General features: G+C 43.2%; 4 protein-coding genes, 1 long non-coding RNA gene and 1 pseudogene across 10 annotated transcripts; 3 read left to right on the forward strand and 3 right to left on the reverse strand.

Annotated features, from left to right (window-relative positions):
- Positions 1–2,573: 2,573 nt before the first annotated feature.
- Positions 2,574–22,616, forward strand: DYNLT2B (dynein light chain Tctex-type 2B). 2 transcript variants are annotated; one of them, XM_047875086.1, is made up of 5 exons: positions 2,574–2,849; positions 5,733–5,866; positions 10,454–10,523; positions 20,621–20,684; positions 22,463–22,616. In XM_047875086.1, the coding sequence occupies exons 1-5, from the start codon at positions 2,731–2,733 to the stop codon at positions 22,508–22,510; spliced, it is 435 nt and encodes a 144-aa protein (XP_047731042.1). In that variant the 5' UTR covers positions 2,574–2,730; the 3' UTR covers positions 22,511–22,616. The 2 variants fall into 2 exon arrangements, with proteins under 2 accessions (XP_047731042.1, XP_047731043.1); XM_047875087.1 differs by having other exon boundaries at positions 2,717–2,853.
- Positions 13,891–21,739, reverse strand: LOC125174950 (60S ribosomal protein L21-like; annotated as a pseudogene).
- Positions 22,617–24,842: 2,226 nt separating the features above from the next.
- Positions 24,843–71,973, forward strand: PCYT1A (phosphate cytidylyltransferase 1A, choline). 3 transcript variants are annotated; one of them, XM_047875082.1, is made up of 9 exons: positions 24,843–24,997; positions 42,207–42,333; positions 55,017–55,116; positions 60,637–60,753; positions 62,016–62,167; positions 64,208–64,286; positions 64,988–65,130; positions 66,781–66,969; positions 67,840–71,973. In XM_047875082.1, the coding sequence occupies exons 2-9, from the start codon at positions 42,217–42,219 to the stop codon at positions 68,044–68,046; spliced, it is 1,104 nt and encodes a 367-aa protein (XP_047731038.1). In that variant the 5' UTR covers positions 24,843–24,997; positions 42,207–42,216; the 3' UTR covers positions 68,047–71,973. The 3 variants fall into 3 exon arrangements, with proteins under 3 accessions (XP_047731038.1, XP_047731040.1, XP_047731039.1); XM_047875083.1 differs by lacking the exon at positions 24,843–24,997 and adding an exon at positions 25,748–25,767; XM_047875084.1 differs by lacking the exon at positions 42,207–42,333 and having other exon boundaries at positions 24,876–24,997.
- Positions 71,974–72,828: 855 nt separating this feature from the next.
- On the reverse strand, positions 72,829–93,344 carry SLC51A (solute carrier family 51 subunit alpha). 2 transcript variants are annotated; one of them, XM_047875449.1, is made up of 9 exons: positions 93,092–93,344; positions 92,395–92,489; positions 79,090–79,244; positions 78,085–78,158; positions 77,501–77,659; positions 76,834–76,945; positions 76,393–76,539; positions 73,978–74,083; positions 72,829–73,441 (listed from the first exon to the last, which is right to left on the reverse strand). In XM_047875449.1, exons 1-9 carry the CDS (start codon positions 93,127–93,129, stop codon positions 73,233–73,235), a joined length of 1,095 nt encoding a protein of 364 aa, XP_047731405.1. In that variant the 5' UTR covers positions 93,130–93,344; the 3' UTR covers positions 72,829–73,232. The 2 variants fall into 2 exon arrangements, with proteins under 2 accessions (XP_047731405.1, XP_047731406.1); XM_047875450.1 differs by lacking the exons at positions 92,395–92,489; positions 93,092–93,344 and adding an exon at positions 90,930–91,050.
- An 8,153-nt stretch (positions 93,345–101,497) lies between these two features.
- Positions 101,498–102,960, reverse strand: LOC125174605 (uncharacterized). The gene is made up of 3 exons (XR_007155472.1): positions 102,872–102,960; positions 102,353–102,471; positions 101,498–101,595 (listed from the first exon to the last, which is right to left on the reverse strand). It is a non-coding gene; the product is annotated as an uncharacterized LOC125174605 (long non-coding RNA).
- Positions 102,961–103,138: 178 nt separating this feature from the next.
- Positions 103,139–114,377, forward strand: ZDHHC19 (zinc finger DHHC-type palmitoyltransferase 19). Of its 2 annotated transcripts, none has more exons than XM_047874169.1 (8): positions 103,139–103,370; positions 103,738–103,859; positions 104,366–104,505; positions 105,300–105,472; positions 105,875–105,980; positions 112,918–113,003; positions 113,351–113,550; positions 114,151–114,377. In XM_047874169.1, the coding sequence occupies exons 1-8, from the start codon at positions 103,225–103,227 to the stop codon at positions 114,354–114,356; spliced, it is 1,179 nt and encodes a 392-aa protein (XP_047730125.1). In that variant the 5' UTR covers positions 103,139–103,224; the 3' UTR covers positions 114,357–114,377. The 2 variants fall into 2 exon arrangements, with proteins under 2 accessions (XP_047730125.1, XP_047730126.1); XM_047874170.1 differs by having other exon boundaries at positions 103,744–103,859.
- The last annotated feature ends 22,311 nt before the right edge of the window (positions 114,378–136,688 follow it).

The following is a 136,688-nucleotide window of genomic DNA, read 5'->3' on the forward strand; positions in this document are numbered from 1 at the left end:
ATCCCCTCCACAGTCCCCTGGGCCCCAACTCTGTCCCGTCAGGGAGGAGCCACTGAAGCACCAGATGCCTCCAGGATACAGGAATTCTTCTGTTACCAGGGAGGAGAGGGAAGGGGAAAGGAGAGGAAAACAGGGGAGGGGAGGGGAAAGGGAGAAGAGGGAGTTCTGCATTCATTCTACCATGGGCTCCATAGCCCTCCACCTGGTTGTTGGCTGCCCTCTGTGGGATTCCACAGGACACCTGCATTCCCTTCCTTGTCCCTCCATCCCAGGACTACCTCACCCTCAGAATGGGCTTTCACCCTGGGTTTTTCTCCTCAAATGAAAGCTACATCTGGCTCTTGGCTTGGCTTCCAACCAGGTTTTAGGCAGGAGGGCCTATGTTAATCTGTTCATCAGGACAGTGCTAACATTTTGTTAAGAAGAAAAGTTGTCGGTCCCTTGCTTTGTGAATGCCTTCTTGAATATCATCCTGGAAAGAAGAAGATGTTGCCTTGTTTACGATCCTGCTCAGAGAAAAGTGGGCCCATCTTGGGAATAAGTTGGCTGGCCTTCAGCTTTCTGTTGTAGCAACTGGCACTTTAGGTAGTAACAAGTAACAAGTTTAGCCCATTGCTCTCCTGTTCACCCTTTAGGGCAAGGCCTGGGTTTTATTCACCTTTGTATCTCCAGCCCCTAGCACAGATGGAATAATAAAATGTTTATTGAATTAAATTACACACCTAATCTTCTGTGTTTTTAGTTGGACTGGAGTAGGTAGGGTGAGAGAAATATAGCTGAAGAAATCATAAAAAGGGAGGAAAAGTTGGTGTACTAGGAGTATGATTTCTTTCTTTTTTAAAAAAAAAATAATGTTGGGGCACCTGGGTGGCTCAGTCAGTTAAGCGTCCGACTCCAGCTCAGGACATGATCTCACGGTCTGTGAGTTCGAGCCCCGCGTCAGGCTCTGTGCTGACAGCTCAGAGCCTGGAGCCTGCTTTGGATTCTGTGTCTCCCTCTCTCTCTCTGCCCCTCCCCGGCTCATGCTCTGTCTCTGTCTCAAAAATAAATAAAACATTACAAAATTTCTTTAAACATTAATGTTTATTTATTATTTTGGGAGAGAGAGATTGAGACAGAGCCCAAGCTGGGGAGGAGCAGAGAGAGGGAGACACAGAATCTGAAGCAGGCTTCAGGCTCTGAGTGTCAGCACAGAGCCCGATGTAGGGCTCAAACCCACTAACCGTGAGATCATGACCCAAGCCAAAGTCAGATGCTTAACTTACTAAGCCACTCAGGTGTTCCTAGGGGTATGATTTCTTAAGGCTGGTGAAATAGTAAGGAGAAAAACACTCTCTGCCCCTTAGGAGACATTGAATTTCTGTGCAAGGCTAGTCTGTGGATGCATGACCCCAGCCAAAGATGGGGCTAGTGCTGCTGAATCAAGGGGCAGTTAAAGAGGGCGTGGTTGAGGGCATGCACTGAGCTGCCTTGTGGCCCTTGCACAGACCCCAGTCTGCTGGTCAGTGCCAGGAGGAAGGTTCGGCAACCCTGCCAAATCATGAAAGGTCTTACTTGCAGCAAATGCTGGGGAGATGGTCCTAAGGAACCACTGAAAGATTTCAAGCAGAGCAGTGACAAAGGAAAGCCATTCTGGGGGCACTGTGAAGGGTGGACTGGGAAGGTGAAGTTCAGGGGAGTTTACCGGACTCGGGGAGACCAATCTAGGCTATACTATCAAGAAAACACATTGTAAACCAAAACTTGGAATAGTAAAATTAGTCTCTACTGGAGCTTGCAAAGGTATACTTTTATAGAAATACTCCCTTTGCATCTTATAGAAGGAAGTTCTGGAATTTGTTAATCCAACCAATAGGGAGCCTGGATGGATACTGGGGGAAATTCTTTGCTTAGTTTTTGAAGCTGCTAGAGGCCAAGATACTACAGTCTTCTACAACAGGACCAGAAACTGGTGCTCGTAAGTGGGGAATACACCTTAATGTCTACTCCTTTCTGAATTTTGCACGGAGAATATGGTGTGGGTGAGGCTAGGGAAACTGTGAGTTGGCAGTTATGGAGTAGAGCAGGGCACTGCAAACTTTTTCTGTAAAGGGCCATATGGTTTCTGTTGCAACTGCTCAATTCGATCAATACAGTGCAAAAGCGGCCACACATGTGCAAGCGAGCATAGCTACGTTACAACAGAACTTTACAGATACTGAAATGTTAAATTCACGTGTAGTTTTCACGCGTCACGAAACATTTTTTTGATTTTTTTTTCGATCATTTAAAAATATAAAACCCGTTCACAAGTCTTGCATAATGAAATGAAGGCTGGCCTTGCCCACAGGCCACAGTGAGAATGCCCTTTTTTTAAGAGCCCTGCTGCCCAATAGCCTTATATCCTTGGATCTCTATGAACCTCAGGTTCCGCGTCAATTCCCTAAAATTGTAGCGCGGTTAATAAACGCTGACAAACTTCCAAGCGCTTTGCGATCCCCACAGGCTCCAACAGCCCTGCGCCAAAGTTAGGGTCGCCTTAGCTCAGCCGGTTTCCGCCCAGCAGCTGGTGCGCAGGCGCTGGGGAGGGCCGCCAGACCCGCAGAGAAGGGAGGGCCTCTCTGCTGGGAGCACGCAGCCGCTTTACGTCAGGGCCTAGGGCGGCGCTGTCGCCCTGGCGACGGTTTCGCAGCCCCGCGCCGCCACCAGCCAGGCCTTCATCTCGACACACTGGGCCAAGAAGCCCTAGCTATGACCTCGACGACCGCGGCGTCCTTGTCTATAGGCACGGCCGATGGGTTGCTTGAGACCGAGAAGAACGCAGGGGAGTCCGAGAATACCTATATTTTGCGGCCCGTTTTCCAGCAAAGGCGGGTAACGGACGGGTTGTGGTGGGGGCGACCTGCGAGACTGCTAGGTCAGGCAGGCAGAGCCCGCCTGGAAGCCTCAGCGTCGGTAAAGGGCGCGGGGAGCGGCGAAGTGGGCGGGGCTGGGGGGGCAGGCTGGGGCAGAGAGGCGGGGCTGGAGAGGGAGGGGCGGGGCTGGAGGAGAGGAGGGCTGGAGAGGGCGAGGCGGAGCTGGGACTTAGAAGGTGTTGGGTTGGAGTACCGAGATGAGACGGCAGTGGAGGGAGGGGCTGGGTCTGGAGCCGCAAGGGCCAGCCGGAGAGGGGACGGGGAGGAAAGGCCCGGGGAGGGGACGGGGAGGGAGGGCGGGAAGCTATTTTTCTTGAGCTTTCAGCTGCTACTGGCAGCTGAAGACCCGGTCTCCTGTTGCAGTGTTAGGGCGTCGGAAGCTCCTGAGGCTAGCGCAGTGGGAATGGTTGGCTCTAGTAGACCTGGGACGTGAGCAGAGGAAAGGAGATGGATGGAATAGAGAGAAGAGCAGTAAAGAAGAGCCTTGAGTAGAATGCCATTCAGCCACACGCTTCCTGTGTGCAAACGTGTGCCAGAATACGCTTACTCCTTTGCAGGATACAGGACTTGTATGTATATAAAGCCTTACCCAGATAGTATCCGGATGTTCTAGGCCCACCACCGCGATACTTTCCCAGAGTTGAAGTACACAGTCTAGTGCAGGGGAGAGTCTGCTAGGGCTGTAGACTCTATCACTCGCTTCATTTTCACAAGATGAGAAAATATATATACTTAAAAAAAAAAAAGCCCCTCTTGCTTGCTACGAGGTTGCTGATCAAATGCTTGGCAAATACTGAAAGCCAGGAACTTTGGTTATAATGTGATAAAAAATTTCATGCAGCATTTTTATGGTCGGTCGAATGGACATATAAAACTGTATGTTAAGTTATCTTGGTAAAAGTATCTAAATGCATCGATTGCCATTTGCCTGCATTTCTGTTGTAAAACGGAACAAAAGGAGAACAAGATTAACAAATATATATTGTGTGGGAATAATCCTATGAGATTATTTGTGACTTGTTTCAACAAAACTTTTAACATTTCACTGAGAATGAAAAAGGCTTAAGGAAAAGAACCAGATATGGTATGTTTATTAATAACAGGGAGACCCCTTTTTGAACGGGTCAAGTCCTGGAAAGTTTGTCAGTGATTCTAAAGTTCATCTGTGAGAATAACCAGCAAGAGAGCAAAGAAAATAATGTTTAATAAGGGGCCACCAATACTACCAAATATTATACCACATTATAAGCTCAAAACCTAAAACATTCTGGTCACTTGGACGTAATAGATAAATCAACTGATAGAATATATAGCCCAGAAAATGAACCTACTGCTGTAATCTATGATAAATACAATAAAAATGTTAATGGTATTGTTACGGTGGTGAAATTAGGGGAGATTTTTTTTTTCTGTCTTCATTTATTCAGTAATCCATTACTCCAAAAAGTATTTATTTTCTATGTGTTGGGTGCCGTTCTGAGAAATGGGGATATAACAGTGAACAAAGCAGATAGGAATTTCTGCTCTCATGGAGTTTACGTTCTAGCTGGGTAGAAGGACAACAAACAAACACAGAAGTGAACTGTACAGTGTATGAGATAGTAATCAGTACTGGGAAGTGAGCTATGAAGTGATGTGATAGGAGGGCAATTTGAAGTTTTAGAGAAGGTGACTCTTGAAAAAAAGACTTGAAAGAAGTGAGGAGGTAGCTAGGCATATAGAATGAGACTTGCACTTCAGGCAGAGGTTCACAGCAAGTGCAGAAGCACTGAGGCTGGCATGCCTGGTGTGATCAAAGAACATAGGGAAGGCCAGTGTGGCCAGAGTGGAGAGAACTAGTGGGAAAGGTAGTAAAAAACAAGGTCAGAGTTTGGTAGGGTAGACATATGGGACTGTACAAGTCATAGGTAGGATGCTGCTTTTACTCTGAGTGAGGTGGGAAATATTTGGGGTATCTTTGAATAGAGAAGTGCCATGATCTGACATATATTTTAACAGGACCAATCTAGTTGCTATGTTGAAAACAGGATCTGGGAGCAAACACAGAGACAGAGAGACTTGTTAGGAGCCATTGTAATCTAGGCAGGAGGTAAAGGTAGCTTGGACCAAGCTGGTGGCAGTGGATGGTGAGAGTGATTGAATTTCAGATTATTCTGAATGTAGAACTGCTTCAGATTTGCTTATGATTTAAGCAAGATTTGCTTATGAACCAGGATGTGTTTTGTGAGAGAGAAAGACGGCAAGACTGACATCAAGGTTTTTGGCCTGAACAAATGGAAGAATGGAGTTACCATTGACTGATACAATTCTGGGGAGGGGAGATGGTCAGAAGCTTGATGTCGGGGGCATCTGGGTGGCTCAGTCAGTTGAGTGTCCTCCTTACGCTCAGGTCATGATTTCACAGTTTATGAGTTCAAGCCCCACATTGGGCTCTGTGCTGACAGCTCAGAGCCTGGAACCTGCTTCCGATTCTGTCTCCCCTTCTCTCTCTCTCTCTGCTCCTTCCCCGCTCATGCTCTCTCTCTCTCAGAAATAAACATTAAAGAAATAAAAAGAAACGCTTAATGTTGGATATATTAAATTTGAGTTGTCTGCTAGACATCCAGATGGAATATGTGTTGGAATGTGTGGTCTGAAGTTCAGGGGAAAGGTCCAGGCTGGAAGTATAAATCAGGAATATGACTTGTTTTCTTAATTTGCTTATATCACTTTTTAAATAAAAAATATGAAAATGGAAGATTACATTGTTTTAGTAGCAAAGAGCTGGGGGCAGTTGGACTGTGAAGGTAAATTGGAGTTTTGGAGTTACCAATTAGTTGTTCAAACTGTTTCATTTAGGTTCAGACCCTCTGTGGTTAAAGACTGTATCCATGCCGTGCTTAAGGAGGAACTGGCAAATGCTGAATACTCTCCGGAAGAAATGCCTCAACTCACAAAACGTTTATCAGAAACCGTTAAAGATAAATTAAAAGGTAATTGTGATGATCATTGGAAACGATATGTTCCCTTCAAACATTCAATTTTACCTATTTGTTTCCTTCCCCATCTTTAAACAAGGGTCATACGCTGTGCATTCTTTTAAACACAAATTTCTCTTCAGTGTCTAGTCTTCTCAGTTATTTGGTAATTTTTATGCATGTGGGTTTTTGCAGATAATGGGAGAGCGTAAAGATGTAAAATAAAACATTGTAGGCAAGCACTGTCTGAGAAATTCCAGTATGGGAAAGACCAGAAGTTACAAGGGCTCCTTTCTTCCATCATTCTTGATTGTCTTTTTCACCAACATATCAGTTCCTTAGGCAGGCCTCTTAGGCATTCATACCCTCACTGTCTGACCTCAGCCCATCTCTCCAGCTGAATCATTAACTAGTTGCCCTACTCAGCTCTCCATTCCTGCTAAGCTCTACGTATACAGAGCACACCTTGTGCTTTTTCTCCCTGTTCCTTTGGCCTCTGTCTTTTTTTGTTAATAATGTTATACCATCTGAAAAGTCCATTCTGTCTACCTTTTTAAAAATATAACATTTTTTGGAGGGAAGAAAATGTCTATGTAACAGTTATATTTCATTGTACTAACCTAGACAGTCTAGAAAAATACGCATATGAATTTTTTTTTAATTATATAAAATTCCATTACCCAAAGGTAGCTACTATTTAGTATTTTGGTGTATTTTCTTCTGTTTCTTAATTTTTTTCAGTTTTTAGAAATTAAAAAATATATAAAAGTACAAAGAAGAAAATAGAAATTCTGTGGATTTCTATCACTACTGTTTGTATATTAGCATTTTTATTGCACTTTTAAAAAAAAGTTTTATTTATTTGTTTTTGAGAGAGAGAGGGAGAGTGAGCATGTGTGCATGGGTGGGAGAGGGGCAGAGAGAGAGAGGGAAACAGAGAATCCCAAGCAGGCTCTGCGCTAACAGCACAGAGCTCGATTCAGGGCTTAAACACACGACCATAAGATCATGACCTGAGCCAAAATCAAGAGTCAGATGCTTAACTGACTGAACCACCCAGACACCCCTTCACTTTTTAAAAAAGTTACTTATTTATTCATTTAAGTAATCTCTGTTCCCAACATGGAGCATGAACTCATGACCTCAAAATCAAGAGTTGCATGCTGTACCAACTGAGCTAGCCAGGTGCCCCTTTATTTTCACTTTTTAATAAAAATTGACTGTTAAAATTATTATAAAAAAAGATACATGTCCATTATAAATAAATTTAAATGTATAGAAAAATACATAAAATTAGAAAATCATCCCAAATGCCACCACCACATTAAATATCAATATTTAATGATAATCATTAATATCAGGTGAACATATCACACTCTTTTCTATGTATATATACAGATAAATAAATACTTTAACAACAGTAGGATACCTTAGACTTATTTCACATAGTGGTATAGTATTCATTTTCGCTCTCTCTCTCTCTTTTTGCATTTGTTCTATATTTAAATGAAATGATTGCTCACTATTTAGTCCTTTTATCATGCCATTTCCATTGCTGAGTTCTTTATTTTGGTTCAATTCTTACCTGATGAGATTTTGTTGTAAATTTTTTCAGGAAGGGCTCAGAAATGCTACATTCTCTGGGTTTTTTCATGTCCGAGGCTGTCTGCCTTTTGCCTTTAAACCAAAATAGTTTTGGGTGAATATAATATTTTGAGGTAATAACTTATTTTCTGAGAATCTTGTAGACTTGTTTTTCATTATCTTCTGGCATTGGATATTACCGAAGAGAAATCTAAGGCCACCTGATGTCCTCTGCTTAAAGAATCCCATCCTTAACCTTGATGCTCAGTAGCTTTTTTAGAATATGGCTTGGTAGTGAAAATTTTATAGCTTTCAATCTGCAGATTTTATTTTTCCCATGTCAGGAAAATTTTCTTCTATCTCTGAAAACATTTCCTGTTGCATTTATTAGATTCTCTTCTTTAGGAAAACAAATACTGATATGTTGAATCTTCTTTATCGTCCATATCTATTAGCTTTTCTGTGCCATACTTTCTTGCCTTTCTTTTGATATTTACTTGTGATTATCTTAAGCCAGTTATTCAATTTTCATTTGTGTCTGTTCTGTCCTTTGCCACTTTTAATTTATTAGGCCTGCACTGATACTGTGTGAGGATTCAGTTTGTTTCTTCAGGCTGTGATCTTCCTTTCCATTTTTCTGCTGTTTATAATCTGATTAAGTTCTTATTTTGTTGAATTTATGAGCTAATTTTGTTCTATACTGTGAATCATTTGTGAAGAACACGAGCAGGGGAGGGGCAGAGAGAGACACAGAATTGGGAGCAGGCTCCAGGCTCTGTGCTGTCAACAGAGAGCCTGATGCAGGGCTTGAACCCACGGACTGCGAGGTCATGACCTGAGCTGAAGTTGGACATCTAACCGACTGAGTGAGCCACCCAGGTGCCCCCTTTTTTGTCTTTTAAACAGGGTGTTTCTTTCTTGTTATTCTTTTGTTTGTTTTTGCTGCTGCATCATTGCATATTGCCAGTTGGCTTCTTTCCATTTTACTCTGATGTGGTGTGGTTTTCAGATCTTTTCATTTGCTCTTTTCATAATTGCTTCGACATAATATAGGTGATTTTTTTTTTTACTCTCCCACTATATCTGAGATTATTTTATTTTTCCCTCAGAACTATGATTTAAGGGCTGTATATATAATAGTCTAGCTGCATGGGTATCAGAAAAGGAGGAAGAGAAATGAGTAGAGAAAAGAGGAAGTTCCATGGATCTGTCTGCAGTGTTTTGGGCTCTGTCTCCTAGATTTTGTTAAGTATCCTGAATTAGGGTTCATGTTTCATATGGGAGGAGACCTGTGGTCTTCAGATTGTTTGCCTAATTTACTATATAATCCTGGAGACTTTCATCAGAGTTGGCTCTGTTTCAACTTTGCCCATTTCCTTTCCTTTTTTTCCCCCAACTGTTTCCACTAGTCTTTGGTTAGAAAAGAGTAGGGAGATAAATATGCCCATTCAGTTTTCTTCTTTCCATTGGTGTTAGGGAGAATTTTCAGGATTTTGCTGCTTTAGCAGTATAGTTTTTGGGGAAGCAGCAGAGTTGTGCTAGGCCACACCATTATACTTCAGAATCTTATACTGTTATTTTCTTTTCTCCCTTACTGAACAGCTTACAGTTTTCTAAATATCCCATACTCTAGGGGCGCCTGCGTGGCTCAGTCGGTTAAGCGTCCAACTTTGGCTCAGGTCATGATCTCTCAGTTTGTGAGTTCGAGCACTGAGTCGGGCTCTGTGCTGACAGCTCAGAGCCTGGAGTCTGCTTTGGATTCTGTGTCTCCCTCTCTCTCTGCCTCTCCACCACTCACACTTTGTCTCTCTCTCTCTCAAAAAGAAATAAACATTAAAATAAAATAAATATCCCATAGCTTATGCCTTTGCACATGATATTCCCTCTCCATAAAATGGAGAGACATTGTCTGCCTAGTAAATTCCCACTCGTCTTTCAACACTCAGCTTGTGTATCTCATACTCCAAGAAGCCTTTTCTGGTCATCCCTTCCCCACTGTCCAAACAAAGGAAGGAGCTGCCAGCTCCTGCCAGTGTTCCTAAAAGACATGCCATTCCTGGAATTATTAATACATTGCATTTCTATTTTATTCTTCATGTTTGCCTTGCCAGCTACTGTGAGTTCTTTAAGGCAAGAAGAGTGTCTTATTTATTTCAGTGTTTTGAGGACCTACCAGCACCTGTCTTAGAGTAGGAGAGAAACAAAGGAAGCTGCGATCTATTGAGAAACTAGTATGTATCAATACTGTTGTAGATGCTTTACATATGGTGAAAATTACTAAAGCAAAACCTCACTAGAATGTTGGAGTTGGGAGGCCAGAAGGGGGAGCTCTAACACCATACCGTTCCTTATCAGCCTATACTTTACTACCCTAGCAGGAGAAAGAAAGATTTTCTGCTTGCCTAGCAACAGACCAGCCAGTGAGAGACCATCAAAATTCAGGCAATGAAAAGCCACTACACTTTCAACTCCCAATTTACTCCAATGAACTTTTTGTTTATAACAGCTCTCCCAATGTCCTCCTTTCCTCTACAAAAGAACTGACTTTTTTGTTCTCTGGACTTGCAAATGGTTTTGCTGTAGCTTTCATGTCCTGAATTGTAATTCTGTGCCCTTCACGAATAAACTCATTTTTTTTGCTGGTAAAATAACTGACAGTTTTGTTTTTAAGGTCAGTGTACTATATCTTATCTCATCTCACCTCACAGTGTACCCCCAGGGTAGGTAATAATATTTTTCATTTAACAGATGAGGAAGACTTAAGCCAAGAAGGTAAATAACTTGTCTAAGGTTACACACTTGGTAAGCTGACTTACTCACCAAGTAAAATTTGCCCTCTAGTCTCTCTGACTCCCAACTTATCAACCCACTCAGTCAGTGCTTATAGACTGAATGCCTATATCCATTTCTAGGCAAATACACCATCATATTTATCACTTTTATCACTTTTACTTATGCCTTTATCACTTTTACTTTATCACTTTTACTTATAGATAACCTTCTTATTTTTCTTTCTAGAAATGGGATTTGACCGATATAAAATGGTGGTGCAAGTAGTGATTGGAGAACAAAGAGGTGAAGGAGTATTGTGAGTAGTTGGTTTTTCCTTCTTGTTTTTATTCTTAAATGTTTATTAGGTATTCATCCTCCAACAATTCAGAAAGATTGTGTCTTTGTGAGAGTGAGAGGGAAAGGCAACATTACAAAATGCAGCTGTGAACCAAAAAGATCCGGGTATTGAACAGTGAGGTTGACAAGTCTGGGTGAGCTCTGTGAGGTAACACGTTGTGTCGTATCTATAGGGTTTATGTTTATATGCTCCTAAAGAGAGTATGGGAACATGTATATATGTTTCTTCTAAATTGCTTTTTGCCTGTTTTTTTCCTATCATTCTCCTAAATTAATTTCTTTAACATTGTCTGAGACCTCTTTATTAGCATATCTGGTAACCCTTTCTTACCTCTTATTCTTGGCCTGGGCTTCTATTTCTTTCTTTCTTTTTTTTTTAATGTTTATTTATTTTTGAAAGAGAGAGAGAGGGAGAGAGTGAGCATGAGCAGGGGAGGGGCAGAGAGAGAGGGAGACACAGAATCCAAAGCAGGCTCCAGGCTCTGAGCTGTCAGCACAGAGCCCGATGCGGAGCTCGAACTCACAGACCGTGAGATCATGACCTGAGCCGAAGTTGGATGCTCAACCTACTGAGCCACCCAGGCGCCCCTGAGCTTTTATTTCTTAAAATTCACTCTTTTTCTTTTCTTTTTCTTTTTTTTTTTTTTGGCCCTGATGTCACTTAGCTAACTTGTTTCTCTTCTCTTTTTCTAACTGATTATTGTCTTTCCTTCCCTGGTTCCTTTCTCCCCTACATTGCCAGCTGTGAGCTTTCTTCAAGGCTCACTTCTTGTTCTTGGGCTCTTCTCAATGCTTTTTCAATGAACTCATTCATTGTCATGACCTCAAACTGTCGTTCATGTATTAGTGAGTTCAAAATCTGTATTTCCTCTCTTTTCCTGTGCCCAAGTGTTAATCTCACATTTCCCTTTGCAAACAGTGCTTAGTATAGTATTTTATAAAAAAATTAAAATATTTGTTAAAGGAATTAAAAAAAAAAAAACCTTGTATATATTATGAGTGAGAATTTTTACTATGGAATGTTGGATTTGGAAGGGACTATGGATATTTTCTACTGTCCACTCTCCTTAATTTATAGATGACACTTATGAGGATCACTATATTTTGCCCAAAATTATTTATCTGGCTGGTGTCAGATTAACTAACAGAGCCTAGCTTTTTGACTCGTGGTGCAGTACTCTTCACTGTGGTGCCCTCTACCATTTGGTCAAAAGGCTTCAGGAGAATTTCTCACCTCCAAGACATAAAGAAATACTTTACTAGTTTATCTCGCCAGTTTCAACTTGTTGTACAGTTGTAAATTTCTTCTCCCTTCTTCTCCTTTCGTCAACCTGACATTTTAATTTCTCTTTCACAGTATTACCAAGGTTCTGTTGACTCTGGCTTAAAACCTCGGAGTCCTCTTTTGTCTTGTTTAGCCGTTAGTCTCTCCTACTGTATGCACTGTAATCTGGATGCCAGGGTTACTTGGCAACCCCTTATCAGCATTTCCAGACTCTGATCTCTCTCCTCTGCATTTCATTTTGCATGCTAGAGCAGTCTTTCAGAAGTACACCTCATTTTCTTTCCATGAACTCTTTAGAGTTTATTTTAAACCCTGTCAGGTATAAACTCCTTGAACTGGTTGTGATTGACTTTGTTAAACGTGATAAGGCCAAATTCTAAAGCGTAGCATTCAAGGCCTCCCCCTCCCCTCCTTTTTTAAAACCTTTATCAGGGGCGCCTGGGTGGCGCAGTCGGTTAAGCGTCCGACTTCAGCCAGGTCACGATCTCGCACTCCGTGAGTTCGAGCCCCGCGTCAGGCTCTGGGCTGATGGCTCAGAGCCTGGAGCCTGTTTCCGATTCTGTGTCTCCCTCTCTCTCTGCCCCTCCCCCGTTCATGCTCTGTCTTTCTCTGTCCCAAAAATAAATAAACGTTAAAACCTTTATCATCTAAAATTTCAAACATACGCAGAAGTACAGGGACTAAGGAACTCCCATTTTTCTGTCATTTAGCCCATACAGATACTGTTTTATAAGCCCATACAGATACTGTTTTATTTATCCCTCTGCCTACTCTCCCTGTCCCATCAGATTATTTTGAAGCAAATTCCAGTCATCATACCTTTCATTTGTAAATACAACAATATACGATATCTCTAAAATTTAAAGACCCTTTTTATTTTATTTATTTTTAAAAAATGTTTGTTTATTTTGAGAGAGAGAGAGAGAGAGAGCAGGAGGGGCAGAGAGAGGGGGAGAGAGAGAACCTCAAGCAGTCTCTGCACTGTCAGCACAGAGACCAATGCGGGGCTCAAACCCACGAAGCATGAGATCATGACTTGAGCCAAAATCAAGAGTAGGATGCTTAACCCACTGAGCCACCCAGATGCCCTAAAGACCCTTTTTAACATAATAAAATATCACATCTAAAATATTGCCAGTCCTGAATATTATAAAATATTCAGTTAGTGTTCAAATATCCCCAGTTGTCTCATATATAGTTGGCTCTTGTGCACCATGTGGGGGTTAGTGGTGCCAACCCCTGCACAGTCAAAAATAACTTTTTGTATATGCATATAACTTTGACTCCCCCAGTACTTAACTACTAATAGCCTACTATTGATTGGAAGCCTTAATGATAACGTAAACAGTCGATTAACACATGTTTTATATAGGTATTATATACTATATTCTTATAATAAAGTAAGCTAGAGAAAATAAAATGTTACTAACAAAATTATAAGAGAGAGAAAATACATTTACTGTACTATACTGTACTGTATTTATTGAAAAAACATCTGCACATAAGTGGACCTGTGCATTTCAGCCCAGGTTGTTCAAGGCTCACTGTATACATATATGAATATGTATTTAAGTGTATGTATTTATGTATGTGTATTTTTTTTTTACAATTTGTTCAGATCAGGATTCAGATAAAGTTCACACATTGCATTTAGTTGATACATCTCTCTTTTTTTTTTTAATGTTTATTTTTGAGAGAGAGAGAGAGAGAGAGTGAGCATGAGCAGGGGAGGGCGCGGGCAGGGGGGAGACACAGAATCCAAAGCAGGCTCCGGGCTCTGAGCTGTCAGCACAAAGCCTGACTCAGGTTTTGAACTCATGGACTGCAAGATCATGACCTAAGCCAAAGTCAGAAGCTTAACCAACTGAGCCACTCAGGCGCCCCCAAACCCACCAAATTTGAATAAAGACATCATCCAGTGAATTTGGACACAAAGTTTGCTTTGAATATTTCTTTGGGGGAGAGGACACCACACTTCTACTCAATTAAGAGTAACATTTTTAGTCTTGAGGTCTTTTTTTTTTTTTTTTAAATACATTTATCATGCCATGAATTCATAGGGAATGGGCTCCAGGAGCTCAGGCTCCGATCCATTGGTTCTCACAAAATGTGCATCTCTGGGTGGGGCAGGCTGGCGCTTCAGTTGAACCCAAGTGCTTTCTTCCTTGGCTTCTTTCTTTTCCTGATCATTTTCCTTCACACGGTTCAGGAAGCTGTCTTGACTCTTTGAGCGCTTAATGTGCTCAATATGTACATGAATTCTCTTAGCAAGAATCTTGCCCTTGTTTGTTTACAACAATGCCAATAGCATGGTGGGTAACATTGTAGACTCTTCCAGTTTTGCCACGGTAACATTTGTGCCGCATTCCTTTTTGAAAAGTTCCCATTCCCTTGATGTCCACAATATCACCTTTCTTGTAGATTGGCATGTATGTTGCCAAAGGAACAACTCCATGTTTTCTAAAAGGCCTAGAGAACATATAGCGAGTACCCCTCCTCTTTCCCTTTGTGTTGGTCATTTTGGCGAATTACTAGGTTACTCCCTCTTTTATCTCATTTTCTCTCTTTTTTTTTTTTTTACCTTGCCATTTAATTGTTAAAGAAATTGGTTTGTTTTTTCCTGGAGAGTTACTTCCTTTCTGGCATTTACTAATTGTACCTTATTTATTACTCAGTGTTCTAGCTTGGGCCATTGGCAGCTCTTTCAGTTGACTCCTGTGTCCCTTTGATATACCCTACTATTATTATGGGGTTTCTTGAGCACTTCTTTACTTACTGGCACTGTAAGCTGCTTCATCTTATTCATTCCCTGCACCAACCCTAGAGTTAGCCATTTCTCCAAGGAGCTCTGGTTCATTTTATGGAGAATAGCATTAGAAACCAACATCTGGGTGCTAAGTGTGGCCATTAACTTTTTAAGTATTGCTTCTGCTTTGTTTGCTTTCTGTTGTCCCTTTTGGACTCCAATTACCTGTATATAGAGGGAGATGCTCTTTTTACTGTATTTCACATGTCTTTTATGCTCTTCTCTGAGTTTTTGTGTTTTCAATCTGTACTTAACTTTTGGATATTTTTTTCTTTTTTCTTTTTTGGGAGGGAGAGAGAGAGAGAGAGAGAGGGAGAGAGAGAAAACGCGTGTGTGTGCGTGCATGCATGAGTAAGTGGGGGAGGGGCAGAGAGAGAGAATCCCAAGCAGGCTCTCCACTGTCAGATGAGGGACTAGATCTCACGACTGTAGGATCATGACCTGAACCGAAATCAAGAGTCAGATGTTTAACTGACTGAGGCACCCAGGTGCCCTGCTTTTGGATATTTTTCTGTTGACCTGCCTTTCAGTTAATGTGTTCTCTTTTCAGTTGTATCTAATCTGATATTCAACTCACTGACTGAATTCCTTTTTTTTTTCTTAGTGTTTAATTATTTTGAGAGAGAGTGCAAGCAGGGGAGGGGCAGAGAGAGAGAGGGAGACACAGAATCTGAAGTAGGCTCCAGGCTCTGAGCTGTCAGCACAGAGCCTGATGTGGGGCTTGAACCCACAAACCGTGATGTCATGACTTGAGCTGACCTTGAACAGTTAACTGACTGAGCCACCCAAGTGCCCCTGACTGAATTCTTTTTTTTTTTTTTTAATGTTTATTTTTGAGACAGAGACAGGGTGTGATTGGGGGAGGGGCAGAGAGAGAGGGAGACACAGAATCCGAAGCAAGCTCCAGGCTCTGAGCTATCAGCACAGAGCCCAAAGCGGGGCTCGAACTCACGAACAGCAAGATCATGAGCTGAGCCGAGGTTGGACGCTTAACCGACTGAGCTATCCAGGTGCCTTGCCCCTGACTGAATTCTTAATGTCAGTTATTATATTTTTTAGGTCTAGAATATCCATTTTAATTTTTTTATAGATTCCAATTCTCTAGTGAAATTATTATTATTTTTTTAATACTACACGAGCATTATTTGCACATTCTGTGAAAGAGATTTCTGAATCTGTCGCAAGGGCAGAGGGGCCTTGCTCTCACTCCTATTACTAAAATGTAAATTAATATAATTGCTGATCAAACTTACACACTGTTGGAAAATAATTTTTAGCCCCTATTTTAGTTATTGTGGTCATCAGCAGGGAAGAAACCTTTTCCTAAGACACTCAGCTGCGAAGGGCAGGCAGTGTTGGAACCCCCCTCCGTGATACTGCACCACTCTGGAAAATATGCCTTCAGGCTCCTTCCCGTCACTCAAGGCAGCAGCAAATCCTTCCTGTCACCACACTGTCAGTGCAGAGCCTGACACAGGGCTTGACATGGGGCTTGACCCCATGAACTGTGAGATCCTGACCTGGGTCAAAATCAAGAGTCAGATACTTAACCAACTGAGTGCCTCAACTGTCCAACTCTTGCTTTTGGCTCAGGTCATGATCTCCCGGTCATGAGATCAAGCTCTGCATTGGGCTCCGTGCTGGGTGTGGAGCCTGCTTAAGAGTCAGACTCTCTGCCTCCCCCCACCTTCAAAACTAAATAAGTAAACATTAAAAAAAATGTCTTTTGTTCATAGGTAACTAGATCTGCAAGTGCTTTCCTGGTGAACTACATCTGGCACTGAATTAAATTGACAACGAATGCTGGTACTTTAAGCTGCATTCCTGGGAGGCAGCTGCAATTTGATTCATCTCGAGTGTCCTCATGTTCCTCTTTGCAGTTCAGTGCATTTCACAAATGCCCTGGTCACAGCTCTGACTGCCAGCCAGTAGCACCATGCATTCCAGCACCTCTCTGGTAGTGGTCAGTGAGGCCAATGAAATTATTTTTTTTTACCCAGTTCTTCATCCTTCTTCTCTCCTCCCTTTTTACATTTTGGTCATAGCAGTTATTTTAAAGTCACTGTCTGCTTACTCCAGTATCTGGATCATGTGTGATTCTGTTTCCGTTGATTTTTTTTTTTCTTGGTAATCCTTCATGTGGCTGTGTTAGCATGCCTAGTTTAAATCCTGGACATTGTGTCAAAAAATTATAGAACCTCCAGATAATATTATTTTCTTCCAGAGAGGGTTTACTCTTTTCCTTTTTCATTCAGATAGACTATGGACTGCTTACCTTAATCCAGCCAGGTACTAACCAGAGTTGAGGTTGGGTTGCATTTTTGATGAGGCTCTCTCTGCCTTTAGTTCACCCTTCTTTCTTGAAGAAGCCGTCCAGATGGGACCCCACCCCCATCAGGTACTGACTTCTTTACTTGTCTCCTCAGCATAAAACTATTCTTTACTTCAAAAGTTTTTGCCTTAGTGTACTAGCTTCCTATTGCTCCTGTAAAATATTATCACAGGTGCCTGGTTGACTGAGTTGGAAGAGTGTGCGACTCTTGATCTCGGAGTTGTGAGTTCGAGCCCCATGTTGGGTGTAGAGATTACTAAAATAAATAAATAAATAAACCAACAAACTGAAAAAAAATTACCACAAACCCAGTGGCTTAAAAATATTATTTTATAGTTCTGGGGATCATAAATCCAAAACGGGTTTCATTCAGTGAAAATTCAGGTATTGGAAAGACTGCATTCCTTCTGGAAGCTCTAGGGGAGAATCCCTTCTTTTGCCTGTTCCCTCTTCTAGAGATTGCCTGCATTCTTTAGCTTGTAAACCCTTCCTCCATCTTCAAAGCCAGCAGCATAGCATCTTCAAATATTTCTCTGACTCTGACCCTCCCACCTCCTCCTTTCTAAGGACTTGTGTGATTACGTTGAACCCACCTGTAAATCCAGGATAATCTCCCCATCTCAGGATCCTTAATAATATATCTATAAGAGTTTTTTCCTCGTATAGTGTAGCTATTCACAGGTTTGGGGCATTAGGACATAGATACATTTGGTGAGAGGGCGTTATTTTGCCTACCACACATGGCTTTCAGTTTCAAAATTCAGCACCTGTCTTGAGGGGAAAACCTACCATGTGACAGGCTCAGTTCTACTCTCTCCTTTTTCACAGTAATCTTGGTTCCTCAAGTTCCAGTTTTATCTTCTTAGCTGCCAACAGTCCTGCTGGTTTCTTTTTCCTTCAGTAATTGGTTCTCTAGCTGGGAAAAGCCTGGTTTCTTAGCTTTTAGTCCTGTGCCTGGACTTGGCAAATGCCCCAGGGAGAATTCTGATGCAGGATATCCGCTTACCTCCTAGCAGTTCACCTCTCTCTGGAATTTTGGCTTCCCTGGTCTTAACTTGCTTCAGCTGCATTCTGATTCACTTAATCCAGCCTCACTAACTGATCTTGGGGGGAACATAGGCCTCTACAAACTGTTCCATCATACTTCTTTTCAGTCCTATTGACACAAATACTTACACTTAAATATAGCTATGTATGTATGTATGTATGTATGTATGTATGTATGTATGTATGTATGTATAGCTCCGGGTTTGGGTGTGACCCTGAAGTCCCAGGTTTGTCTTATACATTTCTAGCCCAGGCCCTAGCATTGGCCATTTCTCTGAGAAGTCCCTAGTTCCTTTTATTGGCAAATGATATATAGACCAAATTTTGAAAGCAAGGATTGTGTGTTTTTGCATCTTTTTATCATTTGTACCTAGCACTTTGCTTCATATGTAATAGACCCTCAATAAATGTTTGTTAAGTAAATGTTTATATTCCTGCCTTCTTTGGGGCTACTTAGCTTAAGTACCACATCCTTCATTAACTCTTTTTTGACTTTTTCTCCTATCTAAATTCTCTAAATGTCTGTGGCACTTCTACAAATTTAGTACAAATGTGAAAATTAGGCTTGGACTAAACAGACTTTACAATACTTTTGAATCCTAATAACCGATAAATTAGCATCGACCATACATTATCTTATTCTTTTTATGTGTGTTAATTTTTTTCACCTAATTAAATTGGGAGTTATTTGAGGATTGACACAGATTTTTCTCTTTTTGGGCAGATGGTAGCTGCTAAATAGATACTTGTTGGTGATGAATTAAGTAGGTTAATTTTATTTCACATTGTTACTGTTGCAGTTTGGAAAGAGATGGAACTTTTTTTCACTTAAGAATGTGTGAGGGGCACTTGGGTGGCTCATTCAGTTAGGTGTCTGACTCTTGATTTCGGCTCAGGCCACGATCTCAAGGTTGGTGGAACTGAGCCCTGCATTGGGCTCCACACTGACAGCATGGAGCCTGCTTGGGATTCTCTGTCTTCTCTCTCTGCCCCACCCGCTGCTTGTGCAGGTGCTCATTCTCTCTCAAAATAAATAAATAAACATTAAAAAAAAAATAATGTGTGGAATACTAGGATGGGAGACTCTTCTATGCAAAACTTTAAAAAAGCACTTTCAAAAATGAACCAATATTAATATGGTACATGTGTTATCTTTCTCTATAACTTGAAGCTGAACTGCCTAGGTTGAAAGCCAGACTTTGTCATTTACTATTTGTTTGACCTTGGGCAAGTTTACTTAATTTCTCTAATATTCAGTTTCCATATTTACTAAATTAGTGTAATACCAGTACCTACTTCACAGGATTAAATGAGTTAATACATGTAAAGCACTTGGACTAGTGGCAGGCACAAAGTAAGTGCTCAATAAATGGTAATGATGACTCATATATATACAGTTAATAAAAATGTAAAACATTTATAATTAGTTTTTTCACTTTACATTGTGAATGTATTTTAATTTTTGTAAAGTTTGTAAACATCTTTGTAAAAGATCTTTGTAAAATGTCTCTTTAATGGCAGCTGGTAGCATAGAATTTCATTACCATGAAATACCATAATTTCATCGACCACTTACTACTGTGCATTTAAGTTGTTTGCATTATTTATTTATTTTTCAAAATTTTATTTATTTTTTAACTAATCTCTACATGTAACATGGGGCTCGAACCCCCAACCCCAACAGCAATAGTCATATGCTCTACTGACTGAGTCAGCCAGGCAGCCCATAGTTGTTTCCATTTTTAAAAAAATGTTTATTTTGAGAGAGAGAGAGAGTGCATGAACGCAGGAGAGGAGCAGAGGGAGAGAGAATCCCAATCAGACTCCATGCTCAGTGCAGAGCCTGACGTGGGGCTTGATTTCATGAACTGTGAGATCATGACCTGAGCCGAAATCAAGAGTTGGACGCTTAACTACTGAGCTACCCAGGCACCCCTGTTTCCATTTTTTTAATTGGCTTTTATTTTGCCTAACATTCTTTCTTACTCAAGATTTGGGTAGAGGAGAATGGCCAATTTGAGAATTCAGAGGTAGCATAGCAATTCTGTAGAGACAATACTGGGTGTAGAAGTAGTTAGAAGATTGAGTTCTAGTTCAGAGTTTGTCGTCTTCTGGAACTCTACAAAATGATCAGGTTGGATTAAATAATCTATTGGGTCCTTTCTAGACCTACTTTTAAATATTATTTTGCAGGATTGAGCTCATTTCAGTCATAATTCTTAGGTATTAATTTCGTCTTAAAGTTCCACAAAAATATCTTGGCTGAAGTAATCTATAACAGAGCTTCCCACCCAGAACACCAAGGACTTAAAAGTATTGACCCCTTAAGCTTTCAGGCAGCCAGAGTCTGAGGCTGTGAGAGCCCATGGGCTGTCGCCTCCAGTGACATCTATGATTCCTGTCCCTCTTGGTTTATCCAGTATGTTCTGCTGTATACAAATAGGATTTTCTGTGTGCCAACCTGTGACAGGGTTTGGAAACACTGATCTACAAGAATGTATCAAGGAAAACTTTTGCTCATGGCAAATATATGCAAGTCAGATCCTTCTTATATTGTTTATAATTCTTCATTCTCTGACTTTTCAGCATGGCTGCTCGCTGTTTCTGGGATGCTGACACTGACAACTATATTCATGATGTTTTCATGAATGTAAGTCCATTTGGAAGCCTTTCTGTCCTTTCCAAGGACATGTGGATATTCCAAATCCAATTAATATTATTAAGATATGAGGACACTTCAGTTTTAGATGTTTGTCTTAAACTCCTGGATGAGATGATTTTACTGTTCCTTTACTATGTTACTAAAGCAGGAGAAACCTAATGTGCTGCTAATAGACCAGGAGATTTGTAGCTGTGCTGATGACATAACTCTTCACAAGTGTGATTTTGAGAATATCAGATTGTTTATTCAGTGCTAACAGACATATAGCACTTGGCTAACTACAAAGAAGAGGTGCTAGGGATAAAATGATGAATAAGACAGGCATGGTTTCTGCTTGTAGAGAGCTTATAAACCAGTGGGAGGTCAGATAATACATTAACAAATAATTAATTTAAAACTTTAGTTTTCAGTTATTACTTAATAAAGATGACCAGGATCTGCTTTTAGAGTGCAAGATTGGTGGGATAGATGTCTACGAATCATTTTTAAAAATAAACAAAAATAATTTTTCGGAGCCTGGTTTAGGGTGCTGACTTAGTCTGCTATATCTTTAGTCCAGTTTGTTAGGTCAAGTGTATATTTAGGTCTCATTTTCAGAGCTTATTTTGTTTATTTGGGGGGAGATCCCAGGAAGCACTGATAGAGGGTGAGGACATGAGACAGGAGAGAGAAAAGTACATGTTATTGCGCCTATAATTGCTGTGGATAACTGGACTGGGTCTCAGGAGAACTCTGGGCGGCGCTGTAGAACAGTGGCCAAAGTGGGATCCGCAGACCAGTGCTAGTCCTTGTCCTGTTTCCAGGTCCTTCATGAAACAAGTACATAAATAGAGTGTAAGAGTTTAGAAAGTCTTACAGAAATTTGACAAAGCAATTTATATTGATTAAATCTAATAATAAAATGTTTAGGCTGTATTTTGTATGTTTCTTTTTTCATTTCATTTTCGTGCTTATTAATTTTTATTGTATTTTACAAAAGCATCAGTCCATAAGGGCCCAAAAAATTAAAGCAAAAACAAATTTCTCACCACAGATAGCACTGTTGTAGAACACAGTTCATAGTTATTCTACCCAAGGAGGCAGAGCACTGAGCTAACCAAAGAATTTTGCTTTGGTTAGTCATCAGATACTTGAGTTTAGATTGTTTTTCTGCCAGTAGTACCAGGCTGGAGGAGAGATTTGTTGGTCAGGAGTTGCTGAGGCAGGTGGATCTCCTGTAATCATTACCTAAAAGCTGTTTTAACAAGTTTAACTGGGATTTGGAAAACATTTTGTGATTCCAAGTTAAAGATGGATAAATGAATTTTATCAGTTAAGAATAGACACCCAGAAACCATTTGCCCTTATCCAGAATTTATGACAAGGTGCTGTTATTTTTATCTGTGATGTTATAATATAGTTATGCATTTACTCCAAGAAACTCAAGGTATTTCATACACTGTTATTTCTGTGATAAATCAGGGAAAATGGGAATACTTATAAATACGAATTACATAAAGTTTATTAGTTTGCATTTTACTTCTACCTTCAAAAAATCTAATTCTTTACCCATCCTACCCTTTGAGCAAGCAATTTTGTAGTTACCCTGAGGCAAGCAAGTTTATGGCTCTAATCTGGAAACCCTTTATTGAAGAGGAAAAAACCTTCATGATTGAAAATTGGCAAAGATCTGAGATGATGTTAATTTCAGTTGCCTATGCTACCTTAGCCCTTAATTAGTACTAATGTTCTGGATTTGTGTGTTTTCTGTTTTGCTTGCTTTTTAGGACAGTTTATTCTGTGTTGTAGCGGCATTCGGCTGTTTCTACTATTGAATCTTTGAAAAGTTGGATAAAGATAATGACCATGAAGAAATATGAACTTTTTTATACTGTTAAATATCTCAACAAAATAAAGATAATTTGTCAGTTTGGCAACTGAGTCTGAGTTTTAGGCCTTATATTTTCATGTTTTGATTTTTGTTGTAATATGTTCTCACTGTATTTGCAAAGTGGGGAGAATCCATATTTCAGTTGTTCAAACATTGTACCAAATTGTAAATATTTGGGTATATTTTCTACCAGTGTTTTTTATATTTGCAGGATTAAAAAAATCATATATTCAATTTTGATTGAATTTTTCACTTCTAGTGTCATGTGCAGGGTTCATGTCATTTTATTTGCATTGTTGTGATTTTGATAAGCATAATTTAATAGCTGCACTTAGTCTGTTAGGTTATACATTGGTTATTTTTGCCATTTCCTTTGTAAGGGACTGATTATAAGTTTTTACTATTATAAATAACATTGAAATGAATTTATTTGTGCATCAAGTTTTTTTCATACATTTTGAATTATTGTCTTTATCTCTCATCCAGTATTTTTGCTTAGCTATTGCGACTCTACACCTTACACAGCTTATTAGGTTAAACACACATTGATTTTTTTCCAGGGTTTGCTCACAGTGTCAGCGACATTGTCCAAGTTCTGTATGAAATTAGCCCTTCTTTTTTTTTTTTTTTTTAATTTTTTTTTCAACGTTTTTTATTTATTTTTGGGACAGAGAGAGACAGAGCATGAACGGGGGAGGGGCAGAGAGAGAGGGAGACACAGAATCCGAAACAGGCTCCGAGCTATCAGCCCAGAGCCCGACGCGGGGCTCGAACTCACAGACCGAGATCGTGACCTGGCTGAAGTCGGACGCTTAACCGACTGCGCCACCCAGGCGCCCCAAAAATTAGCCCTTCTTAAAGACTCTGAGATTATTGTTACTACCCACACTCCCACTGTCTTTGTGGTGATGTTCCGCTTGTAATTACTTAAAAATTTTTTTTTAAGTTTTTATTTTTGAGAGACAGAGTGTGAGTGGGGGAGGGGTAGAGGGAGAGAGAGGGAGACACAGAATCTGAAGCAGGCTCCAGGCTCTGAGCTGTCAGCGCAGAGCCTCACATGGGGCTCAAACCCACGAACTGTGAGATCATGACCTGAGCTGAAGTTGGACGCTTAACCGACTGAGCCACCCAGGCGCCCCTACTTTTTTTTTTTTTTTAAATGTTATTTTTGAGAGAGACTGTGAGTGCGGGAGGGGCAGAGAGAGAGGGAGACAGAGAATCCAAAGCGGCTCCGTGCTGACAGTTTACAGCCCCATCCCAGACTCAACTCAGGAGCTGGAGGATCAAGACCTGATGGTTGGACGCTCAACGGACTAAACCACCCAGGCGCCCCCTTCCTTGTAGTTCCTGATGTCTTTTCCAGCTAGCAGTCAGTCCTTATTTGGCGGCGCACCTTAGTCTGTAGGCCATGTTCAAATAACTCATTGAAATTCAAAAGGGAAAGGGTTACAGTAAATCCTCTTTCTCCCTGGAGGCTCCTCAGCAGAGGCATAAGTATCTACCCACTTCTCAGCCACTTTCAAGTCAAGCATGTAGACAAAAAATAATAAATACATCAAAAAGTTCTTTTACATTCTTCTCTCATGACATTGGGTAGATGCTTGCCTTACATCTGTGGAATCAAAAGGAACCCCTCCAAAGGTTCATTCTAGCAAAGGAAAACGTTTTTCTTCACCAGATACCCTCCTACATGTGATTTCCTACCAGTTGGCCTCCCTTGAATCCGCTCCTGCTCAACTAGCCCTCGGTTGATTCCTACTGATCATTTTTCCGTGAGCCAACCTGGGTCAGAAATAACAGGAGGAAAACCAGCTTTGGGACCAGCTACAGGTTACTACAGGACTTGATTGCCGGACATGAATTCTCCCTACAAGACCGAGTAGGGCAAAGGTGGTGCCGTGTTGGAGCAGTCGCCCAGGGGTCTCCGGTGGAAGGCGTCACGGCCATCTGCCCTGCACCAGACGCTGGAGACAGAGCACACAGGTCCTCCCCGGAGGAACCTGGCCCGGAGCGGGGCGAAAGGTAAGCCGCCGGCTTAACGCATCTTGACTGACTGCCAGGGAGCAGGCGCGACAGTTCGCAGTCGTATCTCCTCGCGAGGAGGCGTCTTTACCGCAAACTGCAGTTCCGCATGGAACCTGACCCGTAGTCACTTCGTCTCTAGCGTCTGGAGTTTTCTGCTCAGCCACTCCACCCCAAGGGCCTCCGTGGAGGCGGAACTACTGTGTCAGGGGTCGTGGTTTTCAGGGAAGTGTCGCGGTCGGATTGACAAGAGGGCGGGCAGTAGGCGGGACTTCCGGCCCGCTGTTCCGTCAGCTGCCTTTCCCGGGCGTCTCCCCGCAACCTCCTCAACTTCCCTTGTCCGTGACGCGGCGCCTGGGAGAAATCCGACGGGACGGGGGCCGGGGGGAGCGTGACCTCACCACTGCAGGTGAGGACCCGGTGTGTGCATATCCTTGCGGCTGTCTTTGAGAGAACAGACTGTGCGGCTAGGACCGCGAGGAGACTGACTGAAAGAGGAGTGGGTCAGTGACAGCGAAGGGAGTGTAAGGAGGGGCTGTGGAGGCTACTGTGACCCAGAGGGGCAGTGACAGCGAGGGGACTGTGACCGAGATGTAGCTGCTTGCGAGGAGCGTGCGACCCAGAGGCAGTGAATGCGAAGGGACTCTGACCTCGGAGAGCGCGAGGCAGAGGCTGCGAAGGGACTACGATTGAGAAAGTATGAGGCAATGACTTGGAGGAGACTCTGGTCGATGGATAGTGACTGTGAGGGGACTCTGATCTAAGGGAACTGAAGGCACGGCCGCAGGGGGATCGACCAGCAGTAACTTTGAGGGGCTGGCTTGGACAGCAGTGTGGGCTCAGTAACTGGACATGGTACTGTAGGGTTATGTCTGGGCACTGGGTGTGGTTGGGTGGTCATGACTGGGCAGAGAAGGTGTTTAGTGTAAAGAACACTGGTCTGGGACTTATCAGGCCCGAGTTTAATTTTATGGACAAACATCTTGTGGCTGGGAAACGTAACCTCAGGACTGAGCTACAGTTTCTTCATCAGTGAATGGGAAGTTTGGACTAGATTAATATTTCCCGGACTGTGGATTCCATCCTATTATTGGGTTGTGAAGTCCATTTAGTGGATAGCACCTGAATTAAAAAAAAATGGAATACAATAGAAATTTTCAGTGTGTTCACATAGTGAGGGTAAGTATTGTTTCATGAAACTTGTTTCAGTTATCCATGTATGAGATTATGATGTCAAATGGATTTCCTATATCTGAAAATGTATGAAATGTAGTAAAAATGTTTTAAAAATGTTGGACCACATTATTTCTGACTTTTCTTTCAGGCCTAAAATGCCATGATTCTATGTTTAGGAGACTGTTTGGATGTGCAAAGACTGGCTCTGGCTGGGGCATAGGCTCCATCAGATTGACTTAACGGGCAAAGGCTTCCCAAATATAAGTGAGATGACCGGTTATGATGGAGGACTGAAACTCACAGTCTCAGTTGGGAGAACTAGAACTCACATTTTGCAATAGAGACAGTGGTATTTACAGAGGCAGTGAGGATACAGGGGTTTGTGATAGGAAAAACTGCTAGAAATAGACATTGAGAAAGAGGAAGCTTTGAGGAGGGTAGGAACAAGGCTTAGGAAGGGAATTGAAGACAGAGACAGAAAACATTCTGCCAAGAATAAAATGGGAGTAGGGAGATATGGCCTTCAGGGCCCTTTTCAATCTTGACATTTAGTGATTCTGTAAGTACCGAGATATTAGTTGAGAATGGTATTGGTCCAGTAATCAATGGTAAACAGATGGTGACCATGATGGGGAAGAAAGGATGATGCTTAGAAAGTCAACAGTGGTGACTGGAATACCATACCAGAGAGGCTTTGATATATTTAGCTGTCCAGCTCAGTGATTTGTGCACTGGAGGCCAAGACTGGCATACTGGAAATGATACCATGCTGTGGGTAACGTTTTAGCTGCTGTTTTTATTCCTGCTGATCCCATTTGTGGGGGTGGCTGGTGATGCAGATGAAATGAACTAAAGTGAATTTCACTACCCCCTCTCTACAAACCTTTGTAGAAGGTGCTACTGATTGTACCACCCGGTGGTTTTTTAAAAAAATCTAATAGAAGAAACTTGAGGTAATTTTACTTTATCTGACACTGCATTTATCTGATAACCTAATAGTCACCCCCACTTCCTACGCATGTACACTTTGTGATACAGGAAGGGAGTTCAGAAAGATTCTTGAGTGGTAGTGAGTTGTGAATAATGCCTTTGTTTAGCTAAAAAATGGCTAGTTACACCTTTTTCTAAAACATTAGATGTTTACTTGGCTTACATTCTACATAACTAAAAGTAACTACTCAAGAATTTCTTTCTGTAACCAAATATGGTTGGCTGAGCAACACAGGTTTGAGCTGCGTGGGTCCACGTACACGTGGATATTTTTTCGATTAATGCAATGCTGTCAATTTATTTTTTCTTCCTTATGATTTTCTTAATAAAATTTTGTTTTCTCTAGCTTTATTGTAAGAATACAGTGTATAATACATATAACATACAAAACGTGTTAATCAACTGTTTATGTTATTGGTAAGGCTTCCAGTCAACAGTAGGCTATTAGTAGTCAAGTTTTGGAGGAGTCAGAAGTTATATATAGATTCTCAACATGTGTGTGTTGGGGGGCGGTGCCCCTCATCTCTGTGTTGTTCAAGGGTCAGTTTTATATGCTTCAAGGTAACTGACTTAGAAGAGAAGACATTTAGGCCTGGGGACTGCACTACTGTCTCTGGGGTCCTTTGTGTTTGTTGAATGAAAGGATTCTTTTTGACCGGCCTGTTTTGCAAATTCCCTTCAAAAACCAGTATTATGTCCTGATTGATAAGGAATGAACTTTATTCTTTTCTTAGCCTATGGTTTCTCTTCCAATAAACAGTTGAGGTTTTATTTTTCTTGGGGACCTTCTCGTTGGATATGTGATCCCTTAGGGAAAATAATCTAGTCAGAGCCTTGGATTCAGAAATCCCAGGTTACTTTATCTGATGTTAACACTGACTCACTCTGTGAGTATGGGAAGAATTGTTTGCTTTTTCTTGTTTTAGCTTTTCTAACTATGGCAGAGGTTGCTATTCGTCTGCTTAAACAATCCTTTAATAATCTGAAACATACGCACACTTACAAATCTTGTATACAATCTCATGGCATTTGTAAACCACCTGACCCCATTCATGATTCCCCTATAGAACAGTCTAATCTCTAGGTTAGATATCATTACCCTAGGGAGCTGAATAATTTTTCTGTGTTATAAATGCTGATAAGAATTAATTTATAAAATATTTATAGAGAAAGCAAGAATAATAATTTGCTATTGTTAATGACGAGTAATGACAAGAATATCTAGTAATAATTGTAATTTTATGCTTCTCACGTATTTGCATAACTCTGATCTGAAGTCAGATCTCTTGGCGCTTCTACTAATAGAGAACTCCCTCTTCTACAATTGAGTCAGTAAATTCAGGGACTATACATTTTTACAACTCTATTTTGCAGTATGTGCCAAAGCTCCACTCCAGAAGGGGGAAAAAAAAAGAACTGTGAGTCTCTAACAAATATTTGGCATTGGGTTAGGTTTGTTTACATGCATTATCTCATTAACATAAATAATTGCATTGCTTGTATTTTACTATTTGCAAACAAGATTAGTAGATAGCTATATAGCTGGCTTTTTTTGGTTTTTGTTTTGTCTTTTTATCCCTTTTTTGGATAACTCTCTTGTTAAAAGTTAGATTGGTTTGAAGCTTTCTATATTTGTACTAGAGTGATTGCCAATGAGCTAGGGGAACCCCTGGCTGTTAGATCACATTCACAACTATTTGCAAACCAGCTGTGAAGTGAAGGCTGGTAAAAAAAAAAAAAAAATAGTGACATATGGTCTTTGCTGTATGCTAGAGAACAAATGGTATGTGTAGCACTTAACAGAAAGCAGGTAGTTTTGGTTTTTTTTTTAGGTGGTTGGTTTTTCTTATCTAAAGGGAATTACCTTAGATGTGATTATCCTTGTTTATTTTCTGGCCCTAAAGTAGAAGTCTTTTTTTTTTTTTTTTAGCAGTAGAAATCTTAAATCATTTTGTGCCATGGACGCCTTTGGCAGTATGGTGAAGCCTTGTGTATTCCCTTTTGGAATAATATTTTTATGTGCAAAAAATAAAATATAATTATAAAGGAAACTATGTTGAAATATAGTTATCAAAATGTTTTTAATGTGTGTGATACAATGCTAGATATGCTTTTAATTAACATAGTAAATGTTTACTATCAATGGATCTTATAACCATAATAACTTTATTTTTTTTAAGTTTATATATTTTGAGAGAGAGAAAACATGAGTGGGGGAAGGGCAGAGAGAAGGAGAGACAGAGAATCCTAAGTAGACTCTGCGTGGTCAGCACAGAGCCAGATGCGGGACTCAAACTCACAAACCCATAAGATCATGACCTGAGCCTAAGACGCTTAACAAATTGAACCACCCAGGTGGCCCTAACCATAATTACTTTAAAATGATCATATATTTAAACAATATTTGAAGATATTTGTAATAAGTATAATGTCTAAATATATCTAAGATTTCAGTTGGTAACAGAGTCTACTGTTACTGTGTGGCTTATGTTCATAACTGAAGGAAGTGGTGAATTTGCCAGAGGTTAGTAAAAATGAAGATATGATTTTTTTTTTTTTTTGGTCCAACCCAGACTCCCTGAATCTATTGTAGACCCTGCCTTAGAGATATACATTCTGTAACTCACTCTAGGAAGAGCAGAATCTAAATACAGTGTTTACTTACTGAATCTTGTAGTGGAAAAGTGGTGGAGCAAAATCGTTCAACCGTAAGAATTATTACAAGCGTTCCTTGTGGTTTTTAGGGTAATCTCTTTCCAAAAAAGTTCTGTTATATGGCCAGGTCCAAATATAAGCTTTATTTTGTTCCATGGAGAACCCAGGGTCTGGCACAGAGTAAGTACCCACTCAATGTCTGTTGAAAAAAAGGTTTCTCTGAAGAAATTAAAGAGAAGAGATCAAGTTCAAAGATAAGATCTGAGATGTGGCAATTTACAAGCTTCAGATTTTGAGGCATAGCATTGAGCTCTGGTTTAAAACTAATCTGTCAGTGTAGGTTATGTTGTGACATTTACTTTTTCATTTGGCATTTCCTACATCAGGCATACTTAAGACTTATTCTATATAGTGTAGTAGTACATACAGGTCAGTGATATAAACTGCAGTAATCCTGTATCAGAAAGTTATAGTACAATTTCTTGAAATAATCATATTCCTAGCACTAACTTCTACTTTACAGCTGTTTGCATAATCTAGGTAGGATTTTCTTCCAAATTACTGATAAAACTGGCTCCGTCTTCATTTAGGATAAGAGTTGGATTTTTTTTTTTTTTTTTTTTTTTTTTTTTGGTAAAGGGCCAGATAGTAAATATTAGGCTTTATAGGTCATACAGTGTCTGTTGCAACTACTCATCTCTGCAGTTGTAGCACAAAAGCAGCATAGTACATCAGTGAATGGGCGTGGTTGTGTTCCAATAAAACTTTAGTTACAAAAGCAGGCAGTGGGCCATTTCTGGCCTGTGGGCTGTTTTTTGTTAATTCCTGATCTAGGAGGTCTGCTGGTTCTTGAATCCAATTCCTCCTCCCCACTATGGGTTAGCCATACCCTCTCTCTAACTTCAAAGGCCTTTATATAAGAGATGACATGACTGCATTCTTCGGAAAGGCCTGAATGTACAGCAGATGAAGTGATTAATGCCAAGAGTATTAGATGCACTTTGACCTAGGAGTTCAGAGTTTGCCTCTTAAGAGCACCACTTTATCAGGGCTCCTTGGTGGCTCAGTCGGTTAAGCGTCCACCTTCAGCTCAGGTCATGATCTCATGGTTCATGGGTTTGAGCCCCATGTTGGGCTCTGTGCTAATAGCTCAGAGCCTGGAGCTGGGTTCGGTTTCTGTGTCTCCCTCTCTCTCTGCCCCTCCCCCGCTCGTGCTCTGTCTCTCTCTCTCAAAAATAAATAAACATTAAAAAAAATAAAAGAGCACCACTTTATTAAGCTCCACAATGGTAGAAGCAGGTAAAGATCCCAAATATAAAGTATGCTTGCTTACTCAGCTTTGTAACTGAACATAATGTAAAAGGTAAACCATTACTGGGCATATGGTTTTACTGAGGAAGATAATGTTGTCCCAGAGATGGGAGAAGCAGGAATAGAATACAAAGGAAAAATTCATGGTTCCTCTTTTTGCAGATAGTTCTCTGTAGTACTCTGGCAAATTTGAATTCAGTTTTTGAAACTTGAAGAATGTATGTGATCGCAACTTGCTATTACTTAGGTTGTTGCATAGGTTAGGAAACAATCTACCTCCTCTTTCACGTTGGAGTGCTTACTAGATCTGTTAACAATAAGGAAGTAGAATAGAAGGGATTGAGTGGGAGTCCTTAAAGCTGCACTTGTAGGAGCCTTTCATCTTTAAAACACAAGCATATGCATGCCAGTACCCAGATTTTGTCTGCCTTAGGGTACATATTGGAAAAAATGCTTTACTAGAGTTATCTTCAGAATCTTCTCCTTGCTACCCTTCCCACCTCACACACATTTCCACTTCTCTGTACTTTCTTAGTAGCAAATTTGATGCATCCAAGCAGGCATTTTTTGGAACATTGAAGAACAAGACAAGCAGTGTGTACTGGGAGGTGAGTCAGCAGAAATGGAGCCAGATTTTGTGAATCTGAGTAAAAATTACAGGCAAAATACTACGTTCTGTATCTTGAAAGCAATTTGAGACACTAATTCATTTAATAGGCTTGGTGGTGGTCTGGTGGTGGTGGCAGTTGTCTATATTTAGAATTTGTGCATGAATGGAGAATTTGACTAAGATAAGGTGACTAATCTAGGGACTGAAAAGGTAGCAATATTGGAAAAATGAGGCCTTACAAATGCTGCACTCTCGCTGTCAGCTTTCTTTGACAAAGAAATTTTTTGTAGGATAAACCGCTAAAGAAACAGGAAGTGTTGGCACACACCAATGAATTCGTAAGGGAGGCTATGTATTCTATCTTCAGCTACTTTCATTCTCACTCATCCCAGCTTAATGTGGATGCTATGGTTGGAAGCCAGAATCCACCTGCAAAATATTAGGTAATTTCCCACTCCCCATCCCCATTTTGATCTTATACCATATTGGTTCTTTTCCCTGCCTTATTGCCTTCTGGACAACCTGTTATGTTAAGGCAGCCTGTGTATGTATTTTTTTCTCCTTCTGGAATGTAGATGTTTTAAAGCCACCTTTTCCAGAAAGAATGTGCACCTTTACTTAATCGTGTTGGTTGATTACAGAGGTGCAGTTATCATAAATGAAGAGTTTGGGAAGTATTGTTCCTCACTGTTGTAGGTATTCAATTACTGGGCGATTGTGAATGTGGTATAGGTGATGTGGCTTTAGATGCAGCAAAGTTTCAGTTTAATAACTAAAAGCCAACATGTATTTACTATCCTCAGTATGTCCTCATCCTCCCACATGCCTTTTCTCAATAGCAAACTTGATGTGTCCTGACAGGCATCTGTTGTAACTTTTGGGGAACTGGTAATTTTTTCCAGTAAGGCATTGATAACTAAAAGAACTCTTTTTTTTTTTCCTAATAAGGCACTAATTATAAAATTATTCTATATGCTTCTGTGGTGTATAGGTTAGTGGATGTGAGGGAGGATGGGGATGGTCTGAGAGAGCCAGTGAAAAATGGTTTCTTCAGAAATCTATAAAGTCAGAATTTAAAAAGTAGTAGTAGTTCTAGAGGAAAAGCATGAGGGTTAATCTCTATGACTTCTAAATTCGTTTAGTTATTGTTATGGAATGTCTGTGACCTTCGTGTTTTCCATCTCCTAAGGAGATAAGATACAGAAGTGTTTTATGTGAAACACCAAAAGTATTAGGTGTGTTTGTTCCAAATCCATAGGATCTTAAGACCTGAGTTTAAGTCTAATGTGTAATGTTCAGTTTAAAGTATAATGTAAAATACAATGTAAGACACAAAAATCATCTTTAGAAAACAGAAGAACTGTATGCAAAAAGGAATAATGTGGGCAGGTAAGGAAAAAATATTTTTAACAGGATGGGACTTGCGTTGTGTCATCTTTGATACACTTATAAACTGACAAGAACTTGACCCCTTTCCATCAAAACAGAACAGTAATGTATAAAGAAAGTGCTTTTCAAAATTTCAGAGTGGTTTTCTATACTTAGTATATTTATTTAAATAGTTATTGAGCGCCTACTCTGTGCCAGAGCTCACTGATAGGTATTGGATGCATCAATTGTGATTTTTGTGGTTTCAAGTGATAAGAAACCCAGTTTAACTAGCTTAAGCAAAAGGGGAGTGTATTGGTTGGCACAATTAGACAGTTGAGGATCTGAATTCTCTCCATCACTAGCTTGCTTTCTGTGTGTCTGTGTTGACAATTTCAAAAGAGGCTCTCCTCCTGGTGATAGGATGGGTCACTGGATTGTCACAGGATGGTTCCCAAAGCCGTGTCTCTAGGTTCACATCCACAGAGAAAGAAATGATCATCTTTGTCCAAGCATTCCCATCTGGTGAGTTCTAAATTTACTCTGATTGGACTGGCTTAGGTCACCTATTACTGCCTATCCCTTCTGCCTCCCTCCCCCAATCTCTGGCCAGGGGAGAGTGATGTGCTGATTGGTTTAAGGCACATGTTATGCTAGGGTTTGAGACTGAAGCTTACACAGACCAAATGAAAGCGAGTTTCCAAATGAAAATGGGCTCTTTTTGGAGCAGGAGGGTTGAACAGTGGGAAGACAAACAACAGATCTCCACTACATCAGGGAGTTTATAGTCTAATTTCTCATTTAACCCTTAGCATGACTTAGAAATTAAGTACATTTTAATAGAGCCTTCCTTAATCACATGAAGAAACTCTTAGAATCAAGGGACTTACCTTAACCTCGAGTTAAGGTACTAGAAGGAGCTAGAATTAAATCCCAGTTTATATGATATGATTCCTAGTCTAGCGCTCTCGCTACTCTTCTGTTTTGGCCCAAACCAAAACAAGCCCCTAGAGTTCTTGAGTAGTCTGCCATCAATATGCCCAGTGAGAAGGGAGCCCACTGTTTGTGAAATATGAAAGTAAATTCCTATTTGACAGAATATAATAAGTGGTTTTGATTAAATTCATATATGACCATTTTATATACTAGGTAGCATAGTGTTATTAAGTGCACAGACCCTAGAGCCAGAATGCTTAGGTTCAAATCCTGTTTTTGCCCTGTCCTAGGTGTGTGACGTCAGTCATTTAATTTAGCTGTGCCTTAATTTCCTCATCTGCAAAATAGAGATAATAGTATTACCTACCTTATAGGATTGTTGTGAGGGTTAAATTACTTAATATATGCAGAAGTTGAAAGTTCTTGGCCATTGAAAGTATTCTATAAGTGTTAGCTATAATTATTATCATCACTATTATCATCGTAATCTTTGGTATTATGATAGAGAAATATGGATTGTGTGATAATGCAGTGAAACAGATTTACATCTGATTGAATACCCTAATCATTAAGAATTTTAAATATATTCTATATTCTGTTTTCTAAAGATAAACTCTGCCATGTTTTACATTGTATTAACCTAGAGTATTAAGAGTGGGTCTTATTTTGGCTCAGGTCATGATCTCGCAGTTCATGGAATTAGGTCTCACATTGGGCTCTGTGTCAGGCTCTGTGCTACTGGCTGGGAGCCTGCTTGGGATTCTCTCCCCACCTCTGTCTCTCTGCCCCTCCCCCCTTTGCACATTCGTGTTCCCTCTCAAAATAAATAAGTAAACATTAAAAAAGAGAAAAAAGAGTGGGTGATAACAAGGGGGAAAGGATCTAGTGGTATGTCACGTTGGCATATGATGACATAGATCAATCCTGATCAATATTTTCATCAGTGACTTGGATGGAGACATAAAAACATTTTCAAGTTTACAGACTACATAAAATTATGATAAATAGCTAATATTATAGATGGCAGTCAAAATTTGAAATTATTTTAACAGATTGGAATAAGCAAAAAAATCAACCAAAATGGACTTTAACAGGATAATGACCAACAAAAGGAATAAATGTGTTTCTACACAACCTCAGCTCGAATGTCCTGGTGTGCCAAAAGGAAATGCCTCCTGAGGTAACCCAGTCCCATTTCAGATAACTCTTTTGTTCCTAAAAAGGTTATTATTATGTTTAGTTAAAATTTATAACTCTGCATCTTCCAACCAATGATCCATTTTTTGGTCGACTCTCACAGAACAACTGTTTGCTGTATCCAACATGACAAGCATTCAGATATTTAGAGATAGAGATATACCTTCTTATATAGTATAGTATTGTATCATATTGTATACTATAGTAGTTAGGGGTGTGTAGTATGCAGCTAGGCTGACTGAATCTGATTCCTAGCTTCTCAGCTTACTAGCTATGTGACCTTAACTGTGCCTCAGTTTTCTCATCTGTATAAATAGTGTTAAAAAACAATATAGCTGTGTCGAAGGATTGTGAAATTAAGGGAGTTTTAAATATTTTTAAGTATTTAGGTATACAGGTGTTATATAAGTGCTCACTGTTAGTGGTGGTAATATTTCTTTCTTCATCACAGCTTAAGATCAGACTCTAGAAGGAGCGCCTGGGTGGCTTAGTCAGTTAAATGTCTGACTCTTGTTTGTGGCTCAGGTCATGATCTCGCAGTTTGTGGGATAGAGCCCCAAGTTGGGCTCTGTGCTGGCAGCACGGAGCCTGCTTGGGAGTCTCTCTGTCCCCCTCTCTCTCTGCCCCTTGCTCACATGCACACACACACACACACACACACACACTCTCTCTCTCTCTCTCAAATAAATAACCTTAGAGAAAAAAAAAGATCAGACTCTAGAAGAGTTCTTGCTACAACAGTAGTTCTTAAATGGGGTAGGAGTGGGAGATATATAGCAGGAGATATAGCATATTTAATATTTAACCACATTTTTACATTAAAATGTAAAATATGTACAAGCACTACTGTGTGCCAAGCACCGATTAAGGCTTTACATGGATTACTCCATTTGAACCTCGTTTGTTAGGTGATGCAACTCTGACGATTAAGGAATTTGTTCCAAGTTCTCATGGCTAATAAGTGGTAGAGATAAGATTCATATTTAGGTAATCTGACTTTAGGGCCTGAACTCTTTTAATCACTACACTATGCTGACGAAGCGAGGTTAAGATTTCTGTATTTCTTTTTTTTTTTTTAATTTTTTTTTCAACGTTTTTATTTATTTTTGGGACAGAGAGAGACAGAACATGAACGGGGGAGGGGCAGAGAGAGAGGGAGACACAGAATCGGAAACAGGTTCCAGGCTCTGAGCCATCAGCCCAGAGCCCGATGCGGGGCTCGAACTCACGGACCGCGAGATCGTGACCCGGCTGAAGTCGGACGCCTAACCGACTGCGCCACCCAGGCGCCCCAAGATTTCTGTATTTCTTAAAATGGAGCATGGATAAATAATATTGGGAAACACTGCCTTACACATTTGATTAAAGGTGTTTATATAAGGCAGATGGAGAGATTTTGTTGTATGTATTCAAATGAAATACAGGTAAAATATATTAGTATTACTATTATTTACCAAAGGGCTTTGTAACATATTAATAACAATGGTTGCCTTGATTCTTTTTATGTTTGTGAAGTTTACTTTGGCTTTTTAATTAGCTAATCATACAAATCCTTTCTCTTGCCTTGAGTCCTCATTATGATATTTTATATTTTTTGTATGATTTTTTAAAAAAAGTTTATTTATTTTGAGAGAGAGAGAGGAGAGGAGGGACAGAGAGAGAGAGAGAGAGAGAGAGAGAGAGAGGAGAGGAGGGACAGAGAGAGAGAGAGAGAGAGAGAGAGAGAGGAGAGGAGGGACAGAGAGAGAGAGAGAGAGAGAGAGAGAGAGAGAGAGAGAGAGAATCCCAAGCAGGCTCCATGCTGTCAGTGCAGAGCCCCATGAACCATGAGATTATAACCTGAGCCAAAATCAAGAGTCAATGCTTAACTGACTGAGCCACCTAGGCACCCCTGTGGTTTTTTAATCTAGTGAAATAGATCCAGTGTCACAAGGTCCAACCACCCCAGATACTAATTTGGCTTTAGAATGTCTTTAAAACCACACTGACAATATTTTAACTCTTGGAAGGAGAGCCTTTGCTTCTTTCTAGTATAATAATATCCACCATGATTTGTCTAGTTAAGTTGAATCATATGACAAGATGATTCAGTATTTTAAGAAGTAAGCAGTTCAAAACCAAAGCAAATTTTATGTTATGTGTATTTTGCCACAATGTAAAACAAACAAAAAAGCAACGCAAAGTTGAAGTCGGGGAGGGAGGGAGGGATAGATTATAAAGTGAGTGGCATGAAGAAACCTGAGAGTGATAGTTATGTTGCTTATCTTAATTTTGATGATTCACAGATGTATAGATATGTTAAAACTCATTAAATTATATACTTTAAATACAGTTTGTTGTGTGTCAATTACACTTCAATAAATCTGTAAAAATATCGTAGCACACATTACCCCCCCCCCTTCCTCTCACCCCCCACCCCACCCCCACACACAGAGCAGACTTCTGAGAAATTCCTATAAACATGTTTTTGGACCTGTTAAGTATTTTTCTGTTAAACACTAAAGAATTTTAACTGTAAGTTATGGAAAATAATTGTTGAAAATATGACATGACATTTATTCCCTTGATTTATTATGGCACCCTTAAAATTCTTTTATATCATGAATGGAAATTGCCACCTATTTGTGATGTCAGAAGAGGGAAGAACAGAGATTAAAGAATTTTTTTTTTTTATTTTTGAGAGACTGAACTCAAGTGAGTGTGGGGGAGAGAGAGAGAGGGAATGAGAATCTTAAGCAGGCTCAATGCTCAGCTTTGTGTTGGACGTGGAGCTCGATCTCATGACTCTGGAACATTGACCCCAGCTGAAATCAAAAGTGGGGAGGGAGCTCAACCAACTGAGCCACCCAGGTGCCCCAAGAATTCTTTATTGCTTAAGTTGAAAGCTTAGAAAAATCATAGCAAAACTATCTAATAGGGAAGATCTACATATCTGTACAGCTGACAAATTGGACTGCCTCTGAATCAGGCCAATAGCCATGTCAGTTATGTTTGATTGGTCCTGGGGCCTTGTTTACCTTTTAAGTAACTGTGACCTTTTATTCTGTGCAGTTAAGACTGATTTACATCAGTAAGAACTTAAGGGACCCGTGCCGTAAGGAGAATGTTCTTGATAGAAGGAAGCAGCAGTATTGATGATGAGACAGCTTCTTTTTAGAAGTCTTGGATTTCTGGGGCACCTGGGTGGCTCAGTTGGTTAAGCATTGGACTTCAGCTCAGATCATGATCTGACATGAGTTTGGGTCCGGCATCTGGTGTCTGCTCTCAGTGCGGAGCCTGCTTTGGATTCTCTGTCTTCCTCTCTCTCTGCCCCTCCCCTGCTCACTCTCTCTCTCCCAAAAACAAACATAATAAATAAATGAGTAAGTAAGTAAATAAGTAAGTAAGTAAGTAAAAACCTTGGATTCTGGGAGACAGCCCAATATAGTGGTGAAGACTTGGGAATTAGGCAAGCCTGGATTTAAATCCTGGCTCTCGCATTGGCCAGCTGTGTGATCTGTTGGTTATGTTGCTTAACTTCCCTGATCCTTAGTTTTCTCATTTGTAAGTTGGGGCTAATAATACCTGCATCTCAGGTTGTATGGGTTAAATGAGAATAATGTGTATTAAGTGCCTAGCACAGTGCTTGGCACATAGTAAATATTAAAAAAAAAAGAGTCATTATTATGATTGTTGCTGTTATGATCTTACTTCCTGCAAGATGTTTAGATTACGAGAACATATACTTCTTGGAATATTTGTATCATGTATACTAAATCAAAGAATTAGGAAGGAGAAGGAATATGTTTCTAGAGAATCTGAAAGACAATCTTATATGAGAGCCTATCTATGTGGAAAATTGCCACAGAACATTTTAAAAATTAAACTTTTTATTTGAAAAGTGTAAAGCCTATAGAAAAGTTGCAAGAATATTAAAATTAACTCCTTTATACCCCATCTAGTTGCATACATTGATAACATTTTGCCATATTTGCTTTACCTTTTTTTATATATAACATAGTGTACACAATTTTCTTCTTTCTCCTCCCCCACTACTTCCCTTTCTTCTCCTCCATCCCCTTCCTTTGTTCCCTCCTCCCTCCCTCCCTTCTTTCACCTCCTTCTTTCTATGCCGCTATTGCTGCTGCTGAGGGTAAGTTGCAGAGATCATTTTACCCCAAGCTACTTCAGCATTTATCTCCTTAAAACAAGGGTAGTCTTTTACATAACATAGTGTAGTTATCAGGAAGTTTATTTTTTTCAATGTTTATTTATTTTTGAGACAGAGAGAGAGAGAATGTGTGAGCCGGAGAGGGACAGAGAGAGAGGGAGACAGGAGCTGAAGTGAGTTCTATGCTGACAGCAGAGAGCCCAATGCGGGGCCTAAACTCACGAACCCTGAGATCATGACCTGAGCTGAAGTTGGACACTTAGCCGACTGAGCTACCCAGGCGCCCCAGGAAGTTTATTTTAACGTTGATGTGTATTATGATTTGGTACACAGTCCATATTCAGATTTTACTGATTGTCCTAATGACTATCCTTTATAACAATTTCTCCTGCAGTCTAGAAATGAAATTTCATTGTCATTTCTTTGGAACAATCCCTCAGCCTTTCAGTGTGCGTGTGTGTGCGAATTTATTATTTATTTTGAAAGAGAGAGAGCGTGCTTGAACTGGGGAGGGGCAGAGAGAGAAAGAATCACAAGCAGGCTCCACATCATCAGTGTGGACCAATGTAGCACTTGAAGTCATGAACCATGAGATCATGACCTGAGCGAAAATCAAAAGTTGTATGCTTAACCGACTGAGCCACCCAGGCGCCCTTCATTGTTTTTCATGATTTACATTTTTTGAAGAGTAACAGGCTTTATTTATTTATTTATTTATTTATTTATTTATTTATTTATTTCCATGCTCAGCGTGGAGCCCAATGGGGGGCTCATGGCCTGAGCCAAAATCAAGAGTCTATGTTCAACCAACTAAGCCACCCAGGCACCCTGTAGAATCTTGTTTTTTTTTTGAGAGAGAGAGAATGTGTGCGAAAGCACGTGCTGGGGAGGGGCAGAGAGAAAGGGGACAGAGGGAGGATCTGAAGCAGGCTGTATGCTGACTGCAGGGAGCCTGATGCGGGCTCAAACTGTGAGATCTGGTCTGAGCCAAAGTCTGGCACTTAACCCAATTGAGCCACCCAGGCACCCCTACAATGTCTTTTAATTGAGGTTTGTTTGCTCGTTCCTTATAAATCCATACAGGCTATGCATTTGGGGCAGGTGATGGAGGCATTATTGGTGACGTTAGTTAACTTGGATCACTTGGCTAACTCTTATAAAGTTATAAGTTATAAAGTTAACTCTTTTCCCTTTGTAATTAATAAGTAATTTATTAGAATTGCTTCAAAATACTTGGAGATACTTTGAAACTGTCTAAATATCCTGTTCTTTAGCAAATTTCCCCCCGTGGTTTTAGAATCCTAAAGAGCACTTTTATATCATGAACATGTGGTTTCTTCAGCTGAATTAAAGTCTTCTTGAGAAAATAGTTTACTTCAAAAAGTATGTATCTTGTACACAGTAAGTTCCCACTATTAGTGACTGCCTGACCTTCAGCTGCCTGACACCAGATTGCTCATTACATTTTTCATGATGGATTTTGTCTACTTACCCTGAGAGGAAGTTAACAGATACTTAAGCAAAAGTCCTGTTGTGTGTAAATTAGAAATAGTCACTAATTGCACTGATTAGGTGTTTTAGTAGGCCTCAGACCAGTGAGATAGGAGTAGTAATACAATCTCTGGATAGTTTCAAACATATGATAACAATAATGAAGAAAAGCTCTGATCATCACCGGAAAACTTGTTAAATGTATAGCACCTTTATTCCATTTTAATTTGCATTTGCGATGAAAGGAAGTTTCTGGGTGGTGTTCATCTTTCACTTTGGACTCTGACATTTTTCATGTCAGCCTAATACTTAGCCATGACTCATGGGTGTCACCTTCACTCTTTAAGAATTAGGTCAGATTTCTCTTAGATCTTGTCATATTGCCACTTGGAATTTAGCTGGAGGAAAGAAAATAAGGCTCAACTGCAGTTGTTTAGATGAACATCTTATTCAGGAGGGCTAATTAGAGACAGAAAGGTGGAGTAGAATGTCCTCATTCTGTCTGGCATCTTTTAAAAATATTATTTTATTTGGGGGAGAGTGAAAGTGGGAGAGGAGTAGAGAGAGGAGGACAGAGGATCCAAAGCGGGCTCTGCACTGACAGGCTGACAGCAGCGAGCCTAATACAGGGCTCAAACTCATGAACTGCGAGATCATGACCTGAGCCCAAGTTGGATCTCAACTAACTGAGCCACCCAGTGCCCTGGCATTTTTTTTTTTTTTATCTCTGCTCTGAGGATATTTTTTCCACCTTTCACTGTACATATCTTGGGCAGAAATGACAGTTGACCACTAAAGTTCCTCTATCCCCAATTTCTGGCTGATGCCTAAAATTGCATCATTATCAATTAATTTGTGCAAATTATGTTACCCAAGAAAAATGCAGATATCCTTGCAGGGTGTTGGAGAGGTAGCACAAGCCAACATCTAAACATAAACATCAAATATTCAGAGCTGTTCTGTGGTAGCTAGTTGCTAGAAGCTCTCTGCTAAGTGAGAGAGTAATTTATAAGTTTTCACTGGGGGAGGGAGAAGCCAGGGTGAGGTTTTAATAGTTGGGGCTTTGAATAGCTTAAGGTGTTAGCTCTGAAAGAGGAAGGGGAAATGGGTATTAGACCAGGAAAAGGAAGGACATTTAAAAGATACAATATACTTACTTTACAATTTTCATAGATAACCCTGATGGAGTGGTCTCTGAAATCTACAGAGCATTAAGAGTTAAGAAATACATGTTTTGTTAAACCAGGAATTGGTGATGGCTGTCTCTTTTTAAAAAAGGCTCTTTTTTTTTCCATCTGCACCAAAGACATACCTTTCATTTTTCCTTGTGTCTGTCATATCTCCAGGTGTACCAGGGATGTTATTAGGGGAGGGTGGTAAATTCTATGTAACTGACTTTCTCAACAAAGTTATTCCAATCTTCTACATTTAGACAGGATATGAAATTAGCAGTTGGTATACAGGCTGCATTGGTCAGGGTAATAATTTCCAAGGTCAGGTGATTAATTGTGGCCATTGTTCCACAGAGAGGCATTTCAGTGTTTCTACTAGAGCATGTGTTTTGTGAAGCTTTGTTGTTTTTTGCCAGATGCGATTGGCTCATCTTGTGAGATCTGTGCTATGGAATTGATCTTTTGCTCCGTGTATCTGTGTTAACATCTCTGAAATACTTGTGACAGACTTTTTCTCCACTTCAATGAGAAAAAAAAATTCTTTTTCACTTTCTATGACCAGTTAAAAGAAGATGGATGCTCAGAGTTCAGCTAAAGTCAACACAAGAAAGAGGAGGAAAGAGGTACCTGGACCCAATGGGGCAACAGAAGAAGATGGAATTTCTTCAAAAATGCCACGCTGTGCAATTGTAAGGAAGAGATATCTTTTTCGAACACTTAACCTGGCAGGGGGATGGTAAACACTGATATAAAATTAATGATATCAGTATGACAAATCTTCTTAAATAATGGAAAGAATGAATAGTAAGTGTGAATAGTATTTTCACAGTTGTTGGAAATGTTCTACTTTCTTATCAAATTGAAGTTCACAGCTAAGTTGCAAAAGCTTTACATTGGAACTGGAAAAAGAATGTTAGGAAAATTTGGAAGTTATTAAGTTAGTTTATTAAGCTAAAGATTAAATTGAAATGAATGAAATAGAGAAATTTGAGCTCTAGACAGTCATCTGATCTTAGTATCATCTCTTAGTGTTTAGTTTTCTGTGTCTTACTTTTTTTCTGCCGTATCATGCCTTCACTCTATTACTGGTTATATCTTACATGAGAGCCTTTTTCTGTTACTGCCTACCTTATATTCCTTTATCCCTGGGACATTATCTTGTATTTCCTAACCACTGCCAAGCTGTCAATGAAACACCCCATTCCAAACTGCTCATCCTGTCTCAGTTTGGTACCCTTCTTAAAGCTTCCCCTAAAAAACATGTCAATGAACACATGTACAACTGAAGTTATTATTGGTATGTAATATTATTATGAAATCCATGTTTTAAAATTCCAGTGAAAGGATTATATATTTCTGTGTTTTCTTTACCTATATTGACTGTTAGCCATTGATCAAACTGCAGTTTCCACTGGTTAGTTCTGGAACTTCATGTAGTGCAAAGGGAAAAGCATTTTTACTCTGATACAAATAACATTTGTTCTAAACCAGTACTCTATCTTGATCAATAAAACCAGCTGGACTCCACCAATAGGAGGCTTATGCTTTAGGCCTGATATTGATGATATTGGTAGGGGCAAGTGTATTCCTTTCCTATTGCTGCTTAACACATTGCCACATATTTAGCAGCCTAAAACAATACAGATATATTGTCTTACAGTTCCGGAGGTTAGAAGTCTTTTTTTTTTTTTTTTTTTCAACGTTTTTTATTTATTTTTGGGACAGAGACAGAGAGAGCATGAACAGGGGAGGGGCAGAGAGAGAGGGAGACACAGAATCGGAAACAGGCTCCAGGCTCCGAGCCATCAGCCCAGAGCCTGACGCGGGGCTCGAACTCACGGACCGCGAGATCGTGACCTGGCTGAAGTTGGACGCTTAACCGACTGCGCCACCCAGGCGCCCCAAAAGTCTTAAATGGATTTTGGAGGACTAATATCAAAATGTTGATAGGGCTGGAGATTGTAGGGGAGAATCTGTTTTCTTGTCTTTTCCAGCTTTGAGGGGCTGTCCCCATTGCTTTGCTCATGGTGCCAGCCAGCAGTCACATCACTCTGCTGCTTCTGTCATCACATTTCTTCTTCTTCTTTTTTTTTAAGTTTTATTTATTTATTTTGAGAGAGAGAGAGAGAGAGACCGAGCGAGCCCGAGCACAAGCCAGGGAGGGGCAGAGAGAGAGAGGGAAAAAGAGAATGCCAAACAGGCTCTGTGCTATCAGTGCTGAGCCCAACGAGGCCTTGATGGGGCTTGATCTCACGAACCATGAGATCATGACCTGATCTGAAATCAAGAGTCAGACACTTAACTGAGCCAACCGGTGCCCCTCATCACATGTCTTTTGATTCTGACTCTCCTACCTGCTTTTTCACTTACAAAGACACTTATGATAGGGAACCTGGGTGGCTCAGTCGGTTGAGTGTCTGACTGTGGCTCAGGTCATGATCTTGTGGTTTGTGAGTTTGAGCCCCACATTGGGCTCTCGTCTGTCAGTGTAGAGAATGTCTCAGATTTTCTGCTTTTCTCTCTCTTTGCCCCTCCTTCTGTGTCTCTCTCTCCAAATTAAATAAACATAAAAAAATTTTTTTAAAAGGCCCTTGTAATTACATTGAACATATTTGGATAATCCAGGATAATCACCCTTTCTCAAAATCCTTTAATTTAATCATATCTGCAAAGCCCTTTTTGCCATGTAAGGTAACGTAGTCACAGGTTCCAGAGAATAACATGTAGACATGGCTTTAGGAAGCCATTATTCTGTACACCATACCAGGTATACTCAGAAAATGACTCAGCAGTCAACAAAACAGGAGGACATTGTTAATTTCTGAATGTGTCTTAGAGAATTCAGGTTAAGAGGATGATGGTAAGCACCAATTCAGCAATCATTCTTGGAGGAGGGACAAGGTATAACCAACCATGTAGTTGATACTCTTCGCCAGTCACAAGAGCTAAGAATAGAGCAAAGAAGGCAAGTGGAATGGTGGAATGGGCTCTGAGAAGACTTAAATTTCTCGGTCCTTAGAATTGAGGAATTTCGGTGCTTTAAGTTGCTTTGCTTCGTATATTCATGTCACAGATCAATTGAGTGACTTGCTACTTACTCCACATTCCTCTCTAGTACACACTGGCTCTTTAGCATGGGCTAATGGTCAAAGATTCATTCACTCAACAGGCTGTACCAGCCCTAGTGAGGAGTGTCCGCTAAATAAACTTGTCTGTCATTGTACACTTGCACTTTCTATCTCTGATCCCTTTTCAACTTTGTAGTGAAAGCAAACAATATTCTTTTCCTGTTTTTATAACAGGAATCTCTACTGAGATCACATAACCCACCTGTTTAAACTGCACAATTCAATGATTTTGGGTATATTTAGAATTGTGCAACCATCTCCACAACTAAGTTTAGAATATTTTATGTATCTAAAATGTGGATACCACATTTTATGTGTCCACACATTAGTTGACCTTTGGGTTGAGCAAACAAGATTTTATCACACACAATGTCCAGCATAGCCACTAGGTGCTAAGAGTATAAAAGTAAATAGGACCTTCCCTTTGAGAGATGTGAGCCTAATGGGGAACTCTATAGCTCAGAGCTCAGAAGAATTTTTTTCCTTGCAAGGGTGGAGAGAAATTGGAAGGACCATTTAGTATTAGGTAGCTACATTGGTGGGTCAGGATGAATTAGAAAGAAGAGAGAAAAGAATTGGGGAAAAATGAAGCGATAACTTTATGGCTAGTTTGTTTGTAAGTATAAAGAATGTACTGACTCTTAAATACAGAGAACAAACTGAGGGTTGCTGGAAGGGAGGTGGGTTGGGGGGGGCAGTTAAATGAGTGATGGGCATTAAGGAGGGCACTTGTCAGGATGCACACTGGATGTTATATGTAAGTGATGAATCACTGGGTTCTACTCCTGATACCAATACTACACTGTATGTTAACTAACTTGAATTTAAATAAAAAAAAAAAGAATTTACTGATACAGATGTTTCTAAAGATACAATCAAAAAGAATCACAAAAATATTTATGAAGAATAAGACATTTAGCCTATATCTGTATTTATCACATGTATGGTTAAGTCACAAATTGGCAACAGTTCTGTAATGGAGATAGATATCACAACCTCATATATTGAGAACACCTGTGTGCCAGTTACTATACACTGGAGATGCAAAGATGAAAAGATGACCTTGCTCTTAAGAAGCTCACAGACAAATAGGGGAAATAGATAAATTATTAAGATATAGAATGAAAAGGGCCAAATAGAAGGAAGTTAGAAATACAATGGCTGCCTAGATGAACAAACATTAACTTTGACCTAGAGGTGGGGACAGTGGTTTTGGAAAAGCTTCACTGAGGAGATTATTTCTGAGCTGAACTTTGAAGAATAAATAGGAATTCAAGAAATGGACAAGAGATAGAATACAAGTTCAAGTGTGATATAATAGGATGTTTAGCAAATCATGAGTAATATTAGAGTTTAAAGTTCAGAAAATAATCTGCAATAGATAAGGCAAGCGACAACCTGATTATGAAGGATCTTGTGTGCTGTGCTAAAGAGTTTGAACTTTACCCTGTGGGCAATGTGATCAGATTTGTAATTTAGATCATCCTGGTTGCTTTGGAAAAGATGAGCTGAAACAGTGATAGAAACCAGAGAACTAGTTGCGAGATTGTTGTAATGATCCAGGTTGAAGATAATGAGGACTTAAACTAAAATTTTAAGTTTTTAAGAGGTAAAATAGATAATTCTTGGAAATCAGGATGTAAAGGATGAGAGGTGTTAAAGATGACTTCTAGATTTGAGTCTTAGGTAGATTGTGTATATGGGATGCTTCTTAAATAAGAAATACAGATAGAAGATCTGGTTTAGCAGAAAGATGATAAGTTTAATTTAATACAAGTTCAACTTAAAAGGTCTAGGAAACATCCAAATAGTAGTTAGATAGATGAGCTCATTGTTTCCATTCATTGAAATGGCAATAAGAGTCTGAGAAAATTGTTACTTTTCTTTTTCACTTCCTCCTTTCCTTCCTCTCTCCCTCCCTCTCTCCCTCTCCCTCTCCCCTTATCTCCTTCTCCCTTCCTTTCTTCTTTTCTTCCTTTTCCTTTCCTTCTTTCCTTCCTTCCTCCTTCCTTCCTTCCTTCCTTTCCTATCCCCAGGGAGTGGAATCTCTCAGCTCTGTTCTTTATCCCTTCTTTATCACACCATATGGTATTCCTCTTGACTCCATAGCCTTTCGTCTAGTATTATGGAAATAATTTGGATCTCAGGAACACTTGTTATCATTTGTGCCACATGTTTGAGTAAAAGGGAAATGTTTCTCTGTGTCATTCTGAAAGCTTTTGCTGAAAAATATTTAAGAGTCCTTAGAAGTAGAATCCTGGGAAGCCAGTATCAAATTCTGGTCTTAATCTGAGTTATCTCCATTTCCCTATTTTTTTTTTTAATTTTTAAGTTTATTTGTTTGTTTTGAGAGAGAGAGAAAGAGAGAGAGGGCAAGCGTGAATGTGGGAGGGACAGAGAGAGGGAGAGAGAGAATCCCAAGCAGGCTCCACATTGTCAGTGCAGAGCCGATGCAGGGCTCGAACCCACGAATTGTGAGATCGTCACCTGAGCCAAAATCAGGAGTTGGACGCCCAACCAGCAGAGCCACCCAGGCTCCCCTCCATTTCCCTATTTTAAGGACACCAGAATGTCATCTCTTTGACTGGAATTTTGAGGAATAGTGCGTTAATATATGTGAACATAATCAGGAAAAGTTTTTATGAAAGCAATATTGCATTTAGAAGACCATTCATAATTTGGGAGATGATCATTAATAGAATTTGTAGTTATAATAGTATTAGTTATAATTTGTATAGAATTAGAAACTTCATATAGCATCTAGAAGCTAACCTCTTAGATTAATACAATTTAGTTAATTTTGTTGATGTAATGAAATCCTGTGTTCCATAAAATAGAATTGAAAATGAACTCATGGGGGCGCTTGGGTGGCTCAGTCGATTAAGCGGCCGACTTCGCTCAGGTCATGATCTCACAGTCCGTGAGTTCGAGCCCTGCATCGGGCTCTGTGCCGACAGCTCAGAGCCTGGAGCCTGTTTCAGATTCTGTGTCTCCGTCTCTCTGACCCTCCCCCGTTCATGCTCTGTCTCTCTCTGTCTCAAAAATAAATAAACGTTAAAAAAAATTAAAAAAAAAAAAAAAAAGAAAATGAACTCATGTTGTTGATGATGACCTAATTTGTTGAGTGCCACTATATGTAAAAAGTTGTGCTAGTGACTTTGCGTGTGCTATTTTATTGAACTCTCAAGTAACCTTGTGGGGCCAGTATTATCTTCTATTTTATGGAAGATGAAAGCTGTGATATCACAGCTATTAAGTGATAGAGCTGGGATTTAGATCTAAGGTTTTTTAAGTTCTAAATCCATGCTTTTTCATTTATGCTTCACAACCAGATAGTCAAATGACTTGAAAATAATACTATTCTGTAGCATTCCCTTGAGGTTAAAATGAAGGAGGTATGTTTTAGGAGAATATAGGTAGAAATACTTAGTCCTACTTTTATAAAGCATCTTCTAGAGGCTTTTTTAGAAAGATGTTTTTAAAAATACTATTCATTCTAGCTGGAGACATCTAGAGAGATAAAGATTTTGCTGATCTCTTGTAGTCAAAGAACCTTTGGTTTCACTTTCTATACTTAGGAGGAATTGAAACCCTAGCCAGGAGGGATAGCTGTATTTGCCTTTTGCCTTGGAATGTACACAGTAATCAGAAAAGATTGAAGAAACAGTTGTAAAAGATAGGATACTTTAATGTATCTTTTTAAATTAAGATAAAATTCATATAACATAAAATTTACCATTTAAAGCATTTAATTTTTTTTTTAATATTTATTTATTTTTGAGACAGAGAGAGACAGAGCACGAGCAGGGTAGGGACAGAGAGAGAGAGGGAGACACAGAATCCGGGCTCCAGGCTCTGAGCTGTCAGCACAGGGCCCGACGCGGGGCTCAAACTCATGAACCGCGAGATCATGACCTGAGCCAAAGTTGGATTCTTAACCAACTGAACCACCCAGGCACCCCAGCATTTAAACCATTTTAAAGTGTACAATTCGGGGGTTTTTAGTATATTCACATTTAGTGTTATGCAACCATCACCGCTATCTAATTCCAGAACGTTTTCATCACCACAAAAAGAAACCCCATATCTATTACAATCACTCCCCATCCCCCCAACCTACCCCTAGCAACCCTACTTTCTATCTCCAGGTGTTTGTATATTTTGGACGTTTCATATAAATGGAATCCTCCCAATAGCCTTTTGTAGCTGGCTTCTTATATTTAACATTATATTTTCAAGGTCCAGCCAGGTGGTAACATGTATTAATACTGCATTCCTTTTTATTGGTGAATAATATTGCATGTGGACATACTGTTTTGTTTATCCATTCATGAATTGATGGACATTCGGATTGTTTACACTTTTTGGCTATTGTGAATAATGCTGTTATTAATATTATTTGTGTACAGGTTTAAAAAAAAAAATGTGTCTCCAGGGGCACCTGGCTGGCTTAGTCAGTAGCGCATGAGATGCTCTATCTTGAGGTTGTGAGTTCAAGTCCCACGTTGGGTGTAAAGCCAACTTAAAAAATAATAATAAATTTTAAAAATCTGTGTTTTCAGTCTCTTGGTTACATGCCCATGGGTATAATTTCTGGATCATATGGTATTATATGTTTAACATTTTAAAGAACGGTTTTCCAAAGTTGAGCACCAATTTACATTCACAGCAGCAGTGTATGTAGGTTCGTTTCTCCACATTCTTGCCATCACTGTTACCGCCTGTCTTTTTTGCTCATAGCCATCCTGGTGGGTGTGAAGTAGTATCATTGTGGTTTTGATTTGCATTTCCATGATGACTAATGTTGTTGAGCATCTTTCCATGTGTTTTTTGTTTTGTTTTTTTTTTGGCAATTACTATACCTTCTTTGGAGAAATGTCTAGATCCCTTTGCCTCCTTAACTCTTCACTGCCCCCTTCTGCCTCCCTTCAATTCATCATGGCCTAACCCTAGATCTTTCAGTTTCTGATAATTCTTTGTTTCTCTTCCTGGACTGTTAACTTGGCCTTCTATAGATTAATGTTGCTAGCTTGATCTGGACTTAATGTAGTGCCCAGTATTTGCTGATGCTCTGGTATATTTCCCACAGCAGCTAGTCCACATATTTTCTGCTTTTCTCAAGCTTCAGTCTCATTCCAGCCTCTCTGTTTTTAATGGTAATTTCATGTCCTTCTTACTATACTGAGAAAATTGAGGGCATCGGTTATAAATTTGTACATCTTTCCTCCTTTACATCTAACATTGGCCTTTTATCACCTTCCCTTTCTTCTGCTTTTAGAAAAGTGTGATCATTCTTATTTCTAGGGCTAATACCTTCCCCCATCCTGTCCTTTGAAACCATTCCCTGCTATTTCTCTAGACTCTTTCTTCCTATTATCTATTTTATTCCTTCTCCAGTATTTTCCATCTCTTTGAATCCTTTTCCTCTGTCTTGGACATGCCCAGATCTCCTTAACTTAAAAAAAAACAAATAAAAACAACAACAACCCCCCCCCCCCGAAACCTGCCACCTATCTTTCTGTCCCCTTTAGATACCTTGCAGTTTTTCTCATTTCTGTTTATGAGTACACATATCTAGTGAGAAATTATTACTAATCTATTTCCTTTCCTTCTAATTTTCTTTTTTTTCATTTTTTAATGTTAATTTTATTAAAAATTTTTAAAATATTTGTTATTTATTTTTGAGAGAGAGAGACAGAGTATGAGCAGGGGAGGGGCAGAGAGAGAGGGAGACACAGAACTTGGAACAGGCTCCAGGCTCTGAGCTGTCAACACAGCCCGATGTGGGGCTCTAACTCACAAGCTGTGAGATCATGACCTGAGCGGAAGTCTGACAACCAACTGAGCCACCCAGGTGCCCCTTCTTCTAATTTTCTTAAAGGCACTGATGTCCTCACTTTCATTAATATTCTAAAAGGTCTCTAATGATCATTTGAATCACCATGCTCAAAGACTTCTCTCACTTCTCATTTTCTTTGATCTCAACTCCTTTTTTAAAAACTTCTCCATTCCTGCCACTAGTAGTACAATCTAATTTTCTTCAGTTCTAAAACTCTAAAATGCCTCTTTTTCTCAAGTGACAATATTTTTTCTTTTTACCATGTCCTACCTATTCTTCCTTCACAAAATCTGCCACCCTTTCTACTCCCACTGCAACATTTATGGGAAAATCTGTAAGTCCATTTTCTTCTCCCTGTAATAACCTCAGAACTGATCTCTTTCTAAGTATGCAAATAGCCAGTGGTGTTCTAGTAAACTGGCTTACTGGGGGAAAAACCCTCTGATACGTAGCACTTGCTGATTTCTGTGGCTAATAAGTTCAGACTACCAATGATTTAATAAATGGCCCACATAATTCCTGAATTTTTAACAACCAGTTTCTGTACACCATTGATAATAACTTTCAGAGACACAAAGCTCATCTTTTATCTACATGTACTATTGTTAATAAACATAATTTTTTCTATTTGTTTGATGTATTTTTGCCTGTTTTTATGTATAAATATATACATAAGCTTTATTGGGATGTAATTCACATACCATTATAATTCACATGCCCATTTAAAATGTGCAATCCAGTGGTTTTTAGACTATTCAGAGTTGTGCATCCATTATCATATCTATTTTAGAACATTTTCATCACCCCAGAGAGAAACCTGGTACCCATTATCAGTCACTCTCCATTTCTCCCTAACCCTCCAAGCCCAATATAACCACTAATTTACTTTCTGTGTATAAGTTTTCCTATTCTAGATATTACATATAAATGGAATCATACAATAAGTGGTCTTTTGTGACTGCCTTCTTTCATATAGCATAATGTTTTCAAGATTTCAAGATCCATATTATAGCATGTATCAGTACTGCATTCCTTTTTATGGCCAAATATTATTTGTTTCTAGAGATATAACTTACATACAGTAGAGTGCACAAATCTTAAGTGTACAGCTCAATAAATTTTTACATATATATACCTGTCTTCCCAGAAGACTCTCATGTCCCTGCTCATCAGTATCCACTTTCCCCAATTTCCTCTTTTTCCTCTGGCTTCTATTCATCATAGATTTAGCTTTGCCTGTTTTTTTTTACCTTTATATAGATGGAATCATAGAGTATATTATTTTGTGAATAGCATATGCTTTTAGAAACACACTACTGTTAAGCAACTCATTTGAATACTGACTTTTAGAAGATAAATTGTCTTATCTAATCTGTAGAGAAATCTCTCTTAACTACAGAAAACTGTATATTTGTGTCTTTGGTCTATTCTTATCTCTTTTATAAAATGTTCTTAAAGGGGCATCTGCGTGGCTCAGCATGAGCCTGTTTGGGATTCTGAATCTCTCCTTCTCTCTCTCTGACCCTTCCCTGCTCTCTCTGTCTCTCTCAAAATAAAACACTAAACTAAAAAAAAAAAAAAAAAAAAAAAAAGTTCTTAAAAAGGATAACATTCATATACACACGTCTCCTAAAAATGGGTGTTTTCACTTATCTTTATTATAGCTTTAGCATATCTTAACTAAGCTTATATAAGTGATTTTATTTTTTTATATTAAAAATTTTAATGTTTATTTTTGAAAGAGAGAGAGAGACAGAGACAGAGTGTGAGCAGGGGAGGGACAGAGAGAGAGGGAGACGCAGAATCTTAAGCAGGCTCCAGGCTCTGAGCTGTCAGCATAGAGCTCGACATGGGTCTTGAACTGTGAGATTATGACCTGAGCCTAAGTTGGACACTTAACTGGCTGAACCACCCTGGTGCCCCATATAAGGGATTTTTAAAAAGAAGTATGTTTTACACTGGGTGTTGTATGGAAACCAATTTGACAATAAATTTCATATAAAAAAAAAGAAATATGTTTTAATTTTAAAATCTAATCTTAAAAATCTGTCCTTATCTGAAAACAAATCAAAGTGATGTTTTCCCAGTCCCTGGATTCAGACCAATCATGATGCGATTTGTTTAGAATTTAAAATTCTAAGTGAACATCACTATAACCCACAGAAATTAAAAGAATTATAAGGGAATGTAATGAACAATTAAATGCCAAAAAAAGTTGACAATTTAAATGAAATAGACATTGCTAGAAAGAGACAAATTGCCGAAACTGACCCAAAATTAAATAGAGAATCTGAATGATGTATCTCAAGTTAAAAAATAAAAATAAAAAAAAGTAGTCTTTAAAAATCTTCCCACAATGATAAGTCCAGACCCAGATGCTTCATTGGTGAATTCTTTCAAACATTTAAGGAAGTAATAGCTTTCTATTCTGAATAAATGGTTTCAGAAAATAGAGGAAAAGAAAATACTTTCTGTCCCCTTTTGCGAAGCCAAACATCAAAGCCAGGCAAAAAAAGCACAAGAAAAGATAACTATCGTTCAAAATTTCTCACAAGCTTAGATGCAAAAATCTGTAACAATATATTAACAAATTAAATCCAGGAATATTTAAAAAGATTTATATAACATGACCAAGAGGGATTTCACTCAGGAATGCAAGATTGGTTTAGCATCCTAAAATCAATTAATCTAATACACTAACAAAAGACAAAACCAGAATATGCATGTTTCAGTAATACAGAAAAAGCATATGACAAAACCCAACACCTATTATAAAAGCTCTAAACAAATTGCAAAAATAAGGGCGGTTCCTCAGCTGATAAAGGCATCTACAAAACATCTAGGGTTAACATAATATTTAATGGTGAAAGATTGGATGCTTCACCCCTAAGATTGGAAAAAAGGCAAAGATCTTTGTCCTTGTTACTTCTATTCAGCATTGTGCTAGAGATTCTAAGGCAACAAGGGATAATAAAAGGAAATTAAAGGCATCCAAATTGGAAAGGAGTAAGTAAAACTGTCTTGAGTCATAGATTACATGATCTCAAATGTAGAAAATCCTAAGGAATCTACCAAAGTGCTAGAACTAATCATTGAGTTTAGCAAATTCACAAGACATTAGATCAGTATACAAAAATCATCTGAAATTACAGACACACATTTGCACATATAAATCAACTTGCATTTTTATATACCAGTAAGGAACAATCCAAAAATACAGTGAAGAAAAACAATTCCCTTCATAATAGCATCAAATAGAATAAAATACTTATGAAACAATTTAACAAAAGCTTTTAAGTAGTAGAGTTAAGTTAACTCTGTAGAGGAAAGAGAATTCCTGCATTCTTATTTTAGCTTTGCCTCTGAGTAATTGCATATAACTGATATAACTTATTTGAACCTTGTTTTCCTCATCTGTAAATTGAGGATACTGACTGTTGTACTACTTGCCTCACAGGGCTGTTATGAGCATTAGAACATATTTAAAGTTGGGGAGCCTGGGTGGCTCAGTCAATTAAGCATCCAACTTCAGCTCAGGTCATGATCTCACGGTCTGTGGGTTTGAGCCCCGCATCGGGCTCTGTGTTGACAACTCAGAGCTTGGAGCCTGCTTCAGATTCTGTGTCTCCCTCTCTCTCTGCCCCTCCCCTGCTCACGCACTCGCTCTCTCTCAAAAATTAATAAACATTAAAAAAATTTTAAAAAATATTTACAATGTAAAGCATTATACAGAGATAATCATACTTAATAAAGCATTCAGGAGCTGTTTGCCTTCGCAGTCCCTTAGTTGAAGTGGTAGAAAAATGCACAATAGAAGCTTGGCAATTTCATCACATAGAATAGAGTTGGGTGTTCTGCCATGTGATGGAGGAGCCATCATTCTGGACCCAGTTAGTTGGGACTATGCTTAGTTTCCCAGCCACCTCGCTCAATATTATCCTGAAATCACCAGCAAGATATTTATCTTTTTTTTTTAATTTTTTTTTTATGTTTTATTTTTTATATTTAAGAGAGAGAGAGAGCAGGGGAGGGGCAGAGAGATGGAGACAGAATCTGAAGCAGGCTCTAGGCTCCAAGCTAACGCCCCATGAGGGGCTTGAACTCTCGAGCAGTGAGATCGTGACCTGAGCCAAAGTTGGACACTAACCAACTGAGCCACCCAAGCACCCCAAGATATTTATCGTTCATATCATGATTTAGCAATTTACCTCTTTGGTAAAACGTTGCAACTTTCACCTGTCATTTTGGAATGCCTTTTTTTCTTTTGTATGTTATGAGGTTTTAGGAGGAATTTAATCACCAGCATATTGAATAACTGATTGTTCTTTAAAGCTGCCATTTTTTGAGTATTTCAGTCTATCCCATTGAATTTAACTTTCTTTTCCTTCACTTTCCTTATCTTAAGGGCTTACAGCAGCCAGCTCCTTTTTCTGATGAAATTGAAGTAGACTTTAGTAAGCCCTATGTCAGGGTAACTATGGAAGAAGCCAGCAGAGGAACTCCTTGTAAGTAAATGCTTAATTATTTTGTTGTTTTACTCTGCTTTTTGCATTCAGTTGTATTTATCAAATATGCACCTACTTTCTAAATTCTTTCCTCAGTTTACCTATAAACTGGGTATAAAAAGGGTAGTTGGGAGAGGGTTTCCTCCTATCTCCCAGCTGTTTTATTTGGGAGTATAACTGCATTCCATAAGATTTCATTTTTTCTTATCATTTTAAGCTTGTTTCCTAGGATGTTGTTACAGCTGTGAGATATAGTGGTACATATTTGCTTCCTGGGCTGTTGTCACAACTATGAGGTATAGTAGAACAGAGACAATAGGATATTAGCCTGAGCTGGATTATAACCTTGTCTGTTTTTACAGAGGTCTGAATACTATGTCAGGCTGTCACATTTTTAAATTTTTTTTTTTTTCAACGTTTATTTATTTTTGGGACAGAGAGAGACAGAGCATGAACGGGGGAGGGGCAGAGAGAGAGAGGGAGACACAGAATCGGAAACAGGCTCCAGGCTCTGAGCCATCAGCCCAGAGCCTGACGCGGGGCTTGAACTCGCGGACCGCGAGATCGTGACCTGGCCGAAGTCGGACGCTTAACCGACTGCGCCACCCAGGCGCCCCAGGCTGTCACATTTTTAATAGCCTTCAGAATTGTCCCCCAGATCTCCCTTTCTATAAGTTAATATCCTTGCTAGACACCGCTGAATGTTAGAGGATAAAATATCCTAAGTGGGAAGATGCTTATCACTTAACTTTATCTTTACTGATACAATCTTTTAGGTTTTTTTAAAAACTCACTTTATTATTTTTAAACCCTATACTCTTTTATTTGTATGCTTAGTTTACATCATTAAGTAGCAATTTTTGACTACGTAAGCTATTAATATGTATTCTAAATACTCTTCCTGTTTTGGACAAGTGGTTTTAGAGATTTTTGTTTTTAATTTGAGTTATTTCATTTATTTGTTTGTTTATTTTTGAGAGAGAGAGGGTGCAAGTGAGCAAGGGGCAGTAGAGGGAGAGAGAGAATCCCACAAGGGACAGAGAGAGCGAGAGAGAGAGAGAAGCGGGGCTCACTTGAAACGGGGCTTATGCTTACCCCACGTGGGGCTCGTGCTCACCTGAGGTGGGGCTTGATCTCACCCAATGTGGGACTCAAACTCAGGAACTGTGAGATCATGACCTGAGCTGAAGTCAGATGCTTAACCAGCTGAGCCACCCAGGTGGCCCAGTTTTAGGGATTATTTTAAAGAGAAGCTTCCTTGGGTATTTGTTAGAAATACAAAGTCATATAGGCAGCTGTCCTTACTTATCTGTAAATTCCCCAATTCTTTTTTTCAATCCTTTTTTGGTTCTTTCCATTACTATGGTAAGTGTTCTGTCTACTCTGTAAATGTGGGCCTAGACTCAAACCCAGGTAAACACTAAGGAATAAGAGGCAGTTACAGCCACAAATGTATACATTTCCAATATGTAGAAGATATTTGTGGTTACTTCTTAATAGTGTTAGTATATTTGTTCTCTGTTGTAATGGAAGAGTAGCAAAGTATGAATAGATACAGATGCTGGACAGTTTCAGGCCAGGGAGCCCAGTACTCCTTAGCTAAATCATGGCTATATGAAACATAGTTTTTGAGTCCTCAGAATTTCAGATAATGCTTTTTTTTTTTCAAAAGTGTTTGTAAATGTCTCATGTTGATCACAGCCCTTCTGATTCATGATGTGGCATTTTAGGCTTGGTTCCCCTTGAGTAATAAGCAGGTTGATGGGGCAGGGTAAAATGACACAAGGAAAAACAGGGTATGTGTAACAAGGCATAGTGGTGTCAGATCAGAGTTCGAAATGCCATCAAACAGTTCAAGGATCATGTTCAGATGTGATAGCAGAGCATGTTGAAGGCAAGAACTTTTCATATGCTCTCTAATAACACATTCAGAATGTAGTACCTCACATTACCCAGCTTGTTGTTAGTCTACCCACAAATCATTTGTGGTCAATAAAATGTATGTGTACTTGAATTTTTAACAATTTTAGAATTAATTCATAGAATTTTATAAGTCATTTTTGAGATCATCTACTTTATCGTCTCATTATATACATGAAGAAATTAAATTAAAGTCCATAGAAACTAAGAAGTGAAAGGTCCCCTGTAGTAAAACCAATAATTAGTGATAGAATTGAAACTAAAACCTAAGTTTTTCCATCTTCATGTTCTTTTTACCCTGGAGTGGTGCTGCTCTTTGTAGACATTAGTTATAAATAATAGAAGGCCATCGGCAAACTGATTGCATTTTAGGTGGAACAGATAGTCACACATTTGCTTATAAAGTTTGCTGGTCTAGTTTGATCTCCAGTATTTCTCCTATATCTGATTCTGCTTGTTCAGTTTTATGTTAAATAACCAAGGGACTATTCATGCCAATATTGGACAAGGAGTAAGCCAGGGGGGCATCCTTCCCTCCACCATGTTTTCATTAGGGAGGTTAAGGACTCCCTTAAGAAAGGAGTTGGTAATAATCTAGGAGAAAACTCACTACCCAGAGAAAAAAACAAATATAGCTTGAGAGAAGATTATTCCTTTAGGAAGATGAAAGAAAAAAATCAGCAATGTGTTTTCTAGGAGAAAGGAAAAGAAGTCAAAGTTGGAAGGGCAACAGAATCTGTTAGAAACAAAATGTTTTGGGGATAGGTATTTGAGAGAATCTATTAAAAGACACAATAAATTGAAAGCCACGTTTGTTCTGCGTAAGGAGAACATATATTTATTTAGTGCAAAGACTATAATTTATATTAAAAACCAGGACCATTTTGAAAGTGAAAGGGGGTTGCTCTTATTAATATGCTGAAACAACAGATGTAAATCAGATGGTTTGGTTATCCTGGCCCGTAGCCACTTGGGAAAAGAATGGGTAACTTGTACTTAGTCCTCAGATTTTCTCATTAACAGTGATCTTTCTGGCCATTTGCTTACTATACCCGCCCAGGTTTGCCAAAGACTTGGGGGTAAGTCATAGGGAATTGAGAGGCCGGGTGGCTGAGAAAACACTGAAGAGGGCAAGGAGCACATCTGGAGTTGGTCCGAGAAGGGGTTTGGTGGTGACTTGGCCTTATATGGGATGATTAACCCCGACAAACAGCCCGTTGATCAACAGTATTTGGTACTACTTCCACCATCCTGGAAATGTGTTTATGGCGCTAAATCCCCCTCATCTCACTTTGCCCTTGTTGTATGCTAATGTCAAAGAAACAATAACAAAGTATTCTTAATCTTTGTGTTCTATCCTTTGTCTTTTAGGATCAAAAAAAATGAGATCATAGCCACTCTGGACTTGTTTAGGAAAGATGGATTTCTAAGATGTAGAAGAAAGATTATGCTCCTCAGGTTTTGTTGTGTTTTGCTTTGTTTTATAGATGAGGAAACTGAGTGTTAAAGAGGTTAAGATTATAGAGGAAGGAGGCTGGTCGTTAAGTTTGAGCTATAAGCTTTTTGACTCTTAAATCCATTATGTTGTTTTTCCTTGTATTGGTGTATCTATTTTATTTAAAAATTTTATTTCCTGTATTACAAAACCAATACATTTCCATAGCCTAACATTTACAAAATACATTAAGGGTATAGAGTGAAAAGTCTTCCTATTATCACTATCTCACAGCCACCCAGTATCTCTCCCTTCCACCCTTAGTAGGTGTATCATAGTATGTTCAGTCTTCCATTGAAATTTAAGTTGTTTCCAAACTTTTACTATTACAAACTATGCTGCAATGAATACCATGCATATTTACAAATATATGTATGAAATAAATTACTAGAATTGGAATAGCTGGGGTAAAGGGTATAAGCATTTCTGTGTCTTTTGACAGGTATTATCTAATTACCTTTCTTAAAAGTTGTACCAGTTTATATTTCTAACACCAGTATATGATTTCTCAGTTTAAATGTTTATTTATTTTTGAGGAGGGGGGAAGGGCAGGGAGAGAGAGGGAAACACAGAATCCAAAGCAGGCTCCAGGCTCCAAGCTGTCCACGCAGAGCCCAAAGTAGGACTCAAATACACAAACTGTGAGATCATGACCTGAGCTGAAGTCTGATGCTTAACTGACTGAGCCACCCAGGCACTCTCTATTATTTCTTAGTTTAAAAGCTACTTGTTTAAAGTTTAAATCCACCTGGGTGGCTTAGTCAGTTAAGCAGCCAACTCTTGATTTTGGCTCAGGTCATGATCTCATGGTCATGAGGTTGAGCCCTGTGTCAGACTCTGCACTGAGTGTTGAGCCTATGTGGGATTCTCTCTTCCCTTCTCCTTCTGACCCTCCCCTGATTGTGTGCATTCTCTCTCTCTCAAAATAAATAAATGATCTTTTTAAAAAGGCTACTTATTTATGGATAAACCTATCTGGAAAGAAAAGTCCGTAAACCTCCTGGCAACCAATTTCCTCCCCCTTGATTTGTTGTTCTCAAGACAAGGGTGTTGTATCTTACGCCTACCTTCAGTATGGTATATCTGATGAGACTTTGGCCCTTCTTTCCCAGACGATGTAGCTGCTCCTACTGTTATTTGCTGCTGCTGCAGTGAAATAACTCTTCTTTTATTTACATATAGGAATATATTACTAGGACTTTTTAGATTTATTATTTGAAGTATGATGAACCATTACGTCAATTCCATTCTCAGTGTGTTTGTTAGGCTTTGGAATTAGTCTTGTACTCAAAGAGATCATTTCCTGGCTTTTCTTTCATAGTCCACCACCACTGAAAATAAATTGGCAATCTGTTCTCTATGATTTTCACCAATGGAAAGAAGAGGAAAAGCTCTAATATAAAGTCCTATAATATTTATATTTGACTTTCAAATACTTAGTATATCACCCTCTACTGAGAAAGTATAACATGCTCACTGTCAAGGAGAAATACTTGAAGGAATCCTATCTGTTATCACAGAGCAGGTACTGAAGGTGAATTTGGGACTGAGAAGCAGTAAGTTGATAACTGGTACTTAACCTTCCCTTTTTCTCAGTCTCACCTCTTTGGATCACTCCTTACTCACTGGGCAATCAGAGGGAAGTTTATTTTCATAGCAAAGCTTAGTTATTAGTAATCAAGGCAGCCTGAAAATGAGAGAGCAAGCGGCCAGAGTATACCTTAGCTATACTCTATTTAAACATGACTGAGATTTAAACATAAGCTGAAGGTGAGGATTTTAAAATTTAGGACACATATGTTATGTAACTCTTCCCATTTACTTCTAAAATAACTTCAAGAAAAAGCAATCATGATATCCAGTTACAGGAGCAGTTTGGTGAAATCAGGGTAACAGAGTCAATGGATGTGATGTCAAAAGGGTCTTTGTAGCCAAGGAAGTCTGATGTTATTCCTCACAACCCTAGTCTACCCCTAAATTAGGGTGAATATTCAGAAAACAAGAAAGGGGCATGCAAGGGTGGAAACACAGTGCCATTTCCACTTGTCAAATGTGAGATATTGAATCGATGTGTTTTTGTGATAAATTCTTTCCTTTGGATTTAGGTGACCGGCCTGTGAGAGTTTATGCAGATGGAATATTTGACTTATTTCACTGTGGTCATGCCCGGGCTCTGATGCAAGCAAAGAACCTTTTCCCTAATACATACCTTATTGTAGGAGGTAAGAAAATATCTGATAACTTTAGGTGATTTCCAGAAAAAAATTATAGTAGCATTTTTCTCCTTTCATAACCTGAGCCCTGGCTCTTATTTTGGTTTTAAAATGAGGGATGTAGAGCAGCCTCTCTAAAACATGAAGTATATGAAGTACATGAAGTATACAGACCTGGTGAAAGAAACTACAAGCTCTTTGACCTGAGATGTCCAGTTTTGTTTTGTTTTTTTTTTTTTAAGTTTTATTAAGTAATCTCTGTACCCAACATGGGGCTCAAATTCACGACCCTGAGATGAAGAGTCACGTGCTCTTCCAATTGGGCCAGCCAGGTGTCCCAGAGATGTCTAGTTTTTATCTCACTGTTTTCATTTGAGTTTCTACAGTTTGGGGAGCAACAGTGACCCCTATTGCCTACTTAAGAACAGCATTTACTAGATTCCAGTTTGTCATTTTGAATCAACTGAAGTACGAAAGTCTGTTAAGCGAATGTTACATGATCCAGTACAGTCTTACAAAAATGTAATAAGGAAACATTTTTAAAATTTGTTTTAATGTGTATTCACTTTTGAGAGAGAGAGTCAGAGTGCAAGCAGGGAAGGGACAAAGAGAGAGGGAGACACAGAATCCGAAGCAGGCTCCAGGCTCTAAGCTGTCAGCACAGAGCCCGACATAGGGCTTGAACCCACAGACCCGATCATGACGTGAGCTGAAGTCAGACACTTAACCGACTGAGTTACCCAGGTGTCCTAAGAAAATATTTTTGGGGGCGCCTGGGTGGCGCAGTCGGTTGAGCGTCCGACTTCAGCCAGGTCACGATCTCGCGGTCCTTGAGTTCGAGCCCCGCGTCAGGCTCTGGGCTGATGGCTCGGAGCCTGGACCCTGTTTCCGAATCTGTGTCTCCCTCTCTCTCTGCCCCTCCCCCGTTCATGCTCTGTCTCTCTCTGTCCCAAAAATAAATAAAAAACGTTGAAAAAATTAAAAAAAAAAAAAAAGAAAATATTTTTGAAAACTTAATTGCTGTAGAAATTCACAGCAGGTTAATTTCGAAGTCTTCTCCAAAGTGTGAACATACTGTTTAGTGTGTATTGCTCCTGAAGGTATATTTTGGATTAGGAAAAGCATTGCTACCCAGAATGAGCTACATCCAGAAAATACTTCTCCATGTGGGGAGATCGGTTACAGTCCTAGGAAATGGGAGAGGTTGGTGGCTGAGGAATGGTTAAGCAAAGGGGACTTTGACTTACAACTTTATGATGTGGTGAACTCAGTTTGCAGTGATGAGCTCACACACAACTTCAAAGGCTTCACAGTGATGAATGAAAATGAGCGCTATGATGCCGTGCAGCACTGCCGCTATGTGGATGAGGTGGTGAGGAATGCCCCCTGGACCCTCACGCCAGAGTTCCTCGCGGAACACCGGGTAAGAGACTGAGTACATGTCCCCATTCCCCTCCTGGAATTCCCTCGACTCTCAAGACTTCCAGGACTCAGGCTAGTTTTCCACTAGCCGTATTTTACTTATACGTTCTGTGTAAATTTCACATGGAAGAGATGACAGTGGTTTTACTACTAGTCATCCCTAACATTTATATGGGGTTTGGTGGCTTAAAAGCACTTTTACATCCATTATATTTCATTTGTTCCCCACAGTCTTATTGGGTAGTTATGGTTTCTACTTTAAAATTTTTTAATGTTTATTCATTTTTTGAGTGAGAGAGAGAGAGAGACAGAGAGAAAACGTGACTGGGGGAGGGGCAGAAAGAAAGGGAGACACAGAATCAGAAGCAGGCTCCAGGCTCTGAGCTGTCAGCACAGAGCCTGATGTGGGGCTCGAACTCATGAACCATGAGATCATGACCTGGCCAAAGTTGGATACTTAACCAACTGAGCCACCCAGGTGCCCCTATGGTTTCTACTTTATATCTGAGAACAGAGCCAGAAAGACCAAATAACCTGGTCCAGGATACACAGTAGCAGGGCTAGAAACTGAACTCTTCAGTTAAGTGATATTTATCCTCCCTCACTATGGATGTGTCCATCCTCCTAATATACCAGTCCTTTAGAATATACAGAGCTCCATCCATGTTCTCAGAAGTTCCAGGAAATAAGACAGATAAACATAGACTTCTTTTGTATTGACTTAATCTAGTTTCAGGGCTTTGATTTTGGGCTAGATGTTGTGTGAGATCAACACACAGGGGGGTTTCTCACTTTTTCTCATTGAGTTAGTATTATAAAACCCCTCACCTTCTTTTAATTCTCACACATTAGAGAAACAGGTTTCCTATAAAAGGTGAGTATAAAAGATGAGAAGGGTCTATCAGATCAGGTCGGAGGCCCTCAAGCTTGAGGGATAATGTCAGTTCTCAGCAAGAGTGATGTTTGTTAAAACTAGGATTGTGACAGACCTTTTATAATTCTCTAGCTTTTCTATATCTATACTTGGCAGCTGATGTACCAAAGGTGATGAACAAGATTATTCTCAGCAACACAGCCAGGCAGGCCCAGGCAGAAGAGGGTAGAGGAACTTTTAACTTCTCTTTTCTCCTTGTTAGCAGTGTATCCTCAACCAGCCGTCTTACTTGCCCACCATTCTTATTTTCACTTTGCTGCCCATTGACCCCTGATAAATTGTCCGTAAGTAACCAAGATGTTAGCCGAGAGTCTCTGACACAGTCCTGGGCATGGTTCATACTACAGTGGCTTCTGGAACTGGGTATGGTTGTGTTAGCAATTATATTAGTAAATGCCATTTGGCCTGCTCAGGAATGACTAAGTAAGGTTAGCATGTCTGTCTGAAAGATTATTGATCCCAGTGGCGTTGTTCTCTTCTCATTGTTGCAAGAGGTATTGACAGTAGTGAAGTGATAGAGCCTAAGACCAAAAGGTCTTTTATGGCTTTGAGTTTTACGTTTCTCAGGAGTATAGATGTATCTGTTCCAGTAAAAGGGCTCTTGGCTGCTATTTTTATATTCCCACTCATCTCATGGACTGAGAGAGAAACCAGCTAACAACGAAGTGACCTCTTTTGCATATTTTTAGAAACCCTTATTTGACCAACCCTTATAGACCTGGGAGGATGGGGAGATTTCCTTTCTTCTTTCCTTGGCTCCACTCACTAGCTAACACACCAGCAAATTCTCCAGTCCTATTTACTATAGTATGATGACTGGTATGCAGTGTGAGGGTAGCACTTCCAGTATACCAGGAGAAATAGTTAAAAACAGAAACTGGCCAACTTCATGTTTATGATTGATAAATAATTAGTTTGGGTGGCTTATGAATGAATCACGGAATGTATGAAGCAAAGCAAAGAGAGATAAAGAAAAAAAAGTCCATTCGAGGCCTGGCCTCTCCTTGTCCTTTATCTGGGTCTGGGAGAGTATTTATTGAAAGAGTATTTACTGGTTCTTTCTGATGGCAGTTATCCTGGGTTTTAAATGAAGTTTCCTTATTTCAGATTGATTTCGTAGCCCATGATGACATTCCTTATTCTTCTGCTGGGAGTGATGATGTTTATAAGCACATTAAGGAAGCAGGTGAGTAAGCTGATGTATATCATCACTTTATGGAGTTTCAGGGGCAGTGACAGAGATTCAACAACATCTACTTTACAGAGGAAAATGTATACACTTAGAAATTCAACATCTACTTTCCGGTCACACTTCATTTCAGATAAAAGGTTAAGGTGAGCATAGTTCTGACATCCATCAATTCTCAGTCTAAACATCTACTTTTGATATCTCTTTTAATTTCAGCTATATGTGTGTGTGTGTGTATACACACACACACACACACACACACACACACACACACACATATATACATTTGTTGTTGAGAGAGAGAGAGGACACAAGTGAACAAGGGGCAAAGAGAGAGAAGTGGGGCTCACCCGAAGCAGGACTTGTACTCACCCAAAGTGGGGCTCGAGCTCACTTGAAGTGGGGCTCATGCAAACTCATGAACTGTGAGATCATGACCTGAGCTGAAGTCAGATGCTTAACTGACTGAGCCACCCAGGTGCCCACCCCATATTTTTCTTAATATTAGGACATATAGCTCCTGCTTTCCTTGCCCCTAGCCTTTGATTCAGTCCTCCTATCTGTCAGTATCTCCAGATTTCACTTAGTAATAGTAGATTCTGCTTTTTGAGGAAAACGGTGTTGCTCCCAGTTTTCATCTAGTCCTACTGTCTAAGTTAACCAGAATGTCACAGTGTTTGTATGTGTTCTTGGATTAGGCATGTTTGCTCCAACACAGAGGACAGAAGGTATCTCAACATCAGACATCATCACCCGAATTGTCCGGGACTATGATGTGTATGCCAGACGGAACCTACAGAGGGGCTACACGGCAAAGGAGCTCAATGTCAGCTTTATCAATGTGAGTTCCAACCTCATCCCAGAATTCCATGGCCTGATAGGACACACATTTGCCTCCCACTTCATCTAAGCTGAAGTTGCTTCTTTTCAGTCTGTTATAATTATCACCTCCAAAATTCAGTTATTGCCTCTTTGCTGATAACACTATGCTAAGCTATTTACAAAGAGAATAAAACAGAGGCATTTTCTGCCTTTATAGCTTACTATCAACACATTGATATAAAGATGTACAGCTAAATAAATAAATAAAAATATGTAACTTACCTAGTACAGTATTTATATCAATTATGTTTATTTACATTTTATTTTTTTTAAGTTTTATTTTGAGAGAGAGAGCGTGCATGCAAATGGGGGAGGGGCAGAGAGAGAGGGAGAATCCCAAACAGGCTCGGCACCATTGGTGAAGAGCCCGATGCAGGGCTTGACCCCATGGAACTGTGAGATCATGTCCTGAGCTGAAACCAAGTTGGATGCTTAACCAACTGAGCCACCCTGATACCCTCTATATCAATTATATTTAAAACAGTAGTTCTTAACCTTTTATTTATTATTATTATTATTATTATTATTATTATTATTTTGGTTGGTCTTTGGAAAATCTAATGAAAGCTATTCCCTCTGTGGATAGTGACACGCAACATTTTGCATGCAGTTTCTCAGGACATGTGGACCTAGGTTTTAAAATTTGATTTATGAAAGCAAAGTTTATCTTAGCTAATATTGCCTTTAAGAAACAAATGGCTATACATTTTATTTGGAAATTGTATCTTAATAAAGTTGGTTTTAAAAGAAGGAAGCTGCTAACTCTATCTTCGACACAAGTAGCTTACTGTGCTCTCTTACCTGTTTCTAATTCTGTGAATTATCAATAGGTGAAATGGTTTCATCTAAATATGATTTATCTATGCGGATAAGCCCTAGCTGTTGCTAACCACCTACTTCAGAATCTCTATGTTCAGTTGTTTAAAAATCCTAAATATATTCCCTTTCCCCTTTGTGATCTGGAAATTATGAAAATACTTTTCATTTGGCAAAACATACCCCCCATCCCTAGAGAGTTCATACCATTTTCCCTTCTCTTTAGGGAAGCTTGTAGGACCAAAGAGTATCCTCTTCCTTTTGGAACTGAGTAAACAGACCTCCAGATACCAAAAACTAAAATAAATAGCTCTTCTAAAATCGTAGAATAAGCCAATGATAGAGGGGAAAACACCTAGTACAGTAAACTAAGTAAAAGATGCACTACTGCAACCAATAATTCTTGGTGGTATTGTGCAGTAATCTTGTGGCTCCCTATACATCTTCATCTAGAATGGGGTTTGGGTTATGTTGGGCATGTTTATGTTCCAAGTTTATGTTTTGTCCTAAAAAATCGGATGCATTTGGCTGTCTGTCTGTTACTGAGCCCACTCTATCTATTTAGTTTAGTCTAGGCTTCCACAATGTTCGAGTTATCACATTTTTGTATAAGATGACCATCCAGAGTATATTTTATGTTACTATGATAGAGAACTATGGGATACATTAGAGCGAAGTGAAGTTCTCATGGGTGGAAATAGTGTCAGTAGAGTGCCAGACCATTTTCTTCTTTCCCTTTGGAATGGAGGTCAGAGTGAGTATTATTTCTCAAAACAATTATTTCTTTACTTAGGAGAAGAAATACCACTTACAGGAGCGGGTTGACAAAGTAAAGAAGAAAGTGAAAGATGTGGAGGAGAAGTCAAAAGAATTTGTTCAGAAGGTTGAAGAAAAAAGCATTGACCTCATTCAGAAATGGGAGGAGAAATCCCGAGAATTCATTGGAAGTTTTCTGGAAATGTTTGGTCCAGAAGGAGCACTGGTATGTTCTTTCCTGATGGACAGTTTAGGGAATTTCAGGAAAATATAGGGAATTCTCATGCTGTGGAAAGAATTACAGAATTATAGAAAGAGATATCAACATTAAATAGTTATCTAATTTGTCCCTTGTATTGGGCAGAACTATCTTTTGACTATCCCCAAAAAGTTCTTTAAAATGTTCATAGAAAGAAGTTATATATTCTCCTAAATAATTTTGCCAACTCTCTGTCCAAATCTGGTGATAAGTAAGTAACCTTGCCCAGCTTACTTCTACACTATAGTTTTCAATAAAAGGAAAGGAAAGAACAAAGAATAGTAAAAAGAAAGCTGCCTCCACTACAAACAGCTGCTGCAGAATTGCTGGGTGAGGTGAGAATTCTGCCCTTGAGGAGTAGCAAGGTGTTTTCAAGCCAAATAGAAGGTGAAGTGTAGCAATTTAGCAAGTAAGCCCTCGGATATCAGGAAGGATCTAACTGTGAGACTGTTTGATACCAGAATAGATTATTCAGGGAGAATATAGAATTTCCTTTTCAGAGAGCTCTACAACTAGAATAGGTACGCTTTTGTCTGAGTTAGTTCCTTTGTTTTTGCCTGGAGCCTGGAATGCAGACCAAGTAGCCATTTAAGAATTCCTTTGACATAGAAGTCAAGGATTGAGTGATAGCATGTGGGAACCCTTCGATAAGTTGCATAGCATGGACTACTTTAGGGAGGAAATTACTTAAACTTATAGCTGTGTCCCTCCCCTAGCTTATTCAATTACTTATGACATTGCACAGGGCACTTGTGATAATTTGAAGTCGCAGATCCTCCAGTGGTGATTTAGTAGGATCCATAGGTTTCTTCTAATTTTACCTTTTGGTCTCCCCAGAAACATATGCTGAAAGAGGGGAAAGGCCGGATGCTGCAGGCCATCAGTCCAAAGCAGAGTCCCAGCAGCAGCCCCACTCGGGAACGCTCCCCCTCCCCATCTTTCCGATGGCCCTTCTCTGGCAAGACTTCCCCGCCGTCCTCCCCAGCAAACCTCTCCAGGCACAAGGCTGCAACCTATGACATCAGTGAGGACGAAGAAGACTAAGTTTTCATCCCTCCTTTCCTCTCCCTTCCCTCTGTCCCATAACCTTCGGAAGCTCTCGGTTGAATTCCAAATTGTGATCCCAACACTAAACCTAAGGACAGCTACAAAAGAAAGAAAGTTGGGGCAGGAGGACCTAGGATGGGATCAGCCCATCCGCCAAGAGCCGTCACCCATTCACACCAAGAAGGAGGCTGAGTACACCTTAGAAGCCTGTTCTGCATCCATATTCCCTCTTTACAGACTTTGCTTTACTGTTTATGTTCATGTGATCTTGACAGGAAATTGTCATTTTTAGTAATTTTTTAAAAATCAGTCTTTCAAATGTTATAAGTAAAACTGATTTTTTGCCCCTGAGGAGTGGGCACAAGGAAGTGGTGTATTACCCAGAGGCCTTTTCTTCCTGATACACTATAGTGTTGCCTTCTGTTCTGAGGCAGAGTGGCTTGCCAAGTCCTTCAAGCAATGACCTGCTTATGAGTGATTTCATGGGGAGGGGCAAATAGCATAATTTTGGCGTCCTTAAAAAAAAAAAAGCTAAAAGCTGAGTAAGCTCAGCCACAAATCACCTAAATGTACTGCTGGCACGTGTGTCAATGTGGCTTGAGAAGAAGGAGATCTGAGCCTAACTTTTCTTACTCCCTGAGGAGTTTCGTATCGGACCCAATGGGGTCCATGGAAGACACTGTTGGGGATGGAACCAGACCACATGGCATCGTCTGCGGTTTTCCTGCTGTGTTCATCTTCCCAGAAAACTCTGTTGCCCAGTTATTTGGGAGCTCTGATCAATCTCATTCCTGCAGTCTACCTTTGAAGGAAGGAACGCTTTCAGGTTTATTGTGATTGAGGAGGGGAGTGGGGCACTACCCAATCCTATACGGGGTCGATTCAGGTTAATTTTCCCAGACAGGAGTAAGTCCCTGGCCCTAATACTCCTATTTCAATGCTTATTACCTAGCTTTTTGCAAAGGGTACTTTGTAAATGTCTGCAGTTTGAACATGATCTGTTAATCCATGTTGCTCAAAGCCATACTGAATATTTGGAGAAATTTTGCACAGAATTTAAACACAGAAGCGTAAGGAAACACCCCCCTTTCTGAAGCCTTATCTTGAACTCTGCCCCTCTTAAGAAAGTTGTGGGGGTTTTTTTGTTTGTTTGTTTGTTTGTTTTTTTCTTAAAGTTCTTGACTGGAACGAGTGCTCCAGGTAGTGTTCCTTTTCCTCTGAGAGTTGCAGCTGGTGGGGACTTCCCTCCCCTGCCCCTCCAGCAGGCCACAAAGCATGGGTTCACATTACAAGAGTATGGTAGGTTCTCTCTCTTCTCCACGTGTGCCTGCTGGTTATGGTGCCACTTCCCCTGTTAGGTTGCCCACGGGGATTCACCACTTATATTTCCCGTCAGAGATGCTGAAGCTTAACACTTGCAGTTGAGTGTGAGCTCATTTGAAACCTCTAGCATTCTACAGCTACATGACCTAGCAGACTGTCATCTTCAGTAGTCCTGTAGCTGGGTTCAGGGGAAAACTGCTTATGTCCAGGCCCCACCCTGTCACTCATAAATACCCCTTGTGGGGGTGGAATTTTGATGTTTTCAGTGTTAGAAAACCACATTTTATCTTTCCTTGCCCCTGTGCTAGGGCTGTGAGCATCTCATAGTCTCCTCTCTAAATATTTTGTGATAAAACCTGCTCTTCTGCCTGAGGATCAGAGGCTAGAATCACTGCCTGCCTGCACAGCAGGACTACCTTGGTTCCTAAAATTCTGATCATGCAGAGAGGCAGAGTAGAGACACAAAGAGAGGGAAATCTCTTGTTGTCGTGACGGCCTATGAAAACTCCATTTCTGACTCTTCTCATGAAGTGCTATTTGTGCTATCAAATCTGGTTTATTTGAGCTTTGGCTTAGAATCCTTCTTTTGAAACAGTTCAAGTTACTGTTTTCCTGCATTAGCCAGCTTCATAGGATCACATATTTTAACTTTTCTGCTTCAGTCTTCCTTCTTTGGGAATTTTGCCTATTATTCTCCCTGGTATAGAAACATGACGAAGTCATTACTGAGGCTCACCTATGTGTTCCCTCAAAGTACACGTTAGCCAAATGTATTTGGCAAGGAAGATGCTCAGAATGTGGTTTTCCTCCCTGCAGTCAGTCCTCTCAAGCATACTGCCTGGGACCTCTTCCTCTGCTCTATCAGTGGGCTCTTTTTCACATTCCCTGCTCTTGGAATATAACAGTTGTGCTGGGAAGCTCTGTGAGACTACCAGGGCCAGCATAGGCACGTGTTCTTGGAAAGCCCTCTCGCCCCTTTTGACAAGACTACAGTCTCAGTCTCCTAACACCAGTGCATCTTCAAATGATTGTGACTTTAAGCAAAATCTTTTATGGTGTGGCATATTTGCTTCTTTGGGATAAATGTGATCCTAAGTGCTGGACAAGGATGGGTGGAGGGAGGAAGCTGTTGGGATGATGCATTATTTGTGCCTAATTCAATGAAGTTAGTTGTTTGCCTACCATGACCATGCCTGTGATCTGTAAATCTTTGAATATTAATTTTAATATTAACTGGTAACATTAGTTTCTAATTAGCTGTTTCCCTGAATCCCACACACAAAGCAATAGGCCAAATGTAGCAGAGATGGGAGAGCCTTAAAAGTTGGTTGGCCTCAGAGCGCAGTGCGTAAGACCGAAGAATGGAGACAGATGCTCAGGAGTTGGTGCCGAGGAGGTGCTTCCAGCAGTTATCTTGAGATGGCTGGGCAGAAAGTTTGCTCTTTTCCTACACTAGACTCAGGAGCACTGAGGAACAGAGATTGAAGCTTTCGAGGAACAGAAATGGATCGTTCGTACTACTGTGGCTGTTTCTGATAGCTAGAGCCAAAGACCATTATTTTGCTGAGGCTTAGTTAGGTAAGAAGGGTGGGGATATGAGGAGGCTGAAGATCCTAAATGAGAAAAAACATGAAGGAGGTCAAGAGAACTTTTGACTTTTTCTGATTGCCGATAACCCGGCACCTGAGTTAGATTCTTCTTTTACTTGTGACCACACAGCTGGTCAAGCAGCTTCTGGATGGTCCCTCTACAATGGTTCTTCACAGTGCTTTTGCTTCGCCAGATTATCTTGGTTTGTGGGTAGCTTCTGTTTTTCTGGAGCCGATTGCCTTTTTGACTCTGTTCTAGATCTCGTGTCAAAAATCTTTCCAAATCAATTATATTTTGCTGCTTCTCTTTAATTCCCTAAAAGCCATAGCTTCTACCTTTTCTGTCATCACACACTTTCACCAGAAGTTGAACTAATACAGGTAGGAAAAAATACTCCCTTAATAATGTTTTTAACTAATGGTATTTTTTTTAAGCTTACCAATATAAGTATTTTTAAAGGTTGTATTTTGCAAAGTCATACAATGATTGTTCTTGTTTTCTCTCATAGAATAGATTGTCATGAAATAAAGAGTGATCCCTAGCTTCTATTTTTCCAAATAAGTAGAACATGTCCTTGGGATTATATTATTAAATGTTAATTTTCTTTAAAAGAATGAAAGATTTTCTGTCTGCCAAAGTTTTATGTTAATACTCAGATTGGGGTAGAGAACAAAAGTGCTAGGTTTAACACTGGGATGACTCAGGTTGTGTCCCTTTAGGTTTAAAGAGGGTTTTCCCACCCTTCTTAGGGGGCACCGACTGTTTTAAACACAGAGACTCGATCAGTTGGGTTGTCCTGTATTGAGGATGCTGAAAAGAAAAAGGCATGTTGGGAAGAAATGCTGGCCTTGGCATGAATGTTAGCCTCATCCCCAGTGCCAGCAACCCACAGGACGTTTCCTCAATCGGTGTTCAGTATATTGTTTTCCTATGTGAGTGTTACTAATTTGTTCAGAGTTATTTTGGCCTTTGTCATTTAGCCAAATAAAGGCAAAGTGGTTTTACCTAGTATTCCATTTCCTGTGTTTTTGACCTGGTATACATGTGTGTAACATGTGTTATATATTTGGGGCTTTTGCCTATGCTCTCAATTTCTTTGCCTTTGCATCCTGATTTGTCTCCTCAAAGTTGTCCCATGACCATATTATTAGGAAAATCCTTTTTCAGCTTTGCACAGAAGCTATTGTCCCACAAAGGGAGGCTGGTCCAGATCTATGAGGTCTAATGTCCTCAGTGCCCTAATGGCACATCTGTCATTCAGAATCCATCAGGCTTCCATCTCTTCTTCAGAAGCCTGGTTTATTGGACACTGGGTTTGTACTATTTTGCCTGGTTGAGTTCTTTTTTTTCTTTTTAGTCGACACACAATGTTACATTAATTTCAGGTGTACAACTTAGTGATTTGACAAGTTTATACATTATACTGTGCTCACCACAATATCATTAACTATATATTCCTTATGCTCTGCTTTTTATTCCCGTGACTTACTCATTCCACAACTGGAGGCCTGTATCTCCCAGTCCCCTTTACCCATTTTGTCCAACCTCCCACCCCCTCCCCTCTGACAACCATCAATTTGTTGTTTGTGTTTATGGTTCCAATTCTGCTTTTTGTTTATTTATTTTTTTTATTCCATTTATGAGTGGAATTGTATGGTATTTATCTTTTTCAGTCTGATTTATTTCACTTAGCATAATACCCTGTAGACCCATCCATGTTGTCTCAAATGGCATGATCTCATCCTTTTTTATGGCCATGTAATATTCCATATATATGTGTGCGTGTGTGTATATATGTGTGTGTGTATATATATGTGTGTGTGTATATATATACACACATACACACACACACACACATGCACACACCATACTTTCCTTATCCGTTCATCTATTGATAGACACTTACGTTGCTTCCAAGTCTTGGTTATTGTAAATAATGCTGCAATAAACATAGGGGTGCCTGGTTCAGTTCTACTCCTGTTCTTATATTAGGCAAACTACTATATACTTTCCTCCTTTTCACTGGCTTTAGGAAAACTCGGAGTGACCTTTCAATATACAAGCTTCAAGGGCTAATAGTGTCACCCACAGAGGCGATGTACCCAGTTACAGAGTTTTAAACTCTATCCTGTTTGTTTATTATAAAACCTAAAATACCTTCTCCAGACAAGATCCAAAATAATTGCATCCTAGTCCATAATTCTCCTTCATTCCTATAGTCAAATGTAATCTGCCAGCTTGTGCTGATGATGGAATCCATCCCCATTTGGTCAAGGTTGAGGGATAGTGAGGAAATCTTGTGCCCGTTTAATATGTACAGGCTCACTGTCCAAACCGTCCACCTCAGGCTTTGAAGTCAAATCCAGGTCTGGGGAAGGGAAAGGCTCATATCCAACCTTGTTATCTTTCCTTCGGTAGTACATGCGTGTCAGCACAGTCATTACAAAAGTCTCCAGTATGAGAAGGTGGCAATTCATCACTGCAGTGTAGAGTGAAATATAATGTAGGTTATGCTAAATGGTAGAGGTGGTATCCCCCTAGCAGCCCTGGCATATGAGTTCAGCAACACTTTCTCCAGTTTATCCTCAAACCAAGCCTAGAGATACTAAGTTGTCGTAAATAACGTACCGGATGAATGGTAGAGCCAGAACCAGAACTTGGCTCTCTACCCTCTGCAGCCTGAGGCTAACATTAAACCCTTTTTTGTGTGTGTTGTATCAGTTTGACCTTCTGCTTCCAAACCACAGCCATTCCTCTCCCAGGAGCTAACAATTGAGCGCATGGCTTCCTGGGTCGGCCACCAGGGCTGGCCTCAAGCTTTGGGATTATAGCTCTCCTCTGTGTGGTCAGAGAAGTCACTCTCTCCTGAAAGCCTCACTAGGATTTCTGGGAGATCCATTTCTGAGTATTCTGCATAGAAACCAGGATGGCCCCACCTCTGTTCTAAGGTCCGCTCTTCCCTGGCCCTCCCTTCTCGCCCATCCCGGAATGGGAGAGGAATCCCTGTGTGCTCACCTTGAGACCTGACTTTAGAGGAAAAGGGAGGTGAACAAGCAATCTGCCCACTGTTGGCCAAGACTGAGAAGATGGATGGCTGCAGGGCGGTCAGGATGAGGAGCACCTGTGGACCAGAGGAGAGACAAGGGCAGGCTGGGCCCGGCGGCGGTGGCACTGCGGCCCACTGGCCCACCGCTGTGCTTGCTCTTCCACTGCGTGCTCGGCTGACCTTTAGATCTGTGCAGTTGCAGAGGGTTGAAACTCACCCGAGTAAAATTTTGTGGCGTTTTGATCTTTAGGCAACTTACAATCTTGTCTTCTATCCAATATTTTATGAACGTTTGAGACAAGAAACAAGAACTGATTGGGGGTTTGTGTTTATTTCCCCATTTCAGCCACGGATACTAACAAGCACTCGATGGATGAAAAGGATGGATGGTTAGAGGAGACTATTTCCATCTGGCTCAAGTATCTGAGATCCCTGCTCCTAGAATGATGGACAATTAGCCATGAAGGTGCCCTTTGAAAAATCTCTGCCATGCCTGGGGCTGGGCAGCACGGGAAATGGGGAATTAATGTTCAGCGGGTACAGAGTTTCTGTGTGGAAGATGAAAAAGTTCTGGAAATGGATGGTGCTAATAATGACTGCACCACAATGTGAACGTAATTAATGCCACTGAACTGTACATTTAAAAATGGTTAAAACGCCAAATCGTATGTTATGTATATTTTAATACAATAAGAGAAAAGAAAAAAAGAAAAAGAAAATCTCTGTCCAGAGGCTCCAGCAACACCATTTGCTTAGTACTTGCCCTCCCTGACTGCACTTTTATGAAACGTCATCCTTTTAAAGACAGACTCAGCATGTCCCACAATAATCACAGGCAGGCTCGGCAATCATAGGGCCTTGACCCTGTGGCGTGACCCTAAGTGCTTCCGGGGCCCAGATGCTTTCTGCGCTTTCAGTCCCTGACTCCATTTCAGGCTCTTCCGGCCTCTCCTTCAATTCTACCTCTTATGTGCCTGGAAATTCACATTTTGCAGGCATCTGCTTAGATCAAATGAGAATTTATGTGAAATCACTCTGTTGACTACAAAGCAGTCACTATGCCTTGGGAGTAGAAGAAGGGCCTAGCAAGGAGACAGAAAGAATGGGGAGAGAAGGAAAACAAGATTGGATTAAAAGTCATTGTATTTATGGGCGCCTGGGTGGCTCAGTCAGTTAAGTGTCTGACTTTGGCTCAGGTCATGATCTCACAGTTTGTGAGTTTGAGCCCCTCGTCTGGCTCTGTGCTGACAGCTCAGAGCCTGAGGCTGCTACAGATTCTGTGTCTCCCTCTCTCTCTGCCCCCTCCCCCGCTTGTACTCTGTCTCTCCCAAAAATAAATGAAAAAAAAAACATTAAAAAAATTTCAAGTCATTGTATTTGGTGGAAGTTATCTGGGCTTAAGAGAATGGAAAGTGTAAAAAGTGAACAAATGTGCTTTGCAGAGAATTTTCAGAAGAGGTGTGAAGGTGGAGAGACAATGTAATGCGAAGGAGGGTGGATTTGGGAGTCAGATCTAAGTTTAAATTTTAGCCCCATACATATGTGCCTCGGGGGAAACCCAATAATATCTCTGGGTCGCAGTTTCCTCCTTTGTAAAATAGAAATAATAATGACTCCAAAGATTGTTGTGCAAATTCAAATGTAATGTACGAAAAATGCCTAGCATGTGGTGTAGGTAGTTCATAACTATGATAATGCCGAAGCTAGTGGTGGTGGTGGATTACAGAGTTTTAGGAAGTATTGGGTAGAAAAGAAAAGAAAAAAGAAAAAGTAGAAGAATTCAAGGTTGGTAATACATCTGTTACAAGTTGAAATGGGTCCCCTAAAATGATATGTTGAAGTCCTAACCCCCAGGACCTCAGAATATGATCTTATTTGGAAAGAGCATCATTGTTCTGGTGTAGTTAGATGTAATCAGTTAAGATAAGGACGTGCTGGAGTAGGTTGGGTCCTTATTCCAATATACTGTTGTCTAAGAAGAGGAAAAGAGACACAAGACCCTGACATGTGCCATGTCATAACGGAGGCAAAATCAGTGATGGAGCTGCAAGCCAGGGATTGCTGGCAAAGCACCAGAAGTTAGGAGGCGTCAAGGAAGAATTCTCCCTTGTAGATTTCAGAGGGAATGTGGCCTGGCTGACACGTTGAGTTTGTACTTCTAGCCTCCAGAACTATGAGACGATACATTTATGTTGTTTTAAGCCGCTCAGTTTGTGATATTTTGTTAGGGCAGCGCTAGGAAACTATTACAGCACAGGAAAAGCAAAAACTGGGAAGGGGCAGGGATCCTTTTCCAGATCTCACCGGAAACCGAGGCTTAACAAGATTCCCGGACCCGCTTTTTGCCTTTATTAGTCTCACCTCCTAATCCCAATTCTAGTTACCTGGAACAGAACAAATTTGCCTCCTATATTCTGCTCGCCCAAGTGCAGCTTGGCTTGACGGAAAAGGATGGCCAGGGACCAGAGGGCCAGCAGGGTGGACACACCGAGGAGAGTGTTGATCCACAGAGCTATGCTCTCCTCAGAAATCTGGTGGCAGATCAGAAAGTAGTCAGTGAGGAAGGCATGTCCTTTTCTCCTTCTATTTCTCCTCTTCCATGGTGGGAAAGGTAATAAAAAATAAATAAAAAGCCCCAAAGCCTTGGCCTATTCCACTCTCCTCTCCCCACCAGAGTCCAAGCCTCTACCTTTTCTATGGCCACACTGTTGCCGGGACTACCCTGTCTGTGGAGCCCTGGATCAGGGGATGTTGGCTCCAGCTATTCCTTTTAGAGCTCAGAGGTACTGAGTCTTGGAGTTTGCTGCCCCTTACTCCTGGCTTACATCTGCTGGGTCATAGATGCCATCAGGGATGAGAAACAGGCCCGCCAGGCTCAGTGTTATCTTGAAGAAGGCATACTGGAATGGGCCCAACATCAGCAGCTGAAGCTTCTTCCTAAAGGAAGAAGAGGGTTGGGAACATGAACCCATAAAGTGTCCACCTCAAGAAGACCTTCCAGCTCCCTCACTGGGATCCTGGGCTGAAGCTTGTCTGTCATAATAGACACCAAAATGGCTAAATGGATGGGGACGTAGGAAGAAGCCAGAATGTCGAGAGCATTGGAGACCTTCTTCTTGCCTCCCACTCATCTGACCAGAATGCTGCCCTTTGAGCAAGGACTATCAGAAAGTTGACCCCAACCTCTTTAACCAAAATGGGCATAAGAGACAAGTAAGTAGCCCAAAGTCCAGTGTGGTAAAGTGTGTAGGCAGCAGTGAGCCTAAGTGATGGAAACTGGAGTTCTCCTTCCTCTGCTCCCCTCACCCCTGGGTGGGTGCCTAATGTGTGGGTGCTGGCTGCGGGATGCCCGCCCTTTCGCCACTGGCTCTGTCCCATACAAACCTGATTCCAAGAGGCTTGAAGCAGGGCTGAGGGAGCCACAGAGACTCTTGTGAGAGTGAAGAGAGAGGCTAACCTGTTCCTCAGTTCTGCCTCTCCCTCCCACCTTACCTGGTGAGCATGAGTGGGGGGCAGCAGGGGCAGCAGCAGCAGCAGGGGCCAGTGTGGACCATCATCGGAGTGTCCTTCAGTGTCCTTATTACTGCCTCCTTCCCACCAAAGCCTTCCACCATGACCAGCATCAGCAGATAAAAGCATACTGAGTAAAACCTGGAGTGGGAGTAGAGGTGAGCTTCACAGAGGGGGAGGTGGCCAGGTAAGGGGATACCCTTTTGCTGCCAAAGACATATAGACTGCAAAGGGTGAAGGAGAGGTGGGGCTCACTGGGGGGGTCCAGTAGGGACCAGGCATTTGGAATGTGTGAGCCAGCAAGAGGGAGAGGACAGGGTCCAGCGGCTGAGGAAGAGGGGAATTTGAGCCTATGTGAACAAAATGGTGACTGAAGATGAAGAGAGGCAGAAGTTCAAGAGACCCGGATTAGCACAAGTTGAAAGGGGCTAGACTCATGATCAATTGATTTGCAGGGATTTATGGAAGGGATAGGGGATAAAAGAAGATGCAGACTCTGGAGTCCTGGGTGAGTGGGGAGCAAAAGGGTACCCACCTCAGAGCTGGGGGTGGGGCAGGACACTCACGAAGTTATGGCCATTTCTACAAGCATGAGGGAACGAGGGATCCAGAGACCAAAACAGCAGAACACAGACACGACCTGCTTGAAAACAAGCAAGAAGCTGGTTGGGGCAAGAAGGGAGTCTTTGTGCTCACCCTCTCAAATTTTTGTGGCAAAAGCTCAAGGAAGCAAAACCCGAACACATGAGGCAGCATTTCTCAAAAGTGGCCATCTGGAAGAACAATCAAATCAACTAATTTTTCTTTTTAATTTAGTAGTCAGTTCCTTCTATATCTAGGGTTAGAGACAGCTGGGCACTGTAAGTCAAAATGTCATTTTGAAGACTATCTCATCCCATATCCCCGGAGTAGGAGTAGGCGAGTTCATCCTTGGGAGGAACTGGATCAAGATCCAGCCCTTCCTTTCCAATGCCACATGTTACTAGAGCATCTCTGATGACTCGAGATGGCCCAGGCAGGTGTCATCTGCTAGAAAAGGACCTCAAGGGCTCCATTCTCCGCTCCAGACACACACACACAGATCTTACCACAAGGAAACGGAAGTCTAATCTTATGGCCTAGGAACAAGTCAGAGACCTATACAATGGCTACCAGAGTGGGTTATAAAGGTCTATAATGCAAGGATAGAGTTGAGTTGTCCCCATGGGAAAGAAAATCCTTTGCCTCCCTCCCATCTGAGGAACCACTGCTTGCCTGTGTAGGAAGGAAGCTTGCTTTTAACAATGATACTGTGGTGGGGAGGTAGTGAGTGGGGCTGCTGGTGGGGTGAGCAGTTCCTCTAGCTGTCTCTGAGAATTCAAAGAACTCCAGAATTCAAGCTGTGTCCCACTGCCTGTTGACCCAGGCAGGGTGTCCTGACTGCAAATGGAGATCACATTACAAACCCCCATCCTAAGTGGGTAGAGGCAGGCAACCCTTTGCTGGCTTGAAATGCTGAGTTTAGAGGAATTCCCAGAACGGTTCCTGTCTCTTGTTTAGTCCCTCCCAAAGGGCAGCTACAAGGCCCTCACCGTGGGTGCAGAGCTGCTCCAGAGCAAAGTCCTCCTCTTGATGGGGCAACGGGTGTTCTTGTACAGGTAGACAGCATCCTCCACGAAGATGGTGACCGAGCCCAGGGCAAGCAGAGTCATAATGACTGTGAGGGCAATTTCTGCAGGGCCCAAGGCTAAAGTAGAAAGAGAAGGCAGACTCTTGTTAACTAAAGACCAGGGATGAGGGGCAGGAGGTGTGGGCTTTCTCACTTGGATCTAAATTGCTTTACCATATCTAGAATTATCTGGTCTAGGCTTCCACCCATGCAGAAGAATGGCATTTTCTTAGACCTTAGCATGTAGCTAAAAAGTAGTCATTCTTCTGAATGGATGGGAGACTAGACCAGATGATTCTAGGTATGGTAAGGCTTACCTCAACCAGGATATAGACACCAAACAAGTTTTTACATAACGAGCAAAAATTTTGAATTAGGAGGTTGGCAGGGCCTATTCAACTTTACTACTTCCAGTAAACGGTGTCATGTTAGCAAACATGGACCAATTAACATTATAATTAAAGCAGAATGTAATGAATGGTATATACTTTAGAGCCGTTTAAATTTGATTTCAAAATTATGTCACGAAACTGGGACGTTAGGATGGGAATTTAACCAAAGAGAAATGGATACAAGTAAAGACCCCAAGGACATTTGGCTCGTGTTGGCCTCATAATTAGTCTTAAATGTGGTCCAGTAGCTCTCTTTAGTGTTTCTTGCAGTCATTTGAGGCGTTGTTAAAAATTAGATGTCTGGGGGCACCTGGGTGGCTCAGTCGGTTAAGCGGCCGACTTTGGCTCGGGTCATGATCTCGCGGTCCGTGAGTTCGAGCCCCACGTCGGGCTCAAAGCCTGGAGCCTGTTTCCGATTCTGTGTCTCCCTCTCTCTCTGACCCTCCCCCGTTCATGCTCTGTCTCTCTCTGTCTCAAAAATAAATGTTAAAAAATTTTAAAAAAAAATTAGATGTCTGGGTCCCACCCTCAGAGATGCTGCTTTAATAGATCTGGGATGGACCCAGAAATCTGCATTTTCAACAAGCTCACCTGGTAATGGTCAGAGGTTAACAAACATTTTGACAAACACTGGTGAAACTCCTCCGGCTTCACTTTTGCTAACAGGAAAAACCATTATAAGCACGATACGTGTTTCTGACTATGTGATTCATCAGTGCAACAATTAGTTTTAAAAAAAGCGTTCTGTGTTTTGGTGACTAAGCCTTGACCCTCATTTATCTTAAGTCTCTTCCCTAGTTGGTTGACCCTCTTTCCCACCACCTGTCTTTTTTTTTTTTTCAACGTTTATTTATTTTTTGGGACAGAGAGAGACAGAGCATGAACGGGGGAGAGGCAGAGAGAGAGGGAGACACAGAATCGGAAACTGGCTCCAGGCTCTGAGCCATCAGCCCAGAGCCTGACGCGGGGCTCGAACTCCCGGACCCCGAGATCGTGACCTGGCTGAAGTCGGACGCTTAACTGACTGCGCCACCCAGGCGCCCCCCCACCACCTGTCTTGATGAGAGGAAGAAGGGGGAAAAGAAGACTGCCAGAGCCCAGTCTGTTGTCCCAGTGCATTGGGAGTAAAGTAGGAGGAAGACATTGGCTGGTCCACCCTATGTTTTGATGACTGAGGTCAGCTCAGAGAGATGAAACCAAAGCAGGGAGGAAGGAGGCCACACCACAGTAAAAGCTTGAGTCGTCATCTGGACCAGCCATCCACCACAAGGAGCAACCAGGACAAGGATGAATCTGTCAAAAAATACCACGCTGATCCTGGTTGCTCTTATTTTAGGGCACACATTTTTCTCTCTGTTGCTTTATCCAGAAGAGGCCCTTCACCTCTGACCACAGTTAGGTCGAATGACCAATCCAGAGGACCTGCATGGGGGAGGTGGCCCTTAGACTCTAGCTCCCAAGCTGGACTTGTAAAGTCAGTAGTAACTTTTTCTATCACAGGCCATAAAAGACAGGGTTTTGCTATTTTTCTGTTCTCCTACCCAGCCCTTCCTCTACCCACCTCCGCTTAGGATACTAAGTGACTCAACTACTGGCTTGACTTTGCTGTTACTGTTTAGCTCTGCTGCCTCTTTCTCAGTTATCTCTCTGGATACTGTTCCAGAAGGCCCTGCAAGGTTTGGACATTAAAAAACTCGTTGCAGTCCTTTACTAAAAAGACTTTACCTTCTCCTCTTCAAAACTTTTAAAATATAAACATCAGAGGATTTTTAAATATGATTTTACCCTTTACAACAAAAATGAGTACTTCAAACACTCATGGAGATACCCATTAAGTCTGTCATATGTCATGATAATTCTAGATAGATTAAAGGGATGTCTTTAAAAATCAAACAGGATTGGGAATGCAAGCTGGTGCAACCACTCTGGAAAACAGTATGGAGGTTCCTCAAAAAACTAAAAATGGAAATACCCTACGACCCAGCAATTGCACTACTAGGCATTTATCCACGGGATACAGGTGTGCTGTTTCGAAGGGACACATGCACCCCCATGTGTATAGCAGCACTATCAACAATAGCCAAAGTATGGAAAGAGCCCAAATGTCCATCGATGGATGAATGGATAAAGAAGATGTGCTATATATATACAATGGAGTATTACTCGGCAATCAAAAAGAATGAAATCTTGTCATTTGCAACGACGTGGATGGAACTGAAGGGTATTGTGCTATGTGAAATTAGTCAGTCAGAGAAAGACAAAAATTATATAACTTCACTCATATAAGGACTTTAAGAGACAAAACAGATGAACATAAGGGAAGAGAAACAAAAATAGTATAAAAACAGGGAGGGGGACAAAACACAAGAGACTCATAAATATGGAGAACAAACTGAGGGCCGCTGGAGGGGTTGTGGAAGGGGGGTGGGCTAAATGGGTAAGGGGCACTAAGGAATCTACTCCTGAAATCATTGGTGCACTATATGCTAACTAATTTGGATGTAAGTTAAAAAAAAAAAAAAAGAAACAAAAAAAATCAAACAGGAAAAACTGAGAGAAAAAAAAGAAAGAGAATTGTATTTTCATGAAGATTTTGGAGAGGGAAAACCTTCTTAAGCTTAGGAGTAATCTGAGAAATCACAAAGAGAATGATGGTCAAATTTAATATAAAGTGTGTAAACTTCTTTCTAAATGTTTAAAAGAAATAGACAGCAAACAGACTGAGGGAAAAAGCTTTTTAATAAATGTGTACTCAAGTTTAAGATCTTTATTAGATAAAGAGAACTGATAACAAAAACAGGACACTTGCAAATAAATGGAAAAAGATATTAACACAGTTCAGGACATGTGGGAAAATAGTCAATCTGCTTAGTCGTCAGATAAGAGCAAAATAACTGTGATATATTATTTTTGTTCCATTAAAAGGTAATGTTTATAATATATTGACTAATAGCCCCAAGTTATAAACAACTCAAGTGCCCAACAATATTGGAATTATTAAATAAAGTACCTAACTGAATATTAATTATCAAGGTCTGAAAAATTTGTGCCATAAAAAAAATCTTTGTAAAGAATATGTAATAATTCTTGAGAAGAGTAATAACTTATTAACACTCAAAAAAACAAAAAAAAATGCATTAACAGACCCCACATATATGGTTATCTGATTTACGACAAAATTTCCACTACAATTCATGGGGAAAAGAGTGGGTTTTTTTTGAGAAAGAATTCTGGGTTATCTGGATATCCTTTGGGGGATAAAAAAGAACACTGACTGCTCTTTCATATCATACAAAAACACCTAAATGTGATAGTTAAAACAATAAAGTTTTTAGAGGAAAACAGAGACGTATATCTTCATGACTTTGAGCTAGGCAAAGATCTTTTAAAATAGGACACAAAAGCACTACCCATAAGTTTAAAAATCGATAAATTGGACTTTCTTAAAATTAAACATTTTTATTTGTCGAAAGAAACCATTAGGAGAATGAAAAGACAATCTCAGACTGAGAGAAGGTACTTGCAATACAGATATCCAACAAAAGACTTGTATCTGTAATATATAAAGAATTCCTATCAGTAAGAAAAAGACAACACAATGTTTTTAAATGAAGAAAAAAAAAAAAGACCTAAACAGTTACTTCATGAAAAAAAGTACCTCAATGTTTGAGAAACATAAAAGGCGCTAAATGTCAACAGTCATCAGGGTAATACAAATGCGAGATGCCATTATATACCCACCAACAGGGCTAAAATTAAAAGGACTCATGATTCCAAGTGCTGATGAGGATAAGGAAAAAATGGAACTCTCATATATTTCAGCTGGGAGTGGCACAATGACTTTGGAAAGCAGTTGGTAGTATGCCTTTAAGCTAAACATACACCTACCCTATGACACAGAAATTCCACTTCTGGACACCTATTCAATAGAAATGAGTGCTTATAATCACCAGAAGAATGCTCAGAGCAGCATTATTCATAATGGCCCAAACTGGAAATAGCTCATATTGATTCAACAAGAATACAAATAAATACAGTTGATCCTTGAACAATGCACAGTTGAAAATCTGCGTATAATTTTTGCCTTCCCCAAAACTTAACTACTAATAGCCTATGGTTGACCAGAAGCCTTACTGATAACATAGTTAACACTTATTTTGTATGTTATGTGTATTATGTTCTGTATTCTTACAATAAAGTAACCTAGAGAAAAGAAAATGTTATGAAGAAAATCATAAGGAAGAAAAAATATATATGCACTACTATACATATATTTATTGAAAAAAATCCTCATAAGGGCACCCGGGTGGCTCAGTTGGTTAAGCATCCTACTCTTGGTTTCGGCTCAGGTCATGATCTCATGGTTCTTAAGTTTGAGCCCCACATCGGGCTCTGCGCTGACAGTGCAGGGCCTGCTTGGGATTCTATCTCTTTCTCTCTCTCCCTCCCTCCCTCTTTACCCCTCCCTGGCTCTCTCTCTCTCTCTCTCTCTCAAAATAAATAAACTTAAAAAAAAAAAATCCTTGTGTTAAGTGCACCCATGCAGTTCAAATTCATGTTGTTCAAAGGTCAATTGTAAATTGTGATACATCCCCATAATAGAATATCACACAGCAATTAAAAAGAATAAACGGGCAACAAAATGGATCAATCTTAAAAACATAATGGTGAGGGAAGGAAGCCAGACACAACAGTACATACTGTTTGATAAACTGTCTGTTTATATAAATTGAGGAATAGGGAAAAATGATCCATAGAGGAGGTAGAGGTTAGAATAGTGGTCTCAGGCGGGCGCCTGGGTGGCTCAGTCGGTTGTGTCCAACTTTAGCTCAGGTCATGATCTCGCCGTTTGTGAGTTCTATCCCTGCACTGGGCTCTGTGCTGACAGCTCAGACCCTGAGCCTGCTTTGGATTCTGTGTCTCCCTCTCTCTTTGCCCCTCCTCAAGTAATGCTCTGTCTCTCTCTCTCAAAGATAAAATCATTTTTAAAAAATTAAAAAAAAAAATAGTGGTATTAGAAGGCATATGAACTAAGGAGGGAGCACGAAAGACCCTACTGGATGCTGGAAGGTTCCATTTTCTTGACCGAGATGCTGGTTTCACAGATTTACACATAAGTAAAAATGCATCATATTACATACTTGAGATCATTATCCTTTACTATATGTGACTTATACCTAAAAAAATCTTATGTCAGCAAAGAAGATTGCAAAATTAGCCCAGTAAAATTATAACCATGTTTGGGGAGAGAAAGGTAGAAAAGAGTTGGAAGAAAGAGTGGGGCACTAATATCTTTATCTCACAAAATGGAAAATCAAGAAATACTGCCCTGGTTGGCAGAATAAGAAATAAACTAAATGGATAGTAAATCTATAAAGATAACCAACCAAAAATATTAACATAATTGTATGGAGAGAATGGGAGAAAGTCCGTGCTGTGTGTGCTGAAGCCTTATGTATCGTAGAGGCAGCCACAGATGATGCCCAAAATTGATCCTCCGGGAAACAATGGTGTGCACATATGGGTGATCGGAAGGTAACTACCAGAAGAACCATTAGCTAAAAAAGGAGGAAGACTAGAAATGAGAATGGATAGAGCAGAGGACTGATTAATTTGCATTAGTAGCTCTTGTGTATTATTAGAAATTTTAACCATGTTCACATACTACATTGATAAAATAAAAACATTAAAAAATCATTTCACAGAAAAATGCCTAGAAATATTAAAAGAAAATATTAAATATGCTGTCTTTGGGTGACAAGAATAGGTGATTTTTCCCTTCTTTTCTATCGTTTTCAATTATTCAATAACAAATCTGTATTTTATAACAAAACTATGTTTTTTTAAAAGGGCACATTTTGTCAAATATATAATAATATGAAAAAACTCATATGATGTCATGCTTCTAAAAACAGGACGTAAGATCGGAGGTATGGCATGATTTCAACTAATGCTAAATAAAAGCATGGAAAAAGGAACTAACACTGGGGGGGCCTGGGTGGTGCAGCTGGTTAAGCGGCCAACCTTGGCTCAGGTCATGACCTCACTGTTCCTCCAGCCCCATGTGGGGCTCCATGCTGACAGCTCCAACAGAGCCTGGAGCCTGCTTTGGATTCTGTGTCTCCCTCTTTCTCTTTCCTTCCCCCGCTTGTGATCTCTCTCTCTCTATCTCTTTCACAAAAATAAATAAAACATTAAAAAAAAAAGAGGGGGGGGAACTAACACCAAGGTATTTGCAGTGCCTATCTCTGAGTGGCGGGAGTATAGATGGCTCTTCCTCCTTCTACTTTTCTGGATTTTCAGATTTACTGAATCTGAATTATTTTTTACAACGGAAATGTTTACGTTAAAAAAAAAATACTCACAAAAGATAAAGTCCAGATAGGCAGATACCAAAATTAATTCAGTAGATTTCTAAAAACTCATGTCCGTTGTTGGAAAGGTAAGTCTCTTCTGGAGGTCGCTCAGGGCCTGACTTCCCCACCCCTCCTTGACCTTGTCCTCACCAGCTCGGGGAGAGCCCTTTCAAAAGCCATTCAAGGCCAAAGCCCTTCCCAGTCTTCACTGTCTTCTTCTTCTTCTTCTTCTTCTTCTTTAATGTTTATTTATTTTTGAGAGACAGACAGAGACAGAGACAGATCATAAACTAGGGAGGTGCAGAGAGAAGGGGAGACACAAATTCCAAAGCAGGCTCCAGGCTCTGAACTGTCAGCACAGACCCTGAAGCAGAGCTCAAACTCAGGAATCTGGCCACGAACCATGGTCATAAATGAGACCATGACCTGAGCCGAAGTCAGCCCTTAACAACTTGAGCCACCCTGATGCACCGCCCGCCCCCCCACCACTTTTTTTTTTTTTTTTAATTTTCCCAGTCTTAACTGTCTTGACTGCTCCCTCCTCCTTGAAAATCTGCCCCACCTTGACGCCCAGAACCACGGTCCCCTTCCTGACCTCTGTCCCTAGGTCTTGGGCACTGATCCCTCATCCTCTCCCACACCCTGTGTTTTCCAATCTCAAACACCAGCTCAACTCTTCTCTGTTTATTGAGGTTTGGGATTTCCCTACCCCTCCTTCAGCCTCCCAATAGCCATAGAAGCTGTGCCCACCTCCAGAACTTGGTAGCACTTGGTTTCTGCCCATTCAGCTTTTCTCCCTGAATTGCCTGTGGCTGGCTTCTCCTCCCTGAGGCTCGAGTGCCCCTTCTCAGCCAGCCTTCTCTGAGCATGCTATTGTCCCCATCTGCCTCTCACGGTGAAGTTATTTACATATTTATTTACTTGCCTATTTTCTGCTGCCTTCTCCTGCGCCCCTCCCCCAACTGTGTAAACTCCAAGAAGGCAGGGACTTTGTCAAGCTTGTTTGCTCTCTGTTCCATCTCTAAGTGCCTGGAACAGCAACTGTGGCTATTTGTTGAATGAAAGAAATAACCCCATGAGAATTCCTATGGATCATCCCCTTTTTATAGCCTTTTCCAGGAAACCAGGCTTAGAGAGTCAAGCACCTTGGCCATGGTCCTGGAAGTTATGGGGCTGGGATTTCAATCCAGGGGTTTCTGGCTAGGCCCACATTGACTCTTGGTGTGTGTTCACATGACTGTGGGAAGGAATGTGGAGTGCTATAATCAAATGCAACCCTAAAAAGTTGTTTCAGTTTATGAAGGTGGGTTGGGGGCATATTCTGACTGTTCAGTACCCAAATGCTTTTGCAATCTCTTCTAACTGCTGGCTTTGGCACTTTATATTTTTTCTCATACTTGTGCCATCTGCAGGCTCTTGTATCCACTGCCGCAGCACAAAAGCTAAGAAAGAGAGCTCCTGCTCTCCATGAAACTCATATATCTTCTTTGAAGATCGTCCCCGATCTTATTTTTTCGCATCTTAACAGATATTACGGGACAAAACTGTTCTATGGCCAAAGGATTTGTGGAAATGCCTTAAACAAAATTAAACCTGTTTCTTCCCATACTCAACTTTTTAATCTGATTTACACTGTTAATTTCCTACTGGAGGTTATAGAATACAGATTTTACAAAACTTATTTTTGTAGATTCTGTGTTCATGAAGCACTACTTGAGATTAGTACTCCAAGGGACACACTGTGGGAAATGCTTGTCTAACTGGCCATTTTGAATACAATTATACCTTTAGCAACTAGCAAATGTCCCACTGTCTCTGAAATAGTGAGGATTACTTTTTTTTTTAAATAATGAAAACGATATAAGGACATTAAAATTTTGGAAGAGTATGATCCATAATTCCAGCTAGTTCCTAACCAAAAGTTATTTTCATTTTTGCATTTTGTTTTCATGGAAGTTAAGAACACAGTTTCTGGAATCAGAGTTCAGAGAAAAATTCCACTTACTACTTGCTCTTGACCTTGGACAGGTTATTCATTCTCTCATTAACCTCTTAGCACAGCACCTGGCATGTAGTATTTGTTCAATAAAAAGTAGCTTTAAAAAACACCCTGGTTAAAGTGCATACATATTATATTACTACAATAGTATAATTTTATAGTATAATAAAAGTTTATACTTTTAAAACGAACATGTCATCACAGCCTGTCAAAAATGATTTTTATGAATTAAAATAATTTTTTAAATTACAAAAATTTCAAAAATAAAGAGAATAGAGCAAACATGAATATACCCATAACCCATTTTAAAGAGTGTTACAATATTGCCAATTTTGTCTCAAAAGTTATTTTTAGGAAAAAAAAAAAACATTACAGATGTATCTGAAGGCCCCTGTACACACCCCCCGGATCATTTTCCCTTCCACACCTCACCTCTCAGAGCTAACTACTGTTCCGAAATTAGTGTATATCTTTTTCATTTACGTTTTAGTTTTTCACAACATATGTGCATATTCAACATACTATATTGCTTTGTATTTAAAAAAATCTGTATGGCGGTGCCTGGGTGGTTCAGTTGATTAAGCTTCCCACTCTTGATCTCAGCTCAGGTCTTGATCTCAGAGTTGTGAGTTCAAGCTCTGTGTTGGGCTCCACACTAGGTGTGAAACCCACTTAATAAATAAATTAGTTAATTAATTAATAAAAAATCTATATAAATGGCATCATCCTGCAAAATGCTTTTTTCCACACAACATTATTTTCATGATATTATTCTCATATGATAAACAAATGCTTCAATATGTACTCCTGGACATGTCTCCTTAGCACATATAGGAGAGTTCCCTTATTTTATTTATTTATTTATTTATTTATTTATTTATTTATTTATTTATTATTTTGAGAGAGAGAGAGAGAGAGAGAGTGAGCCAGGGAGAGAGGCAAAGGGAGATAGAGAGAATTCCAAACAGGCTCCATACTCAAGGCAGAGCCCAATGCAGGGCTTGATCCCAAGACCCTGGGATCATGACCTGAGCTGAAATCAAGAGTGGGATGCTCAACAGACTGAGCCATGCAGGTGCCCCTAGGACAGTTCCTTTATGCATACACCTAAAATCAGAATTTCTGGGCTGGAGGAGATGAGCATCTTCAGTGCTGTAGAGAGCTAATCAGTCTCCACAGTGGTTGTCCCCATTACACTCCTACCAGCGGCCCACGAGTGCTCACTGTTACCTCAAATTCATTGTAGGCAAATGACGTGCCATTGTTTAATTCAGGGCTCCTTAAATCCTAACAAAATAGAATATCTTTTTGTATATTTATTGGTCATTAGTGTTTCTTCTGCTATGAACTATCTGTTCACATATTTTACACAACTTTTATTGGGTAATTTTCCTTATACTGACTACTTTTCCCTTGTTGGTTAGGGCTTGAAAATATCTTCTCCCAGTCTATGGTTTGGCTTTTAGCATTGTTTATAGTGTTTATAGTTATATAGAAGTTTGTTTGTTTGTTTATGTAGCCAATCTCCATGATCATTTGTGCTTTTTTTGTGTTTTATTTAAGAAATTCTCTACTCCCGATCATAAAGATACCTTTCTGTATTTTCTTTTGTAAAAAAGTTTGCATTTTACATTTAGGTATTTAAGCCATGTGGATTGAAGATACTTTGGAGCTATATTGCAATAGGGACAGATACATAGTCCAGGTAACTTCCTGAAGAGTCCATTCTGTCCGCTGAGGTGTGTAATGTCCTGTCATAGAGCACATTCCCCAGTGGGCTCTCTTTCTGGGCATTCTGTTCTGTTCCATTTTCCACTTGTTTGGACCCTTGCACTTACTGCCTCATGGCTTAGTCTTCTTGTAAACCTTAATCCCTGGGAGGGCAGGTACGCTCCTTGCATTTTTTCAAAATTGTCTTGGCTTTTCTTGGCCCTTCACTCTTTCACACAAATGTTTGGATCAGCCCATTAAAAAAAAATCCTGTAGGGATTACAATTGCAATCATATCACAGGCATTTCAAAAACAGATTTTTGGGGGCACCTGGGTGGCTCATTCGGTTAAGTGTCCAACTTCTTCTCAGGTCATGATCTCACAGCTCTTGAGTTTGTGCCCCCCATCAGGCTCTGTGCTGACAGCTCGGAGCCTGGAGCCTGCTTCAGATTCCGTGTCCCCCGCCTCCTCCCCTGCTTGTGTTCATTCTCTCTCTCTCTCTCAAAAATAAATGAATAAACATTAAAAAAACCCAGATTACTGAAAGGTTCCACAGTTCTTCCAAAATAGCTTTTTCTTTTTTTTAAAAAAAAATTTTTTTTCAACGTTTTTATTTATTTTTGGGACAGAGAGAGACAGAGCATGGATGGGGGAGGGGCAGAGAGAGAGGGAGACACAGAATCGGAAACAGGCTCCAGGCTCCGAGCCATCAGCCCAGAGCCTGACGCGGGGCTCGAACTCACGGACTGCGAGATCGTGACCTGGCTGAAGTCGGACCCTTAACCGACTGCGCCACCCAGGCGCCCCGAAAATAGCTTTTTCTTAAATGGCATTGAATTTAAGGAGCAACGGTTTACTAACAGAGGAGGAAGGGTTCTTGCCACATCCTCAGTGGGTGCCTCTTCCTGGCTTCCTGACTCTCAGTGTCATGTCATCACCCTGCCCAGCTCCCCAGGTCTCTTTTTCCTTCGCTTCCGTCACGGTCTCTTTTTCCTTCGCTCACCTTGTATCGGTATTGACCAGATTGCCTGCTCTTTCTTTAATAACCTTTGTCTTCCAAACTTCCCTTCCTTTCCCTGACACCGTTCTGGCTCAGACTCTTGTTCCTCATGCTGGGCTGGGGCGATAACCTCCAATTTATGCCCCTGCTTCTCAAGGCTCTTCTTCCCTGAAGTCCATCCTGATTACTGATTAATTACCTTGAAGCACTCTCTAGCCTCTCCCACTCTCTACCCTCACCGGCTCCTTCTCTCCACAGGATAAAGTACAACTTCTCTGCCTGCCGCTCATCAGGCCCCACCTCACCTGTCCAGCCCTCTCAGTTGTCCTCTGCCTCCTCACCAGCGACCTGGAATCCTGCCAGATCAAGCTCCTCAGTGTGTGGAGAATCTGCCTGCTCATTCTGTCTCCACCACCACCTCAGCAGTGCCTACTGCCTGCTCTCCACGTTCCAGTTTGCTTACCCGTTCCGACATTCCACGCCCTCCCCCCCCCCCCCGCCCCCGCCCCCGCCCCCAAACAGGCAGCTCGCAAGACTTCCGGACCCAGTATGGTCTCTCTACTTTGAACATCCTTGGTGCTCCCATTCGCGCATGCCGCGGCAAAGCCAGGTGAGATCGATTTTTACTGTGTGAGGCAGGGTTTCTCGACCTCAGCGCTATTGACACTTTGGCCAAGACAACTCCTTGTTGTGGGGGGCTTTCCTTTGTATTCAGGGCAGCATCCTTGGCCTCTCCCCACCAGGTGCCAATAGCACCCTCTAGCTGTGGCAAATGAACTGTCTCTAGACATTGCCAGAGGTTCCCTGGGGGACAAAATTGCCTCTGGTTGACAACTGCTCATCTAAGGGAAGAGCCACACTCTGAACAAGAGGTTCCTGGAGCCGGACGCGGCAGCTACCTACTGGCACAAACCCCACAGCAGCTGCAGAGCCTCTCTGGACACCCCGGCAGTTGTCATTTGCTCTGAAACAAGGCTGAGCTTTGTCCAAGCACATGCCCGTGTCTGCCTTCTAATCCACACTGACCACATCCTGTTGTTCGGAAAGTCTATGCACTGAGGTGACGACATCAAGAAGGAGGCTGGGGAAAAAAACAGTAAGGATTCCATAGAGACACAGATTCCTATTCATGAAAGTCTGAGAGGTGGTTAATCATGCCGTAGGAAGACAAAATAAAATATGCACGGGAGCCACATTTGCTATAACGGTGCTAGGGTGATCTGGTTGTCATATTTTAGGTGGCCAGGAAATAAATGGCTTTTCACGTTCAAAAGCGATTCAGTATAAGATCTAGTTGTCCAACACTGTCAGAGTATTTGTACAGGTTCCCCTAAGTGTTAAGAACATTATTCATAATAACCACCCCTTTAGAATGATGCAGACCCTTTCCCAAAGCGGCTCTTATACAGTCCCCTAGGGGATTTGTTGGGTCTTGCATCATTTAGGCACCATCTCGATTCCCTGGATGGCTCCGGGATTTGAAAAACGCTCCAAGCCAGCGTCCCCAACTTGAATGAGCTTTGAGGTTGGGGTCTGTGGGAGGCCCAACATGCAGCTGTATCTCCCTGGCTAGGTGGTGATGCCCTTCTTTTGGTCTATTGGCTCCTTAAGGGGTTGTTCTTCCCCAAGGCCTTAACCACGATATGTAGATACTCTCCAGGCTGGCCAGCTCAGGACCACCTGTCTTCAGCTCTCCTCAGCTGTCCCAGCTTCCTGCCGGGGTGCTCATGTCCTCCTTTCGGTTCTCTCTGGGGAGGGGCCTTGACTTACCTCTCAGAAGTTGGGCAGCAGTGGGAGCGAGAGAGAAGCAGGCAGAGGGGATGCTGAAATTAGTTTTCAGCACCTCCAGAAGATCTGCCGTGTACCTGTAGAGACACCAACCTACATTCAGAATATGAGGATTGGGGAGGCGGGGAGGGACCAGAAGGAACATCAGTTATATGACACTCCCTCAAACACTCCTGAGTTTGGGCTGCTTGTACATTTCCCCTTGGCGCCCTGATTCTTAGAGGAAATTGGCCCAGGCTAGTGTGTAAGGCAGGTGCCGCCTAGGCCAGGGGCAGGATTGGCCTAGGTGCCCAAAGGGCCCACAGTTCACTCTCTCCACTTCCACTGGGACAGCAGTCCAGTGGCTGACAATAGAGAAAGAGCAGAGCCTCACAGAAAGAGTGGACCCTTAGCACCAGGGGTGAGTCCACAGCTGGATGGGGCTCTGTGCATGCCCTTCACAGCCCCTACCTCTGAGACTTTTCTCTTCCCAGTTGAGGGACAAAACCAAGGCTCTGAAAGATCACACACTGGCCCAAACCCACAGGACCTTGGAGACAGCCAAACCATTATTAGTCTGCCTCATTCTGTGTCCTGGGAGCCAAAGGACCTAAGAGGGAGGGAGGGACAGTCCAATGAGATAGGGGCCTCCACGGCTTAGCAACTGGCTCCTGGCTCTGGGCCTGCTGCCCTCACTCACCTGGGGTCAAGTTTTATCTGAGTCCTGTCTGGCTCCATCGTCTTCTCCCCCTGTCTGGCTTTCCAGCAGGCACTGAGGGGCAAGAAGGGGCGGGAAGGTGGGGGCCCTGAAGGAGGCGGCTCCCGCTGGTTCTGCTGCCTGCTGGACTCTCTCAGAGGACCTGGGCCACGTGTAGGTGGAGTGACAGAGTCTTCGTCTCTGACTCCCTTTACTCGGGCTTTCTGTGCCGCAAATCCCTAGAACCTATCTCAGAGTTCACCCTGGAGGAATTTGATCCTTTTGACTGGCTAAGTTTCCCTCCCCGCCCCCCCCACCCCCGTTCCTGACTCCTCCCCTCTCTCTAGGTGTGGTCCTTCCTTCCTCCCTCCCACAGATCCCTTTAGCCACCCTTTGCTGCCTACCAACCCTCATCCTACACCTCCTCCAAGGAGTCTTCTAGGGTGATGATAGGAGTAAAGTTCTGTATCCTCCCTGCAATACTACTGGTCGGCAGCCCCCTTTCTCCCAGGACCTGTCTGGAACTCAGTCTCTGGTCCCCTAGAGATGGGAGAGTCAGGGCCAATTCCGGGACTGTGCTGTGCTGGCACCGTTGGCTTGGCAGGCAGAAGGAAGGACGAGCTGGAAAAGCCAGACGAGGCCCATGTGGGTTTCCCAAAGCTCAGCCCAGCTCATGTTGATGATGGGTGTATTCGGCCAAACAGCAGCCCAAGATGCAGCAAAGGTACAGAGGCAGAGTTGCTGAGTTAGATTTCTGAGAAATTTGATAGATTCTGAAAAGCTGTGCCAAATGATGTGTTTTCTGAACTATTGTATTGATTAGAGAACTATGTTCTCTTCCCTCTCCAAGTAGATTTAAAAGTATTTGAATCCAAGCATAGTACCCTTAGGTTCCCCGAATAGGGTCTAATACATCCTAAGTGCTCTTTAGAGCTGCTTACACGACTGGGGAGCCTGGGTGGCTCAGTGGTTAAGCGTCTGACTTCAGCTCAGGTCATGATCTCATGGTTTGTGAGTTTGAGCCCTGCGTCGGGCTCTGTGCTGACAGCTCGGAGCCTGGAGCCTGTATGTGTGTCTCTCTCTCTGCCCCTCCCCTGCTTGCTGTCTCTCAAAAATAAATAAACATTAAAAAAGAAAAGAAAAGAACTGCTTACATGACTGATGACATAATAAAAACACAACAACAGCAGCAGCAAATGTTTACTGAGAATTTGGGGTGCACCAGGCGCTGTAGAAAATGCAGTATGTTCCTTATCTCACTGCAACTTTGCAACCAGTCTTGTAAAGTAAGTACTGTCTCTATTCACATTTTACAGATGAAGAAACGGAGGCTCAGAGAAGTTATGACATCAGGTTGGATGGAGAGCCATGGGAGTGTAGAGAGAGGCAGAAGGGACCTAGACTAGGAGCTCCGTTGAGGTTCAGGTAAGAAAAGGGCCCATGAGAGGGTCAAGAGAGTTGATTCCGGGATGGGGAGGAGATACAATCAGAGGAAGCAGTCAGTTATGTGGTGTGAAGAGGACACCCACTCCTGTCCCCACACACCTAAAAATATCCCCCAAGGGTCAAGCGCAGTTCTCTCCCTCTTTCGCTCTCCTCCTAAAGTACAACTCTTGGGACAGGACAGTGTAGTCTCGGGGACTCGGTTGCCTTCTGAGGTGGAGGCAAGGGCACAGCAAGGAAAACAAAGGCATTGACCTGGAGAGGGTCACTTGCCTTGGTTCCACCCTGACAAAGCCAAGAGACAGGGCTGACTCAGCTTCCTCAGCAGTTGCCACAGGAATGCTCCCTGGGTCATTCCTCTCTAGCCTGGTGAGAGGCCTTGAGCTTAATTGCCCAAAGCCCTGAACTTTAGACTTCCTTAGAGCAGATAGCAGGGCGTTGAAGATGTTCTCTGAAATTCCTTCAGGACAGAATGGTGGGAGGGGGAGGCAGGGGGAGGGGGACGAAGAACCAGAGGGAGTCAGGAAGGGATGGCAGCCAAGACTGACACCGCCGTTTATGCAGCTAAGCAGCAGGGACTGGGAGGCTCAGGGGAGACTGGTTAATTCTTAGGTCTGATGATGAGGGAGGGAGGAATGGCAGGGTGTTGGTGAGAGGGAGGGCTTTCGCTCTGAGCGGGTACTTCTGCCCCACCCAGAATCCCTAGGTGGCTGTCTTCTATCCAGTGTGACCCACGGATAGTCCAGGGCAATGACGCCCTGACTCAAGGCCAGCCCACCCCTAGCTAAGGTATGGCAAGAGGAGAGCTGGACCTACCAGTCACATTCTTCCCTTGCTAATTTTGGACCGCTGGCTGTCACACCCTGAATTTTAGACCCAAAGAAGAATGACTCATTCTTCTTCTTCTTTTTTTTTTTTTTTTTTTTTTTTTTTTTTTTGCTTAAATAGTCTCACAAAATTGCATGATTGCATGATGGGACACACCTATCACTTCAATGTTGGTTCTCTTGGTGTAAGGATCATTTTTGAAAAATCATAGTATAAAAACCCCATAAATGTCATCAGTTTTCCTCAGGGGTCCTCAATCATTTGATATTTAAAGGCCATTGTCTCTTTTTAAAAAAAATTTCTTGTTGAAGTAAAATTCACATAACACAAAATTCACCAGTTTAGTCATTATAAAGTATAAAATTCAGTGTTTTTTTAAAAGAATTTTTAACATTTATTTATTTTTGAGAGAAAGAGAGAGACAGAGTGTGAGCAGGGGAGGGGCAGAGAGACGGAAACACAGAATCTGAAGCAGGCTGCAGGCTCTGAGCTGTCAGCACAGAGCCTGACTTGAGGCTTGAACTCATGAACACGAGATCATGACCTGAGCTGAAGTCAGATGCTTAACCAACTGAGCCACCCAGGTGCCCCTAATTCAGTGGTTTTTTAGTGTATTTATAATGTTGTGCAACTATCACCATTACTCTAATTGCAGAAAATTTCCATCAGCCCAAAAAGAAACCTCCTACTTCCCAATTCTTCCTTCTTCCCATCCCCTGGCAACCACTAATCTACTTCCTCTCTCTATGGATTTGCCTATTCTGGCAAATAGGCAATTCTGGCAAATGATTCTACTAAATAGAATCATATGGGGGCTCCTGGGTGGCTCAGTTGGTTGAGCGTCTGACTCTTGATTTTGGCTCGAGTCATAATTCCAGGGTGGTGGGATCGAACCCCATGTCGGACACTGAGCATGGAGCCTGCTTGAGACTCTCTCTCTCTCTCTCTCTCTCTCTCTCTCTTCTCTCTGCCCCTTTCTCCCACTCATGCTCTGTCTCTCTAAAAATAAAAGATATAATCATACAATTTGGTGTTTTGTGCCTGATGTTTTTCATGGGACATGTTTTCAAGGTTCATCCATGTTGCAGCAGGTACCAGTGCTCTGCTCCTTCTTATGGTTGAATAATATTCCATTGGGTGGACATACCTTATTTCGTTTACCCATTCATCAGTGAATGGGCATTTGGGTTATTTCCATTTTTTGGCTATGAATAATGCTGCTACTTTCCTGAACTCATTTATTAGCTCTGATATTGTGTATGTGTGTGCGTGTGTGTGTGTGTGTGTGTGTGTTCTTTAAGGTTTCCTATATACAAAATTGTGTTTGCAAATAGAGATTTTGGAGATTTGCAGTGCAGATGCCCTTTCTTTCTTTCTTTCTTTCTTTCTTCTTTCCCTCCCTCTCTCCCTCCATACCTTCCTTCCTTCCCTAGTTGCTCTAACTACAAATTCCAGTACAATGTTAAATAAAAGTGGCAAAAACAAGCATCCCTGTCTTGTTCCTGATCTTATAAGGAAAGCTTTCAGTCTTTCATCATTAAGTATAATGTTAGCTGTGGGTTTTTCATAAATGCCCTTTATTTGAGAAACATCCTTTCTATTCCTAGGCTGTGGAGTGTTTTAATCATGGAATCGTATTGGATTTTGCCAGATGCCTTTTCTTCATTAAGATGACCATATATATTTTTTCCTTCATTCTGTTAATGTGGTGTGTTGGACCGCTCTTGGGTTCCTGGAATAAATCCCACTTGGTCATGGTGTATAATCTTTTAATATGCTTCTGGATTCAGTTTGCTAGTATTTCACCAAAGATCTTTGCATCCATATTGATAAAGGATATTAGTCCGTAGGGGATTTTTTGTGATGTCTTCAGCTGGCTTTGGTGTCATGGTAATATTGACATCACAGAATGAGGTAGGAAGGTGTTCCTTTCTCTTCTGTTTCTTGGAAGAGTTTGAGGAGGATTGGTGTTCATTTTTTAATGTCATATAGAATTTACTAGTGAAGCTATCAGCCATTCTTTTTTTGAAGAGCCTACTAGGCTGTCAACCTTGTTGATTTTCCCTTTCTGAACTTTTAGCTATTTTAGACTAGCTCCTTATTGATTGATGACCTTTTGGGTGATTTAAATGATGTTCCAATATCACTTATATCAGTATAAAATTCTGCTTTTTTTTTTTGCAAGACTTTAAGTGTTACTTGGTAGTAAATTGTCATTGTACTTGCATTGTTTTGCATTACAGTTGAAATGGAAAAGGAAGATGCTAGTTTTTTAAGTTTATTTGTTTATTTTGAGAGAGAGAGACAAAGCAAAGGAAGGGGCAGAGAGAAAGGGAGAGAGAGAATCCCAAGCAGGCTCTGCACTGCCAGTATAGAGCCCGACATGGGGTTAGAATCCATGAACTGTGAGATCACAACCTGAGCTGAAGTCAAGAGCTGGACGCTTAACCAACTGAGCCACGCAGGCACCCCAGAAGATGCTAGTTTTAATGAAAGGTGATGTTCGAGTGAGGCCTCATTTCCTATTCATCATTTAATATTTTTGCGTTTATTTTTTGTTTACTGCATAGCATCATAAATTTAGGGATTCAGATAATGACAACTAAGTATGCAAGAAGCAGGGGCGCCTGGGTGACTCAGTTGGTTAAGCGACTGACTCTTGGTTTCAGCTCAGGTCATGATCTCAGGGTTCCTGAACTTGAGCCCTGCGTCAGGCTCCATGCTGGGCACCTACTTGGGATTCTCTCTCTCCCTCCTTCTCTGTCCCTCCCCTGTTCAAACTCTCTCTCTCAAAATAAATAAATTTTAAAAAATGCAAAAAAAACACCCCCAAACCCTGGATTCTAAAACTACAAACATCAAAATATATGGTGCTAAATTCAATAAATAGATAAAACAAAAAATTTGCAAATGGACTTTAGAGATGAGCGTGCACGATGTTCATTAGAGAATAATTTTAGGATCAATGCCTGTAAAAACAAAGGAAAGGAAACAGGACGGAGCAGAGGAGAAGTCAGCCTGTGCTAAGAGCCCAACCATATCCTTAGCCAAGCTATAGGTCACACAGGGGCTGGATGGCCCTTCAGAATGGTTGTGCACTGAGAGTAGTTGTGCACTGAGAAAAGTGTGTGGGCCTTTATACTGTATATTGCTCACTCCTTGGATGCAAACTGCTATGGAAGGAGGCGGAACCTTGGGTGAGGTCACTTTCTCTAGGGGAGGCACTCCCCAAAGCTGAGTCTGTCTTCTAGCAGCTGGGGGATAAGTTCTTCATTCCTGAGGGTGTCTGGAAGGCACCTCCCCGTGCTGCCCACAGATCATAGCATATATGAAAAATTTAGAATCTGATGTAAGAGAGAAAAGAAAGCTTACTCAAAACTACTGCTGGAATAATCGATTATAATGATATGAGAAAAATACACTTCAGGCCTTTGCCTTCTATTTTATCCTTACATTAGTTTCAGATTAAAGAATTAAATGGAAAAGAACACAAGAAATACAGCTAAATATTCATCAGCCAGGAGAGGGAAAAAGTAAGGTAAAATAATGCTAAGGAAATGATAAATAGATTTGATTACATAAAAACAACACAAGGGGTACGTGGGTGGCTCAGTCAGACTCTTGATCTCAGCTCAGGTCTTGATCTCAGGGTCGTGAGTTCAAGCCCTGCATTGGGCTCCACGCTAGGCATGAAGCCTACCTAAAAAAAGAGAGAGAGAGAAACACAAAAACTTTATGTGAAACATTACACACAAAATTAAAAGGCAAACAACAAACTGGGAATATATTTGCAAAAAATACAAATTTTTTTAGATGAAAAAAATGTTAGCAAGGACGTGGAGAAATTGGAGCCTTGTGCATTGTTGGTGAGAATGTAAAATGGTACAGCTGCTGTGGAAAATCCTCTGACAGCCCCTCAAAATATGAAACATAAGACTACATATGATCCAGAAATTCTGCTTCTGGGTATGTACTCAAAAGGATGGGAAACAGGGACTTGAAGAGATATTTGCACTCCCACGTTCATAGCAGCGTTATTCACAACAGCTCAGAGGTGGAAACAACCTAAATGCCATCAACAGGTGAACAAGACAAACCAAATGTGGCAAATACATACAATGAAATATTATTCAGCCTGGAAAAGGAAGGGAATTCTGACACCTGCTGCAACATACCAACTTTCAGGACGGCTAAAGGCCAATGATGAACCTTGAGGACACGATGCTGAGTGGAAAAAGCCAGACATAAGAGGACAGGTGTTGTGTGATTCCACTTATATGAGGGACCAACAATAGTCAAATACAGAGACAGAAAGCAGAGCAGTGGTTACCGGATGGGGCAGGGGCGATTGAGGAGTCACTGCGTAGTGGGTACGGAGTTTCTGTTCGGGATGATGGAAGAGGCCTGAAATGGGTGATGGTGAAGGCTGTACGACATTGTGAATGTACTTAACTGGACACTAGAAAGTGGCTAAAATGATCAATTTTATGTTATGTACATTTATCACCCATGAAAAAAGAGAAAAATAGCCCAACATTTCTACACTGAGATAAAGCAAAAGACGGAAAAGGGCAATTCACAAGACGACTACAATAAGATGACCTCTGGGTGCATAAGAATACTTAACTTCATAAGCAGCTTAAGGAGATATAAATGAAATGATCAAGGTAACATTTGTCATCTATAAAAGTTGAGAAATTATTTTATGTTGATATTTGATTATAGTGTTAGTATTATCACAGCAGTGTGAACATGCACAAACCTTCTGGCAAGTATCTTGCAAATTATCCCAAGGGTGTTTTAAATATTCATATTTGTTGACCCAAAGTGCACCTGTGAGGAGTGTACACTGAGGAAACAGCCGGAGATGCAGGCAGAGTCACCACTTGAGCAAAAGAACAGAGGAAGCAAGATCTTCACTTACCACGTTTGTGGCAAAGAATTCCAGGGAAACGGGAGAGCAAGTGCAGAGGACCCAGGACTGGAGAATGCCGGGTGTGTTTGAGGAACAGCAAGGAGGCTAGTGTGCCTGGCTGATGTGGAGTGAGCAAGGGGCTGAGTGTTAGGAAATGAGGACAGAAAGTTAGAGGAGCCAGGTCAGGGAGGGCCTTGAAGGCCACGGTAAGGACTTTGGATTTTACTCTGAGCGACCTATGAAGCAGTTGGAAGGTTCCAACCAGAGGCCATGAGCTAAGTTCTAAAAGGAGCACTGGCTGCTATTTGGAACAGAGTCCATTAAAGGCCAAGGACAGAGGAGGCACGGGGCAGTTAGAAGGTTATCGGAATATCCAGGCAAGAGAGGGTGATGGCTTGGACTTGAGAGATTTTATTTTGATGGCAGAGCTGGTGGATTGGATGAGATAAGGACAGGAGTCAGGCGACTCCCCGGGTTTGATCTGAACAATAGGGTGAATGATGGTCCTGATGACTGGGATGAACAGCACTGGGGGAGAAGGAGGTTTTTGGAGGATGGAATCCAGGGATTGACCGACAGTGAGGTGTCTGCTCCGTGGTCACATCAGCTTATTCTACGGAAGTCTGTAATCGTGTGTCTATTCCCTGTATCCCTTTATGTCCTTCGATGTTTCTTCCAGAAGACCCCATCTCTGGTCTGCAGCTTCACACAAAAAGGAAAGGAGCAGAGAAACCATATGTTGACGACAAGGCACATTAACTTGTTCCAGGAGCTAACGTTATCAGAATGGAGGAGAATGGAATCTCTACTGGGGTGAGGTATATAAGTGATGGGTCCCCATAATTATTCCATGAAGACTTGACTGGTAATTAACCTGAGGAGGAAAAATGAATTAATGGACAGTGAAAAACACTGACGAATCTGTTACCTAAGGTGTGTGCCAAAATTGCTGCCAATTGACATACGTGTTTTAAACTAAGGAATAAAATATTCTTAGAAGCCAATTTGTTGACAGTCTGTGTTGGGCTTTGCCCTGGAATTCAAATGTACTTTTACCCACTCTGCAAGAGTATCCAAAGTACTGAAAAATTTTATTCATATTGATAACCTCATACCTATACGGGTATTAGATTTAATCCTCTTTTTTATTTATCAGCTTACCCCACAATGTGGGCCCAATAAATAGGGCAGCTCTTACAATATTGTTGAGCACATAAGAAAATACGGAGCGTGTTAATTATATCTGTGCGTTAACGTCCTTCTATGCGTGGTAGTGCCATGTCACAGGTCATGAGGGGGCAGAGCAGGTCTTTGGTGTCACCTACCAGTCAAAAAGACACAAAGCCAATTTTATTCTTCTGAATTTGGGCCCCAGCTTCAGAAAATAGCAACATCAAGAGGCACCTGAGTGGCTCAGCCGGTTAAATGGTTAAGTGTCCGTGCTGAGCATGCAGCCTGCTTGGGATTCTCTCTCTCTCTGCCCCTCCCCCACTCTCTCTGTCTAGCACACCAGTGCACTCGCTCTTTCTCTCTCTCAAAATAAACATTAAGAAAAAAACAAAAAAACCAAAATAGGGCTCTTAGAATTACATATTTTATCCATGTTGAAGAACAGCCGAATCACTGTTGAAATTAAGGTGACATTCAAAATGGCCATCACACTTCTACACGCGGGAGCCCTGAAAATGTGTGCAGCTGCTGTATCTCAGAAGACTCCCACTCGGTTGGTGGTAGCAGTTCTGAGGCTAATTGGTGGTGGCTGGGTCACAGGGCTATGCGCGAGCTGCAGGAGAGGCTTTGAATGCGATTATCTGGCAGTTTTAGCTCCAACTGGTATGGGGACCAGTCTTTGCCCTTCGTGATAAGGTACAGTGCAGGGAATCCTCCAAAAAAAGAGGGGTTCAGATGCTTAATGGCCAAAACAAATGACCAATGTCAGCCGCATGTAACAGAAAATGCAGCTATCTTCTCATATAATAAGCAGCTCAGAGGCAGGCAGTTTAAGTCTGGGGCAGTGACTCAACAATGTCATTCTTTGTAACCTGTTGACATACTGCCTAATGGGTCCAAGGTGGTACCTTCAGCCAGCACATCTAGGTTCAAGACCAGAAGAAGAGGACAAGGCAAATCTTTTCTGAGAATCCTCAGCAGACATCCCCTTTGTCTCATTGACCAGACTTGTGTCATGAAGCCAGCCCTGGAAATGAGGGAAGTTAGAAAATTATCTAGCTGGGGCGCCTGGGTGGCTCAGTCGGTTAAGCGTCCGACTTCGGCCCGGGTCACGATCTCTCGGTCCGTGAGTTCGAGCCCCGCGTCAGGCTCTGTGCTGACTGCTCAGAGCCTGGAGCCTGTTTCCGATTCTGTGTCTCCCTCTCTCTCTGCCCCTCCCCCGCTCATGCTCTGTCTCTCTCTGTCTCAAAAATAAATAAACGTTAAAAAAAAAATTTAAAAAAAAAAAAAGAAAATTATCTAGCTGCCCCTCCACTCCCCAAAGTGGAATTTTGTAATAATAAAAGAGGGGAAAAAAATAGAGTGAACCACAAGCACTGTTTGCTTCAGTTAGCACTGAGCCTGAAAAGACGACTAGAATCGCCCACCTTCTCCCCATGTGTCTCTCTAATCTCATGTAGTCTCAAAGCCAACCTCATAGGGCAGGACCGCTCAGTCCCTGGCACAAGTGTGTGTGTGTGTGGAGCGGGGGGGGGGGGGGGGGGGGGGGGGTTGGGGAGGGGGTTGCTGTTGGAAGTTCTGGTCACTGACTGCAGACAGTTCTGCTGAAGAGCCCCTAGCCTCCATTCTCCTCAACCTCTGTGATGTCACATTGGAGCTTCTTTCCGTCCACCCTGGGCTGTGGCTTCCGAGGCTGCTGTGGCCATGGGGCTCCTGGAGCCAGCTGGGGCGAGGGAGCCTGGTGACTCTGATCTCCCCTGGGGGTGCAGGAGGTCCAGCCATGCCAGTCTTGAAGGACGCCATGCCCCTCATGAAGGAGCACCATCCCCTGCCTCAGGCCCCGCTTCCCTGGATCCTCCCAAGCCTGTTTGCTGCCTTCAATGTGGTGCTGCTGGTAGTTTTCAGTGGCCTTTTCTTTGCGTTCCCGTGAGTCTCCCTCCCACACAAGCCACAGGTTTCCTACAGAGACAGAAAGGAAGATAGATAATGACAGTGCAGAGGAAGGGGAAGTGTGGAAGAGGGGCGAGAGAAGGGAGGATACTCTAGGCAGAGGGAATCGAAGGTGCAAAGGCACGGGTATTTAGTGCTTGGTGCCTCTGGGAGCTGCAGGTGGCCTGTAACACTGGGTGACATTTGGTGGAGTCTCTATGTATCTGTCACCAGCCTGGATATTTAGAGCAGGCTTCAAGGGGTTCAGAACCACTTGGGTTCTGACCAAGTGGACCGGGTTCAGAGAGAACTTCACCTCCCCACCCCCACCCCAGATCAGGGCTGAGCCCCGCTCTGGTCTCAGTTGCAGGTGGCTGGCCCAGAATGGGGAGTGGGCTTTTCCTCTTGTCACAGGCCTCCTCTGTGTCCTCACCTTCTTCAGTCTCGTTTCACTCAATTTCTCAGACCCAGGCATCTTGCATCAAGGTGAGGCATTGGTCCCTGGGAGAAGGATGTAACCTCTCCTGAAGGGCTCCTTCCATCTCCCCTCCTCGGGCCTCAGGACCCTTTCAATGCACATCCTCATTTTCCTAGGCCCTGCCTCTGGCACTTCATCGTCTAAGCCACGGAGATGTGGAAAACCAGATTTCTGGAGTTTTCCAGTTGCTTTGGGTGGGGGGAGAAGCCAGCCCTTTGAAACCACTCAGTTCTCCCTTCGTCCTTCCCACTGCACAAACTCCTTAAAGCATCAGTCACAGTTTCAAAGGGCTGAGTCCTCACAGAACACTTCTGGCTGGAAACTTACCTTCCCTTTGAATACCAGTCTCTCTGTGCTTGGGCAGATTGCTCAGTGGGGACTAGGGATGCCCCTGCCCATCTCTTCCCCACACTTCCTGGAGCCCAGTAATGATAGGGAGCTGGCCTCCCTACCCCCGGAGCAGCAGACTGATGGAAGGCCCTCTTACTGCTGCCCAATCCTCTTCCTGTGACAGGCTCCAATGAACAGGGCCCCATGATGGTGCATGTGGTATGGGTGAACCAGAGGGCCTTCCGTCTGCAATGGTGCCAAAAGTGCTGCTTCCACCGCCCGCCCCGGACCTACCACTGTCCCTGGTGCAACGTCTGTGTGGAAGTGAGTGCCCTTCTTGACTGCCCACCTGCCCCTGCCCAGGAGGCCCACCCACACCAGCTCCTGTGGCAGGTGTGAAACCACTTCCGGGATCGCTAAAGGCCAAGGGTGGCAGTAACTCCCAGCCACTCTTGGTCACTCATGCAGGTCACACTACCTGTCACCTGTCCTGGGAGGTTGGCCCTTGCCTGTGCAGGTGCTGACACGCAGAGGCATCCACACCTATGCTGGACCTGGTCAGGCCAGGGGGAGAAAGACACTCGTTGTCTTCCCCCAGGCTTGCTGACACTAGGTGCCCAAGGCCCTCAGGCTGGCTGTAGGCCTGGCCAGGGAAGCTTCGCCTGTCTTCTTTGCATGTCCAGGTCAGAGGGTCTCCTGGGGTCCGAGTGCTGAGCTGTCTCATGTGCACAGGCTACACAGGTTTACAAATGTGCTGTCTTATCTGGTCCTTACAATCCCGGGAGGCCGCCTGAGCAAGGGTATTATTATCCTTATTCAATAGATGAGAAAACAGAGTCCCAGAAATATTCTGTGTCCTGCCCAAAGTTAAACCAGGATGTGTCCCACAGAAGACCAGGAAGGCCTTGTCTCTAAAGGCCTCTTGATATATGACCTTGTGAGCCATGGAGACTTAACAGTGCTCTAGCCATAGAAATGCCAGCATTAAGGACTTTGTGGCTGGGTTTCTCCCTAGGGATGGGAGCCAGTTTGAGGGGCCAAGGGTAGGCGGCCTTTGGGAAAGGGGGTAAAACCTCTGATTAGGGGTGCTCCAAGCCTGCCCCCTCCCTCTTGCCCAGGACTTTGACCACCACTGCAAATGGGTTAATAACTGCATAGGTCACCGCAACTTCCGCTTCTTCATGCTGCTCGTCCTGTCCTTGTGCCTCTACTCGGGTGCCCTGCTGGTGACCTGCCTGATCTTCCTGGTGCGCACAACCCACCTGCCCTTCTCCATGGACAAGGCCATGGCGTATCCGCCGTGGGACGCACGTAGGGAGCACTGGGGAGAGAGCGGGGTGGGGATGAGGGGCAGGATTAGCGGGAGGGGGGGGAGGGGGGAGGCGGGGTGGTCCTCCCCCCCCCCCAATGGTGTACGGGGAGAACCCCCATGGACTAGGTGGGGGTGGGCAGGGCCAGGGAGATGGACGGGGCTAGAAGGGACAGGGAAGACTTGAGAATCTACCAGGGTCATGATGGGGAATGCTAAAGGTGGCACGGGGCCTGAGGAGGGTAGTGGAGTGAGGTGTACCGGGCGGAGCGCGGGGAGCGGATGGAAGGTCCCGGTTGGGGGCGGGGATGTTGGGGCGGAGTCGGACGAGGGGCGGGGCCAGGGAGGAAGGTCCGGAGGCTCTGCTCCTTAGCTGGTGCGCAGCATCCTGGTGACCGTACCCGCCGCCGGCTTCCTGGTGCCACTCTTCCTGCTGCTGCTGATCCAGGCCATGTCGGTGAGCGCGGCCCAGCGCTCCTGCGAGGGTAAGGTACGCGAGGCCGAGCGGGACGCGGGGATACCGGGCTGTGGGTGGTCACCTTGCGCCTCCGGGACCTCTGCCCTTTCCGCTTTGTGCACCGCCCTGGTGCCTGACGGCCTGACCTGCCTCGAATGCCTCCAGAAGGGCCATTAGCCCTTCTGGACCTAGACGCATCTCATATCCACCTGCTCCTAGAGCTCGGTGGTCACTCTCCTTCCTGGGTGCACTGCATCGAGGGCCTACTGTGTGCTAGGCCATGTGTGCTTAATTTTGAGCGTTGGGCGGAGAGATGAGTAAGGCTTCATCCTGCGCTTGTGTTGATAGGGTAACTGAAATCAGAATAACACCCGCCAGACGCCTGTGAACGCTGCGAGAAAGGGCCTCTCCCACTTTGAGTAGTGCAGACTCAGAGAGGAACTTGAGTTCTGGGAGGACCGCTGTGTGGCGTGGGGCGTGCCGCTTAGTGGTTTGGGACCGTCAGAAAATGGAGAGAGCAAATGTGAGGGGCTCAGCCTGCAGAAAGGCAGGGAAGCCTGCCAGTCTGTCGAATGTGGGTAGGACGGTGAGGAAACGGTGGTAATTGGAGCAGAAGATGGCGTGGGAAATCAAGTGGACTGCTCGGGATTGGCCGGAATGAAAGGGCTCAGAAAGTCAGGTAGAGAATTTGGTCTTAATCCAGTGGAAACCTGGCAGCCACGATAGGATTTTTTTTTTTTTTTTTAACGTTAGACTTCACCTTGTTTCGGTGCACAGTTATATGAGTTTTGACGTGCAGTCCTGTCCTGTAACCACCACCATAATCAAGATTTACAACAGCTCCATCACCCCACAGAAAACTCCCTCACGGCCTTCTGTAGCCAGTTTCCCTGTCCACAGCCTCTCGCAGCCACTGTTCTGCTTTCTATCCCTATAGTTTTCCCTCTTCCAGTGGCTCATATAAATGGAATCATAGCCTTTTGAGTCTGGCTTCTTCCACTTAGCATACTGCATTTGAAATGTATCTATGTTGCTGCCCATATCAGTAGTTTCTTCCTTTTTATTGCCACGCAGTATTGCAACATGTGGATATACCCCCACATGTTTATCCATTTGCTGATGGAAGCGTATTCGGGTTGTTTCCGGTTTTCGGCGATTATAAACATTGGTGTACAGGCACGTGAACATACATTTTCATTTCTTTTTGGGTAAATGCTTAGGCGTGGTATTGCTGGGTCATATGGTAACTGTACATTTAACTTTATGAGGCCGTCAAATTGTTTCCCCAAATGGCTGCGTTCCCACTGTGCATTTCCACAGTCAATGTGTGAGAATTTCAGTTGCTCTACATCTTCACTAACATTTGGTATTGTCAGTTTTTTCGTTTTTAATTTTTTTTAATGTTTATTTATTTTTGAGACAGAGAGAGAGAGAGAGACGCACAGAGTGCAAGTGGGGGAGGGGCAGAGAGCAAAGGAGACACAGAATCTGTAACAGGCTGCAGGCTCTGAGCTATCAGCACAGAGCCCGACGCAGGGCTTGAACCCACGAACAGTGAGATCATGACCTGAGTTGGAAGTCCGATGCTTCACCGACTGAGCCACCCAGGCGCCCCCCCCCCCCCCCATTTTTTTCTTTGTAAAATTATTGAGTCCTAAGACTTCTTTATGTACTCTGGATTCAGATATGTGTTTGGCAAATATTTTCTCCCAGTCTGTATGTCATCTCAATTTTTTTTTAACAGTGCCTTCCAAAGATCAGAAGTTTTAAATTCTGCTGAAATACACTATTGGTTTTTCCCTTTTATAGACCGTGTTTTTGGTGTTGTAATTAAGAAAATTTTGCCTAACTCAAGGTCACAAAGATTTTCTTATATTTTCTTCTGGAAGTTTTATAAGTTTTGGATTTTATGTTTAGGACTATGACTCATTTTGCATTAAATTTTGTATATGATGCAAGGTAGGGTCAAGATGTATTATTTTTGCAAATGGGCTGTTCCAGCACCATTTGTTGAAAAGACTGTCCTCGGGGCGCCTGGGTGGCTCAGTCGGTTGAGCGTCCGACTTCGGCTCAGGTCACGATCTCGCGGTATGAGAGTTCGAGCCCCGCGTCGGGCTCTGTGCTGACTGCTCAGAGCCTGGAGCCTGTTTCAGATTCTGTGTCTCCCTCTCTCTCTGACCCTCCCCCATTCATGCTCTGTCTCTCTCTGTCTCAAAAATAAATAAATGTTAAAAAAAAAATTAAAAAAAAAAAAAGAAAAGACTGTCCTCTTGCATTGAGTTACCTTTGCACATGTGTCAAGAATCAGTTAACTATGTAGTTGTGGGTGTATTTCTGGACTCTGTTCTTTTGCCAATACCACACTGTCTGGATTAGTAGGTTTACATTACGTCTTGAAATTGCACAATGTAAGTTCTCCAACTTTGTTCTTTTGGGGAGTTTTGTTGGTTATCCTAGTTCCTTTGATTTTCCACATAACTTTTAGAATCAGCTTAATTTCCACAAAAACGTTTGCTGAGATTTTTATGTGGATTACATTGAACCTATAGGTCAATTTAGAAAATTGACGTTTTACCAATATTGAGCTTTTGAAGCCACAAACCTCTTTCCATGTACTTCTTCAATTTCTTTCGTTAGTGTTTTGTAGTTTTCAGTATATAGATCTTGCATACATTGTGTTAGATCTTTTCTAAGTATTTTTTACAATGTCTGTTTATTTTTGAGAGAGAGACAGAAGGCAAGCAGGGAGGGACAGAGAGAGAGGGAGACATAGAATCCAAAGCAGGCTCCAGGCTCTGAGCTGTCAGCACAGAGCCCGACGCGGGGCTTGAACTCATGACTGTGAGATCATGACCTGAGCTGAAGTCAGCCACTTAACTGACTGAGCCACCCAGGCTCCCTGATCTTTTCTAAGTATTTTGCTTTTCGTGTTATTGTATATGTGCTACTTTTATTTATTTTATTTTATTTTTTAATTTTTAAATATTTTTTAAATTAATTAAATAATTTATTTTTGAATTTACGTCCAAGTTAGTTGGCATATAGTGCAACAATAATTTCAGGAGCAGATTCCTTAATGCCCCTTACCCATTTAGCCCATCCCCCTCCCACAACCCCTCCAGTAGCCCTCTGTTTGTTCTCTATATTTAACAGTCTCTTGTGTTTTGTCCCCCTCCCTTTTTTATATTATTTTTGCTTCCTTTATTTTTTTATTTTTAAAGAGGGAGAGAGTGGCAGAGGGGGAGAGAAAGAGAGAGAGAGACAGACAGACAGATAGAGTCTTAAGGAGGCTCCCTGCTCAGCATGGATCCTGATGCAGGGCTCAATCCCACAACCCTGGGATCATAACCTGAGCTGAAATCAAGAGTCAGATGTTCAACTGACTCAGCCACCCAGACTCCCCATAAATGTGTTTTTAAATTTCATTTCTGTTTGATTATTATTATAAGGAAATACAATGGATTTTTTGTTTATCGGTCTTGAATCTTGCAATTTTGCTAGACTCACTTATTCTAATAGTTTTTTTTTGTTGTTGATTCTACATAGAAAATCATGTCATCTGTGAATAAGGACAGTTTCATTTCTTCCTTCCTAACATGTATGGCTTTATTTCTTTTTCTTTTCTTACTGTACTGACCGTCTTGGATCTCCAGTGCAATGTTGAGTAGAAGTGATAAAAGTGAACATCCTTGCCATGGGATTCCTTTAGCAGGACAATGACTTGGCTAAAGATTGTTGTTATTATTATTTTTAAGTCAGCTCTATGACCAATGTGGGGCTTGCACTCAATACCCTGAGATTAAGAGCTGAGCCACATGCTCTACCCAGACTGAGCCAGCCAGGCACCCCAACTGAAGGTTGTTTTAGGAAGATTGTAGTTGCCTACATTGATGAGGGAGAGCTGGAGATACTGAGACAACTGACAGGACAGAGGAACCCTATTTGCCCACCACTTGGCTGTCCTTACAGTCACTACTCAACCACTCCAGCCCACCGGTGACTCCTCTTGCTCAGTACCCATTATCCCTTTCTCATTACCTTCTGTGGTCTGCGTGTCTTCTGTCTCCAGCCTCAGTCCATCATTTCAGCCTCCCTTGGGCAGCACTCCCCTTCCCACATCCCATGGTTCTTCTGGCCCCACGTCAGGCCCTTGGCCTGCCCTTGCTCCACTGCTCAGAATGGGGGTCTCCCAGTCTGTGATCTCCAGTCTTCAGAAATCTTTTTTTTTTTTTTTTTCCAACGTTTATTTATTTTTGGGACAGAGAGAGACAGAGCATGAACGGGGGAGGGGCAGAGAGAGAAGGAGACACAGAATCGGAAACAGGCTCCAGGCTCTGAGCCATCAGCCCAGAGCCTGACGCGGGGCTCGAACTCACAGACCGCGAGATCGTGACCTGGCTGAAGTCGGACGCTTAACCGACTGCGCCACCCAGGCGCCCCCAGTCTTCAGAAATCTAAATGGGGTTTGCACTCTGTGATTTGCTGCACTCTGTGATGAGTGTGACTCATTCTTTCAGGGCTCTGTCCCCTCACCTGCAGAACCTGTTTCAGGCATTCTTTTTTTTTCTTTTTTAATGTTTATTTATTAGAGATGGAGACAGAGCGTGAGTGGGGGAAGGTCAGAGATAGAGGGAGACACAGAATCCAGAGCAGGCTCCAGGCTCCGAGCTGTCAGCACAGAGCCCGATGTGAGTCTCGAACCCACAAACCATGAGATCATGACCTGAGCAGAGGTTGGACACTTAACCAACTGAGCCACCCAGACGAGCCCCATTTCAGGCATTCTTTACACACTTCAACTTCATTCCCTTCCTACCTCCATCCCCGAACCACGTCTTTTGGGGCCACTTGCCCCAGTGGTTGATACCAAGGGCGCTGGAGCCAGTCTACATAAATTCCAACCGCAGCTTCATATCAGCAGGGAGATACTGGATTTGTTACTTAGCTACCTGGTGCTTTGGTTTCCCCATCTGTGAAACGGGCCGCACGGCTTAATACGTGTAAGACACGGAGAGCAGCAGCCAGTATGAGTAGAAGCCCTATATATTGTTGTTGCTCTTATTACCGTTCCTTCCCATCATCATTTACACGTGTTCGCGTCTCTCCCATCTTAGGAACAAAGAGAACACTCCTAACAACACAAGCCTCTTCTCCACCTGTTGCCTTCTCCCCTCCAGCAGGGCCATATTTCTTGAACGAGCTGGCTATGCTCGCCGGTATCATTCTTTGCCTTCCTCAGCCAGCTTCCAGCCCGGCCTCTCCTCACTGTCACGTTGGCGCTGTGCTCTCCAAGGGGCCAGTAGGCAGCCCTAAGACTTAATCTTTCTAGGCTGCACACAGTATCAGGGAAGCTGAATGCCCCTGCCGTGGCCACTCAGGGCCCCACTGTCTGCTTTCCAGGGCTGCTGCTCCTCTCCCTGCACCTTGGAGTCTTGGCCCCGGCTGCCTGCTCTTCTGTGCACTGCCCTGCCCACTCCCCAGCTGCCTGAAAGTTAAGGCAGGCTTTGGTGGTGGTGGTTGTGTCCTCAGCCCCCAGTGCTGTGCCTAGGACATTGTTGAGGCCCCCAGATATTTCCGAGCGAATGAGTGAGTCTTTACACAAAGGAATTGATAATGCCTTGGGAGAGAAGGAGGGAGAGAAAGAGAGAGAAAAATGCCTGATGCCCTGATCCCTGGGGAAGAAGGGCAGAGAGCAGAGGCAGCAGAGAGCCTGGGAAGGAGGAGCTGGGAAGAGAAGATGCCCGCTTTGATTTTTGTCCTGTGGAGTGTGGGAGCATTTGAGACACGGAATTGGAGCTGTTGGATTCCATTCACATCCGAGAAGCTCTCATGTGGGGAGAGGAAGGTGTTGTCTTTTACTAGTGAGTTCTAATGAGTTCATCAGACAATTTTCATGCCTTTAAGTGTTGGGCAGTTGTTTTTGTATACTTCATATACATCTAATCAATCAAAATTTATTTCTCTAAATTTAAAATTCTAATTGTAAATATAATCAAACTCTTCTAATCATTTAATTAAAATTTCAAATAGAATGGCAGTTTCCCTTAATGCTTTAAACATTAGAACTCAAAGTGTCTTGATGGTCGATGTCACTTTTTGTCAACAATGGGACATTGTGGAGCCGGCTCGACTTTTTCTCCCCTAGGTGTCAGCTGCCCTGCATGGAGTCCTGACACCTTGTGATGGAGAATAGTGTTGAAGGTCAAAATCTTTGTGATAGGGGCATGGGACACAGGGGAGCTCCCCATGGTGGGCAGAGGTGCCCTTGGGCCACTTTTGATCATTACAGACATTTTGTAGCTAAGGCTCTTGACGTCAGGGTGAGAATCTGCTCGTGCTGGGGAGGGGGAGGAGGGCGGGGCTGATGGGTAGAGGGAGGGGAGGGGAAGAACTTGGTTAAGACTATTCACGGGAGGACTTCACCTTTGGGCTTGACCTTCACTGCATGGGTGCTCAGGAACTTCAGTCCAGATTTCCAGGGCCAAGTTATTTTGTTAGGGAAATATGGTTGGGCCCCATGCATTGGCCTTCTAGATAGTGAAATTCAGTGAAAGCACAAGTTTGGAAAAAATGAGAACTGGGAAGGTAGGGAAATTGGGGGAGGGGTGTGGAACTGTATTTGGACCAGTTTAGACACAAAAAGATCTGAAAGTGTATCTAGAAGGAGGTAGCAGGAGGATGTGGTGTGGCCAAAGGAAACAGAGAAGGAGAGGATACTGCAAAAGAGAGTACGGGTGATGGGGGAGGATCCCTGAGAAGGCAGGAGAGGTGGGGGCAGGGCCAGGGGTTGCCTGGAGAGAGCTACTCGGAGGTGAGTCGGGGAGGCCTTGGCTCACTGGCCCTGCTTCTCTGCCCTTGGAGTCTTGCCATGGGCCTGTGTTGAGCTGATGGTTCAGGGAGGACCATCAGAGGGTAGGCTGCCCGGTCCTGCTGAACCTGAGTTCCTCTTTTGGCCCTCACCTCCCTCCAGTGCCAATACCTGCGGGGATACAACCCCTTCGACCACGGCTGTGCCAGCAACTGGTATTTAACAATTTGTGCACCGCTGGGACCCAAGTGAGTTTGCAGATCAGAGGACCCAGTGATGGGGTGTGGTGGGGGGGAGGGGGAGTTGGGATAAAGCCGGGTCATCGCCCCTGACCTCTTAGCCCAGCTCCCAGGCCTTTATACTCACTGTTCTTCTTTTGGGGTTTCCTTCAGGGCATTGTGAGAGCCTCTGGAACCCTCACTTCCTTGCCTTTGTGGATTCTTACCCTAAGAAATGTGGTAGAGGGGCACTATAGCCTGAATGAGACTGGCCGCAGCTCTCTGCAGGGCCAAGCCTTGGGCTGTGTGCTCCCCAAGCTGAGGGGGAGCAGGCCAAGAGGCCCATGACCCCTTCCATCTGGCTTATTGCTCCCCAGGTACATGGCTGAAGCTGTCTGGCTGCAGAGAGTGGCGGGGTCTGACTGGGTGCCCATGCAGAACCTGCACTTCCCAGTGTGCCCCTCGGTGCTCAGTCCCCCAGCCCTCCCAGAGCCTGGCTCTGGCCCCCAGCCCCAACCTCTGAGTCTCCACAAACCAGGGAAGGTTCCCTCAGGGAGAGGCTCTAGCCCTCCAGGAGGTAAGAAGAGAAAGAGAGAGAGAGAGAGAGTGTGTACTTGTGTGTGTTGGGAGAGGGATTCTGTGGATATTACAAGTGTTGGGGGGAACCCCCTCACCCCATGTTTGGCTGGCCCTGAGACTGGAGCACTCAGAGCTTGAGGGAGGGGGATCATAGACCTGAGGAGTGCTGGAAGTAAAGTCACAGTCCTCAGAATACACCAGGGGTCCCTGGAGACATAAAGAGAAAAGACCACTTGCTGGTTGGCCTGAGGCCACTTACCCTTTCTGGGTGTCTGTTTCCTCAGCTATTAGTGACTGAGACTAGGCCAGTAGTTCATAATTCTGAGATTGGAGCCCTTTATTTAAAGGCAACTTTTACTCTGAAGCCCAACATATGAAATGCCTGGAAGTGGACCATTAGGAATGAAGTGGCGGTGTGTAATCCACAGCCTCCTCCTCCCCCAGGGCCCCTGCAGTGACATTCTGTGGGACCAGCCCACTCCCTTTGCTCTGCCTGTGGGGCTGGTGGCTTGGATAGTTTCTTGCTCCCTAACTGGAGGGTCATGAGCTGTGGGGCAGGGGCTTGGGGAGAGCCCCCATCCCTCCACTCTGTGTTTAGCTCCATGCAGGCCCAGTGTTTTTTTCCCTGCTGCAGGAGTGCCCCAGACAAGGCTCTGCCCACCTCTTGCCCCCTCACACCCGGCGATGCCAGGAGCCCCTGCATCTGAACCTCATCTCCTGAGCCCTGTGTGGAGGCCTGTCTGTGCCCCACCCTTGCCCACTTCCCTGGTGGGAGTGTCGAGATCCTCCACCAAAGCCTATTAAATACCCACTGCCTGCCTCCTACAAAGGTCCTGTCTGTCCTACGGGCGAGGGAGCTTGGAGGTGAGGGGGGCTCTGGGGGGCTGGGACAAAGACTCCGGGAGGGAGGAGCCAGGGCCCCATATTGGCTGGCTCTGCGATTTTGGGCAAGACACTCAACACTTCTCTCATCCTTAAAATGGGGCAACCATAAGGACCACAGTGAGGCCCGGAGACGATGCCAGAGAAAACCTAGCCGTCCCAGGGAGGTCAGCCCTGGGAACTTCCAGGCCTCTGCCTGCCACTCCCCTGTCTGGCTGCAGGGGGCGCCCGCCGCCTGGGAATTGGCCAAGCCAGCCAGGTCCAGCCTTGCCACACTGGAGCCTCCCTGGTGACTTGGCAGCCTTCAGGCTGGGACTGAGCCCTTTTGCTGCCTCATCCCTGGGAAGTGGAGGGGTGGGGGTATTCTCCATTACGGTACAATTCTACATCTTTCTTACTAACTGGTGTCACCTTTGTCACTCCTTCCTGTTGGGGAGTCACATGCTGGTTCTGGTCCTGTCCCTGGGGTGGGTCCCAGACCCTGTGAGTCTGCAGGCCCCTGGGGGACGGGAAGGGGGTGGGGAGAGAGGGAACTACCTCAAATTGTGATTTCTCTAGTGGGCAGTGTGTGACCTTGGGAATAGAAATGATGGCACCTTTCCCGGAAGGGTGTCAAAGGACAAAATAAGGTGGTTCATGCCAAACGTCAGGTGCACAGTAGGCACACGATGAATGCAGCAGTTATATTTACGGTTGTTTTCTCCACCGAACACCTAGCAGACCACCCAGCATTTCTCCAAGGACCACCCTCTCAGAATTACCTGGGTCCTCAGACCACTGATTCAGAATCTTGAGAAGGGAGGGCAGGAATCTGAATCTGAATTTTTGTCAAGTGCCCCATGTGCTCCTGCCACCCTGAAGGTTCAGAACTGCTACATTAGGAGGTGATGATGGGCACTAACCATGCTGCTTCCTGCCACCCTCATTGCCAGGCAAGCTCAGGATGTGGTGAAGGTGAGAGGAAGGCATGTCAGCAGAGGACCAGGTGAACACCTCAGGGTCCCATGGAGGTTTGTGTGCCTGTATGTGTATTGTGGGGGTGGCAGGAGTTCATCCTTTGGGGGTGCCAGCCCAGCCTGGAGAGGTGGGTGACCCACAATGCAGGACGTAACTTCAGTTCTCTATATGCTGAGTGCCTCTCACTGCTGCCCTTCCTTCTTCCTCCTCCCTGGAATGTCCATGGCGGCTTTGGGCCCTTCCCTGTCCAGCCTCAGCTTTACCCCTGGCTCTGGCTCTGCCTCTGGCTCTCTGGGCCCCTGAACAGTCTTGCTCAACCCCAAGGACTACAGCTCTTTCTTGCCCCCTTTGCCCTGGTCTCAGGGACTCCCCATGCCAAGCGCTCTCGGTGTTCAAGCCTTTTCTCAGCTCTCACCCCTGCTTAACTCAGAGTTAACCTTGGGTTCTGGGAGGGGTGCAGGGTACTCACTGGCATACAGAAAGGCAGCCTAGTTTTGGCCTTGTTGTAAATGGCTTCGGTGGCCACATTTAAAAGTCTTAGGGCCAGCATTTACAAATAAAGGTGAAGCAGTCGTATCTGTCTGGGAAGCCTGCAGTCCAGGGGTGCCTGGGGAGGGGAAGAGAGCATGAGGCCTTTTGAGCCCCCAACCCCAGGGGTGTATGTAGTGTATGTGTTCATCACCTGTCTGGGTGGTTTCAGAGGGCACAGCTCAGCCCTGGCTGCCCAGCAGTGAGGAGAGTTGCAGGCCTGCTCCCAGATGGGAGTCCTCTGAGCCTGGGCCAGAGAAGAAGAGAGCCCAGGAATCCTGAGCCAAGGCCTGGATCTTCAGGGAACTGGCTGAGTACCCAGGTGGTGCCTGCCTGGAGCCCCAGCTCTGCCGGGGCCTGAGAAAGCCAGGCCCCAGGGTCTGGAAGGCCTAGTCCTGCTCTGCCGCATGGCCTGTTTCTCTGCTGCCCTGCCTGGTTCAGAGCCTGGCGACTGGTCATTAGGACTGAACCTCCTGGGTCACTGCCCCCAGCTGTACAGGGGACTCACCCCCTCTCCAACAGGGCTTTCCAAGTCTTTAAAAAAATTTTTTTAATGTTTATTTTTGAGAGAGACAGAGAGACAGAGCATGAGTTGGGGAGGGACAGAGAGAGAGAGGGACACAGAATCTGAAGCAGGCTTCAGGCTCTGAGCTGTCAGCCCAGAGCCAGATGCGGGGCCCGAATTCATAGGCTGTAAGATCATGACCTGGGCTGAAGTTGGATGCTTAACCAACTGAGCCACCCAGGCGCCCCAGGGCCTTCCAAGTCTTAAGCTAGGTGTGAGTCATCTCCCCAAAAGCCTGGGCCTCGGTTTCCCCATTAGGCAAGGGCATAACTTTTCTTAGGTTCTCAAAGGCAGCCGTGACTCCTCTGCTCCGGGGCATAGATTTTGGGTCTCTCTCGTCCATCCCAAACTGAGGTTTTTAGGATTTCTTTAGAAATCCCTTTAGATCAGGTTCCTCTGCTCCTCAAAGGGTAAGTGGACCTAGCTTGCCCCTTCCTGTGACTCTGCCCACACCCATCCCCTAACCCTTAGACCCACCCTCAGAGATTCTTTCCTTCCAGACTAAAAGCTTCAGCTGAGCTGCACTCACCTTGCCTCTGTGCTCCCTCCCCACTTCTGCTGAACCTGCCCTTGATTCTCAGATATACCCCTTGGAGCCCTTGACCCATTGATAAGAGCAGGGGTATTATCCGAGTCCAGTTATGGGGCCAGTTCTCCCCGCACCCAGAAAGCCCTGCCATCCTTGCCTTCCCTGGACAGAAGCCAAGGAGTGACCTCTCACTCCATAGGGCTGCCAGGTATCCACGGGCCTGGAGCTCTTCTGAGGTCCCCAGCCCGTACCTGGAACCTCGTGGAGGGGTTTGGACCTGGGATGGGGAGCCCAGAAGTAGCTGTGCTTTTGTCATTTCTAGACTTTTCCTCCATGGGCCTGCTAGAAGGTCAGGGCATGTGGTGTGGGAAGAGCACTGGCTTGGGTGTCCTTCAGCTCTGCCACTGACTAGTATGCTATGGGAATGAGTCTCTTCCCTCTGCTCGGCCTCAGGTGCCTTGTCTGTAAATAGGACAATCAGCATGGCTACCTCACAGGTGGTCACAGGATCCCAACTCTTTCAAGCTGCGAGGGACTCAAGGGTCATCTTCTCCAGCTGCCCCTCCACCCCCAGTTTCACAGATGGAGATTAGAGAGGGAAGGGATTGCCTAAGATGACACGGTATCCAAGCCAGGTGGAGTTCTGTTTGCCAGGCTGCTTCTTCCATTCTTGCTCTGGGGACCATTCTAGAGGAGCAAGGACTTGGGCAGCCACTACAGGGCCCCGCCTTCCAGCCCCCAAGCTTCAGAGCCAGGCAGTGCCTTCCAGCATAGTGCTTGGGGAGCCGATAAGAAGGCCTGGCTTAACTCTGTCTCCAGCCCTGAGCTGGGAGTGATAATGATGCCCAGCCCTGCCCTGCCCTGTCTGCCCCACCCAGGAGGGCACTGCCGGTGGCTGAGGGTGGGGTAGGGACTGATGGGGCAGAGGAGGTTTGCCGCAGTGAGGGATCAGGGCCCAGAATCCTACTGTGTCGCAGAGCCCAGGCCCCTGGTCGAATGACCCTCCTGGGCCCCTGGCCCAGTGCCTCGTACCCAGGTGATGCTCCCCCAGTGCCCACATCCTACTCTTTAGTTCCTGTGTGCGGAGTGTGCAGGGCTGAAGGTTTCGCAGGCCCTGTAATGGGTGACGAAACCTTCACTGAGCACCGCTGGGGCCTGCCCAGGGACAGGGGTTCGTATGCGCTTTTTTAATCCTCACAACCCTCTGAAGTTGTCACGTTTTAGAGATGAGGGAATCAGCACTAAGCAAATAGACCTCTTTCCCAGGGTCACACTTCTAAGAGGCACAGCCACATCTCTTTTAGCCTTCACCATTGCACTGTACTTCTATAGGCAGTTATATATATATATATTTTAATTTTTTTAATGTTTACTTATTTTTGAGAGAGAGAGACAGAGTGCAAGTTGGGGAGGGGCAGAGAGAGAGGGGGACACGGAATCCAAAGCAGGCTCCAGGCTCTGAGCTGTCAGCACAGAGCCCGATGCGGGGCTCGAACTCGTGGACTTTGATCGAGAACATGACCTGAGCTGAAGTCGGACGCTCGACCGATTGAGCCACCCAGGTGCTCCAGCAGTTATATTTTATTTCAGTTTGTTACAGTAGTCCCCCTTATCCACGGGGGTATGCTCCAAGACCCCCAGCAGATGCCCGAGACCGGGGTACTACTGAGCCCTATATATCCGATAATAAAGTTTCATTTATACAATAGGCACAATAAGATTCACAACAACAACTAAAAGTAAGCTGGAACAATGATAACAAAACACTATAATAAAAATTATGTGAATGTGGTCTTTCTCTCAAAAGCTCTTGCTGGACTGTACTCACCCTTGTGGTGGTGATGTGAGATGATTAGATGCCTACCAGATGAGCTGTAGTGAGGACAACGGCATCAGCACTGTGACACAGTGTTAGGCTAATGTGGGCCTTTTGACGACATCTCAGAAGGAAGCTTGTCTGATTCGAGACCGCAGATGACCCTGTGTGAGTAACTGAAACCGTGGATAAGGGCAGACTGCTGTTGTGGTTGAGACCTGGGCTCTGCAGCCAGACTGCCGGCTTCCCCTGTTGTGAAAGGAGATACACCATTGCCCCTCGTAGCGCTGTTCCGAGGGTACATCATGCAGGGCGTGCAAAGAGCTGGGCTCAGCACTGGCACCCTGGAGGTGCTTGATTGATGGCGGTGATCATGGCCTCCGTGTGATAGAGGCGTTGCCCGGAGTCGGGACTTGGTGATCTCCTGTGGCCTCAGGATGCTGGTCACCATGGCAACAGCAGCCTGCCTCTGCCCGGTTTGCTGTGGGTTCCCTAATGGCCAGGCTGCAGAGGTGAAGGGTGCTGCTTCAGAGGGGAGATTTTGTGGTCATGTTTTAGAGAAAAGCAACCAATGTCAGTGTCTCTGGGCCAAAGGAGAATGGAGGGGTGGCCTGAGAGTCTTCAAGGGAACAGCAGGATGACCACCCAAAGGCTCTGCCCTCCCGCATGGTGACAGAGTTTCCTGTTAAGAAAACACATTGTTGCTTCTATTTTGTGGGTGGATAGTGTCCTAGGCTGAAGGAGGTCAAAGCCGTGGTCATCTGAACCCTGTGTTTGAGCTGTGCTCGGAGCTCCTGCCTGCTCTCCCCTCTCCCTGTGGCCAGTCCTTCCCTCACCTCGGTCTTTGCTCCCCACTTCTCACCTCCCCCACCCAGCCTCGCTTCACCACCATTCCCAACCCCCAGCTGTTCCTGGACTACAGCTTCCAGGAACTCAAAGTTAACTGTCTGGCAACTTTCAAGTAATACCTTTTAACTGTGATTCTTGGAAGGCCCTGGGCTTGGGTGTGGAAACCCACAGAGCTCTGGGCCGGGCCAGAGGCAGGGCCTGCACAGGGTGCCTTTGTCTGTCTCCAACGGGGCTTCCTCCTCCCAGCCAGGCACACGCTTTCACAGCTTTCTGGTCAGGGCAGTTTTGCTGCTGAAATTGGAGATTCCCAAGCAGGAAGGGTCCCTCCTGAATATCTCGTTTCCTTCTCAGTGAGAAGAAAACCAAGGCACTAGTGGGGGAGGTTCAGTAGGGCCTCCCCCAGGTCACACACCTAAGTAGAGGCCAGGCGAGACTGGGTTCCAGAACTCCTGCTTCTGAGTCTTTCCATCACGCCACCGTGAGCAACCAGGTGGGTCAGAGGCCTGGACTGTAAACCGGGAGGCACTCTTTCTTCTCCTGGAGGCCTAGTAGCTTGGGTCTGGTAGGCAAAATCACAATGACGACAAAAATAGTATCTCTTTGAGTGCTAACTGTGGGGTGAGTGCTTTGCGTTGTCTTTGCATTATCTCATTTAATCCTCACAATGACTTGTGGGGAAGGTGCTGCTGTTACTTTTGTGGATGGGACCCTGGGCAGGCCTTGGCCTCCATCTCCCTGTCTGCAAGGACAGAATTTTCTGGAGGCTCCCTGGGACTACTCTTACCCTGACCTACTGGAAGCCCATGACTCAGTGACCAGGAAGGAGGGCCCCTAGTCTGGGGACAAGCCCTGAAGTGGACAGGACTTTGTCAGGGCTTATTGAATGACTGATTAGGGTCCTTTACCTGAACCTCATCTGTCCCCTGGTAGCAGGCGATGCATTAGGTCACCAAGCAAGGGTACTAATCCCTGGGCAGGACCCTTGGCCATCTGTGCTGGAAAAGTCCTTTGCCCAGTGCTCACTAGAAATCTGTTTGTTCCTCAGCCACTGACAGAAATGGAAAGACTGCCCTATCTGCCCTTTTCCTGGCCAGGATGGTGGGACTGTGTGGAGAGGGCACAGACTGGGCATCAGGAGAGCTGTGTTGGAAAGCAACCCCTGCTGCTTCTGGCCGTGTGGCCCGGGAAAGCCCCTATCATCTCAGAGCCACTGTTCCTACATCTGTGAAAGGGACACTAAAGCTCGTGCAGAGCTTCCTCAGTGCTGTGGGGTCACGCAGTGCACCATGGGAAGACACTGACATTCACTTCTTTGCACAGGCCACAGCTGAGTAGGTGTGGGGTTGCTGTGAAAGGAGCAATAGGAGGGCCATACTTGGTTTCAAGTCTTTGTCTCCATTTCCCCTTCTTGGGCCTTCTTTTCCAGCTCTGGATTTGGATCATTTGGAAATGGCCAAAGCCAAGAATGGGCCACCTCTTTTCTTTTTTGTTTTAATTTTTTTTTAACATTTATTCAGTTTTGAGAGAGAGAGAGAGAGAGAGAGAGAGAGAGAGAGAGAGAGAGCATGAGAAGGGGAGGGGCAAAGAGAGAGAGGGAGACACAGAATCTGAAGCAGGCTCCAGGCTCTGAGCTGTCAGCACAGAGCCCGACATGGGCCTCGAGCCCACCAACCGTGAGATCATGACCTGAGCCGAAGTTGGATGCTTAACCAACTGAGCCACCCAGGCGCCCCAGGCCACCTCTTTTTAAATCCCAAAGACTGGTCACCTTCCTTGGGTGACTTCTCAGCTCCCTCTCTTCCCCACCAAGTATCTGTCCCTAGGGGGATAGCTGGCCAGCCTTGGGTTTGGGGCAGAGATGTGACCCTCTCTGCTCCCAACTGGTACTACCACCAGTTCCTCTGGATCCCTGGCTTCAGGGTGCCCTGGAGTGGAAGCCTCTGGAAGGTCTCAAGGTCTGGCTGGGCCAGGCTCACTCTGAACCTGCAGCAGAGACTTGGGCTGCACCCATCTTGGCCGAGAGGCTCACACTGCCTTGGACACAATTCAGACCAAAGAGTAAAGGAGGTTTGTTCCTAAAGCAGAGACCAGAAGTAGGCACACAGAGGGCTCTTTGCTTTGGAGTTGAAGCTTTTAAAGATTTGTTTTCTTTAAATATCCTGCTGCAGGAAAGAGAAGCCAAAAATCAAACATTGCTGAGACATAAATTTCAGGTGACTTTAAAGGCACAATTTGTTTAGTTTCCGTCCCACCCTGTTTCTGCTCAGTAGGGTCTCGGGACGTGTCCCTGGGGTTTGGGGGTGGGTCCACACCCACCTAGCTCATCTATCCAGCTTCACCAGGAGGTCTCCTCAGTACCTGATCCAGCCAGTGGGCCTCCTGGAATATCCTGATCCCAAACTTGGTCCCAGGGAGGGTCTGTGCACATCCAGCTCAGGAAGTGGATGTGACTTTCCTCCATCCTCAGCTGCTTTGGCACTGTTGATTATACCCTTTTTCTTGAAAACTCTCTCTTCATCCTTGACCTCAGGGATCAGACATACTTGCTTCTCCTCCTAACTCCTGCCCTATGACTCTCCCTCTCACCTCCTACCAGGAAAACTTCCAGGCTCTGTCCTGTTGCAGAACTCTTGCAGAACTCATGCCCTTGCCTTCAGCAGTGCTGGGCCCTGCCAGTGCCCCAGGCTCTGGCCTTAGGTTTTTTCTTTTTTTCCAGCTTTACCAGGTTATAATCGACAGATACGTAAAGTGTACAACATGATAATTCGCTGTCTCTATACATTGTGGAAGGATTCTCCCCATTGAATTGGCCTTAAGTTTCTGATTGAATGATTTCCTTGGAGTCCTACTGGAGGCTCAGGGGTCCTTCCATATCCTAGCACAGTGGGGAAAGGAGTGAAAGCAAAGACAAAACCAGCCACTGAGTGAAAGGAGCGCTTGGGTAGCATGAGGAAGCAGCTGAGCAGGGTGCCAGGGCCTGGATCCGTGGGAGAGGGTGTCTGGGTGTCCCAGCCTGTTCCCAAGCCTAATCCAAAGGGTGTCCCAAAAGAGGGGCCTTGACCAAAGAGGAGCAGGGTAGAAGGAAACCTCTGGGCAGCCTCATTTGCCCTCTTGGTCCCCAGGGTCCCTGCTGTGGTAGGGACCACATGGTAAGCCCTGATAGGGATGGGGAGGGAGGGCACTGGGTGGAGGAACTTGCAGAGGAGAAACCAATCAAGAGCTTAGTGATGTCATCTAGGGAGGAGCCTGAACTGGGATAGTGGGGCTAAAAGTTCATTCATTCAACAAATACTGAATAACTACAATGTATCCAGGAGGTAATGAAATTGGATTTAAAAAATAATGTGTTCATGGATGGCATAATCGTTAATTTTCAATCTTATATATGTATTTCTGTTTTTGTTTTTTTATTTTTTAACATTAAAACACATTTTTTTTTAATGTTTAATTTTGAGAGAGAGAGGGAGACACAGAATCCCAAGTAGGCTCCGGGCTCTGAGCTGTCAGCACAGAGCCCGATGCGGGGCTCGAACCCAAGAACCATGAGATCATGTCCTGAGCCAAAATCAAGAGTTAGACGCTCAACCAACTGAGCCACCCATGTGCCCCTATATATGTATTTTTAAAAGACTGGAAGCAAGCTCATCAGATGCTTATGGTGGATGAGCAAGTGCTTCCTAGCTGGAGGTACAGGGAGGGGGGATTCTGACCGTCGGCCTGGGTGTTGGGACACCTGATTTCTAGGCCCAGCACTTCCTCTGTGGGTTTGTGTGACTGCAACAAGCCCTTCCCCTCTCTGGACCTGTTCCCTTATCTGTGGAATGAGGATATGGACCCAAAAGATCTGTGACTCCTTCCAGTGCCGATGTTACCTGAGAACAGGGGGGTTATGGGCACTTCCGCTGGCTTGGCTGGGGCTGCTCTGCTCTGTGGCCACTGCAGGCCCCTCTCCTGGAGGGCTCCACAAAGGGGAGGTAGTGGCCCACAGCCTGCTATGCTGTCAGGCTCTGATCTCAAGTTAGAATCATGTCTCTCATCTGTTCACACCTGGTTTGAACCATGAAAGCCTCCCCACCCTCCACTCACCTCCCAGCCCTTCAGTTCTGGCCATCTCATAACTTGGCACAGAGGGGACTGTGACAAAGCTGCCGCCTTCACAGCCTTGATGGCCCTGAAGCCTCAGTCAGGCAGTGAGGGCACCAGCCAGACCAGGGGGTAACGTATCGTTTATGTGTCCCCTGTGTGCAAGACACTGTCTGACTCACTCATTCTCCACAGTGGCCCTGGATGGGAGGTTTGAGTGTCACCTTTGTCTCATGGAGGAGGAGGTGAGAGGTAAAACAGCGGGTCCAGTCACACAGCTGTGAGCTGCTGTCCCGGCATCAGAGCAAAAAGCAGCCAGAGTCCGAGGCTGCTCTTCCAAGGGTAGTGGAGAGTCTCCAGCTGCCGTCAGACCCTGACTCCTGACCCCCTGCCAGAATTCGGTATGTGGTGCAGGGCGTGAATCCATTTCTGATTAGACCCACTGGAAACCCAATTGTCTTCCCTAGAAAATCCCATTGACAGCATTGCTTTTCCTCTCTTTGTTCTCGGGGCTCTGAGTCTCCCAGACTCCCCAGCAGTCAGTGGATCCGGTACCTTCCGGCATCTTTCTGTGATGAAAACAAGCTCCTGAATGGGAGAGAAGTTAAGGTCCCCAGCCATCCTGCTGTCCCCCTCGTGCTGAGCCGGCCTCAGGGACCTGCTTCTTGCTTTCACAACTTCCTTATTTGACCTTACTTGGTCAACTGTCTTTTTTCCCCAGCCTGCTCCCCCGCCCCCCATACCACTGGTTTTTCTTCTTTAAATTCTAAAATAGGAGGGCGGGGTAAATTATGTCCATTCTTCTATCTGGGCCTCAGATTTTAGGCAGGCTTTAAGATAAGTAAAAAGTACTTTCTTATCAAATGCTTTCACTGTTTTATGTTGACTGCTGGCATTATAGTAATAGTTTTTGAATATTCATTGCACATATCCAGGAATGTGGAGTATTCTGGGTTAATTGGCCCTCCTTGGATTAGCCTGAGTACCTGAATACCATAATAACCCTGTTTCAGTGGCCAAGTGTCTTTAGACCACATCTTGGAATATAATCTAGTTGGAAATTGGGGGCTGTCTGTAATTCGTAACAGATTCAAATCTGATGCATCTTGGGTGGGATTCCTAACCTTGCTTATTTGGCTAATAGTCCATACGTCATAGGACTGTTTTAAGTATTACATGAGGTAAGGTGTGGGAACATGCCAGCACATAATGAGTGCTTGATAAATATCCCACGCTGTTTACCACTGCATACTGCCCTGGGGGCTCGTGTCTTAGCCTCTCTGAACCCCAGTGTTTTCATCTATGAACTGGGGCCACAGCCCTGGACTTGCTCTGGTAGGACAACCTACCTTGTAGGTTGGCAGTGAAGTACCAAGCAGAAAGTGTGAAAACACCTTCTATGCTAAAGGCGCAGAGCACAATTAAGAGATTGTTACATGCAAGCCCCATGGCACCGCTTAATTGACTTGTTTTTAAAGAGCTAAAGCTCCAGTCCCCAAACTCTTAAGTCCCGGTGAGAGTAGGCCACACTGAGCTCGGGGGTCACGGTGTCAGGCTGTGCCTGCCCACATAGCTGTCGAGACCTGACCTGTAATGAAGGGCAAATCTGTCCTCACCCTTGTGCGGGTGTCTGCCCTCGGTCCCCAGCCCTGGGTTTTCAGGCACCAACTGGCAGGAGGTATGTGCTCTGACAGTGTGGCCGGGATGCCCAGATGAGCTGGCCTCTCAGTTCACAGTTGGGCCCTAGGGCTCCTTGTCCTCTGTGTCCCTCTCTCCTAGCGGGGCAGTGGGGGTCTTGGTCCTTGTCCTCCAAGAGGGCCAGTGACTCCTCCAGGCAGAGGTCCCCACGCCCACAGCTGCTACACACCTGCCCGGGGAGGGGTGGGTTCAAGCTGCCCATCTCTTACCTCAGGGTCTTCCAAATCATGTTGCAACAGCTTTCATGTACCTTCCCCAGAGGACTTTGGATTTGATAGTTAAGTATTTATTGTGATGATTATTGGAAAAGCCTATAGCTGGCTCAAAAGAGGCCTGGCCTACCAAGAAGGGAAGGATTTGGAGACAGGAGTTTTTATTTTTTTTATTTTTATTTTTATTAAAAAAATTTTTTTTAACATTTATTTATTTTTGAGACAGAGAGAGACAGAGCATGAATGGGGGAGGGACAGAGAGAGAGGGAGACACAGAATCGGAAGCAGGCTCCAGGCTCTGAGCCATCAGCCCAGAGCCCAACGCGGGGCTCGAACTCACAGACCGCGAGATAGTGACCTGAGTCGAAGTCGGACGCTTAACCGACTGAGCCACCCAGGCGCCCTGTGACAGGAGTTTTTAAAATGCATCATTTAAAAGGAACAGAAGAGGCTGCATATATTAATCTATTGCATGGGCCCTGTGTTCTTTAGCAAAGCATATTTTTTACAAAGTGAGATGATTTGAAGCTGACTTGATGAGAAACACCAAGTAAAAAAGTAAAGCAGGTGATGTGCAGGTATGGAAAAACCTGTGACAGGACATTGAGTGACCAAAGTTTGGGAAATGCTGTTTTCCATTTAATTCTCACAACAGTCCTGAGAGTATGTGTCATTGTCTCCCTTTCCAGAAGCAGAAACAGGTGCAGAGAGGTGAGGTGAGTTGCCCCAGCTCACTCAGTGAGGGAGTGGAGGGGTTAAAACAATGGCCATGACCAGTCTTCAGTGGGGTTGTGTGGCCTGGAGGGAGGGCTCCTGCACAGGACACTGAGCCTGGGTGGCGGAGCTCGGGGCTGACAGTTCAGAGCTCACCCCTGCATTGGTGAGCTGTGCCAGGCAGGGGCTTGTCCCCGCACCAGAAACGGTTGCATCAGACTGGCTGACCTCATGCCTGTGGCAGCACAGATAGCGAGGCTGATTGGGGACTAGGGAGGGGAGACGACCAGAAGGAGAACCAGGCAGAGACAAAAGGCAGGCAGAGACCTGCCTGGCTGAGTACCACAAGAATCCAGAACCCAGAATGTGGAGGAAGAACAAAGTAAGACACCCTGAGGGCCTTTTAACCACTGGTCTGGCCTAGAGTTGGCCTCCAACAGGCCTCTAAAGCTTGATATGATAGTAGGTGAGAAGAATTTGAGTCAAAGGACAGCTATTAACTCTGCAAATGCATCCGCCCTCATCCACCCAGACACCGGACACTGCCCTTTCTACAGCCCCCCCCCCCCCCAACACTGTGAGTGACTCAGGTCGGGGACCTTCCTATGTGGGCAGCCATCACAGATCTTTTGCCCTGGTGCCTCTTAAAAAACTCCTAGGATGTGCTCTCACCCTCAGAGTGACATGTTGCTGACCTGTCCCTCTGCCTTTGTTCTGTTGTCACCATAAAGTTTAATGGCCACGTGTCGTGGCTGTAGTTGCCAGAGATGTAAACTCAGGTTCAGATAAAACAAACCGGTAATGAGCACCCATGACAGCCTACTGCTGTGCGAGTAACGGATCTGTTGGGTGAAAAGGAATGGGGAGGGGGTGAAAGATGAATGAGATGGCCTTGGCCTCGAGGCCCTTGGAGCACCTGAGAGGCAGGAGAGGGCGCTTGCTTGGGAAAACTGAAATGACCAGTCAGCTGTAAGCCACCTTCAGTAAGACTTGAAGCTGACTGACCATAGAAAGGTGGTCTCAACGAAATGCATGACTGTTCCCAGGGGCCGGAACCACCTTTGGGTGGAGGGCAGGGTGTCAGGGAAGGCTTCCTCTTCCTAGGAGGCTGTGGGCACACCTGTGTTGTGCAAAGCTTAATGCACACATTACAGAGCACATTCCCCCATGAGCTGGGGGCGGCGCAGGGGTAATCAGCCCCAATAGACAGATGAGGAAATTGAGGCTCAGGGAAGCATGGTAAACTGCCCAGTGTACCAGGCCAAAGCAGTTGAGGATAGCTTCCAGACCCCTAAAAAGGATGTCAAGCCAAAGATTGGCCTGGGCCTGGAGGGCGGGGAAGACACAGGTTACTCCAGGGGTATTTGGGGGGAGAGAACAAATAACAAATAAAAGAAAGGCAGGGTAAGGTGTCCTGGAAGTGCAGCTCCAGGAGGAGCAACGGTTATTCACAGGAGAGGGTCAGGGGAGTGGGAAGTGGAGCCAGAGCGGCACATTTGTTGGCGGGTGGGAGGAGGGCACAGTGGTGGTTACAGTTGGTTGAGAGATAAAGATTTCTGGTACCAGTTAAGAGAAACCTCAAAAACCTTCCATTCCAGAACTAGCTTTTGGTTTCAGAGATTATTCAACTCTCTTTATTTTTATCTGAAAGAAAGAAAGAGAGAGGGAGGGAGGGAGAAAGAGAGAGAAAGAAAGAAAAGAAAGAAGGAAAGAAAGATGAAGAGAGAGAGAAAGAAAAAGAAGAAAGAAAGAAAGAAAGAAAGAAAGAAAGAAAGAAAGATAAAGAGAGAAGAAGAAAGAAAGAAAGAAAGAAAGAAAGAAAGAAAGAAAAAGAAAAGAGAGGGAGGGAGAAAGAGAGAGAAAGAAAGAAAGAGAAAGAGAGAAAGAAGAAAGAAAAGGAAAGAAGAAAGAAAAGTAAAGAAAGAAAGAGAAAAGAGAGAGGGAGGGAGAAAGAGAGAGAGAAAGAAAGAAAGAAAGAAAGAGAGAAAGAAAGAAAAAGATGAGAGAGGAGGGAGAAAGAAAGGAAGAAAGAAAAGAAAAGAAGGAAGGAAGGAAGGAAGGAAAAGGAAGGAAGGAAGGAAGGAAAAGGAAGGAAGGAAGGAAGGAAGGAAGGAAGGAAGGAAGGAAAAGGAAGGAAGGAAGGAAGGAAAGAAGGAAGGAAGGAAGGAAGGAAAAGGAAGGAAGGAAGGGAGGAAGGAAGGAAGGAAGGAAGCTTTTAAGTCCCTTTTATTCTTTTTAATACCTTGAGGCTAATATGGGGGGGGGAGGGGGAGGGGTGGGGGGCGGGGAGAATGGCAGCTGCCATCGCCCAGTCTCTGCTGCGCTGTGGGAAGGCTGCTTAGGACCACCTGTACGGGCCACTTGAATCCCTCAGCCAGCTTCAGAAACTTCTGTAGTCATCTCCATATCACAGCTGGGGAAACCCAGGCACCAAATGGCCGAGCACCTAGCTCTAGGCCACTCAGCAAGCAAATGGCAGCGCTGAGGTGTGACCCCAGAGCCCACTCCAGTGCTGGCTTTTCACCCTGAGGCTGGTTGCTTCAGTTATGCTGGCTCCTGGCACCGAGCACCGGCCACATACCCAGCCTGTGGCCCCCCTGCTGCCAGTCTTCTCCAGATCCCTGCAACCTAGAGATTGCTCTTATTTTGAAGTAAACACTTTTTTCTGCTGACCACAAAACTGAAACATGTCTCTGTTGGAAAATTTGTGAAGTGTAGGAAAACACAGAGAAGAAAATGGATGTTCCCTGTTAATTCCCACAAGCCAGAACTGTAACCATTGTTAACATTTTGGAGAACAGCCTTCCAGTCTTTCTTCTGCCTGTCAATATGCATGTGTAATAAAAATGACCACCATGCTGTTTGGTCATTTGTAACAGCTTTCTGGAGACACAGCCGACTAAACTGGACATATTTAAAGTGTACAGTCTAGTGTCACCACTTACTTCATATCCCTCCCTCCCCCCAGTCCTAGCCCAGTGCTGACATCCTGGAACTAGGGATTTCCGGCCAGTGTCACAGGCCCACGTAGCAGGCACCTGGCCAGGGCCCTGCCTCAGCTCCGGCTCTGTCATGGTGTGCTTCAGGGAGCACGAACAATGCCACCTTCTGCAGGCCAGAGGGTGTGCTTGATTTTGTCAGCTTCCTCCAGCAGCCAGGCCTCTGCTCTCTGGCATGGCCTGTTCCTCTCCTCCCTCCAGCTCTCAGCCCTCTACCTCCACCAGCCCTCCATCACATGGATCTGCCTCCTCCTGAATCTTTCATCTCTGGAGTTGGCCTCACCCCTCCTCGGGTTCTGCAGCCTCTTCCAGGAGGACTGCAAGGGTCTCTAGTCACAGGTGTCACAGGCCTGTCTATAGCTATCGTTGCCTCTCCAGATGGAGCAGGAGCCGGGCTGGAGGTACCCACTGGTCGGGGAGGTGCAGCAGTCTCCCTGCGAGGCACCCACACTTGCTTTTTGCTGCTATTGACAGACATCTTTCTGAATCTCATTACTCCAGCACATTGGTGAGCAGGATTTCCTGAGTGTAATTTAATCTTTTCTCTATGACTCAGGCCATATTTGCAACCTCATTTGCTAACGTGAGGTGGCAGATGCAGTGTGGAGTGTGGGTGGAGGGGAGACCAACCCCAGCTGTTTTACTGGAACTTGCTCTCTTGCAAAGACCACACGTATCCTCCAGCCTCGTAAGGAGGATGGCAGCAGCCTAACATGCCACCAATTCTTTAGCAAATCGAAGGGCAGCAACCCTCAGAGCCCTCTCACGCGCATTTTCTGTTCTGACCTTCACAGCAACACTGTGAGAAAGCGGGTGGGGTGCTCCTGCCCATTACAGATCTCTCTGCCCCACAGCACTCTCAGGAATCAACCCCAGGTCCACGATGGACGTGACAGGCAGCAGATAGAGCCTTAAGCAGCGAGTGTAGGAGAATACCTCTATGACCTTGGGGTACAAAGAATTTCTTGAAAGCACTAACTGTTAAGAAAAAGTTGAATACATTCTACTTCACTAAAATGAAAAGCTGATAATGATGTGTCAATGTAGGTTAATCGATTGTAACACATGTATCACTCCAGTAGGGGCTGTTGGGGGGTCAGTGGCAGGGTCTGTAAATGTGTAAAACTCCCTGTACTTTTCATCTGTACTTTTGTTGTGAACCTGAAAGTGTCCTTAAAAATAGCCTCTTTAAAAAGAAAACAACGAAAGTCTTCTGTTCCTCAGAAGACACCATAAATAAAGCACAAAGGTGCCGAATAAGACAAGATACTTGCAATGCATAATTAGTGCAGAATTAGAGTCCAGAATACCTGAAGAACTCCTAGAAATAAATAAGAAAAAAAGACAAATGCAACCAGGTGTTTTGCAAGAGAAAACATTGTCAGTAAACATACAAGATGCTTAACTTGATTAGGAATTGGGAGAATGCAAATTGAAGACACTAGGAAATACCATTTTACACCCACTGGACTGGGATAGGATTTAGCAGCCAGGATTATCTTGCGGTGTATGTTACCACTCTGATTGCTGCTACTCAGTCAAGACCCAAGTGGCACTTCCCCGTAGGGCACACCGTGCAGGAGGTTCCGGCAGCCACCGTTTGCAATGTCACAAAACCTGTAAGCAAGCCATATAGCTTTTCAAAGTAAATGGGTACATTGTGGTATGTCATATAACAGAACATGGAGAGGAAAGGAAGAGCCCTCAGACTCATTCATTAACAAGTGCATTTCAAGAATATCGTATTGAATGATGTATTCATTTCCTGGGGCTGCCATAATAAAGTACCACAGACCGGGCGGTTTAAACAACGGAAACAGGGGCGCCTGGGTGGCGCAGTCGGTTAAGCGTCCGACTTCAGCCAGGTCACGATCTCGCGGTCCGGGAGTTCGAGCCCCGCATCAGGCTCTGGGCTGATGGCTCGGAGCCTGGAGCCTGTTTCCGATTCTGTGTCTCCCTCTCTCTCTGCCCCTCCCCCATTCATGCTCTGTCTCTCTCTGTCCCGAAAATAAATAAACGTTGAAAAAAAAAAATTAAAAAAAAAAAAATAAACAACGGAAACATATTCTCTCACAGGTCTGGAGGCTAGAAGTCCAAGATCAAGGTGCTGACAGGCCCACACTGGCTCTGAAGACACCAGGGGAGGAGGGGACCCAGGGCGCTCTCCTAGTTTCTGGTCATTCCTTGGCTTGTGGTGGCAGAACTCCAGTCTTCCTGGGCATTCTCCCTGTGTGCATGTGCCTCTGTGTCCCAAAGTCCCCTGTTTATAAGGACAACAGTCATGTTGGAGTAAGGCCTGCCCTAATGACCTCATTTTAACTTGATTACCTCTATGAAGCCCTTGTCTCCAAAAAAGGTCACATTCTGGGGATAGGGCTCACAATAGTTCTTTTTGGGCAGGGAGGAGACACAATTCAATCCACAACAAATAAAAAAGCAGCAGGATACATATAATGTTTAATAATATATAAATGTTTAATAATATATAATGCATTATAATAATGTAAAGTTTAGGGACACATAAATACAAGTTTAATGGAGAGGAGGGACACCTGGGTGGCTCAGTCGGTTAAGCTTCTGACTTCAGCTCAGGTCATGATCTCGTGGTTCATGAGTTTGAGCCCTGTGTTGGGCTCTGTGCTGACAGCTTGGAGCCTTGAGCCTGCTTCAATTTCTGTATCTCCCTCTTTCTCTGCCCCTCCTCAGCTTGAGCTGTGTTTCTCTCTCAAAAAAAAAAAAAAAAGAATATTTTTTAAAAAATTTAATGGAGAGGAAGGGAATAACATATGCTAAGTTTGGAATAGTGCTTACTCTGGGGTGGAGTAGAGAAAGATGTTGGGGCTTCAGATGCCTTGGTATTCCCCATTTCTTAAGCTGACCAGCAGGTGCATAGGTTTGTTTGAATATTCTTTGTAACATGTGATACATGTTGGTTTTTTTATTTAAGAAGTAATTCATAATAAGTGCAATATTTTAAATAGAATCAGAAAAAAAAGGACTTGGAGATAAGTGTAGACAACACTTTGGAGGAATTTTGCTGTAGAAGGAAGGACTGGAATGGGGTGTTGTCTGGAGGAGCGTGAGGGAAATTTTCCCAGCTTACACATGAAGAACTGAGGTGTTCAGAGAGGTGAAGTGGCTCCCCCAGGCTGACACAGCGGGCCTGGCTCAGCCACGAGTGGCACTGAGGTCCCCGCCCCCAACCCCCCCCCCAGCACCATGCTTCGTCCTTCCCCACAGTGGCTGCCTTTTTCTTGTGGTTACCATTAGGCTCCTTGGATGCTGGCCTTCGTGTTGGTCCCTCAACTCCTACCAGAATTCTGTGATTCACAGAGCTTGTAGCTAGTGGAGACCACACTGCTGCCTCTTAACACACTTGACTGACCTTCCCTTTCATTTGTCCTTTTACTGTGATATGAAACCAGTTTCCCAACATGCGCATAACTGTGCTTGTGTCTCTCTTTCTCTTTTTAAGTTTATTTATTTATTTTGAGAGAGGATGAGAGAGAATCCCATGCAGGCTCTGCACTGTCAGTGCAGATCCCCATGTGGTGCTCAAACCCATGAACCATGAGATCATGACCTGAGCCAAGATCGAGAGTTGGACACTTAACCAACTGAGCCACCCAGGTGCCCTCATGTGTCTCTCTTTTATTATTACGTGCTGAAGTGTGTTCAGGGTCCTCACGAGTAATGAGTGTTGTGGTAAGAACACTGCAGATGTTATGGAACGAGTGTATCATAAGGATGAAACATACAGCATAGGGAGTATACCCAGTGGTATTGCAATAGTGTTGTATGGTGACAGATGAGCATAGCATATATGCTCATCTCATATACTTGTGATGAGCATAGCATAACCTATAGGGCTGTCAAAAGACCCTGTTGTTGGGAACGCAAGCTGGTGCAGCCACTCTGGAAAACAGTATGGAGGTTCCTCAAAAAACTAAAAATAGAACTACCCTACGACCCAGCAATTGCACTACTAAGCATTTATCCACGGGATACAGGAGTGCTGTTTCGAAGGGACACATGCCCCCCCATGTTTAGAGCAGCACTAGCAACAACCACCAAAGTATGGAAAGAGCCCAAATGTCCATCAATGGATGAATGGATAAAGAAGATGTGCTATATATATATATATATACGATGGAGATATATATATACTCGGCAATGAAAAAGAATGAAATCTTGCCATTTGCAACTATGCGGATGGAACTGGAGGGTATTATGCTAAGTGAAATTAGTCAGAGAAAGACAAAAATCATATGACTTCACTCATATGAGGACTTTAAGAGATAAAACAGATGAACATAAGGGAAGGGAAACAAAAATTATATAAAAACAGGGAGGGGGACAAAACAGAAGAGACTCATAAATATGGAGAACAAACCGAGGGCTACTGGAGGGGTTGTGGGAGGGGGGATGGGCTAAACGGGTAAGGGGCACTAAGGAATCTACTCCTGAAATCATTGTTGCTAATGCTATATGCTAATTTGGATGTAAATTTAAAAAAATAAAAAATTAAATTAAAAAAATTATAAAGATGATCTTTACCAATAAATTTAATTGTGTAAAAAAAAAAAGACTATGTTGTGTGCCTGAAACAAAAGTAACATTGTGTGTGAACTGTACTTCCATAGAAAGTTTTAATTTAAGAAAAAAAATTAAAAACAAATAAATGAGCCCATTAAAAAAACAAAACAAAAGACCGCAGCTGTTGATTGGTCAACCTGGGCTGGAATCCTGACTGCATTTGCTATTAGTTTGACCTTTGGTCAAGTTCTTTACCTTTTCCGAGACTCATCTGCGAAAGGGAGCTAATGCCTACCTCCGAGGGTGGTATTGAGGACTGGGGCAATAAAGTGGGTGCCCAGCACAGGCCTGGCACACAGCAGGTGCTCAGGCAAAGTGGCATCCTCTCCCTGTGCTTCCCTATTCCATTTCTCACACAGGGCAAGTCTGGGTCCTGTCTGCCTCTCTTTGGCCAGGTGCAGACCACGCACCCACATGCCTGCCCACAGAAGGGCGCCTGCATTATAAATGTGAGACCTGGTTTTCTGAGTTTACTGTATAAGAGTCTGAGCCACTGTCCTGGAGAGAGTTTTATCGGCTCCGCCTGAACAGTCATAAGACAGTTGTCATTCAGGCTGTCAGAAGATGGCCCCAGCTGACCCCACAGCTATTCTGGAACCTGGCACTTGATGTAGTGAGCTGGAGAATTTACTCTCTGCTGTGATCCTAAACCTCCCTGGGGTGATAGACCAAGTTCAGTTTTAGCTCAGTTTATCCATCAAAGAAAGGGAATATTATCCTTCTTGTGTGCCTAATTTTTCTGCTCTATAAAATGACAGGGTTGAATGAGGCCATCTCTAAGTCCCTTCCCACAATAGATTCTGGACTTTTTGTAAGATGGTGGTTGAACCTACAAAGTTAACCCACTGAGACAGAGGAGCCCTGTTTCACTTTGCCTAAATCCCAGAGCATCTAGTTCTCCGGCACCCGCACGGGTCAAATCTAGCAGGAGTGATAGGAGAGAAAGCCTGGGGTCTTAGGAGCCCTGGAAGGGACAGTGTGAGCACTGGGTGAGTCCTGGCCCCATCAGCCAAAACAGGGTTATCAGAGGAGGCCTGGTGAGTGTGCGCCATCTGTCCCAACACACTCGTCTGTTTCTCAAGAACTTCACCTCTGGGAAATGATTCTAAGAAAATGACTGGGGATGGGGAGGGGGACACCTGGGTGGCTCAGTAGGTTGAGCATCCGACTTCAGTTCAGGTTATGATCACATGGTTCATGAGTTTGAGTCCCACATCAGGCTCTGTGCTGACAGCTCAGAGCCTGGAGCCTGCTTCCGATTCTGTCTCCGTCTCTCTCTCTCTGCCTGTCCCCTGCTCACGCGCTGTCTCTCTCTCAAATATAAATAAACATTAAAAATTTTTTTTCTTTAAAGAAAATGACTTGGAATGTGGACAACAGTATGTACATAAGGATGTTTATCACAGTATTGTTTAAAATACTGAAGTTCAAACAACCTGAATGTTCAGAAATAGAACACTAGTTGAACAAATTTTGTTATGTCCGTAAGATTAAATATCAGGAAGCCAGTAAAAATCATGTTATGGGAGATTTGGGGAAACACTTATAATACATTAAGTGAAAAGGTAACATATATAATTGTACCTATTTAATTTTTTAAATGTTTATTTATCTTTGAGAGAGAGAGAGAGAGAGAGAGAGAGATAAGTGGGGGAGGGGCAGAGAGAGAGGGAGACGGAATCCGAAGCAGGCTCCAGGCTCTGAGTATAGAGCCCGATGCAGGGCTCAAACTCATGAACCATGAGATCATGACCTGAGCTGAAGTCAGACACTCGACTGAGCCACCTGGTGCCCCTATAATTGTACCTATTGAATGATATAAATTACAGATGGATGGATACATGTTTACACATGTATATATGTTCAAAATACAGAAGGAAGTAGGGGTGCCTGGATGGCTCAGTTGGTTAAGTGTCCAACTTCGGCTCAGGTCATGATCTCATGATTCATGAGTTTGAGCCCCATGTCGGGCTCTGTGCTGACAGCTCAGAGCCTGGAGCCTGTTTCAGATTCTGTCTCTCTCTCTCTCTTTCTCTCTCTCTCTGCCCCTACCCTGCTTGTACTCTGTCTTTCTCTGTCTCTCTGTCTCAAAAATAAATAAACATTTAAAAAATTGTAGGGGTGCCTGGGTGGCTCAGTCGGTTAAGCGTCCTACTTTGGCTCAGGTCATGATCTTGCGCTCTGTAGTTTCCAGCCCCGCGTCGGGCTCTGTGCTGACAGCTCAGAGCCTGGAGTCTGCTTTGGATTCTGTGTCTCCCTCTCTCTCTGGCCCTCCCCCACTCATGCTCTGTCTCTCTCTGTCTCAAAAATAAATAAACGTTAAAAAAATTTTTTTTAATTTAAAAAAAATATAGAAGGATGTATATCATGTTAATAACAGCAGTTGTCTCTGAGTAGTGAGGTTATGGTAACCTTTATTTCATTCTGAGATTTTTTTCACGTAATATATGAGATATATCACATCTTTGCTTCTTTAGGCTTTCTGTAAGTTCAAGAATTTTAATAAGTATTTCTTTTATATGCAGAAAAACAACAAAATGTTAAGATTTTTATTTTTCAATAGTGGCAAAATGCTTTTAATAGTAGTAAACTACACACAATATAAAATTTACCATTTTAACCACTTCTAAGCATACAGTTCAATAGTGTTTTTTGCTGTTGTTATTTTTATTTTCTTTTACTTCATCATGATAAGTGCACTCTTTAAT

Source organism: Prionailurus viverrinus, chromosome C2 (genome assembly GCF_022837055.1).
Source record: "Prionailurus viverrinus isolate Anna chromosome C2, UM_Priviv_1.0, whole genome shotgun sequence".
Classification (NCBI taxonomy): domain Eukaryota; kingdom Metazoa; phylum Chordata; class Mammalia; order Carnivora; family Felidae; genus Prionailurus; species Prionailurus viverrinus.

Bases quoted from the DNA above. Each gene is read 5' to 3' on its own strand.
- DYNLT2B (XM_047875086.1), top strand. From the start codon at position 2,731: ATGACCTCGACGACCGCGGCGTCCTTGTCTATAGGCACGGCCGATGGG. The intron at 2,850-5,732 runs GCGGGTAACGGA...TGTTTCATTTAG, and splicing joins CGGCCCGTTTTCCAGCAAAG to GTTCAGACCCTCTGTGGTTA. The intron at 20,685-22,462 runs GTAAGTCCATTT...CTTGCTTTTTAG, and splicing joins TTCATGATGTTTTCATGAAT to GACAGTTTATTCTGTGTTGT.
- PCYT1A (XM_047875082.1), top strand. From the start codon at position 42,217: ATGGATGCTCAGAGTTCAGCTAAAGTCAACACAAGAAAGAGGAGGAAA. The intron at 55,117-60,636 runs GTAAGTAAATGC...CTTTGGATTTAG, and splicing joins AGCCAGCAGAGGAACTCCTT to GTGACCGGCCTGTGAGAGTT. The intron at 64,287-64,987 runs GTGAGTAAGCTG...TTCTTGGATTAG, and splicing joins TAAGCACATTAAGGAAGCAG to GCATGTTTGCTCCAACACAG.
- SLC51A (XM_047875449.1), bottom strand. From the start codon at position 93,129: ATGGAGCCAGACAGGACTCAGATAAAACTTGACCCCAG. The intron at 92,490-93,091 runs GTGAGTGAGGGC...GTGTCTCTACAG, and splicing joins CAGATAAAACTTGACCCCAG to GTACACGGCAGATCTTCTGG. The intron at 76,540-76,833 runs GTAAGCCAGGAG...ATCTGCCACCAG, and splicing joins GCATCTATGACCCAGCAGAT to ATTTCTGAGGAGAGCATAGC.
- ZDHHC19 (XM_047874169.1), top strand. From the start codon at position 103,225: ATGCCAGTCTTGAAGGACGCCATGCCCCTCATGAAGGAGCACCATCCC. The intron at 103,371-103,737 runs GTGAGTCTCCCT...CTCTGGTCTCAG, and splicing joins GGCCTTTTCTTTGCGTTCCC to TTGCAGGTGGCTGGCCCAGA. The intron at 103,860-104,365 runs GTGAGGCATTGG...TTCCTGTGACAG, and splicing joins CCCAGGCATCTTGCATCAAG to GCTCCAATGAACAGGGCCCC.